The sequence below is a fragment of the Rhinatrema bivittatum genome, chromosome 1 (assembly GCF_901001135.1).
Source record: "Rhinatrema bivittatum chromosome 1, aRhiBiv1.1, whole genome shotgun sequence".
Lineage (NCBI taxonomy): Eukaryota > Metazoa > Chordata > Amphibia > Gymnophiona > Rhinatrematidae > Rhinatrema > Rhinatrema bivittatum.
In genome coordinates, this window is record NC_042615.1 from 833,815,450 (window position 1) to 833,941,704 (window position 126,255).

At 46.2% G+C, this 126,255-nt stretch overlaps 2 protein-coding genes across 2 annotated transcripts; both read left to right on the forward strand.

Moving 5' to 3' along the window:
* Positions 1-7,658: 7,658 nt before the first annotated feature.
* LOC115079610 lies at positions 7,659-39,072 on the forward strand. The gene is made up of 4 exons (XM_029583304.1): positions 7,659-7,872; positions 17,311-17,517; positions 19,859-19,965; positions 36,916-39,072. The coding sequence occupies exons 1-4, from the start codon at positions 7,667-7,669 to the stop codon at positions 37,143-37,145; spliced, it is 750 nt and encodes a 249-aa protein (XP_029439164.1). The 5' UTR covers positions 7,659-7,666; the 3' UTR covers positions 37,146-39,072.
* A 13,783-nt stretch (positions 39,073-52,855) lies between these two features.
* LOC115079614 lies at positions 52,856-121,519 on the forward strand (the record flags this gene model as incomplete). Its single annotated transcript, XM_029583317.1, is given in 6 exon segments — positions 52,856-53,052; positions 54,030-54,152; positions 63,369-63,606; positions 88,120-88,310; positions 111,650-117,038; positions 121,306-121,519. Coding segments are annotated over 2 exon segments (2,694 nt in total), but the record flags the coding sequence as incomplete, so codon positions are not given.
* Between the last annotated feature and the right edge of the window lie 4,736 nt (positions 121,520-126,255).

A 126,255-nucleotide genomic window follows, 5' to 3' on the forward strand; every position in this document is an offset into this window, starting at 1 on the left:
ATGACTTTAGAATACGAAATCTGCCACTATTTATTTTCATGATGTATTCCCTAGCCTTGGTAGTCTTTGAAAGGGAAAGTAACCACTCCGTGCTTGCATGCGTAACCCCTGATGGGGCATATAAAATGAGAGAGTTCCTGGAGCACGCGTAACCCCTGATGGGGCACATAAAATGAGAGAGTTCCTGGAGCACGCGTAACCCCTGATGGGGCACATAAAATGAGAGAGTTCCTGGAGCACGCGTAACCCCTGATGGGGCACATAAAATGAGAGAGTTCCTGGAGCACGCGTAACCCTGATGGGGCACATAAAATGAGAGAGTTCCTGGAGCACGCGTAACCCCTGATGGGGCACATAAAATGAGAGAGTTCCTGGAGCACGCGTAACCCCTGATGGGGCACATAAAATGAGAGAGTTCCTGGAGCACGCGTAACCCCTGATGGGGCACATAAAATGAGAGAGTTCCTGGAGCACGCGTAACCCCTGATGGGGCACATAAAATGAGAGAGTTCCTGGAGCACGCGTAACCCCTGATGGGGAACATAAAAAGAGAGAGTTCCTGGAGCATGCATAATAGGGATGTGAATCGTTTTTGAACGATTAAAATTATCGTCAGATAATTTTAAAATCGTTCAAAATCGTTAGAGTGCACGATACAATACAAATGCCCCCTATTTATCATCAGGGGCATTTGTATTGTATCCTTAAATAGGGCGCGAGAAAGCCGGCACACCAAAAAAACCCTAAAACCCACCCCGAACCTTTAAAACAAATCCCCCCCCCTCCCGAACCCCCCCCCCCAAATGTTTTAAATTACCTGGGGTCCAGTGGGGGGGTCCCGACGCAATCTCCCTCTCTCTCTGGCCACGGCTGCGTTGAGAAATGGCGCCGGTGGCCCTTTGCCCTTATCATGTGACAGGGCAAAGGTAGCGCCGGCGCCATTTTGGTTCCTGGCTCCCGACGTCACGCGTGCAGGAGATCGCCCCCGGACCCCCGCTGGACCCCCAGGGACTTTTGGCCAGCTTGGGGGGGGGCCTCCTGACCCCCACAAGACTTGCCAAAAGTCCAGCGGGGGTCTGGGAGCGACCTCCTGCCCGCGGGCCGTATTGCCAATCTTCAAAATGGCGCCGGCGCTACCTTTGCCCTCACTATGTCATGCCCGCAAAGAGTCCTCAGGCCGGTAGGCGGATGAAGCTGAATCAGAAGAATGGTCTTCACCCTGGAAGCCCGAATCCCCCCAGGAGGAGCCCTTGAAGATCCGAGCCACTGGGACTTAGGCGGCTGCAGAAGGTTTCACCCTGGAAGCCCGAGGTTCCCTCGGAAGGAGCACGTGGGAACCTGGGCCGCTGGGACTTAGGAGAACGGTCCGAAGTTGAGGCTGGCGGAAGGCAAGAAAGGTCAGGAGCAAAGCAGAGAGAGTCGTACCGGAGTGTACCGGAGTGTACCGGAGTCGTACCGGAGTGTACCGGAGAGTCAAGCAGGAAGGATCCAGAACTGGAACTGAAGCCTAGGATCCGGAGCGAGAGCTGGAACTGCGGACAAGGATCCGGAGCGAGAGCTGGAACTGCGGACAAGGATCTGGAGCGAGAGCTGGAGTTGAAGACAAGGTCAAAACACCGGCAAAGTGCATTCAGGAGCACACAGCAACAGGGAAGGCAAGCAATCTTGTTGCAAGGCACCAGATACAGGCAGACGCCAGCTTTAAATATCTGCCGGCGTCTGACATCACAGGAGGGCCAGCCCGCAGTCTGGCGGGAAACGGCCTTTAAATTGCTCCCCCTCGCGCGTGCCTAGGAGGGGAGGAGCCAGGATTGGAGTCTCGGCGGCGTCTCCCTTGTGGAGACGCCGCCGCGCAGACCATGCTGGCCTCGGTGGAAGTCGCCCCGAAGCTGAGCCCTGAAGTGAACCCAGCGTCTGCCAGCCAGGTAAGGTCACGGTTGCAAACGCTGCGACCGGGACCGCAACAGAGCTAGCAAATACTGTAGGCTTAAATATCCAAGCAGCGTGATGTCATATCAGGGGGACGCCCCTGAGGTTCGCGCCAACGTGGAAATAAAGATGAGGACGGCGTGCGAGCGCGCGCCCTAACGTACCTTGGAGGAGCATGGCAAGAAACAGCACCAAAGCCGGTCCAGGGACGCCGGAGAGGACGGCAAACAGACGCCATGGCAGCCAGTAGTCCGAGATGAGCGGGAGGAGCCGCAAATAGTGAGAGGTAAGCAGGGCGAAGCCGTCGAAGGCCAATGGTCGCAACAAATTAGGGATGTGAATCGTTTTAGGACGATTAAAATTATCGTCCGATAATTTTAATATCGTCTTAAACCGTTATGGAACACAATACAATACAGATTCTAACGATTTATCGTTATAAATCGTTAGAATCGTGAGCCGGCACACTAAAACCCCCTAAAACCCACCCCGACCCTTTAAATTAAATCCCCCCCCCTCCCGAACCCCCCCCCCCCAATAACTTAAATAACCTGCGGGTCCAGCGGCGGTCCGGAACGGCAGCGGTCCGGAACGGGCTCCTGCTCCTGAATCTTGTCGTCTTCAGCCGGCGCCATTTTCCAACATGGCGCCGAAAAATGGCGGCGGCCATAGACGAAAAAGATTGGACGGCAGGAGGTCCTTCCGGACCCCCGCTGGACTTTTGGCAAGTCTCGTGGGGGTCAGGAGGCCCCCCACAAGCTGGCCAAAAGTTCCTGGAGGTCCAGCGGGGGTCAGGGAGCGATTTCCCGCCGCGAATCGTTTTCGTACGGAAAATGGCGCCGGCAGGAGATCGACTGCAGGAGGTCGTTCAGCGAGGGTTCCGGCGCCTCGCTGAACGACCTCCTGCAGTCGATCTCCTGCCGGCGCCATTTTCCGTACGAAAACGATTCGCGGCAGGAAATCGCTCCCTGACCCCCGCTGGACCTCCAGGAACTTTTGGCCAGCTTGTGGGGGGCCTCCTGACCCCCACGAGACTTGCCAAAAGTCCAGCGGGGGTCCGGAAGGACCTCCTGCCGTCCAATCTTTTTCGTCTATGGCCGCCGCCATTTTTCGGCGCCATTTTGGAAAATGGCGCCGGCTGAAGACGACAAGATTCAGGAGCAGGAGCCCGTTCCGGACCGCTGCCGTTCCGGACCGCCGCTGGACCCGCAGGTTATTTAAGTTATTCGGGAGGGTGGGGGATTTAATTTAAAGGGTCGGGGGTGGGTTTTAGGGGGTTTTAATGTGCCGGTTTTTCGATTTTTCGATTTTTAACGATTTTTAACGATTTTTCACGATATTTTACCCCCCAAACGGCAACAATACGATTCCCTCCCCCTCCCAGCCGAAATCGATCGTTAAGACGATCGAGGACACGATTCACATCCCTACAACAAATAGTTTCCCCTCTTGTTGGTTCTTGTACAGCTGCTCCATGAAGAGTCATTTATTTCATCTAGGAACTTTACTTCTCTAAAAAGTCCTGATGTAACATTCACCCAAACAATACTGGGGTAATTGAGATCATCCCTTATTAATGTGCTGCTGATTTTGTTAGTGAGGTGAGGCAGAGTCAGACATTTGAGCAACTTGTAGGTCAAGGTCAGGATCTTGATTCTAGTACAACAGAACGATGGTAGCCAGTGTAGGCTTTTCAGAACTTGGGCGCGGTGGTCAAGCTTATGTGCTCTCGATATCAGACAGCAGCATTTTATAAAAGGGGTAGACAGTGGTTTGGGATGTATGGGATTCCAGAATACAATGCTTGATTGTGGGATGAGTGAAAAAAATACTTCCTACAATGTTTTAAATCTGCTGGTTTGCTAGTTTCATGGAGTATCCCTTAGTCCAAGTGTTGGATAACTGTACCCTATTTACCTGTTCTACCTCACTCATGATTCTATACATCTCAATCATGTTCCCTGTCAGTTGTCTCTTCTCCTAATCTGTTTAGTTTTTCTGCAAGATCCACCTAAAACACCTAGAATTTAGGTAGGGACAAAAGCAACTGACCATATAAAGTCAATCTCACATCAACTGTACTGTTTCCTATTTTAAAGCAGGATAAAATTCAAATCTCTTGGTTTTATCTTTAAGTGCATGAATCAACGGGCCCTGAATATCTCGATCAACTTCTTTTCTCCAATATTCCCACAAGAGAGCTCCAATCCTCACAAATAATCCTTCATTCCTCCCCTTCTCTGGCTTCTGCCAGATTAACTTGAACAAGCCTTAAGGCTTTCAGCTGCTAGGCCTAAATATCTCAAATCATGTTACCTTGCTTATCAGAAAACAGTTATCGCTTGGATGTTTGACCTGCCTTCCCTTAGATTCCTTAGTAGAAACAGGAGGATGAATTTCAAACAACTGTGCACACCCTCATATACACATGTATAGGGGTGCAAATATCTACTCACTCACTCCCAGCCCTCTAGAAACACCTTGAATATGCATGAGTACATAAATCTATCTCATGCATATTCATTAGGATATCCTGAAAACCCAACCAGATAGGAAGCAATGGGACAAGAGACAAGAGTACCAACGTTGACCTCCAGCAGAGCCAGCTGTCAGGACAAGCTAAGTGTGTGCACAACATGCCTTCACAAAAAAATGAACAACAGAGAGTGCACTTTTGATAGCCAACACCTAAAAGAAATAAAATTAAAATCAAGGGAAAAGAAGATAGAACGATGGTGACATAAAACTAGGACAAATACAGGGAAAAGAAGAAGAAAATAAGACATACAGACACATAAACATCATACTTACCTGGATACTGGGAAGACGCCGGAAATGAGGTTTCAGACCTCAACCACCTGAAACACCCAAGTTTGCACAAAGACTCAGTTCTGAAAAGAGAAAAATTTCAGTAGTGACAGAGTAAACATTTTAATGGTTACAAAATAGATGTTAGAGAAAGAAAGGATTCTTGTGAGTAGCATATCTGGCTTTTGAAGGTATTATAATCTATAAGAAAGTTATTTTTAAAATGTATATACTGCTAATTTCCAAAAAATGGTTGAAGGTGGTTTACAGTAATACACTCATAAAATCATGAGAAAAATGTAAACATTTTAGAAAACATCACATGAACACAATAAAATCAATTAAATGCTTTCGTAAAATAAAACGTCTTCAATGTTTTCCTAAAAAGTTTCAAATCCTTTTCCAATCGCAGCTCTAATGGCAATGCATCCCATGGTAGAAAACGCGCAATTTCAACAGCAGGGCCCACCATTTGGAATTCGCTGCCTCCGGAGCTTCGATAAGAACCATGTCTCCAAACATTCAAGAAACATCTTAAAACATGGCTCTTCAGACAAGCTTTTCCAGAGTCTCAAGAATATTCAGACACTGGTCAAAGGTCATAACAGAACATTAGGGAGACCCATGATTGTCCCCTACCTTCTTCAGCATGTTCCCCTTAGCTTGACTTAATGCCACCCGCACCTTCCCTCTTCCTCCTCTTCCCTCCCTTGTTCTACAGCCCGCTCCTCCTTTTTCTCTCTCCTCACCACCACCCGCTATCCTTTAGGGCCCCCGCTCATGCCCTATTTAATTCTCAGATTCATAGTGATACCCTCTTGATGCCCTATATCATACAACGCCTACACCACTATTTTGCGATTCATTTATCTTCGTTATTTGTCGACTTGCGACCTATTAGCTCAGTTTGCTGTTCTATTATACTTGTTACTTATATTTGTTTTATATTGTCATTTATATTTGTTATTTATATTTGCCGTTCTATTTATACCTGTTATCTATACTTGTTATTCGACGATTTGTTTTAATGTAATGCCATAACCGCGATTGTTCTGTTTCAATGGAAACCGATATTGATTGATATTTTTCAAGAATGTCGGTATAAAAAACTCTAAATAAATAAATAAATAAATAAATGAGGGAAAGCTCTACTGCAGGTTATTTGTAGCCTGGAGGAATCACCAACAAATCATCTGAGTTTGATCTTAGCTGCCTTACGGGAATGTATTTTTTAAATGTATTCACTAGAGACCTTGGATCTCCTAAATTTAACAACTTAAAAACGATGAGTAATACTTCATATTGACTACACCATTTTGCAGGCAACCAATGTAACTGGTACAAAACTGGACTAATATGGATAGTACGTTTGAGACCCTTTAAAATACGCGCTGCTGTATGTTGAATTATTTATTTATTTATTTAACATTTTTCTATACCGAACTTCATGACAAGCTTCATATCAGGCCGGTTTACATCAAACTTAGGGGTTAACTGAACATAACCATTCAACAATTAATTGTACTGCTCTTATACTCGTTTGAAGTAAACCAACAAAAAGACTGTTACAGTAATCTATTTGATTAAACAAGATTGCCTGTAAAACTGATCTAAAAAGACTCTCAGGCAAAAAATATTTTAGTGCCATCAGCATATTTAGCTTTAAAAAAGCCCTGCTGTAGAGCTGTGGCTGGGGGAACGCCTCGCACCACCCTGCCCAGCCATGACGTCTGCTAGGGCTTGGTTTGAGCAGGGCTAGGATCTCTCTGGCTGCAGTGGGCTCATCATTCCCATTGCTGGATGAAGTCTTCTAGAAGGGTCTGAGATGTGGTTAAGAGTTTTTGGTAGGGTAAGCAGGTTGCGTATATTTTTGCATGTAACTGAGGCCATGTTTCTGGGAGAGGGTTTGAATGCATGATAAAGGTAATCTCAAAGCTAGGAGTTTGTAGTTAGTAATAGGCAGGTGACCTAAGAATTTGGACAGCTTAAGAAAGTAGTCAGGACGACGTTTTGTAGAGCTGAGCAATTGATGTAGATGGAAGACGAGATAGGCCGAATGCTCTTTTTCTGCCATCATGTTTCTCTGTTTCTGTATTTTTTGTGTTACTTCTGAACTAACCCCCTACAAACTCAATTAAGTCCAGTCTTCTCCAGATTGCCTTACTGTTCTCTCATGATACAGGTGAACATGAAAAAGCTTTCTATATCTGTACCAATTCTGTAACAGTGAAAAAACTCCTTCCGAACACCAAATTTGGCAATTATCTCAGAATTAATGGGTTAGCACCTTCCTCATCTTATATCCCAATGTATTTATTATCTATAAACTATTGCACCTACTATGTAGCTCTACAGTCAGCCATAACAGACAGTCCCTGCTCCTTGGAGCTTACCATCTAGTTAAGATCCATACATATAATTCCTGAAGTCTATTATAGAAGACATTGTTAAAAGCAACAAGAGTAAGATTCAGAAGAGCTAGGGGTTAAGATTTTTAAAAGCAGCCTCAAAAAAAGGATGTGACTTGAATGTGGTGGAGAGAAGGCAGGATACAGCAGCTGAGGAAGGCTCTTCCAGGCATGCAGTGCAACAAGGTGGAAGCCGGGAATCGAGGAGCTGGCAGTGGGGGAGAAGGGCACAGATGAACAGAAATCACAACGAGGGGACAAGAGGATATAAAATGTTTGCACTCTGTGTGGAAGCCGATGGGGAGCCAGGGATTCAATTCTCATAAGTCATGCAGCCAAATCCATTCTAGTATCCTTAAAACCAGATCTATCTCTAGGTATATCTTGGGTTAGGGCTGATGCTGAATGTGAGTCAGCACCTTCTCTCTCCTTTTCAGATAGCACAGAAAACCAAACACTACCAGGGACTCATTAAGAAGCAGATGGATTATGAGAAGGCGTACAAGACAGGGAAATACACCATGCAGGGGGCAGCCACGACAGAGGAAGCCAGCCAGGGCTCAGGAGGCCAGGCGGGGCCTCGATCCAGGAGACGCCGAGACCTCAGTGACCAGAACATCCCCAGCCCAATTGAAAGTAACGTCCAAGCGTGCCTGGCGAAACTGAGCCCAGAGGAGCTGGACCTGGTGCGTGCACACACCCTGGGCACAGTCAGTAAGGCCTCCAGGTAAGTGACGGGCTGTGAAACAGCAGGGAGTCGTGGTTCGGTGCTACAAAGGGGCATCCTCTGTCACTATTGCAATGGACAATGAACCTATACCTAAGACACGAATTTGCCCCTCAAACATCTATCCAGAAAGACCCAAAGACAAATGTGTCAGAATTTTAACAATATTATATGTAACTCTTAAATGTTTACAATCCTGACTTATTTTAGGATTATGCCGCAGCAGTATTTCTGTGTTTTATTTTATTATTTGTGTTTATCTGTAATCCGCCAAAAGTGGATGTCCAGTGATTTGGCAGAAGAGAAATCTCTGAATAAAGGAAGAAGAAAGAAAGATAGAAAAGGAGGTGGAAGGCATTCTCCTGTCCATTCAGATTTTGTTAACTCCAAAAAGAAAGCAAAAACAGAAATTCACCTGCCAGGCCAGGGAAACTCTTCAGAAACCACTAACGGAGGCACAAAAATTCAACACTCATCACTACCCCCACATTGAGGCTTATTTAAAACAAACCACATAATTCATGACACATACACATCCTTAAGTTACACCAGTTTTTAGAGCAGATATTGAAATCTTCTGCCCCGTGTTCAGCAGCAGCCAAGAAAGCAAACAGAATGTTGGGAATTATTAGAAAGGGAATGGTGAATAAAACGGAAAATGTCATAATGCCTCTGATCACTCCATGGTGAGACCGCACCTTGAATACTGTGTACAATTCTGGTCGCCACATCTCAAAAAAGATATAATTGCGATGGAGAAGGTACAGAGAAGGGCAATCAAAATGATAAGGGGAATGGAACAGCTCCCCTATGAGGAAAGACTAAAGAGATTAGTGTTGCAGTTTGATGCTGCTGAAGAGATAGTGGACCCTTGGGCGGCCTACCTAGGGAGGCAGGGTAGGCCGGGGGGCGGAGCCACAAGCTGGAAGGGTTTACCCAGGAACCAGGGACCCCCCGGGAGGAGCCCGTAGGGTCCCGGGTTCTCGGGACTCGGAGCTGGTTACGGAATGTCCAGAGGCTGAGGTGGGCGTAGGCCGGGACCAGTGCAAGCAGAATGAATAGGAAGTCCAAGGTACCGGAAGGCAGGGGACCGACTGCACAGGACCAGGGCCGGCTGAAGGCAAGGGAGCGGGCGACTGCGGAGTCTGTAGCAACCGGAGTCTGGAGCAGGCTGTAGGCTGAAGCGGAGTCGGAGGCAAACTGGAGTCTGAGGCTGACTGCAGGCTGAAGCGGAGTCAGAAGCAGCAAACCGGAGTCTGAGGCTGGCAGCGAGCTGAAGCGGAGTCAGAAGCAAACCGGAGTCAGAAGCAGGCAACGTGGAAGTCAACTGGAATGCAACTGGCAGCAACTAAGAAGTTGTGAACCTTGTTGCAAGGCGTTGAGAGAGAGTCTGAACACCGGTTATATCGGGACTTGGGCGTGACGTCAGCAGCGCGGGCGGGGCCGGGCTTCCGGGAGCTGGACGCTCAAGAGGGATGCCTCGCCGCGCGAGACCGAAGGGAAGCAGGCCCGTAATGGCGGCCGCCACGTGGAGGGAGAAGCCCCCGGGGTCCGGAGCGGGCGGAATGGTGATCACTGAAGCGGAGGTAGGTGGGCCTGAGCCCTAACAGAAGGGAAGCAGTCGGGACCGCAACAGTACCCCCCCTTTACGGCCCCTCTTGAGAGGACCGGGTTTCTCCGGGTGGTCACGGTGGAACTGTTGCAATAGGGATTTGTCCAGGATGTTACGGCTGGGCTCCCAGGTGTCCTCGTCGCCGCAACCCTCCCATGCGAAAGTATTCCCATCTACGGTTATAGAATAACATCCAAGACCTCGCGTACCTGGTAAGTAGGATCATCATCGATGGTGGTAGGCGATGGATCCGGAGGTCTTCGGTGGTAGCGAGAGAGAACTACAGGTTTTGGCAGGGATATGTGGAAAACATTGTGGACTCGAAGAGAGGACGGCAACCTCAACCGATATGAGACTGAGCCCACTCTCTCGGCGATCCGGAATGGCCCACAGAACCTGGGTGCAAATCTTCGGAGGGAGGCGGAGACGAATGTTTTTTTGGTGCTGAGCCAAACCCGATCTCCTGGCTGATAGGTGGGAGCCGGTCGTCGGTGGCGATCAGCCGTCTGGCGGAAGAGGCTGAGCGATCAGTTTGTTCTGGATCTTCTGCCACAAGGTCTGTAGCTGTGAGCCGTTAACTGGCGGCTGGAGAGGCACTGGGAGTAGCAATGGGAAGTGGAGGTCTCAGCTGTTTCCGTATACTAGCTGGAAAGGTGAGAGCCCGGTGGCTGCGTGAGCTTGATTGTTATAGGCAAACTCGGCCCAGGGTAACAGTTCTGACCAGTTGTCTTGCTTCTCATTGGTGAAGGCTTGAAGGTAGGTTTTCAGAGACCGATTCATCCTTTCGGACTGCCCATTACTCTGCGGGTGGAAAGCCGTAGAGAAGCTGAGCTTCACTTTGAAGCATTTACAGAGAGCCCTCCAGTAACGTGCGACAAACTGTGGCCCACGGTCGGAAACTATGTCTTGCGGGAGGCCGTGTAGCCGGAAAATATGCTGGCGAAGAGGAGACTAGTTCGGGATGCAGAGGGTAACTTAGTCAATGGAACGCACCATCTTGGAGAAACGGTCGACGGTGACCCTAGATAACCGTTGACCGCGAGATGGAGGCGTCCACCATAAAGTCTGTAGCGAGATGGGTCCAGGGCTCTGTGGGAACTGGCAGAGGCTGTAGAAGCCGCAGGGGGTCGGGACTGGGCTTTTGACGAGCACAGGTGGGGCAGGAACTTACATAGACGCGAACATCCTGTCGTATGTTGGGCCACCAGTAAAACGATTAAGGAGTTCCAATGTTCTCTCTCGTCCTGCGTGTCCTCCAGTGAGAGAGTCATGAGCCCAGCGTAATGTCTTTAGCGATCTCGTCGGGAACCATGGTCCTATCTTGGGAGAGGACCGTCAGGGCGGACAGGCGAATCTTACTAGGGTCTAGAATGTAACTGTGGAGGTTCTGGGTCTTCCTCGGATATGGAGGTCCGTGAGAGAGCAGCTCGGAGATTCTTGGACGCCGGCCGGTACTGTAGGACAAAGTCAAAGCAACTAAAGAACATGGCCCAGCGGGCTTGGCGAGGGTTTAACCGTTGGCCTGGGACAAAAACTCTAAGTTTTTGTGATCCGTATATACGGTAGTTGTGTGTCTTGCGCCCTCGAGCCATTGTCTCCACTCTTCAAATGCGAGCTTGATTGCCAACAGCTCTTTGTCACCGATGGAATAATTTGCCTCGGGGAGAGAACTTCCTGGAGAAGTAGGAGCACTGCAATAGTTGTCCGGAATGGAGTGTTGACTGAGGACCGCCCCGACGGCTATGCTGGAGGCATCGACCTGACGATGAAGGTTTTGCCGGATCGGGATGACGGAGGCAGGTGTCCATGAGAATGCCTCTTTCAAGTCATTAAAGGCTGCGACCGCAGTCAGGCCATTCTTGGCATCGGCTCCCTTGCGAGTCAGGGCGTAAGGGGAGCGACCGATGCGAGTACTGTGGAATAAAATGTCTATAAAAGTTAGCGAAGCCCAGGAATTCTGAGGGCCTTGAGACCCCTGGGTTGAGGCCATCTAGTATGGTGGGTACTTTCTCGGGGTCCATCCGGAAGCCTGTGGAAGAAATGATATACCCAGGAAGGGCAGGGCCTCAGCTTCAAAAACACATTTTTCAAGCTTGGCGTAGAGGTGATTGTCTGGAGAGCCTGCAGAACTTGTGTGACGTGGTGGGGTGAGTATCCAGATCTCTGGAGAAGATGAGCACGTCATCAAGATAGACAATCACATGAAGTGGAGCATGTCGCGTAGGACCTCGTTCATGAGATTCTGGAAGACGGCCGGGTTGCAGAGTCCAAAGGGCATTACTAGGTACTCGTAATGCCCTCCCTGGTATTAAAGGCCATCTTCCACTCATCCCCGGGGCGAATACGGACGAGGTTATAGGCCCCTCGGAGGTCAGCTTGGTGAAGATGCGTGCTCCCTGAAGGCGATCCAAAAGCTGGGAATCAGGGGAAGCGGATAACGGTCCCGCTTGGTGATGGCATTCAAGCCACGATAGTCTATACATGGACGGAGGGAGCCGTCCTTCTTGGCTACAAAGAAGAAGCCGGCTCCAGCGGGAGAGCGAGAGGGGTGAATGAAGCCTTTGGCAAGGTTCTCAGTCACGTACTGAGACATGGCAGCAGTCTCTGGCAAAGACAAAGGATACACCCGGCCACGGGGAGGCGTGGTGCCGGTAGCAAGTCAATCGGGCAATCAAAAGGCCGGTGTTGTGGAAGAATTTCAGCCATCTCCTTGGAGAAGACGTCGGCGAACCGATATGGCTCGGCAGCAGGAGCGAGGAGCAGAGGTGCAAGGTTTTCAGTGGGCGGGAAGGCGTAAACAATGTTCAAAACAAAAGGGACTCCATGGGTTAGTTGAAGTATCCCATTGAATGTTGTAAACAATGAAACAAAAGGGACTCCATTGGGTTAGTTGAAAGGTATCCCATTGAATAGTGGGTGAGTGCTGTCGTAACACGGTAATCCAAGGACCAGAGGGTGCACAGCTCATTCCAAAACCAGCAGGGAGATTTCTTCCAAATGGAACAAGCCTGTCTGGAGAGCCAAAGGGGCCGTGGAGCAGGTGATGGTTCCAGGGAGGGAGCAGCGTACCCCGGATGGAGGAAATACGCAGCGGAGGAATCTTTCGTTGCGTGGGAAGAGACAGCTGGTTCACCAGATCGGCCACAATGAAATTTCCAGGCACAGAGTCAATGAATGCCCGGATCTGGAGTTCCCCACCGGGGGGTACTTAAGAGTCACTGGCAAAGTGCATAGAGGAGATGATCCAGTAGAGCCTAGGTGTAGCTCCTCGGTATAACCTAGGCACGGTCGTTTCCCGGACGTTCCTGGCAATTGGCAAAGGAATGCCCCTTGCCTCCGCAGTAGAGACAGAGGCCTGCAAGCGGCGCCTTCTCCTTCCTCTAGTTAGTGCGAGTGGAGATTGCCCAATTGAATGGGTTCTCCACTGTTGGCAGAGGCAGGAAGTCCCTTGGGTGCCGGGGTTCTAGTGGCAACTATATATCAACTAACCTTGTTGCCTTGTGTTATACTGCTGCAACCAACTGTTGAACAAGGAAACTGCTCATTCTGAGGATTTTTGTGCGGGTGCCGATCCTGAGGTTGCCTTGAATTCAGACTACCTCCCTGGAGCGGCTCCCGTGTTTTATTCTTTATTTGTTTATTCACGCCAATTTTTAATCAAAATTTTTTGCATTTTTGTCCATTACTCAATTTTCCATCGGTTTACCCGTTTGGCGGCCCGACCCTTTACTTATATCGCTTACAACCACTTTATGCAACTTTTTGCAGCTAGATACGGGTCTGTTCCGCCGGCCCGACACGGTCCATGTTTCGGCGTTTTGCCTGCTTCAGGGGCTGCGGGAACCGGAACGGAATCGAGTTTGCCTATGGACCTAAAAATACCACTATCGTTAAATCTTAAAAAGCCTCATCAATTACTATTTTAAAATATCAGTACCCCATTGTTTGAGCTATCAATATTACTTACTGTTTTACGGTCAACTCATTTACGTGAGACGCGCCTTCACTTCCAAATCCGGCATCTCTCTCTACTCAGCTGTTAATAAGCCCCTTGACGTCATACCGCGGGCCAATCATTCTGTCTCCCTACGATCCTTGATGTTAGCACCCTAGGTGTTCTACTGCCTGGGGAAGTGACGTCACCTATGAACGAAATTCACTGCATAGAAAACTATCTAGATTGCCTGGTCAGAGACGTGCGTTATCATTAGATTCTAAAAAGAGTTTTATGGATATTCCCACCGTACATCGATTTTATTCTTTTAGCGGCAAGTGACCGGTCTCTTGTTTATCTATCTGTTATGATGGTTGCTCGCTCTTAATATACTCAGATTCAATGTAATATGTATTCTAATTGTGGCCGGGGATGTAATTACTACCCTGATATAAATATGCTATCTAACTCTGTGTACAATACTTTTAATTGTCAACAAATAAACAAATGAAAAGTAACAATCATAGAGTTTAGAGGCAATAAACAAACAATTAAAAGTATTGTACACAGAGTTAGATAGCATATTTATATCAGGGTAGTAATTACATCCCCGGCCACAATTAGAGTACATATTACATTGAATCTGAGTATATTAAGAAGAGCGAGCAACCATCATAACAGATAGATAAACAAGAGACCGGTCACTTGCCGCTAAAAGAATAAAATCGATGTACGGTGGGAATATCCATAAAACTCTTTTTATCTAATGATAACGGCACGTCTCTGACCAGGCAATCTAGATAGTTTTCTATGCAGTGAATTTCGTTCATAGGTGACGTCACTTCCCCAGGCAGTAGAACACCCTAGGGTGCTAACATCAAGGATCGTAGGGAGACAGAATGATTGGCCCGCGGTATGACGTCAAGGGGCTTATTAACAGCTGAGTAGAGAGACGCCGGATTTGGAAGTGAAGGCGCGTCTCACGTAAATGAGTTGACCGTAAACAGTAAGTAATATTGATAGCTCAAACAATGGGGTACTGATATTTTAAAATAGTAATTGGTGAGGCTTTTATAAGATTTAACGATAGTGGTTTTTTAGGTCCACAGGCAAACTCGATTCCGTTCCGGTTCCCGCAGCCCCTGAAGCAGGCAAAACGCCGAAACATGGACCGTGTCGGGCCGGCGGAACAGACCCGTATCTAGCTGCAAAAGTTGCATATAAGTGGTTGTAAGCAATATAAGGTAAAGGGTCGGGCCGCCAAACGGGTAAACCGATGGAAAATTGAGTAATGGACAAAAATGCAAAAAATTTTGATTAAAAATTGGCGTGAATAAACAAATAAAGAATAAAACACGGGAGCCGCTCCAGGGAGGTAGTCTGAATTCAAGGCAACCTCAGGATCGGCACCCGCAAAAATCCTCAGAATGAGCAGTTTCCTTGTTCAACAGTTGGTTGCAGCGGGGTTCTAGTGGCAGCAGATGAGGGTGGTGGAGTTTTACGGTAGGAATGGGTCTCCTTATCCCGCTGCTGAAGGCGGCGATCCACCCTGCCAGCGATGTCAATTAAGTCGTTTAAGTCCTCCGGGAGGTCTCGGCCTGCTAACTCATCCTTGATGCGGCTGGCAAGCCCCTCCAGAAAGATTCCCCTAAGGCAATCATCCCGCCAGCCAACTTCCATGGCCAGTGTACGAAAGTCTATGGTGTAATCGGCCACCGAGCGTGTCCCTTGCCTGAGGTGCAAGAGCTCCGAGCCGCGGTGGTCTGGCGTGCAGGATCATCAAAAGCGAGGCGAAAGTTGGGACAAATTCCTGCAGATTCTGTAACAAGGGGTCCTGATGCTCCCACATGGGTGAAGCCCAGTCAAGGGCCTTACCATCCAGTAGCGAGAATATATACGCTACTTTAACTGCTTCTGAGGGAAACTGCGCAGGCAGAAGGGCAAAGCGCACGTAGCATTGATTCAAAAACCCATGACATGTCTTGATATCCCCGGCATACCCGGTTGGCGTGGGTAGTTGGGTCACAGATGCCGGACTGGGTACCGGAGCCGGAGGAGGGGCTGAAGGTGGGTCTGGAGGAGTGGCCTCCAGGCGGGAGACCAGCTGTTCCACGGTAGCAGCAAGTGTGTTGATACAGTGCTGTTGCTGCTGGAGGCGTTGTGCCATGCCCGGGATGGCCTGCAGGCTTGGGGCCTCCACCGAGTCCATGGCCTTGCAAACTGTTGCAGTTTGATGCTGCTGAAGCGATAGTGGGACCCTTGGGCCGGCCTTCCTAGGGAGGCAGGGTAGGCCGGGGGGAGGAGCCACAAGCTGGAAGGGTTTACCCAGGAACCAGGGACCCCCCAGGAGGAGCCCGAAGGGTCCCGGGTCCTCAGGACTCGGAGCTGGTTACGGAATGTCCAGAGGCTGAGGTGGGCGTAGGCCGGGACCAGTGCAAGCAGAATGAATAGGAAGTCCAAGGTACCCGAAGGCAGGGGACCGGCTGCAAGACCGGGGCCGGCTGAAGGCAAGGCAGCGGGCAACTGCAGTCTATAGCAACCGGAGTCTGGAGCAGGCTGTAGGCTGAAGCGGAAGTCGGAGGCAAACTGGAGTCTGAGGCAAACTGGAGTCTGAGGCTGGCTGCAGGCTGAAGCGGAGTCGGAACAAACCGGAGTCTGAAGCTGGCTGCAGGCTGAAGCGGAGTCGGAAGCAAACCGGAGTCTGAGGCTGGCTGCAGGCTGAAGCGGAATCGGAAGCAAACCTGAGTCAGAGACAGGCAGCGAGCAGAGGCGGAGTCAGAAGCAAACCAGGGTCAGAGGCAGGCAGCGAGCTGAGGCGGAGTCAGAAGCAAACCGGGGTCAGAGGCAGGCAGCGAGCTGAAGCGGAGTCAGAAGCAAACCAGAGTCTGAAGCAGGCAACGTGGAAGTCAACTGGAACGCAACTGGCAGCAACTAAGAAGTTGTGAACCTCGTTGCAAGGCGTTGAGAGCGAGTCTGAATGCTGGTTATATCGGGACTTGGGCGTGACGTCAGCAGCGCGGATGGGGCCGGGCTTCCGGGAGCTGGGCGCTAAAGACGGACGTCCTCGCGCGCGCGGCGAGACCGAAGGGAAGCAGGCCCGTAATGGCGGCCGCCACGTGGAGTGAGAGAAGCCCCCGGGGTCTGGAGCGGGCGGAATGCGGTGATCACTGAAGCGGAGGTAGGCGGGCCTGAGCCCTAACAGAAGGGAAGCGGTCGGGACCGCAACAATTAGGACTTTTCAGCTTGGAGAAGAGACGACTGAGGGGGGATATGATAGAGGTGTTTAAAATCATGAGAGGTCTAGAACGGGTAGATGTGAATCGGTTATTTACTCTTTCGGATAATAGAAAGTCTAGGGGGTACTCCATGAAGTTAGCATGTGGCACATTTATTTATTTATTTAGGATTTTTATATACCGACATTCTTACATTACATGTAAATCATACCGGTTTACATAGAACAAAAACAAGACAGCTGGAGAATAACTCCATAGTCTGATACAGTGAACATTTAAGACTAATTGTAGAAAAGTCTTTCACTGAACGCAAATTAAGCTCTGGAATTTGTTGCCGGAGGATGTGATTAGTGCAGTTAGTATAGCTGTGTTTAAAAAAGGATTGGATAAGTTCTTGGAGGAGAAGTCCATTACCTGCTATTAAGGTCACTTAGAGAATAGCCACTGCCATTAGCAATGGTAACATGGAATAGACTTAGTTTTGGGTACTTGCCAGGTTTTTATGGCCTGTATTGGTCACTGTTGGAAACAGGATGCTGGGCTTGATGGACCCTTGGTCTGTCCCAGAATGGCATGTTCTTATGTTATCATTTTGCTAATGACCCCTGCATAAAAGGACTGAGGTATTCTTTCCTCTCTCCCCATGCTCCATGAAGCCTGCCAGGCAGTAGTGTTCAGTCTGCAGTGTCTGAGAATTCCATCCCTCCGATGTCTGCCCTGAGACGGGCTGTGGAAAGAGCCCCACAGGAGAAACAGGCAGCACTGGAAGAGAGGCAGAAGAAAGGACTGGTTCTTAATGTGATGTCCGAACATCACTGGACAGCCCTCTCTACAGGATCAGGCACCATCTCCTCCAAGATCAGGTGACAGCCATCACTCACCATTTACTCATCCATTCCTCCACTTCATCCCCTCATTCTCTCATTATACGCTCCTCCATCTGTTCTTCCCCACTCATCCATTCCCTATCCATGCATTCATTCCTGTATCTACTCCCACATTCTCTATCCAATCGTCCCCCTTTAATCATCTACCAATTCCCCTTTACCCATCCGGTTCTCCACTTCATCCCCTCATTCTCCTATCATTATTTCTACGCTCCTCCATCTGTTCTTCCCCACTCATCCATTCCCCATCCATCCATCTATTCATTTCTACATCTAGTCCCACATTCTCTATCCAATCGTCCCATTTAATCATCTACCAATTCCCCTTTACCCATCCATCCATCCATCCATGCATTCATTTCTACATCTAGTCGCACATTCTCTATCCAATCATCCCATTTAATCATCTACCAATTCCCCTTTACCCATCCATCCATCCATCCATGCATTCATTTCTACATCTAGTCCACATTCTCTATCTAATCATCCATTTAATCATCTACCAATTCCCCTTTACCCATCCATCCATGCATTCATTTCTACATCTAGTCCCACATTCTCTATCCAATCGTCTCATTTAATCATCTACCAATTCCTCTTTACACATCCATCCATGCATTCATTTCTACATCTAGTCGCACATTCTCTATCCAATCATCCCATTTAATCATCTACCAATTCCCCTTTACCCATCCATCCATCCATCCATGCATTCATTTCTACATCTAGTCCCACATTCTCTATCCAATCGTCCCATTTAATCATCTACCAATTCCCCTTTACCCATCCGGTTCTCCATTCATCTTTTCATTCTTATTCACTCTGTTCCATCTACTTTTCATCCACTGACTCTCCATTCCTTTATTCTCTCTTTATCATGTTTCCATTCTCTCACCATCCCAGCATTCCCCATAATTTCCATAAACAAATCTGTTAATTACATTTTCTTCTATAATATTTTCATTCCATGACATCTGTTCTTTCATGCTTTCACTCCTCATCCACCCATGGATTCATTCCTTTATTTAGTCCCACATTCCTCATCCATTCATCCCTTGTTTCTCTGTTCATTCCCTTTCACTCCTCATCCACCCATGGATTCATTCCTTTTTTAGCCCCACATTCCTCAACCATTCATCCCTCGTTTCTCTGTTCATTCCCTTTCACTCCTCATCCACCCGTGGATTCATTCCTTTATTTACTCCCACATTCCTCATCCATTCATCCCTCGTTTCTCTGTTCTTTCCCTTTCACTCCTCATCCACCCGTGGATTCATTCCTTTATTTAGCCCCACATTCCTCATCCATTCATCCCTCGTTTCTCTGTTCATTCCTTTCACTCCTCATCCATCAGTGGATTCATTCCTTTATTTAGTCCCACATTCCTCATCCATTCATCCCTCATTTCTATTCATTCCATTTCATTCTTCATCCTTCCTCCACTGAGTCTCCATCCCTTCATTCGCTCTCCATCCCTGCATGCTCCACACATTCATTCCTCATTAATACATCAATTAATTCTCCATCTCATTCACTCCTAATCCAACCAGTTATGTCTTCATTCACCCACTCTCAGTCCCTAAATTCTCTCTATTTTTTCTCTATCATCCATCTATTCAGCCATCCCATGCAGGCATTCATTCACTACCCATCCAACTTTCCCTATTCATTCCACCATCTATCCATCCACTCTGTCATCCATGGCTCTGTCTTTCATACTCCATTCTTATTCATCTACAGCCCAGACATTCTTTCTCCATCCATTCATTCATCATCATCCATTGCTCTATCTGTCCATACTCCATCCCCATTCATCCACAACCCAGACATTCATTCTCCATGCATCTCTTCATTCACTATCATCCATTGCCTCTGTCTTTCATCCCTCTTATTCTCCCCACATCCAATTCCCATTTATCACTTCATGTATGGCAGAGTCTTTAATTGCCCATCCATTATCTTTCTCTTTGCCCATTCGCTTACTCTTCATTCCTCTTCCATCCACTCATTCATTCATTCACACTGCATTAATCCATTGTCCCTTCACATATTCACACCTTCTCATTCATCCCCTCACTCTGTCCTTCATTCATCTATTCTAAAATCCCTTCCTCATTCATTCACTACCCATCCATCCATGCATTCTCCTCATTCTTCTATGCCAGGTCCATATATATTTTCATTCCCATTATACTGAATAATTCATCTTTTCTTCCACTTCTTCATTCCGTCATTAGCAAAGTGATTAACCAAGCACCAACTGTAAAACAGCTGCATTAACAATCTATTTGAACTGGATTTCATCATTTCCTTCCAGAACACTTGTCTCTGAAGAACTCATAGGTGGGAACTGGGAGAAAGTCCTGAAACTGTCCCTGATAAGCACTCATCCAAGGGCCTCGGAGAGTCTGAGAGAGGATGCAGGTAATAACACTGACCCACACTCTGATATCTATAGATGTACACTGCTAGTGTGATATAGTCAAATCATCAGAGAGCCTCAGACAGGATGCAGGTAACACTGTCACACACTCTGATACTCTATAGATGTACACTGCTAGTGTGATATAGTAAAATCATCAGAGAGCCTCAGACAGGATGCAGGTAACACTGTCACACACTCTGATACTCTATAGATGTACACTGCTAGTGTGATATAGTCAAATCCTCAGAGAGCCTCAGACACCTTAACCAGGGTGGAACCAGGCTGCTGATGCTAACCTTTAAAAAGGGGAGCACGCAGCTTTTAAACAAGAACAAAGGGGAAAGTCAACAGTCACTCACCAGTGCATGGTTTGGAGGGAGGAATCTTCTAAAGATACTAATGAAATGGAGAGTTAGGACATCCCAACAGAGAGGTTTCAAGAAAAGCAAAAGTAGTCCATGTGCCTATAAAGAACCACTTGAGCTAAAAGATTCCAAATTATCCCTATCAACTGATAAATATATTGATAATATAAACAAAAACCCTACTTTGAAATGTCTGTATGCCAATGCCAGAAGTTTAAGAAGTAAGATGGGAGAGAGAGAGTGTATATCAGTGAATGATAAGAGACATAATTGGCATCATTATATCGCAATGGTAGGGAGGATAAACTTGGTGGGGATGTGGCGCTTTATTTCCAGGAGAGCATAGAGACTGAAAGGATAAAGCTCATACTAGAAACTAAATGCACAGTAGAATCTTTATAGGTAGAAATCCCATGTGTGTTGGGTAAGAGTATAGTTATAGGAGTATACTACCGTCCACCTGGCAAAAATAATCAGATGGACGATGAAATTCTAAGAGACATTAGGGAAGCTAACAGATTTGGCAGTGCAATAATAATGGGAGATTTCAATTACCCAAATATTGACTGGGTAAATGTAGCATCAGGACTTGCTAGAGACGTAAAGTTCCTGGAGATAATAAAGGACTGCTTCATGGAGCAATTGGTTCACGAACCAACGAGAGAAGGAGCTATTTTAGATCTAATTCTTAGTGGAATGCAGGATTTGGTGACAGGTAACAGTGATAGGGATACATAGCAATAGTGATCACATTTGACTTAGTAAGTGAAAGGGGGTAAATAAGTAAATCTACAGTTCTAGAACTAAACTTTCAAAAGGGAAACATCAATAAAAGGAGGAAAATAAAAAAATATTGAAACCTGCAGCTAGAAAGGTTAAGAGTGTACAAGAGGTCTGGACATTTAGAGGACTGTTTTAGAATCGCATTTAGAACATAATCCATACCTTTAAAAAGGTGGAAGGAAGGCCAAACGACTGCTAGCCTGGTTGTAAGGTCAAGTGAAAGTGACTATTTTAGCCAAAAATATTTCCTTCAAAAATTGGAAGAAGAATTCATCTGAAGAAAATAATAAAAAGTATAAGCACTGGCAAGTTAAATGAAAAACAAGATAAGACAGCTAAGAGAGATTAGAAAAGAAGCTGGCCATAGTTGTAATCTCATAATAAAACCTTTTTTTTTTAATTCTTTCTTTATTACAGTTTTTAACAATAAAACAAAACATATAAACAGTATTAAACAGTTTAGACCACCCTCTACCTCCCCATCCTCCCCCCCTGGCCCCCCAACAACACCACATACACCATATAGCTGAGCATAGCAACACATTGTCATAGAAATACCAGATCTGACCATGCAGTTTCCCGCTAGGTTTATCACCCAGTCTTTCCCGACTGTTTGTGTATTGTATCCAGTAACTGTAAGGATCAAATCCCGTTAGGAGTCTGTGAGTGACCACCAAAAACTTACTCCATACCATTGTATATATATCCTGCTTTGCCGTCGGTTGCGATTGCGCCGTCCAAAACTCGTGTTGTAAGAGCGTCACCAGACGTGCATGCCATTGCCCACCCAAGGGCCGATCCTCCGATATCCACTGCGACATGATCGTCTGCACTGCTATGATCAGCGCCTTGTCCAAGAAATGCTGGTCACACTCTGGCAGCTCCTTCAGGTCTCCTTGAGGTAATCGGAAGAGGCAAAGCCTTAAGTCCTTGGGAACCGGAGTGTTGAGTATCTTTTCCAGACTCAACAACACCTCTGTCCAGAAAGCCTCCAACTGAGGATACTCCCACAATCCATGAAGATATGTCCCTACTTCCGTTTTACATTTAAGACAAACTGCGGATTCACAAAGGCGGGCCGCAAATCTCTGAGCTTGGGAGATATGCATACAATGTAGGAGTTTAAAACCCCACTTCCTGAAGCAAACATTTTCCGATATTTTATTACTATTTACCAAAATTTCCTCAATATCCGATATGGCCAAATAAACAGTGGCTGTTCGAACCCATTTATTTTGAATTTCCATCTTTGCCTCATTAACAGGTATGTCTCGTAAGGCTTGAGACACGGTAGAGCAAGAGTGGCCTGACTTTTCCCTGGGCATAAAAATTGCGCGCAAAGGTTCCCACCTCGTTCCCATGGTATACGAACCTACAAGGCTATGAGCATAATGCCGTGCCTGCAAGTACGCAAAGAAATCTTGTGGTCGCACCCCATAAACATGTTTGAAATCTTGAAAAGACCACAAATTCCTGGATCCCGGCTCAAACAATTGATAAACATTTCGTATCCCCTTAGTCTCCCAATGTTTGAAAACAGCCCCCATCATACCACTTGGAAACATGGGATTGCCACATAACGGCATGTAAGGAGTTATAGGATTTTGTAAGCGGAGGATATGCGTACACAGAAATCTTCAGGCCTTCCGCCCTGACATTAATATCATATGTCCCGATAAGTGGCCGGGAGGTAAGTGCCCCCCAACTTGCATCAGGGATTCCGGCTTATAGGACTAAGCCATTCTAATAAAAAGGTACGAGGTGTGAATTTTCCCGTGCCATCCAGCCAGTCCTGGACATGGCGCAAAACACAAGCTCAATTATATGCTCTCCAATTCGGGCACGCCAACCCCCCTTGCCTACTGGGGAGCTGAAGTGTCTTTAGGGCTAATCTGGGTTTGCGTCCACCCCACAGGAATGTACGTATAACCCTGTTTATGCCTACAATGTCCGCCTTATTTAACCAGATAGGTAATTGTTGTAAAACATACAGCCATCTAGGCAATTCCAAACATTTTTAACAGCGCAATTCTGCCTTTCAAAGACAACGGAAGGGATTTCCACATTTGCAGTTTCTTAGTCATATTGTGTAATAGGGGACGAATATTCATCTCCTGAAGCTTCGTGACATCTCTAGTCAGCAGAATACCCAAATATCGCATAGTATTACCTGCCCACTTCAGTAGAAAATCCCAGGTCCAATTTTGGCGTACCGACATCCCCAGATCCATAGCCTCTGATTTGTCCACATTTATTTTCAACCCTGCAAAGGACCCAAACAGTCTCTGATGGGCTAGTACTCTTTCAAGGGAACCTTGCGGGGAAGTAAGGAACACCAAAAACATCATCTGCAAAAGCAGATACTTTAAATTCCTGCCTCCCCCAAATGAACACCTTAATCTGTGGATCAGCTTCTATTTTCCGTAAAAGCAGATCAATTGAGAGGATGTACAATAATGGTACAGAGGGCATCCTTGTCTGGCACCCCCGATATAATCTGAAATCTTCTGAAACCTGACCATTCGCCCGAATAGCAGATTTGGGAGCATGATAGAGCATCCTGATATTGTGAACTCTCTCTCCTTCAAACTGTATCTCCCCAGGACCGAGAACAGGTAATCCCAGGAAACCCTATCGAAGGCTTTTTCTGAATCAAAGCCCATTAGGATTGCTGGAGTCCCCTGTTTATGGCATTCCTCCATTGCTATAATCAATTTTGTGATATTTGTGCTGATTGCCTGACCTTTGACAAAGCCTACCTGATTATCTGTAATAAGGTCTGGAAAAACACCACTCATCCTGTCCGCCATTATTTTTGCAAATAAGTTGGCTTCAAAATTTAAAAGAGATATCGGTCGATAGGCCGCCGGGGAGGCCAAGTCCTTACCCGGCTTCTCAAGAACAGTGATAAATGCTCTCGTGGTCTCCTCTGGGAACTGCCCATGCCGTTGAGCCTCTCTATAAAAAAGAAGCAAGTCTTCAGTGGCCCGGGAAATTAGACATTTATAGTACTCGGCGCTAAAGACGTCCGGGCCTGGGGCTTTGTTCGCCTTACTTGCCATAATAGCGCTCCTTAATTCGTCCAATTGTATAGGCTTATTAAGAGAAGCTAGTTTTTGGGGTCTATTTTTGGTATGTGCAAATCACGGAAATAGTCCTCCTCTTGAGCTATACCCCCCCCCCCCCATCTGTCTTCAGAATAGAGCCTCTCATAAAAATCCCGGAACTCTGCACATATCTCCCTCCCAGTCGTTAATGGTGTCCCATCTCCCTTCCTAAGAAGAAGAAAATGCCATACTGGGTCAGACCAAGGGTCCATCAAGCCCAGCATCCTGTTCCAACAGTGGCCAATCCAGGCCATAAGAACCTGGCAAGTACCCAAAAACTAAGTCTATTCCATGTAACCATTGCTAATGGCAGTGGCTATTCTCTAAGTGAACTTAATAGCAGATAATGGACTTCTCCTCCAAGAATTTATCCAATCCTTTTTTAAACACAGCTATACTAACTGCACTAACCACATTCTCTGGCAACAAATTCCAGAGTTTAATTGTGCGTTGAGTAAAAAAGAACTTTCTCCGATTAGTTTTAAATGTGCCCCATGCTAACTTCATGGAGTGCCCCCTAGTCTTTCTACTATCCGAAAGAGTAAATAACCGATTCACATCTACCCGTTCTAGACCCTCTCATGATTTTAAACACCTCTATCATATCCCCCCTCAGTCGTCTCTTCTCCAAACTAAAAAGTCCTAACCTCTTTAGTCTTTCCTCATAGGGGAGTTGTTCCATTCCCCTTATCATTTTGGTAGCCCTTCTCTGTACCTTCTCCATCGCAATTATATCTTTTTTGAGATGCAGCGACCATCCTCAACTTGTCAATCACTGTACTCCCCCTGGCTAAACAAACCATATTTGCAAGAACCCTCCCAGACTTATTACCAAACCTAAAGAGTTTATGAGCACCCCGCTGCAGTCCCCTCTGTGCTCTCTCATGCAGTATCCCATTCAAAATACGCAAAATGTCATGATAATGCATTTGGGCCTGGGGAGATTGCACTTGCGCCATCTGTTGCCTGGCCTGTCTCAACTGTGTTTCCAAACGTACTATAGTACTAGCCATCGCCCTTGATTGTGCTATCATATAGGAGGTAATTTCTCCCCTCATTACTGCCTTGCTGGTTGCCCAGTACAACCACAGATCGTTCTTATGTTCCCTATTATTGTGCGCAAAATCATCCCATTTATTGATTAGAAAGTCCCGGAATTTAGAATCCCCTTGTAAATGGCCAGGGAATCTCCAAAGCCGATATGGAGTCTCCCCAAGTTCATCTCCAATTTCCACCCAGATAATTGCATGGTCTGAGATTTCTATAGGACCAATTTTAACCTGTCCTATCTGAGGCAATAGTGATGAAGAAACCAGCACATAGTCAATTCTGGATAACGTCGAGTGCGCCTTCAAAACATGAGTATAATCCCTCTCTGTCGGGTTAAGCGTCCGCCAAATATCCAACAAATGTAACTCAGCACAGAGGTATGAAATCCCTTTCCCCATCATATTAGGTGAGTTAGGTGCGGGCCGAGAGCGGTCTACACTGGGGTCCCCCACGCAATTAAAATCACCTAATAGAACCAGGGAGCCCCGAGATATGCCCAGTAATTGTCCCACCAGCCCCTGAAAGAAAGAGTGGGTATACACATTCGGCGCATATACATTGCAGATTGTTACCTCCCTGCCAGTCATCTTGCCAACTAGAATTAGAAACCGTCCTTGGGCATCAGATTCCTGTTTCAGTAATTCAAATTTAAGGCTCTTATGGATTAAGAGTACAACTCCGGCCTTACGTCCAATTGCCGTTTCAATTTAAGACTTTCAGCGGATGACAAATGAGTTTCTTGAAGGGCTGCTGTCCCCACTTTTTGTCTTTGTAATGCATTAAGTATCTTTTTCCGCTTAATAGGCGTATTTATTCCACCTACATTCCAGGAGATATATTGTGTATAACCTATCCTGTGGCCAATGCAGTCGTGTACCATTGGAGCCTTTTTTTTTATTTTAAGGGGATCGGTCTCCCAGCCTGGACCTCCCCCCCTCAAGTCCTAAGCTACTGTATCTATCCAATCGTTTACCCTAGTATGGTGTATGTCCCCCCTTTGAGTTCCCCCCATCCCTGTACCCCATCCCCCCCACAACTATAAACAGTATAATCAATCCTGCCCACATCGATGGGCTAGAGGTCCGTTTTACGATGCGACCAGGTGCTGGCCCACTGTATACAGAATTAACTACAGAACCCATAGTCATGACAACTTATCTTCATAGTTAGCTACAGAACATGGTTTATGCATTAACAATGTTACAACCCAAGAACCAGCATATTATCAGGTGCAGTCAGTATGTGAACAAAACTGAACATTACGAACTGGTGACTGCCAGAAGGTAGGTCCCCAGGGTCGTGCAAGACCCATACAAGTCCCATAACCTGGCTGAGGACTTCATCCACTTGGTAGTCAGTAACGCATGTGACCCTCGCCAGCCATAGGCATAGCTGACCTGGTACACTCCAGGGCAGATCACACAGCAGCCTCATGTTGTCATACCGGCCAAGGCGCATGTCCTCCCTGGAAACTCAACCTTCTATAAACGGGAAGCATGCCATTATCCAAAATGTCCGAACCGCTTCATAACATGATCCTCCCTCTCAGCCTACAAATCACTGCTCAGCAATCGGACCACACACTAATCAGCTTGCTGCACATCATCGCGCTATCTGGCAATAGCCGCTGTACTTGTAAATAGCCTTCCTCTCGCAGCAGTTCCAATGTCTGGGAGCTTGTCCCCATGCCTACTTATTGTTTCCAGGGGTTCCCAACCAGGCAGTAGCTTTCTCTGGGGAATCAAAGGTGCTCACCTTGCCATCTCGCCAGATTTTTAATAAAGCCAGATACTGGAGCGCAAATCTGATGTTCTTATTGTATAGGTCATTACAGGTAGCCGAAAACAATCGTCGCTTGGCTGCCACCGCAGCGGAAAAATCTTGAAATATCACTATTTTGTGATCTTTATACTTTAAGTCTCTTTTTTTCTGGTAAGCCGCAAGGATAGTAGCATGTTGCGCCCAATTCATGAAGCATGCTATCACTAGGCGGGGGCGCGTATCAGAGTCTCTCCGGAGGCCCAGCCTGTGAGCCCTTTCTATTGTAAGCCGGCCCTCTAAGGATTCCACACTTAAGGCCCCAGGAAGCCAGGATTCAAGAATAGCTTGTAACTCACCCTCCTGAATCTCCTCCGGCAGGCCCATGAATTTTAAATTATTTCTTCTAGCTCTATTTTCCAAGTCCTCTAGTTTGGCGTCTGTTGTGCTTGCTGCGGTCTCCAATGCAGTAATTTGCGCCACGAGGGCTTGCTGATCTTCCTCCACTGCCGCTATACGGCCCTCTGTAATATCAATCCTGTGACCGATATCAGTGAGCGATTCTTTAAGTGTGGCAAAGTTTTCAGCGATTCCAGTAAAATTGGGCTCCAACGCTTCTAAGACAGAAAAGGAATGGTGAATAAAACGGAAAATGTCATAATGCCTCTGTATCGCTCCATGGTGAGACCGCACCTTGAATACTGTGTACAATTCTGGTCGCCGCATCTCAAAAAAGATATAATTGCGATGGAGAAGGTACAGAGAAGGGCAACCAAAATGATAAGGGGAATGGAACAACTCCCCTATGAGGAAAGACTAAAGAGGTTAGGACTTTTCAGCTTGGAGAAAAGACGGCTGAGGGGGGATATGATAGAGATGTTTAAAATCATGAGAGGTCTAGAACGGATAGATGTGAATCGGTTATTTACTCTTTCGGATAGTAGAAAGACTAGGGGGCACTCCATGAAGTTAGCATGGGGCACATTTAAAACTAATCGGAGAAAGTTCTTTTTTACTCAACGCACAATTAAACTCTGGAATTTGTTGCCAGAGGATGTGGTTAGTGCAGTTAGTGTAGCTGTGTTTAAAAAAGGATTGGATAAGTTCTTGGAGAAGTCCATTACCTGCTATTAAGTTCACTTAGAGAATAGCCACTGCCATTAGCAATGGTAACATGGAATAGACTTAGTGTTTGGGTACTTGCCAGGTTCTTATGGCCTGGATTGGCCACTGTTGGAAACAGGATGCTGGGCTTGATAGACCCTTGGTCTGACCCAGTATGGCATTTTCTTATGTTCTTATGAGAGATCACCCGCCTCATCCAGACTCGCCATTTCCTGCTGCTTCCCGCCGTCCAGCATTTTCTGCTCAGCCCCTCCACTTTTAGGTTTTTCTTTTCTTTGCGGGGCATTTTTGCCGACATTCTGAGCAGTCTACAACTCGAATCGCTGACGTCCCAAGCTGCTCCGCTGCCTTTTAGTACCCCCCGCTATCGATTACGAGTGTTTTGACACCTCAAAAATTTAGCTTTTCGCGGGCCAGCACCCGGAGCTCTGAGAAGCGTGGCTTATCAGGCTATCGCATCACGTGACCTCCTCCTCGCATCACGTGACCCTCCTCCATAATAAAACCGTTTAAAAAATATTTCCAAATCAGGGACACTGCGAGGGAGTTGGATGGACCATTAGATTATTGTGGGTAAAAAGGGGCAGTTAGGAAATAATTCATTGCCACAGGATGTGGTTAGGGCAGTTAGTGAAAGTGGGTTTTAAAAAGGTTTGGATAATTCCTAGAGGAAAATCCATAAACTGCTATTAATCAATAAAGTATAGTAACTTGAGATCTATTTCATTTGTGGGTACTTGCCAGGTACTTGTGACTTGGATTGACCACTGTTGAAGACAGAATACTAAGTTTGATGGACCCTTGGTCTGTCCCAGTGTGGCATATCTGATATTCTTCTGTGCTTATGTAGATAAGTATACCAAAAAAAGTCCAGAAGAGTGCAAACGAGATAATATAAGAAATGTTGCATACAAAATCTAATACATGTCACATATGAAATGAGAAACCTTGAATTTAATAAGTGGGACCATCATATCATCTCACAGATGCTGAATTTAGTGTAATTTAAAATTCAGTATTTTCGCTGCTAATGGTCATAAATAATCATCGGTTCTTTGGTGACAATTCCTCTAACTCAATAAATTTTTAAATTTTTAAATGCTCATAAAAATAATATACTTCCCCGGAAAAATGCTCAGCAAGCCCAAGCCCATAGGGATAGTGCTGTCATTTCACCTTCTTTATACACACCTACCAGGTATGACGTCTATTCACGTATGAGGGTGTCAGAGTGGCCAAAAAATTAATTACATCAGAACAGTGCTGCCCTCCTGATTTCTTTGTTTAAAACATGCAGTGTCACTGTTTTCATGTGAAAAATCCACCTCTGCTCTTGTTGTAACAGCTTTTTGATGCGATCTCCAACTCTCTAATGAGGCGGTATAATTTCCAAAATGGTTCACTTAGTCTTCAAATGTATGGTTAAATTGCATAAAATTAGACACTAAGGGAGCTTCCATTTTACAAGTCTTAAGCAGCTCCTATGTTCAACAAGACATGTCCTAATCATACGTCTAGTCATGCCTATATATGCTTCATATTACATGGGCACACAATCAGACATACTACAAAGTTGGATTTGCAGGAAATTCCTGTTGGCAATTATTTGAGTCTGTGTCCAGCTGGAGAAAAAACCATGATCAAATTGAAGTCTCAAGGCACATGAAGTACAATCATGACAAACATCCAAGTCGATGGAAGTTGTTTGAGGTATATAATGACGAGTGCACAACCTGATCTTTAATGTTACAATCAATCACTAGAAAATGCAAATCTGGGGATAGATTGGAATACAGGGTGCACTTTCTGTAAAATAAACCAATATAAATTGTACTCTATACCTATGGGCTTGGACTTGCTGAGCACTTTTCCAGGGAAGTATATTTTTATGAGCATTAAAACATTTCAAAATTTATTGAGCTAAAAGGAAAAGGACCAATGATTATTTACGACTCTTAGCAGTAAAAATACTGAATTCTAAATTACATTACATTCAGCATCTGTGGAGTGTTATGATGGTCCAACTTTATTAAATTCAAGGTTTCTCATTTCATACTCCATTGTGAGACTATGTGATACTTATGTAGATAAGGCCATCGTGGAAAGATTAGATTCATTATTTGCTTCGGTGTTTACTAATGAGGATGTTGGAGAGATACCAGTTCCGGAGATGGTTTTCAAGGGTGAAGATTCAGATGAAATTAACTAAATCACGGTGAGCCTGGAAGATGTGGTAGGCCAAATTGACAAACTGAAGAGTAGCAAATTGCCCAGACCAGATGATAATACACCACAGGGTTCTGAAAGAATTCTAAAATTAAATTTCAAATCTGTTACTAGTAATTTGTAACCAGTCATTAAAATCATCCATTGTACCTGAAGACTGGAGGGTGGCCATTGTAACCCCAATGTTTAAAAGGGGCCTCAGAGGTGAAGCAGGAAACTATAGACCAGTGAGCCTGACTTCAGTGCCAGGAAAAATAGTGGAAACTATTCTAAAGAACAAAATCACAGAAAATGTATTTATTTCTCAATTTTTCTATATATAGTGAACTATTCAAGGTGGTTTACAATATATAGATAGATATGGTTTATTGGGACACAGTCAGCATGGATGTACCCAAGGGAAATGTTGCATCACCCAGGTCAGTCCAGACAAGTGGGTTTTGCATCCCTACCAGAAGATGGAGGCAGAGACCAAAACTTTGAGCAATATTATATAGCTGAGAGTGCCACCTGCAGTCCCCTCAGTATTTCTCTGTCTCCAGCAGATGGAGAGTGTAAATCAGCAGTTTGATAAAAAAAAAATAAAGAATTTGGCGTTAGCAGAAGGCCTGAGATTGGACTGAGGCTCCCTGAGGTGTTAGGTATCTTTGAGGACCATCCCTCAGGTGGAGCTGGGTGACCCCTGTCTTGACTGTAGCCCGCTGCTTCCGGAGGCCCTGAAAGCCAGGGGACTGGCTCCCTCATTGCCTCTGAGATATCCTCCATCAAGCCATCATCCTCGGACAGGGAAGTATTCCTGTTTGTTATTTTGAGTTTATATTAAGTTAAAAAAAAAATAGAGAGGAAGATTAGGTGAATCCAGGAGCTTCAGTCTCGGCTCAGCGGCGGAGGTATGTTCGGTGGTGGGAGCTATCAGTGCCACCAAGAGGGAGTGAGTTAGGACCCTGCCCTTTTTCCTGCCACCAGGAGATCCTGTGTTTGGAGGAGGTTTGCCGCATGCACTTCAGACTGGTGTGGCCACGTGGCTCGGCATGCAGACCACGTGTGCAGCCTGTTCTTGTTGGTCGGTGCACGCAGGCTATTTTTTCCCCTTAGCGCTGACGTTTGTGCCGAGTGGGGAATGGTGCCGAAATTGCACATGGCAGTGTACAGAGCTGGCGGCCTCTGGTCTGGGAGGCTCAATGCATGTGCCCTCTGTACAGGCTGTGTGCAGGCACAACTATTGATAAAAGAGCCCCCCAGGTCATTGGGGGCCATGGCTGCAGGCCCAGGGGGATCGAATTTGGTAGCCAGGCCTGCAGATGATCGAGGTCAAAGGCCCGTGTCCTCCAGGGAGTCCAGGGATACCCCTCCTCCTTTTTCGCCTGTGGATCAGGCTGCTGCAGAGGATCCAGATAAGGGAGGGGAGTCTGAGGAAAAGTCTCCACGGTCAGGGTGCTGAGGATCTAGAGGAGTTTTCTTCGGCATTTGTCCTGCTCCTGCATAAGGGCCCTTCTAATGGGAAAGGGAACATGGGGGAAGCATCTCAGAGACAGACAGCCATGTTGCTCTGCTAAGAGACTGAAGGTTGTGTCTTCAGGAGGCTCTGGGATTCTTTTGAGACGTCTGGGTCTCAATCACGCAGGAACCGAGAGCAATCCCAGGGATTTGGACAACTAATGACCCACAGTAGGATCCTGCAAGTCCTCATGGAGCGGACCCAGATGTAGACGCAGATGTGGACCTGCATGCAATCCTGATGTGAATAAGGATGACCCTGATATGGATGAGATGCCCGAGACAGAGGGAATGACCCCGGGGTAGTCTGCCTTTGAAGAAGGAGGAGTTGCATGCCCTCATTCCCCAGGTTTTAGAGGAGCTAGGGGTTAAGGTTGCTCTGGAGGAGTCAGATAATGAAGAGGTGAATCTCTGGATGGTCTGTGTGGTCCCTTTAGTGCCTTCCCACTGCCTAAGAAAATGCGAAAGCTTGTAAACCGAGAATGGGACTTCCCAGAGGTGGTCTTGAAAGTCGGTAGGGCAATGGTAAAGCTCTACCTGAGGATGGAAGAGAACCTGAATCTCTTAAGGGTTCCAAAAGTGGATGCATCTGTGTCTGCTATTACCGAAAAGACAACAATTCCAGTGGTGGGTTCAGCCACTCTAAAGGATGTTCAGGGCCGTAAATTGGCGATTCAGTTAAAACGGATGTTTGAAGTTTCTGCCTTAAGCCTGAAGGTGGTGATTTGTGGCAGTATGATGCAGAGGGCCTGTTTGTGCTGGGTTCAGAAAGCTCAGGAGCAGGCCTCAGCTGGGGAGTTCAGCGCTATGCAGTCTGCGTGGCTGGAAGCTGGAGTGGCTTATGTGGCAGATACACTGTATGACTTGGTGCATACTTTGGCCAGGAGCATGGTGTCGGCGGTGGCAGTGCACAGACAAATATGGTTGCACAATTGGTTGGATGATGTGGTTCAAGTCTCAGTTGTGTAATCGCCCCTTTAAAGGGAAGCTCTTGTTTGGGGAGGATTTGGATCAGTTGATGAAGACTTTAGGAATAAGTTGCCTGAAGATAAGAGGAACGACAAGAAGGTTTTCCCTCCCCGGTCCCATTTTCAGGATATGTGATGGTTTCGTTTAGGAAAGAGTTCTTTAGGTTCAGGGCCAAAGCAGTCTTTGGGTAGACAGCAGCCCCTTCGTCAGGGGACCGGAGGAGGAAAGTCAGCAAAATGAAGCCAAGTTGTCTTGATTTTATCAGGAATGGGCCAAGATTACCACAGATCATTGGGTTCTGGAGGTGGTAAGAGATGGCTATGCATTAGAATTTGCATGCCCTGTCAAGAACGCTTTTCTAGAGTCTCACTGCTCATCTCGAAGCAAACAGGAATCAATAGAGGGGACTCTACAGAGATAACAAAAGTTAGAAGCCATAGTTCCAGTTCTGTTGTCCGAGCAGGGACAGGGTAGGTACTCCATTTATTTTGTGATTTTCAAAAAGGAGAGCACCTTCCAGCCCAGTTTAGATTTCCAAAAGGTGAATGTAACTTTACGGGTTCCACATTTTTGAATGGAGATGTTGCACACAGTTATAGCAGCTGTCTGCAGAGCAGAGTTCTTGGTATTGATGGACCTGATGGAGGCCTACCTCCATATTCTCATTCAAAGAGACCATCATAGGTTTCTATGGTTCATGGTGCTGGGTCAGCATTTTAAGTTCCTGGATCTTCCCTTCGGATAGGCCATTGCATCATGAACCTTCACAAAAATGATGGTCATGGTGGCGGCAGTCTTGAGGTGAGAGGGGATTTTGGTTCATCTATATCTGGACGATTGGCTCATTCAAGCAAATACGGAGGAGAAGTGCAGTCGATCCATTCAGTGAGTGAATAACATATTGAGTTCTCTGGGTTGGGTGCTTTATGCAGCAAAGAGTTATCTGGTGCTGATCCAGTCACTGGAGCATCTGAGAGTGTGATTCAACATCCAGAAAGGTAGGGTCCTGCCCACAGACAGAGTGTCGAAGTGACAGGTGCAGGTGACATGCCTACTCTATCTGCCAGTGCAAAATGTCAGGATTATTTGCAGGTCCTGGGCTTCATGGTTTCCATGTTGGATTTGGTTCTGTGGGCCTTTGCTCACATGTGACCTTTGCAAAATGCACTTTTGTCCAGATGGAATCCATTGTCAGAGGAATATCTCCTACCTTTACCTCTTCTAGGAGAATCCAGGTCCAGTCTCTCATGGTGGCTCTCCCACCACAACTTGGAGAAGGGAGTGGATCTGGAGGCCCCAGATTGGGTAGCAGTGACCACAGATGCCAGCCTCAAGGGTTTGGGAGTGGTGTGTCAGGGATGGTCTGCCCAAGGTCTTTGGTCAACAGCGGAGGTGGCCTGGCCCATCAATCTCCTGGAGACAAGGGCAGTTTGCACAGCCCTGGAGGCATTTATACCATGGGTTAAAGGGCGTATAGTGAGAATCTTCTTGGACAATGCAATGACGGTGGCGTACATCAATCATCAAGGGGGGATGAAGAGTCACAGGGTGGCTCTGGAGGTTCAGCATATAGTTGTTTGGGCGGATCACCACCTTGAGCAGCATCTCAAGTTGTGGGAGTGGGCAATGTTCAAGCGGACTTCCTCAGCAGACAGCAGCTAGACCTGGGGGATTAGGAGTTATCCCCAGAGGCCTGGGATTGTGTGTGTGCCAGACGGGGCATTCCTCAGTTGTATCTCATGGCAACGAGGGCCAACTTGAAGGTGGCAAGATTTTTCAGTTGCAGAAAAGAAGCCAGGGTGGAGGGGCAGGAGGCTCTAGTGTTGTGTTCCATGGCTGCGGACGGCCGTGGCCATGGCCCCCTTCCTGAACCCCGATGGCGGGCCACTGCGGCAGCGTCAGGGAAAGCTGCAGGAGTCTGGTGCCCGTCTTTCCCGTGCATCGGCGCGGGTCTCCAGGGAGGCTCTTTATGTCAGAAACAACATCCAAGCAACTGAGCTACAAGGAAGCTCAGTTGCTTGGAAGAAGCTCTATGGGTCGACCTAAAAAAAGATGACGGAGCGTCCATTTATATTGGAGTGGTTTACAGGCCTCCAAACCAAAAGGAAGAGCTGGACAGAGATCTGGTTGAAGACATCCATAAGATAGGTAAGAAGGGAGAAGTGGTGATCGTGGGTGACTTTAATATGCCAGATGTAGACTGGAAAATCCCATCTGCAGAAACTAAAAATAGTAGAGCGATAGTGGATGCCATGCAAGTATCAAGCTAGATATTTCACTTGGATGCAGCTCCATCACTGCTCTCTACATTAATGGTGGGGGTGGAAGGGGAATAGAACAAAGAGCTAAGAGAAACAGATAAGTATGAGAGAAAAAATGTGTGAAGCTTGCTGGGCAGACTGGCTGGGCCATTCGGTCTTCTTCTGCCGTCATTTCTATGTTTCTATGTTTCTTGAATATACTGAAGACTCTGTTGCATAGAAGCCATTACAGATATCTACAATTGTGAGTGTATCATCTTCTACTGGTTATGTATCCAGCATACCCTGTCTACTCACTACCAATAGTCTCTCTCTACAGCTCAAGCAACCCAGAGACCGCAATTCCAGTATCAAAGGGACTTCGGCCCTGCCGGGCACATCAGCTCACTACTGCCACCTCTGGTGGTTCTACTTCCTGTCTAATAAAGAACTATCTGTGTTTGTCTCCATACTCCAGCCAAGCCAGTGGTCCCTCTCAGGATATCCTTCTGGGGGCGCTGTCATCTGCCATCGGCCCTGGAGCAGGTGAGGCCGGGTCTCCTCACCTGCTCCAGGGCACCTCCTATATCAGTAACTTTAACTAGAAGAGTCAGAGAATCCCAGGCGCTTGTTCACTCCCCACCATACATGCAGTTCCTCCACAACATGGTGGTCCTCCATTCTCACTCAATATTTCTTCCAAAGGTATTCTTTGCTTTTCATAGCAATCAATTGATAGCATTATCTACCTTTTCTGCAAGCCCTTATGCACATGAAGGAGAAAAACACCCTTCATACCTTGGACTGTAAATGAGTACTAGCTTATTACAAAAAACAAACTCAGCCACATCTCCAGTCTTCTCAGCTCTTTGTATCATACAGTTCTAACAGACTAGGTGTGCCAGTTGCCAAGTGTACTTTATCCAACTGGATAGCTGAGCACATTCAACACTGCTACACCTTAGCAGGCCACTGTCTCTGTAAAATCTCATCAAGTGAGAGCTATGGCTGCTTCTGTTGCTCGTCTCTGAGAAGTCCCCTTTGAACACATCTGTAAAGCTGACACCTTTACATCCAAATTCTGTCTGAACAACCTCTCAAGGACTGACAGTAAATTTGGGTAGGTGGTTTTGCAAAATATGCTCTCGCAGTAGTCCATTCTCCACATTTGAGTCTGGGTCGCTTACTCAGTACACACTCTTCTGTAACTCCCAGCTTGGGACAACCCACAAATTAAGGTTAATTCAGCCTGCTTATCAATGGAAAAAGCAAGTTTTCTTACTCTAAAAGATAGTTTCCACAGATAGCAAAGTGAATTAGCCATGGAATGCCTGCTTTCTCCCTGAAGAGTTGACTACCTAGCTCTGTTATAGACTGAGGAGGCTCATGAGGCAATGCCCATGTGCGAACTCCTACACATGCTCAGTAGAACTCAAAGCTCTACTAGCTTGGAGAGATGAGTTTGTTGGATGCCTTTGGATGACATCAACCCCATGAAATGGCTAATTCATCCTATAATCTAGGGAAAACACTGTATATGGTAAGCAAACTTGCTTTATATGCACATCTATCAAAAGTGGATGAATCTCAGCTAGGCAGATTGAATGGACCATTTTGGTCTTTATCTGCTATCACTTACTGAGTTACTAAGAATGATGAAAGTTTGGAAGCCCCAGAAGAAACACAGGTATCCATGGGTTGGATTTGTGTAGCTAGCTGCAATGTTAATAACTAGCAGAGCTAAGGGAAAAGTAGGCACCACATTAACGAGTCTGTATGGCAGGAGTCCTCATGCTGTGTCATTGATACTGATCCTTCTCCTTCCTCAGGACTGGAATCTGTCTCCACGTGGCGTTGGGATCCAAAAGGAATGTCTGAGCAAGGGATGAATGCTTACTACCAGATGGGATTCTATAAGCTGATGAATAAGTACCACGAGCTGGATGTCCTGGATGATGAGCAGCTCCAGTCCTTCTGCTCTTGGATCGAGAGAGAGGAGTACCTGAAGAAAGATGCTCCAGAGTACCGGGAGCTCTTGGAGCATATAAAGCGTGCATAAGGATAGGAAAGAGACCTCCGTGCAGATAGGAGAGGAGTTATTATATTAACACGTAGCTGAGAATGTTTCCTGTTCTGAATGATTGTACTGACACTTTACTGTAAATTCTACACTGATTTCTTTTTACTGTAAATGAAGTTTGACACTAATGTGTTGATTTAAAATGATGTCACACTAGGCTGGGGAGAGCATACTCAAGATGATTAGGGCGTGTTTGAGCGTTGCAAATCTCTGATCGGTCTGTCACATACGTAGCATGATATAAAAGATGATATAAAAGCCAGAAACATGCTTGGCCACATAGGTAGAGAAATGTGATCATGTGGTGGAAATGTTAGGAAGCACAACAAGAGGCATAGCCAGCAGAAGAAAGAGATGATAAACGCCTCTATACCTCATCCAGAATACTGGTTCCAATTTTGGAGGCCTTTCCTCAGAAAAGATGTAGCCAGATGTAGGCAGTCCAGAGAGAGGATCTATACCACAAGGCATATAAGATGAAATTTAAAGACATAGATATTTACACCCCAGAGAAGAGACAGAGTGAATATGTTAGATATATTAAAATAACTAAAATATATAAATACACAAGACAAAATCTCTTTGTGAAAAAATGTTCTAGAGCAGGAAATGACAGCATGAGGCATCAGGAAGGGAGATTCAGAAGTAACATCAGTTAATATTTCTTATGGAGATGGTGGTGGATGCATGGAGCTGGAGGAAACAGAAATAATAACAGAATTCAGAAAAGTCTGGGATAACCGAGGATCTTTGATTGGAAAAGAAATGAGGAGAGAGCCTGAGGGCAACTGGACTCTTTGGTATTGCACTGGTAAAGAAACCAGGAGGACTTCATTGGGCTAATGGTTCCTGTCTGCCATCATGTTCTGTGTTTCTGTGGAAACCCAAGCTCAGTGTGACTGGGACACTCCTGGATGTGAGAAACCCAAGCTAAAGGCAACTGGGACAGGCCTGAGTGGGAAGAAACCCCAAACCGAAAGTGAGAAACCAAAGCTCAGAGTGACTGGATTACTCCTGAGTATGAGAGACCTGAACTCAGTGTGACTGGGACAGGCCTGAGTGTGAAAAATATGAGCTCAGTGTGACTCGGACAATCCTGAGTGTGAGAAACCCAAGCTCAGTGTGACTCGGACAGTCCTGAGTGTGAGAAAACCAAGCTCAGTGTGACTGGGACAGGCCTGAGTGTGAGAAACCCAAACTCAGTGCGGCTGGGAAATTTCTGAATATAAGAAACCTGAGATCAGTGCAACTGGGACACTGCTGAATGTGAGAAAACCAAGCTCAGTGTGACTGGGACAGGCCTGAGTGTGAGAAACCCAAACTCAGTGCGGCTGGGAAATTTCTGAATATAAGAAACCTGAGATCAGTGCAACTGGGACACTGCTGAATGTGAGAAAACCAAGCTCAGTGTGACTGGATCAGGCCTGAGTGTGAGAAACCTGAACTCAGTGTGAGTGGATAATTCCTGTGTGTGAGAAACCTGATCTTAGTGTGACTGGGACACTCCTGAGTGTGAGAAACCTGGTCTTAGTGTGACTGGGACACTCCTGCCTTTGAGAAAACTGAGTTTAGTTTGACCGGGACAGGCCTAAGTGTGGGAAACCGAGATCAAGGTGAGTGGGACACTATGAGAAACCCAAACTCAGTGTGAGTGAGCCATGCCTGAGTGTGAGAAACATGAGCTGAATTTCACTGAAACATGGCAGAGTGTGAGAAATCCGAACTCAGTGTGATTGGGCTATACCCAAGTTTGAGAAACCCCAGCTCAGGGCAGTTCAGTTTATTCATTGCTTCTGTCTCTAAATATCTAACTTTTAATAATCTCTTTTGGTAATAATAATGGGTAAAGGTATCAAGGTAAATTTATAGAGTGATTCGCACAGTACATAATTTTTTAAATAAAAATTTTAGCATCAATTGAAGTAGTGTGTGCCTTTAATTATAGTTAGAGATGTACTACATTACTATTTGTATTTATACATAAATGTTTCCTGAAAAATCCCTGCATTCCTTATAAAAAAAAATAACAGATCCGCCTGATTCTGATTTTGTAGAATGACCTGTAGGGGTGGGGGAGATTCTGAATTACCGTTATCCGCATTCACCTCTCGTTAAAGAGGTAATGGTGGTGGAGCCGCTCAGCAACAGTGATCATAGTGCAATCAAATCTGACTTAATGACTGGAGGAAGGGCAATAAGTAAAACTACAACTCTAACTTTAAAGTTTCAAAGGGGAGACTTTGATAAAATGAGGAAAATAGAAAAAAGGTGCAGCTACAATGGTTAAAAATTTACATTAGGCATGGTCATTGTTTTAAAATACCATCTTGGAAGCCCAGTTCAGATGTATTCCACACATTAAGAAAGGTGGAAGGAAGGCCAAACGACTGCCAGTCTGGTTAAAGGTGAGGTGAAAGAGATTATTTTAGTCAAAAGAACTTCTTTCAAAAATTGGATAAAGGATCCAACTGAGAAAAACAGGAAAAAGCATAAGCATTGGCAAGTTAGATGGAAAACATTGATAAGATGTGCCAAAAAAGAAATGTGAAAAGAAGGTAGCCATAGAGACAAAAACTCATAATAAAAACTTTTAAAAATGTATCCAAAGCAGGAAGCTTGTGAAAGAGTTTTACCGTTAGGTGATCGAGGGGTTAAAGGGGCACTTAGGGATGGATAAGGCCATTGCGGAAAGATTAAATGAATTATTTTCTTTGGTGTTTACTGAAGAGGATGGTGGGGAGATACCCATTCCAGAAATATTCAATGATGACGGTTTGGAAATCACTAGGAAGCTGGAAGACGTAATAGAGCAGATTAACAAATTGAAGAGTAGCAAATTTCCCTGAACAGATACTATAAAATCCAGAGATCTGAAAAAACTAAAAAATAAAATTACAAATCTATTACTACTAATTTTTAACCTATCATTAACATTGGCCATTGTACCTGATGACTAGAGATTGACCAATGTAATCCTGAACTTTAAAAAGGGCTCTGGGGTGATCTGGGAAACTATAGATCGGTGAGCCTGACTTCAGTGCTGGGAAAAATCATGAAAACTATTCTAAAGAATAAAATCACAGAAAATAAAGAAAGATATGCTTTAATGGTACACAGCCAGCATGGATTACAGAAGGGAAATCTTGCCTCACCAAGTTGCATGTTTTTTAAGGAGTTAATAAACCTGTGGATAAAGGTGAAATGGTGGATATTTGGATTTTCAGAAGGCGTTTGATAAAGTTCCTCATGAGAGGCTTCTAGGAAAAGTAAAAAGTCATGGGATAGGAGGTGATGTCCTTTCGTGGATTGCAAACTGGCTAAAAGACAGGAAACAGAGAGTAGGATTAAATGGTCAATTTTCTCAGTGGAAAAGGGTAAACAGTGGAGTGCCTCAGGGATCTGTACTTGGACCGGTGCTTTTCAATATATATATATAAATGATCTGGAAAGGGGTATGACGAGTGAGGTTATCAAGAGGTCGATATTCAAAAGACATTTAGATGGAAAAGTTATCCATCTAAATGGCAAAACCTGCATATTAGAATTTAGCCGGATGTTGTGGGAGTGGGCGGGAGGCATTTCAGGGAGGAGTGGAGTTAGCCACATAAATTAACCTGCTAACTTTGATTTTTGGAGTTAGCTGTTTAATTTATGCGGCTAACTTTGGTCATGCCGCTGACTGTTGCATTTCGCAACTTGCGGGAGAACCCCACGAGCTGTGCCATTCCCCCTCGATGCTGGGCTTCTGCTGCTTGGCGGGATGCCACCCTGATCGTGGCCTCCCAGTGGTCCCCCATAGGCGCACAAACGCTCGACGGCCAGTTTTTGAAAGAACTTGCAGCGGGGAAAGGCTTGATGCCTGCTGATGACATCATCAACATGGAGCCTATTTAAGGGCTCCCCAGACACCCTTTCTTGCCTCAGCGACAGGTACTTGCTAGTGCATGTTGCTTCGGCCTTCCTGCTTATTCATGCCTCATCTGCCCATTCTGCTCCTGCTTTGCCTGATCTGTTCCTGTCTTCCCTCACCTGTTTTCTCCTTGGATGGATTCTAAGTTTTGACCATTGCCCGGACCTTACTATGCCCAACCGCTGCCTGCCTCAGACCTTGGCCTGACCCTGGATTCTGCTTTTCCGCCTATCAGAGACCCTCGCCTCCGTCCTGCTGGCCTGGCACCCAAAGGCTCAACCCGAGCAGAACAAGGGCTGGTATAGGTGAAGCCTCCACTTGTTTTTGCCTCACCTGGGTCCACCCACTGGCGATTAGAATGTGTAGGGCTCCTCCCTGCAGGTTGAGCCAATCTCACCCCAGTCCAAGGGTCCACCACCATAGCACTGACCTGACCTAAAATTAAATGGATAAACATATCTGGCTAGCTTTAAGATAGCTGGATACATTCAGCAGCAAGATGTGTCTAAGCACGGGTGGATAGGCTGAAGACCAGGGGCCCTGACCTCTGCTGAACTCAAATGTACTAGAAGAGACCCAACAATGCAATGCTAGTTTCTGGGGTAGCCCTACGGCCACTCGATGTTATGGTTAGAGGTGTTTAAGTGGATTCTCGGGATACTGTGGAGGTGACCACGCCCAGGGGGAGGAGCCCTGTGGGGAGCCACAGTACCAGGCTAGACTCAGGACGCACAAACACAAAGATTTATCTTTTATTAAACAGCTGATGAGTTCCACCAGAGGTGGCAATAGTGAGGTGATCCAGAGGTAGCAGTCCAGGGATCCTCAGCAGAGGGGACCCATCTCACTGAGATGGTATAGGGAAGTCTGGTTGCAGCTTCCCAGAGCAGCGGAGCTGTAGATGAGACAGACTGACAGAGTTAGATTACTCACTAGATGGTAGCTGTGTGGTGGCGATTCCAGCAGGCAAAAGTAGTTGGTTACAGGCACCGAGGAAGGGAGAGCAGGCCCTTGGGGAGCGAATACCTGATCCCAGTAAGGCACCTGAAAGAAAGTAAAGGGCCCCCGAGGAGCGGGTACTCAGGTTAGAGAATTACCCCGAAGGGCAGAGAGAGCTTCCAGCGGCAGCACGGAAGCGGCAGAGTAGCTCAGACCGGAGGCTTATCCAATCCTTGCTAACTCAATGAGCTAGCAAACAAGGGCAGGCTAAATACCCGGATGGCGTGACGTCACTCAAGGGGGACGCTCCCGAGTTTCACGCCATGACGTGGATAAAGACGTGGGTTGCGTGCACACGCACACCCTAGGAGGACCTTAGGACAGACATGGCGTGAGGCTTTGCCATCGCCGTTCTGGGGACGCCAGAAAGAGCGGCTTGCAGACGCGGCGGTGGCCATCTTCCCAAGGCTGGCGGGGAGAGCAGAGAGGAAGGTGAGGCACAAGGGTCGAAGCCGTCTGAGACCGACGGGCGCAACACTCGATAGCCTCTATGTGCCCTGTTAGGTAGCCTGAGTGGCTGAATATTGCCCCCTCAATTTGCAGATGAATCAGAATTTTTCTGAGTCGTTGAATCACAAGCAGATGATGAAATCTGCTGATTCTTGTACATTGTTATTATGTTATAGTTGTTGTATTTATTTATTGATTATTGATTTTTGTTATGCTTTTCAGTATTATCCACTCTTCCTGTTAATTGTATTCTTCTGTTACTTGTAAGGGCTCCGCCCAAAAGTTATTTGTTTTATGTAAACCGATACGATGTGCGAACGGCTATCGGTATAGAAGAGACTTTAAATAAATAAATACATAAATAAATAAATATTTCAGGAGGATTTTGTGAGACTAGAAGATTGGATTTCCAAATGGCAGATGAAATTGAATGTGGTCAAATGTAATATGATACACATAGGGAAAAGTATCCTGCATTGTAGATTCATGATGTTAGGTTCCATATTAGGGGTTGTATCCAAGGAAAAGGATTTGAAATGGAACATACTTGGAGATCCTCAGCTCAATGTGTGGCTGCAGAGGTCGAACAATCAAACAAAATGTTATAAATTGTTAGGAAGGGAATGGAGAATAAAACAGAAAGTGTCATAATGCCTCTGTATCTCTCCATGGTGAGACCGCACCTTGAATACTGTGTACAATTCTGGTCGCCGCATCTCAAAAAAGATATAATTGTGATGGAGAAGATACAGAGAAGGGCAACCAAAATGATAAAGGGGATGGAACAGCTCCCCTATGAGGAAAGGCTGAAGAGGTTAGGGCTGTTCAGCTTGGAGAAGAGACAGCTGAGGGGGGATATGATAGAGGTGTTTAAAATCATGAGAGGTCTAGAACGGTTAAATGTGAATCTGTTATTTACTCTTTTAAAAACATAAAGACTCCCTGAAGTTTTTAGGTAGCACATTTACAACAAATCATAGATAATTCTTTTTCACTCAACACAGTATTAAACTCTGGAATTCATTCTCAGAGGATGTGGTTAGGGAAGTTAGCTTAGCTGGGTTTAATTGTGAGTTGAATAAAAAAGAACTTTCTCCGATTAGTTTTAAATGTGCCCCATGCTAACTTCATGGAGTTACCCCTAGTCTTTCTACTATCCAAAAGAGTAAATAACCGATTCACATCTACCCGTTCTAGACCTCTCATGATTTTAAACACCTCTATCATATCCCCCCTCAGTCGTCTCTTCTCCAAGCTGAAAAGTCCTAACCTCTTTAGTCTTTCCTCATAGGGGAGTTGTTCCATTCCCCTTATCATTTTGGTAGCCCTTCTCTGTACCTTCTCCATCGCAATTATATCTTTTTTGAGATGCGGCGACCAGAATTGTACACAGTATTCAAGGTGCGGTCTCACCATGGAGCGATACAGAGGCATTATGACATTTTCCATTTTATTCACCATTCCCCTTCCTAATAATTCCCAACATTCTGTTTGCTTTTTTGACTGCCGCAGCACACTGAGCCGACAATTTCAATGTGTTATCCACTATGATGCCTAGATCTCTTTCTTGGGTGGTAGCACCTAGGAGGACTAGGGGGCACACCATGAAATTAGCAAGTAGCAGATTTAAGACTAATTAGAGAAAATTATGTTTCACTTAATGAACAATTAAACTCTGGAATTTGTTGCCAGAGGATGTGGTAAGTGCAGTTAGTGTAGCTGGGTTCAAAAAAGGTTTGGATAAGTTCTTGGAAGAGAAGTCCATTAACTGCTATTAATCAAGTTTACTTAGGGAATAGCCACTGCTATTAATTGCATCAGTAGCATGGGTTCTTCTTAGTTTTTGGGTACTTGCAAGGTTCTTGTGACCTGGTTTGGCCTCTGTTGGAAACAGGATGCTGGGCTTGATGGACCCTTGGTCTGACCCAGCCTGGCAATTTCTTATGTTCTTATCTTCTGATTAGGCCTAGTTGGGTCGATTGGTCTTTCATATCTCCTGGAGTTTTGAGTGATGTTTAGATCTTTTCTTAGCTTATTACAGATTTCTTCTCACCTTCTAATGGTCTGTATGTGATAGGATTTTTCCTTGTAATCCTGGGTTTATTGATGGGTGGAAGTGTTACCTTCCTCACAATCGGCAGAAGTTTAATAAAGTTGAATAATTTCCTGCGTATGTAATGTGCATTACTTTTTGTATCTGGACTTCTGATCTCTGAGATTCTTATTGGTAGGCCTGACTCTGCTGGCAACTGAAACATTTCCTGACACTTTTAAATTTTTTAAATAATTTAATCATGAGAAATATAGGAAGCTATCAAGCCATGACAAATGCAATCACCCATGCTGGTCCAGGGACAATGGAGAGGTCGTCAAACAGATATGGAGGCAGTCATCTTCCCAAATGCAGAGGAGAGCGGTAGAAGAGAGGTGAGGCAGAGAGGGCGCAGCCGTCTGCGACCGACGGACGCAATAGCCATTTGGATTAATAGTTTATAATAAATGGCCAGTCATAGAAATATTTTTACAATTGTGTAACCCAGTTATTGGTTTGTGGGTTGGAGATGTGAAGAAGTACAAACCTTATATAATGCCTTATTATCAATAAAATAATCTGAGAGAGAACTTCCTACAGGTGTCTTGCATGGCACTCTGTCACTCCTCTCCAAAAGGTATGCCTTGTTAAGATTTGTTTTCAACTGCTATATTTGTAGACCCTGGATTGTGGTAAGAGCTGACTCCGCCCGCAGGGAGGAGCCCTGTGGGGACACAGCATGATAGGCGTGGCCTCAGCTGAAACAGACACAATAGCAAAGAGACTTTATTCTACTGGAATGTTGAGGAAACCCACCAAGTGGGAAGAGAGACACAGTCCAGAGGAAAAGGTAGCTCAAAGATGATGTCCCCGGTGGTGGCCTGCGAGGCAGGGTACGCTGGGGAGTATGTCCTCAGATGGAACTTCTCTTTGTAGATCCTGTAGTGGCCCGCATGCGGGGTATGAGAGAATCTTAGGTGAAAGTTGAGAGAAGAGCTGGAGGTCAGTAGAGCTGTATAGGTGATGATGCTCACGCTGAAGGTTGCTGAGGCGAGTACGGTAGCGGCCTGAGGCATGGGGCACACTGGAGGTCCCATTAGACGAAGGTAGTGAATTCACAAGGCAAAACCAGGCAAAGCCCAGAGTAGAAGAAGAGACTCCAGGAAGGCCCTCCGAGGAGCGCATAGCTTGAATGTGACAAGGCCCCCGAAGAGCAGGCACCTAAGGCGTTTGAGTCTCTGGGTCAGAAACAGTGTAGCCAAGCCAACTGTCTCCGAAGGAGTGGAATTCAGCAGGAAGGAAGTCCTTGCTAACTCATAGGTTGCTCAGACCGGCTAGTTCAAATACATGCAGGCAGATGAGGTCATGCGGAGGGGACGCCCCAGAGGTTCCCGACATGACGTGTATAAAATGGGGGGCCTGGCATGCGCGTGTGCCTGCCCCAGGTAATCCCTGATTGAAGATAGCGGACGGAAGTGCCCACGCCATCCCAGAAATGCTGAGGAGAGCGGCATGCAGAGGTCGCCAGTTGTACGAGAATTACCGATAAAGGGAAAAAGTAGGTGAGCAACAGAAGTCGCAGCCGACTGCGACCGACGGGCGCAACAAGATTATTTATAGCATTTAAAAGAAAAGTTCTTTCGGCTCAGTTGTTAGTTCTAAGCATTTATTTGATGTGCATCACTCTCCTGGAGGAGGTGCTGATGTCAAGGACAGTGGCTGACTTCAAGAAAGCAAGGGATAAGCACAGAGGATCCCTAGTGGCAAGAGCATGGTAATAAAGGCACTGGCAATCTGCAGAGAGCGACGCTTTAACCCTGAACAGTAGTGATATGGCTACATTGTGCTTCCAGGAAGGCATGGGGTAACCAAGATAAATGTATCCCACTCTCTGTAAGATATCCATCTCTATTCAATAGTACAGGAGGCTGCACCACTGAATATCCCTCTAAAGTTACCCAGATAAATGTATCCCGCTCTCTGTAAGATATCCATCTCTATTCAATAGTACAGGAGGCTGCACCACTGAATATCCCTCTAAAGTTACCCAGATAAATGTATCCCGCTCTCTGTAAGATATCCATCTCTATTCAATAGTACAGGAGGCTGCATCACTGAATATCCCTCTGAAGTTACCCAGATAAATGTATCCCGCTCTCTGTAAGATATCCATCTCTAATCAATAGTACAGGAGGCTGCACCACTGAATATCCCTCTAAAGTTACCCAGATAAATGTATCCCGCTCTCTGTAAGATATCCATCTCTATTCAATAGTACAGGAGGCTGCACCACTGAATATCCCTCTAAAGTTACCCAGATAAATGTATCCCACTCTCTGTAAGATAGCCATCTCTATTCAATAGTACAGGAGGCTGCACCACTGAATATCCCTCTAAAGTTACCCAGATAAATGTATCCCGCTCTCTGTAAGATATCCATCTCTATTCAATAGTACAGGAGGCTGCACCACTGAATATCCCTCTAAAGTTACCCAGATAAATGTATCCCGCTCTCTGTAAGATATCCATCTCTATTCAATAGTACAGGAGGCTGCACCACTGAATATCCCTCTAAAGTTACCCAGATAAATGTATCCCGCTCTCTGTAAGATAGCCATCTCTATTCAATAGTACAGGAGGCTGCACCACTGAATATCCCTCTAAAGTTACCCAGATAAATGTATCCCGCTCTCTGTAAGATATCCATCTCTATTCAATAGTACAGGAGGCTGCACCACTGAATAACCCTCTAAAGTTACCCAGATAAATGTATCCCGCTCTCTGTAAGATATCCATCTCTATTCAATAGTACAGGAGGCTGCACCACTGAATATCCCTCTAAAGTTACCCAGATAAATGTATCCCGCTCTCTGTAAGATATCCATCTCTATTCAATAGTACAGGAGGCTGCACCACTGAATATCCCTCTAAAGTTACCCAGATAAATGTATCCCGCTCTCTGTAAGATATCCATCTCTATTCAATAGTACAGGAGGCTGCACCACTGAATATCCCTCTAAAGTTACCCAGATACATGTATCCCGCTCTCTGTAAGATATCCGTCTCTATTCAATAGTACAGGAGGCTGCACCACTGAATATCCCTCTAAAGTTACCCAGATAAATGTATCCCGCTCTCTGTAAGATAGCCATCTCTATTCAATAGTACAGGAGGCTGCATCACTGAATATCCCTCTGAAGTTACCCAGATAAATGTATCCCACTCTCTGTAAGATATCCATCTCTATTCAATAGTACAGGAGGCTGCACCACTGAATATCCCTCTAAAGTTACCCAGATAAATGTATCCCGCTCTCTGTAAGATATCCATCTCTATTCAATAGTACAGGAGGCTGCACCACTGAATATCCCTCTAAAGTTACCCAGATAAATGTATCCCGCTCTCTGTAAGATATCCATCTCTATTCAATAGTACAGGAGGTTGCACCACTGAATATCCCTCTAAAGTTACCCAGATAAATGTATCGTGCTCTCTGTAAGATATCCATCTCTATTCAATAGTACAGGAGGCTGCACCACTGAATATCCCTCTAAAGTTACCCAGATACATGTATCCCGCTCTCTGTAAGATATCCGTCTCTATTCAATAGTACAGGAGGCTGCACCACTGAATATCCCTCTAAAGTTACCCAGATAAATGTATCCCGCTCTCTGTAAGATAGCCATCTCTATTCAATAGTACAGGAGGCTGCATCACTGAATATCCCTCTGAAGTTACCCAGATAAATGTATCCCACTCTCTGTAAGATATCCATCTCTATTCAATAGTACAGGAGGCTGCACCACTGAATATCCCTCTAAAGTTACCCAGATAAATGTATCCCGCTCTCTGTAAGATATCCATCTCTATTCAATAGTACAGGAGGCTGCACCACTGAATATCCCTCTAAAGTTACCCAGATAAATGTATCGTGCTCTCTGTAAGATAGCCATCTCGATTCAATAGTACAGGAGGCTGCACCACTGAATATCCCTCTAAAGTTACCCAGATAAATGTATCCCGCTCTCTGTAAGATAGCCGTCTCGATTCAATAGTACAGGAGGCTGCATCACTGAATATCCCTCTAAAGTTACCCAGATAAATGTATCCCGCTCTCTGTAAGATATCCGTCTCTACTGAATAGTACAGGAGGCTGCACCACTGAATATCCCTCTAAAGTTACCCAGATAAATGTATCCCGCTCTCTGTAAGATATCCATCTCTATTCAATAGTACAGGAGGCTGCACCACTGAATATCCCTCTAAAGTTACCCAGATAAATGTATCCCGCTCTCTGTAAGATATCCATCTCTATTCAATAGTACAGGAGGCTGCACCACTGAATATCCCTCTAAAGTTACCCAGATAAATGTATCGTGCTCTCTGTAAGATATCCATCTCTATTCAATAGTACAGGAGGCTGCACCACTGAATATCCCTCTAAAGTTACCCAGATAAATGTATCCCGCTCTCTGTAAGATAGCCGTCTCGATTCAATAGTACAGGAGGCTGCACCACTGAATATCCCTCTAAAGTTACCCAGATAAATGTATCCCGCTCTCTGTAAGATATCCGTCTCTATTCAATAGTACAGGAGGCTGCACCACTGAATATCCCTCTAAAGTTACCCAGATAAATGTATCCCGCTCTCTGTAAGATATCCGTCTCTTTTGAATAGTACAGGAGGCTGCACCACTGAATATCCCTCTAAAGTTACCCAGATAAATGTATCCCGCTCTCTGTAAGATATCCATCTCTATTCAATAGTACAGGAGGCTGCACCACTGAATATCCCTCTAAAGTTACCCAGATAAATGTATCCCGCTCTCTGTGAGATATCTATCTCTATTCAATAGTACAGGAGGCTGCACCACTGAATATCCCTCTAATGTTACCCAGATAAATGTATCCCGCTCTCTGTAAGATATCCATCTCTATACAATAGTACAGGAGGCTGCACCACTGAATATCCCTCTAAAGTTACCCAGATAAATGTATCCCGCTCTCTGTAAGATATCCATCTCTATTCAATAGTACAGGAGGCTGCACCACTGAATATCCCTCTAAAGTTACCCAGATAAATGTATCCCGCTCTCTGTAAGATATCCATCTCTATTCAATAGTACAGGAGGCTGCACCACTGAATATCCCTCTAAAGTTACCCAGATAAATGTATCCCGCTCTCTGTAAGATATCCATCTCTATTCAATAGTACAGGAGGCTGCACCACTGAATATCCCTCTAAAGTTACCCAGATAAATGTATCCCGCTCTCTGTAAGATATCCATCTCTATTCAATAGTACAGGAGGCTGCACCACTGAATATCCCTCTAAAGTTACCCAGATAAATGTATCCCGCTCTCTGTAAGATATCCATCTCTATTCAATAGTACAGGAGGCTGCACCACTGAATATCCCTCTAAAGTTACCCAGATAAATGTATCCCGCTCTCTGTAAGATATCCATCTCTATTCAATAGTACAGGAGGCTGCACCACTGAATATCCCTCTAAAGTTACCCAGATAAATGTATCCCGCTCTCTGTAAGATATCCGTCTCTATTCAATAGTACAGGAGGCTGCACCACTGAATATCCCTCTAAAGTTACCCAGATAAATGTATCCCGCTCTCTGTAAGATAGCCATCTCTATTCAATAGTACAGGAGGCTGCATCACTGAATATCCCTCTGAAGTTACTCAGATAAATGTATCCCACTCTCTGTAAGATATCCATCTCTATTCAATAGTACAGGAGGCTGCACCACTGAATATCCCTCTAAAGTTACCCAGATAAATGTATCCCGCTCTCTGTAAGATATCCATCTCTATTCAATAGTACAGGAGGCTGCACCACTGAATATCCCTCTAAAGTTACCCAGATAAATGTATCCCGCTCTCTGTAAGATATCCATCTCTATTCAATAGTACAGGAGGCTGCACCACTGAATATCCCTCTAAAGTTACCCAGATAAATGTATCGTGCTCTCTGTAAGATATCCATCTCTATTCAATAGTACAGGAGGCTGCACCACTGAATATCCCTCTAAAGTTACCCAGATAAATGTATCCCGCTCTCTGTAAGATAGCCGTCTCGATTCAATAGTACAGGAGGCTGCACCACTGAATATCCCTCTAAAGTTACCCAGATAAATGTATCCCGCTCTCTGTAAGATATCCGTCTCTATTCAATAGTACAGGAGGCTGCACCACTGAATATCCCTCTAAAGTTACCCAGATAAATGTATCCCACTCTCTGTAAGATATCCGTCTCTTTTGAATAGTACAGGAGGCTGCACCACTGAATATCCCTCTAAAGTTACCCAGATAAATGTATCCCGCTCTCTGTAAGATAGCCATCTCTATTCAATAGTACAGGAGGCTGCACCACTGAATATCCCTCTAAAGTTACCCAGATAAATGTATCCCGCTCTCTGTAAGATAGCCGTCTCTATTCAATAGTACAGGAGGCTGCACCACTGAATATCCCTCTAAAGTTACCCAGATAAATGTATCCCGCTCTCTGTAAGATATCCATCTCTATTCAATAGTACAGGAGGCTGCATCGCTGAATATCCCTCTAAAGTTACCCAGATAAATGTATCCCGCTCTCTGTAAGATAGCCATCTCTATTCAATAGTACAGGAGGCTGCACCACTGAATATCCCTCTAAAGTTACCCAGATAAATGTATCGTGCTCTCTGTAAGATAGCCGTCTCTATTCAATAGTACAGGAGGCTGCACCACTGAATATCCCTCTAAAGTTACCCAGATAAATGTATCCCGCTCTCTGTAAGATAGCCGTCTCTATTCAATAGTACAGGAGGCTGCACCACTGAATATCCCTCTAAAGTTACCCAGATAAATGTATCCCGCTCTCTGTAAGATAGCCATCTCTATTCAATAGTACAGGAGGCTGCATCACTGAATATCCCTCTGAAGTTACTCAGATAAATGTATCCCACTCTCTGTAAGATATCCATCTCTATTCAATAGTACAGGAGGCTGCACCACTGAATATCCCTCTAAAGTTACCCAGATAAATGTATCCCGCTCTCTGTAAGATATCCATCTCTATTCAATAGTACAGGAGGCTGCACCACTGAATATCCCTCTAAAGTTACCCAGATAAATGTATCCCGCTCTCTGTAAGATATCCATCTCTATTCAATAGTACAGGAGGCTGCACCACTGAATATCCCTCTAAAGTTACCCAGATAAATGTATCGTGCTCTCTGTAAGATATCCATCTCTATTCAATAGTACAGGAGGCTGCACCACTGAATATCCCTCTAAAGTTACCCAGATAAATGTATCCCGCTCTCTGTAAGATAGCCGTCTCGATTCAATAGTACAGGAGGCTGCACCACTGAATATCCCTCTAAAGTTACCCAGATAAATGTATCCCACTCTCTGTAAGATATCCGTCTCTATTCAATAGTACAGGAGGCTGCACCACTGAATATCCCTCTAAAGTTACCCAGATAAATGTATCCCACTCTCTGTAAGATATCCGTCTCTTTTGAATAGTACAGGAGGCTGCACCACTGAATATCCCTCTAAAGTTACCCAGATAAATGTATCCCGCTCTCTGAAAGATAGCCATCTCTATTCAATAGTACAGGAGGCTGCACCACTGAATATCCCTCTAAAGTTACCCAGATAAATGTATCCCGCTCTCTGTAAGATAGCCGTCTCTATTCAATAGTACAGGAGGCTGCACCACTGAATATCCCTCTAAAGTTACCCAGATAAATGTATCCCGCTCTCTGTAAGATAGCCATCTCTATTCAATAGTACAGGAGGCTGCATCGCTGAATATCCCTCTAAAGTTACCCAGATAAATGTATCCCGCTCTCTGTAAGATAGCCATCTCTATTCAATAGTACAGGAGGCTGCACCACTGAATATCCCTCTAAAGTTACCCAGATAAATGTATCGTGCTCTCTGTAAGATAGCCGTCTCTATTCAATAGTACAGGAGGCTGCACCACTGAATATCCCTCTAAAGTTACCCAGATAAATGTATCCCGCTCTCTGTAAGATAGCCGTCTCTATTCAATAGTACAGGAGGCTGCACCACTGAATATCCCTCTAAAGTTAAGCAGAGAAATTAATCCAGGTCTCTTTGAAAACTGCAAAAGGATGTGTGGAGTCGAATTTCCCCTCTATCTCTGCCCCCGGATTCCTATAGGAGCCGGGTCTCATGACGGGCCAAGGGCTGTTCTGTAACTCTTGTTTATTTGCTTAAAAGTATGAAAGTCAGGCTGTAGTAGAGGAAGGAAAGCTACTAAGGAAGGCAGTGGGGTATGCATTGGAAACGTTGCTCTTTAACTATTTTCCTAGAAATGCCTTCTCTTCCTGGAAGTCGGGCTGCTTTCACTTTCCATCTGATGTAATGCAGCTGTGCAGCAGTAGGAAAGGCTGAGCTCCCCTGCTCTGTGCCTCTTACTAGCTGAGGGCGTCTGGCGAGCATCCTCCTAGGCTGAGGCAGCAGCAGGTAAGGTCCTTCCTCAGGCAGACTGGGAGCACTGATGCTGCTACTCCTTAGATATCCTTCTGGCGGTAGTGGGATCTCATTAATATGTTCTCTCTGGAGAACAAGCTTTGCAGGGTTAAAGTGAGTGACACCTGCTTTCCTGCTGTGATTGGGAGGGGGCGGCGTGGGGACTGGATTGTCACTTTCTGCAGGACAAAGAGCAGGGCAGCCCACGGAGCAGATTCTTTACATTTCTAGACGCTTCTTGGATCTGAATGCAGGCTCAGCTGTCCCTGTGACCCCTCCGTCTGCTTCTGGCAGCTGCTGCGCTGCCTTCTCATCTCATAGCTCTGCTCCTCTCTCATTACTCGCCCAGCGAAAGGAAAATCAGCACAGAATGAGTCAGGGAAAGAAAGGGCTCTCAGAATTATATTTATGTAACATGCATTTTTGTTTCAATCTTACACCTACATTGTCATTTATCAAAAAGTGGTAAATATCACATGCCCTATAAAATGGGTGTGTTGTTATGCTAATAGCCTATTTATTGCAATGTGCTTTATCTTTCACACTTTGTGGCAATATCACAATTATTGCATTTCCTACCTGCAACCATGGAGAGGGCGGGGGGGGGGGGGGGGGAGAGATAGCCTATCTTGATGGACTCTGTACCTGGGTAACATCAAGCTAGGTTGAGAGAACACTGCACAAATCTCATCTTTGGCTGAGTTTCCTCGCTCCGAGGGTCATCAAATCTTCACAAGAGAGCACTGTTCTGTTCGTACGTTGCACTGTGAATGTCAAAGTGGCCCCTAACCACTGTACTACTTCCTAAGCCTCACCTCGTGTTACTAGGTGGGCCTCCTATAGTTGCATAAATAGCCAACTACTACCAGGACCTAGTAGGTAGTCTCTCTGTCTGTCTCTCTCTTTCTCCTACTATCTCCTAGAATAAGGGGTTAGACCTAGAAGTAACCTCAAAAAATGTTTCTTTGCAGAGGATGGCTTCTCGGGGCTGGCCCTTTCCCTGGACAGCTACACTCCCACCAGACAGCTATATGATGATCATAAATGAAACCCCCTACACCTTCAGCTACTGCCATGCCTCAGATTTTGTACAGGTGAGCATCTCATTACTATTCAACTACGATGTCTGCTTTGGAGTGTTATAATCTCATAACGGCATCCGAGCACTGGAAACATTTTACATTCTCTTATTTTTTTTATTTCCTTTATATGGGAGGAAAGAAGGGGGGAGAATGGAGGTATCTGAATCTGCAGGAGGCAGGTCTCTCACCCAGGGGTGGACCGGCCTATCAGGACTTCGGGCTTGCGCCAGTGGGCCCGTCAGACCAGTGACATGCCTGGGGTTGATCGCAGCGGACCCCAAACCTGGGAGATGCTGCAAACACCAGAAGGCCCCACAGCAGCTGATCTGGAAGAGTGGGAGGTTCCTCCGAGGTTCTCCTCTAATTTCTGCTTTTCATATTGATATACGTTTACCTAGTTATAATAGAAACCGATACCAGACAAGCTCACTGGATAAATAATAATATACAATTATAATATACAATATACAAGTATAGAGTTCCCTAAGGGAAAACAGCACTACAAAAATTGTTATAAAAACAAAACTTTACTGAAAAAATATTTAGAATAGTGCATGACTGAAAGACAGTAGTACAGTAATAATATTATTCTATGTGGTACAAAATTGAGATTAACTACATACAATCAAAAAACTCCTTAAATATTCAAAAGAATATAAAAAGATACAAAAATGCACACATACTGTACTCATATTCCAACAATATTGAAATTAATGTAAGTTCATTAAGCAGATTGACTAACATCAGATGAAATTAGTTATATTTGATCCAATTATATTGTTTTTTTTATCAGAGAACCCAATGTTGAGATTCCCGACAAGGAACCTCTTTTCACCTAAGGGCTCATTCAGGCCTCAAGGAGAATTTGAATATGGACCAACATAACATAAATCAATAATCCATATATAAAAAACATCGATATATATATATATCAGTAGAAAAAATATATATATACAGTATCAAGATTACTCAATCTAGACAAATTACCTGTAGAACTTGAAAAAATGTTGTCTTGAAAAACTACACTGAATGAAGTATGAGCAATAGAAATCTGACTACAATTAGAATTTTTTTAAAATTTGTACCTACTGCTTTATGAAAAATATGCATAATCACAAAGAAAGTAACAGTGAAATAAAGCTTACTCTTAATAATATGCAGTATGGCCACGCAATTTTATAACATGCACAGGCCGGCAGCCTACCAGCATGCGATCCCCCAGCACAACGGCAAATGGCTGCTGTAACAGCGCCTCAATCCCCATCCTTCTCTGCCTCCCAGACCGTCCCCTTAGCCAAGGCCCGGCTCTTGTGCACGTAACAGGAGTTACGCGCGTGGCCAAGCCCCTTTTAAAATGTGCCCAGCGCGTGCAAGGCCCAGCCGCATGCATAACCCCTGATGTTTACGCATGCACGCTTTTGAAAATCTACCCCAAAATGTGCTTGCTGGAAAAAAAAAAATCTTCATCTGTGAAATGCAGCTTCAATATGCATGTATCCACAATATCTGTCCACGAATCAAAAACAAGTAAATCAGGAAATGAATCATAAACAATGATAGTAGAATGTATACTTGGAATAAATGCATACTGCTAGAATAACTTTTAGTAACCCCAGACAAAATTTTATTGTTACCTTAGGGGTAGATTTTCAAGAGGCCATGCACGTAAAAACCAGGGTTACACACAACCGGGCCTTGTGCACACCGTGCGCATTATAAAAAGGGCCCAGCTGTGTGCATAACTCCTCTTACACATACAAGAGCTGGGCCTTGGCAAAGGGGCGGTCCAGGGGGCGGGATCTGGAGGCGCCCGGTACAGCGGCCATTTGCGGAAGGGAAGGTTAGGGAAGGGGTAGGGAAGTTCTCTCTCACTTCGCTCCTTAATTGAGAACTAGAGAAGGCCGCGATGTGTCGCCATGCATATTTTGCACAAATGTACACCCCTTTGCATGTACCACCCCCCGATTTTATAACATGCACGCACCGGCACGTGCATGTTATAAAATCACGCATCCATGTGCGCTTTTTTTGAAAATCTACCCCTTAGTGCCTAAACAAACACTACTGCATTTAACACAGCATGAGGGCGGCAGTTAGCTGACTCAGCTTACATATAGTCATCCCGACAATCAAGCATATCGTTCTCAGAATACATCACTAAAGATGAGTAGCAACAAACGAGAAAAACACAAAAACTAAGAGAAACAGAAAATTATAAGACAAAGAAAAGACACAAAGCCCCCGAAAAAGCTGAAAAATGAAATACATTCTTTAATAAACTTCTGTGCCTCTTACCTTGCCTTCCTCCCTGACAACCGCTTCAGTGGGAGCCTAAACCGAGGCGCTCAAAGCACTAACTCAATTAGCTACTTATATCTTTGAGTGCCTGTGTGCATGTCAAACTCTGCCGTCGGTTTGATTTCACTCAGAACCTCCTTGATTTAAGACGAAAAGAATTTTAGGCAAGGGCAAACGACAAAGGTAAATGTAAGCATAGAAAATCAATTCCCTAATCCCTGATCTCCTACCAAAAAACTGAAAATTAAATACACATTGTTAAATCGGGGATATCTATGTAGATTGTACTACCAATTATGTCATTCACTGTGCTGCCAGTGCCTCATCATGTTATGGCATGGTAGGGCTTATATTGTGCTGCTGGCAATCTATAGCCAACACTACCCAATTAAGGGAGTAATTAAAACAACAAACTTTGCTTTGCCTGCCGCCTGCCCTGACCTTTGCCTGGAACCGGACTTTGCTTTGCCTGCCGCCTGCCCTGACCTTTGCCTGGAACTGGACTTTGCTTTGCCTGCCGCCTGCCTTGACCTTTGCCTGGAACTGGACTTTGCTTTGCCTGCCGCCTGCCTTGACCTTTGCCTGGAACTGGACTTTGCTTTGCCTGCTGCCTGCCCTGACCTTTGCCTGGAACCGGACTTTGCTTTGCCTGCCGCCTGCCTTGACCTTTGCCTGGAACTGGACTTCGCTTTGCCTGCAGCCTGCCCTGACCTTTGCCTGGAACTGGACTTTGCTTTGCCTGCCGCCTGCCCTGACCCTTGCCTGGAACTGGACTTCGCCTTGCCTGCCGCCTGCCTCGACCTTGCCTGGAACTGGACTTCGTCTTGCCTGGCGCCTGTATTGAGTTACAGCTCCACCTTCCCGGAGGGAATTCATCTGGACATCTCCCCGGTGAGTACTGTCCGGACCAAGGGTCCACAACTGACTGAGTTTGGAACAGATTGCAAAGGCCATGGACCCGGTGGACTTGCAAGGTCTTCAGGCTATTCCTGGCCTGGCTCAACAGCTCATGCAACAGAGGCAGCAACAATAACAACAACAACAATGCCTTGAGGCCCTGACCGCCACGGTAGAACGCTTAGCAAACCGGCTCGACTCAGTCCATGGAGCAGAAGCGGCGGCTCCAACACCTGCGACTGCGCAGTCTACGAGCATGGTAACCCACCTGCCTGCTCCGCCCCGCTATGCTGGAGATGCCAAGCAATGTCATGGTTTACTAAATCAGTGCTTCATTCGATTTTCCTTACAAGAACAGCAGTTTTCCTCGGATCGAACCAAGACGACATTCATCTATTTGTTTGATGGGAAGGCCTTAGCCTGGGCATCCCCGATCTGGGAACGAGGAGACTCTATTTTGAATGATTTACCACGATTCGTTCGGACCTTCCGTCAAGTATTCGATGAACCAGGACGTCAATCTACTGCTTCTTCGGAGCTCCTCAATCTACACCAAGGCACTCGGACATTGGCAGAGTTTGCAGTGGAATTCCGCACCTTGGCCTCTGAGTTGGGTTGGCAGAATGATTGTCTACGAGGAATTTTCCTGGAAGGACTCTCCCCTCGTATCAAGGATGAGTTGGTGGCGCAAGAGATTCCAGAGGACCAGTGATTGACCTCACTGGTCGTATTGATCGTCGCCTACAGCAACGAGCCAAGGAAGTGAGAGCCTACCGTCGCACAGTTCCCTTGGCTCCCACCTTCTCCCGTCCAATGATTTCCTCTAACCCTCCAGAGGTTTCCAGTGAAGGCAAGGAGGAGCCCATGCAGTTGGGTAGGAGCCATCTGACCACAGAAGAAAAACAATGCCGAAGGAGAATGGGACTGTGCCTATACTGCGGTAATAAGGGGCATCTTCTAGCTCAGTGCCCCGATCGTCCGGGAAACTACAGAACCTAGGCGTCTTGGAGGGGTTGACCCTAGGTAGCAGTCTCACCCCTCAATGTACTGTTCCAGTTACTATTTATTATCCTCAAGGATTGTTCACCACACTGGCCCTAATCGATTCAGGTTCTGGAGGAGACTTTATTCTGGCTGAGCTGGTCCACCAGCTACAACTACCGACACTTCATCGTGAGTCTCCATTATACATCTCCTCGATTCAGGGGGAGAATCTTCCAGGGCAAGTCACCACCTGCACCGCACCAATAACTCTCCAGACGGGAGTCCTCCATCAGGAGGAGATATCCTTCTTCATTTTGGAAAAGGCAGTCCATCCAGTAGTGTTGGGCCTTCCCTGGCTACAAAAACATGCACCCATTATTGATTGGAAAACTCTTCAAATTACCGCATGGGGATCAGGATGTTTTACTACTTGTTTAAAGCAGAGACCTCAGCCCAGAATTCAACTAGCCACTTCTAAGCTGCTACCACCATTCCAATATGCAGATTTTTCGGATGTATTTTCTAAGAAAGAGGCAGAGATACTCCCAGCTCATCGCACCTTTGACTGTGCCATTAACCTGCTTCCGAATTCTTGTCCACCTAGGGATCGGGTGTATCCATTATCTGGGCCTGAATCTTTAGCTATGTCCCAGTACATTAAAGAAAATCTGGAATGAGGATTTATTCAACCTTCATCATCTCCGGCAGGAGCAGGGTTCTTCTTTGTTCCCAAAAAAGACGGGTCATTAAGACCATGTATCGACTACCGCGGGCTTAATGCAATAACTCGCAAGGACCGATATCCCCTCCCACTGATTTCAGAATTACTAGATCGCCTTCATGGAGCTAGAATATTCACCAAGCTGGACTTATGGGGGGCATACAATCTGGTGCGGATTAAACCTGGAGACGAATGGAAGACAGCGTTTAATATGCGAGACGGACATTATGAATATCTGGTAATGCCATTCGGCCTTTGTAATGCGCCAACGGTTTTTCAAAATTTAATGAATGAAATATTTCGAGATATGTTGTACCAAGGAGTAATTATCTATCTAGATGATATATTAGTCTACTCTAAAACTCTGGCCGCCCATCGCATAAAGGATCGAGAAGTTCTTCAAAGACTACGAGAAAACCGGTTATTTGTAAAACTGGAGAAATGTCTATTTGAAAGACAATCATTACCATTTTTGGGCTACATTATTTCCACCACTGGTTTTCAAATGGACCCTGATAAATTGGCTAGCATCCGAGAATGGCCACAACCAGTAGGACTCCGGGCCCTACAACATTTTTTAGGGTTCGCTAATTTCTACAGGACGTTCATTCCTCAATTTTCTCACCTAGTGGCACCTCTCACGGCCCTGACGAAAAAGGGAGCAGACCCCAGACATTGGCCTGATGAGGCAGTAAGGGCTTTTGAGGATCTAAAAACTGCATTTTTACAAAAACCCTGTCTCCATCTTCCTGATCCCATGCGACCGTTTAGTGTGGAAGTGGATGCCTCTGACGTAGTGGTTGGAGCGGTACTCTGCCAACACTCTAATCAAGGGAAACTACTCCCCTGTTCCTACTTTTCCCGCAAATTTTCCCAGGCAGAAAAGGAATTGCTGGCCATTAAGATGGCCTTCAAGGAATGGCGGCAATGGCTGGAAGGAGCGCAACATACGATTACAGTTTATACAGATCACAAGAATTTGTAATACCTTAGTAAGGCACAGCGATTGAACCCACGCCAGGCTCGGTGGTCACTGTTCTTTAGTCATTTTGATTTTATATTAAGGTACTGACCTGCAACAAAGAACGTCCTTGCTGATGCCCTGTCCCGACTGCATGAGACCGATGACACTTCTGACTCCCCCAGCTATATTATTGACCCAGCCAGAGTGGTCCTGGCCGTCACTAGGACGGCGCCACCAGGAAAGGTAGTGGTCCCTCTTCGCCGTCGTCCCAAGGTACTCTCTTGGGCGCATGATTCCCTCACGGCGGGCCATCCCGGAAGAGCTGGTACCTTGGACATACTGTCTCGCTACTATTGGTGGCCCGATTGTAACAAGGATGTACAAGCTTATGTGGACTCCTGTCCAAAATGTGCCCAACAGAAACCAGTACCTGGTTGACCTTGGGGCCTCCTCCAACCCCTACCACCCCTTCAGGAACCTTGGACCCATATCTCCACGGACTTTGTGGTGGACCTCCCTGCTTCTTCCGGCAATCAGATTATTTGGGTGGTGGTCGACCGATTTTCAAAGATGGTGCATTTTATTCCTCTGCCCAAGCTACCATCCGCTCTTGAGTTAGCAAAACTGTTTGCTCTTCATGTGTTCCGTCTTCATGGTCTACCACTCCACATTACATCAGTCAGAGGTCCACAGTTTACGGTCAAATACTGGGGTGCGTTGTGTAAAGAATTTGGGATACAGTTGGACTTCACCACTGCTTTTCACCCACAAGGGAATGGACAGGCGGAACGCATCAATCGTGGATTGAAGACATTCATCCGCCTGTTTGTGAATGACCGTCAGGATGATTGGTCCTCACTATTGCCCTGGGCCGAATTTTCACACAATTCACACAAGCACTCGGCCACTGGGAATTTTCCCTTCCAGATCATTTACGGGAAGCAGCCCCGACCTCCTCTTCCTTTGCCAGTTTCGATTGCCTCTCCGGCGGCCCACCTTTCCGCATCACAACTTCATGAACTTTGGAAGTCTACTAATGCTCAGCTGTCCCGTGCGGCGGCCGCCTCCAAGAGGATGTCGGATAAGCATCATCGTCCTGCTCCAGTATTTAACACGGGAGACTGTGTTTGGCTGAGTACCCGTCACATACGTCTTCGGGTTCCATCTATGAGACTGGCTCCTAAGTTTATTGGAACTTTCTTGGTCAGCAAACGCTTGGGTCCAGTCACTTATCGTTTGCGGCTTCCAACCAGTCTCCGTATTCATAATTCATTCCACGTCTCCTTGCTTAAACTTGTGATCCATTCTTCGTTCCATGCTGCCCCCTCGCAACCACCCACAATTGCATCTGAGGATGATCCAATTTATCAAGTACGGGAAGTTCTTGATGTCCATCGTAACCACAGGCGATGGGAATATTTGATTGCTTGGGAGGGCTTTGGTCCGGAGGAGAACTCATGGGAACCATCCGTAAACATCCTGGATAAGACATTAGTCCAGAACTTCCATTTTTCACACCCCGGTAAGCCTGGTCCTTCTAGAAGAGGGCGTAAGGGGGGGGTACTATTGCGATCCCAGGCCGAGGGGTTCCCAACCAGGATCTCCTACCTAACCAGACTAGTCCCTTGACAGCGGCCGCAGATCGCGCGGGCCGCGGCGCGTCTCTCCTCACATCCAGGAAGCAGCGTCGGGGAGAGCGTGGCAAGGCCCGCCCCCTTAAAGGGGCAGAGGCGGGAAAGTCGGGTCAGCCCCGGAGGTGACGTCAGATGCCCGGGGAGATTTAAACCTCTCCCCGGGAAAAGCTCTCTGCCTTTGCAACAAAGTTCCCTGGTGCTGTTGGTGTTTAGCTTTGACGTCGCCTACTTTGACCTGCCTGGACTTGACTCTGCTTTGCCTGCCGCCTGCCCTGACCTTTACCTGGAACCGGACTTTGCTTTGTCTGCCGCCTGCCCTGACCTTTGCCTGGAACTGGACTTTGCTTTGCCTGCCGCCTGCCCTGACCTTTGCCTGGAACCGGACTTTGCTTTGCCTGCCGCCTGCCTTGACCTTTGCCTGGAACTGGACTTTGCTTTGCCTGCCACCTGCCCTGGCCTTTGCCTGGAACTGGACTTTGCTTTGCCTGCCGCCTGCCCTGACCCTTGCCTGGAACTGGACTTCACCTTGCCTGCCGCCTGCCTCGACCTTGCCTGGAACTGGACTTCATCTTGCCTGGCGCCTGTATTGAGTTACAGCTCCACCTTCCGGGAGGGAATTCATCTGGACATCTCCCCGGTGAGTACCCTCCGGACCAAGGGTCCACAACTGACTGAGTTTGTAACATTGACAGCCGACGCTCAATTTTGCCGGCATCGGTTCTCGAGCCCTCTGACAGCCACGCGTTCGGAAACCGGACGCCGGAAAAATTGAGCGTCCGGTTTTCAACCTGCGAGCCATGGGCCCATTTTAAATTTTTTACTTTTTGGGGCCTCCGACTTAATATCACCACTTCCCTGGCGCCGGCAGAAATTAATGCCTACCTTTGGGTACTTCTACTTACTGTATCGCACAGTTTTCAACACGCTGTTATACCCCTTACTGAATAAGGGGTAAAGCGAAAATGCACATCCAATCACTGGGGAACAGTGTGCTCCGCCAGAACACACTGTACTGTATTGGCCTGATGGCAATGAAGGATAAACTGACTTGCCCAAGGTCACAAGGAGCGACAGCAGGACTCGACCCTTGGTCTCCTGGTTCATAGCCACTGCTCTAACCACTAGGGGTGTGTGTGTGTGTGTGTGTGTGTGTGTGTGTGTGTACACACTTTAACACCAGGCCAGAAATCCAGGATAACTTGATCTATATCTACAGTTTATCTATCTATCTATTTGTGTGTGTGTATATCTATGTCTGTGTATCAGAGGGATTTAACCAAATTTGTGAAGGGGGGGGGGAGAGACAGCAATTGAAAGGATGCACTTCAGCTCATTTGGACACCCCTGTGCTAGGATGTGACATAGTTATTTAGGAAAAATGTGAAATTTATGTTGGAGGTATTTTGGCTCAATAGGTGAAACAATCTTCCCCTCAAGACTTGGTTTGACTTGCTTTCGGGAGCTGTTGAAGCTGGTTTTGAAAAATCCCCGTGGCTGAGAGATTCCACCTCTGGTCTCAGCATGGCACTTCTTATGTTTCTTATGCAGATGGGATCTGTGTTTTCCTGAAGGCTCATGTGCGATAACATATTTGGACAATTCTTACATTGACTGAAATCTTGTCACAAACTGCAATGTTTCCATGGTTTCTGTAATGTTTACATATGTGAATGGAATTCTTTTTCTACCTTTACAATGCATTGAAATACATTTTTTTTTTTTAATTTTAGGGCAGTGGACAACTTAAACCTGGGGAAAGGAAGAATAATTCGCAGCAAGGTAATCCTACCACACTATATGTGAGGTATGGAATCCACAGTCGGGAAGAGTGCCGTCGCAATCCTCACCTCTCTATCAGCTACAATGGGTATTTGAAAACAACATTTTATCTCCAGGAGGTTGGATGGGATAGGTCCCGCCTTCAGCTTCTACGTGATAATGGTGAAAGGGATACCTGTATAAACTATGGTGAGTTCTGTTTCTCCACATCCTCTTCACCAGATTATTTCTCTCCTTTTGAAGATAAACTCCACATTCCACATGCTGCCCTTATTTTCAGGGATCCGGTTCATTCATTAATAATAGTAACAGGTAAGGATGATTCACTGGCTCGGGCTCTTCTGTGGCATCTGGGTTTCTTCATTAATAGGATGTTCTCTGCCACTGCAAACACACTGGATGATTGATAAAGTTCAGCATCTTTTGTTGGTAATGGAGCTCTTTATTATTAGGAATCAATATGATCATTAATAGAGCTTGGTTTCTCCTCTGAGTACTGGAATTTTTTATTAATAGAAACCATAACGATAATTGATAGAGCTTCTTTACTCTCTGATTACAGTAACACATAGGATGGTTGATAGTACATGGCTTATGCTGTGCATACCGGAATAATTTTTTTTATTAATAGAAACACTAAGTGTTAAGGGTAGTAACTGCCGCTCCTTGCAGGTTATCCCCATATTTCTGTTAAGGGTAGTAACTGCCGCTCCGTGCAGGTTACCCCCATGTTTCTGTTAAGGGTAGTAACTGCCGCTCCTTGCAGGTTACCCCCATGTTTCTGTTAAGGGTAGTAACTGCTGCTCCGTGCAGGTTACCCCCATGTTTCTGTTAAGGGTAGTAACTGCTGCTCCGTGCAGGTTACCCCATGTTTCTGTTAAGGGCAGTAACTGCTGCTCCTTGCAGGTTATCCCCATGTTTCTGTTAAGGGTAGTAACTGCCACTCTGTGCAGGTTACCCCCATGTTTCTGTTAAGGGCAGTAACTGCCGCTCCTTGCAGGTTATCCCCATGTTTCTGTTAAGGGTAGTAACTGCCACTCCGTGCAGGTTACCCCCATGTTTCTGTTAAGGGTAGTAACTGCCGCTCCGTGCAGGTAACCCCCATGTTTCTGTTAAGGGTAGTAACTGCCGCTCCATGCAGGTTACCCCCATGTTTCTGTTAAGGGTAGTAACTGCCGCTCCTTGCAGGTTTCCCCCATGTTTCTGTTAAGGATAGTAACTGCCGCTCCTTGCAGGTTACCCCCATGTTTCTGTTAAGGGTAGTAACTGCCGCTCCTTGCAGGTTACCCCCATGTTTCTGTTAAGGGTAGTAACTGCCGCTCTATGCAGGTTACCCCCAAGTTTCTGTTAAGGGTAGTAACTGCCACTCTGTGCAGGTTACCCCCATGCCTTCTGTTAAGGGTAGTAACTGCCGCTCCTTGCAGGTTACCCCCATGTTTCTGTTAAGGGTAGTAACTGCCACTCCTTGCAGGTTACCCCCATGTTTCTGTTAAGGGTAGTAACTGCCGCTCTGTGCAGGTTACCCCCATGTTACTGTTAAGGGTAGTAACTGCCACTCTGTGCAGGTTACCCCCATGTTTCTGTTAAGGGTAGTAACTGCCACTCCTTGCAGGTTACCCCCATGTTTCTGTTAAGGGTAGTAACTGCCGCTCTGTGCAGGTTACCCCCATGTTACTGTTAAGGGTAGTAACTGCCACTCTGTGCAGGTTACCCCCATGTTTCTGTTAAGGGTAGTAACTGCCACTCCTTGCAGGTTACCCCCATGTTTCTGTTAAGGGTAGTAACTGCCGCTCCTTGCAGGTTACCCCCATGTTTCTGTTAAGGGTAGTAACTGCCACTCCTTGCAGGTTACCCCCATGTTTCTGTTAAGGGTAGTAACTGCCACTCTGTGCAGGTTACCCCCATGCCTTCTGTTAAGGGTAGTAACTGCCGCTCCTTGCAGGTTACCCCCATGTTTCTGTTAAGGGTAGTAACTGCCACTCCTTGCAGGTTACCCCCATGTTTCTGTTAAGGGTAGTAACTGCCACTCCTTGCAGGTTACCCCCATGTTTCTGTTAAGGGTAGTAACTGCCGCTCCTTGCAGGTTACCCCCATGTTTCTGTTAAGGGTAGTAACTGCCGCTCCTTGCAGGTTACCCCCATGTTTCTGTTAAGGGTAGTAACTGCCGCTCCTTGCAGGTTATCCCCATGTTTCTGTTAAGGGTAGTAACTGCCGCTCCTTGCAGGTTACCCCCATGTTTCTGTTAAGGGTAGTAACTGCCGCTCCTTGCAGGTTATCCCCATGTTTCTGTTAAGGGTAGTAACTGCCGCTCCTTGCAGGTTATCCCCATGTTTCTGTTAAGGGTAGTAACTGCCGCTCCTTGCAGGTTACCCCCATGTTTCTGTTAAGGGTAGTAACTGCCGCTCCTTGCAGGTTATCCCCATGTTTCTGTTAAGGGTAGTAACTGCCGCTCCTTGCAGGTTACCCCCATGTTTCTGTTAAGGGTAGTAACTGCCGCTCCTTGCAGGTTACCCCCATGTTTCTGTTAAGGGTAGTAACTGCCGCTCCTTGCAGGTTATCCCCATGTTTCTGTTAAGGGTAGTAACTGCCGCTCCGTGCAAGTTACCCCCATGTTTCTGTTAAGGGTAGTAACTGCCGCTCCTTGCAGGTTACCCCCATGTTTCTGTTAAGGGTAGTAACTGCTGCTCCGTGCAGGTTACCCCCATGTTTCTGTTAAGGGTAGTAACTGCTGCTCCGTGCAGGTTACCCCATGTTTCTGTTAAGGGCAGTAACCGCCGCTCCTTGCAGGTTATCCCCATGTTTCTGTTAAGGGTAGTAACTGCCACTCTGTGCAGGTTACCCCCATGTTTCTGTTAAGGGCAGTAACTGCCGCTCCTTGCAGGTTATCCCCATGTTTCTGTTAAGGGTAGTAACTGCCACTCCGTGCAGGTTACCCCCATGTTTCTGTTAAGGGTAGTAACTGCCGCTCCGTGCAGGTAACCCCCATGTTTCTGTTAAGGGTAGTAACTGCCGCTCCATGCAGGTTACCCCCATGTTTCTGTTAAGGGTAGTAACTGCCGCTCCTTGCAGGTTACCCCCATGTTTCTGTTAAGGATAGTAACTGCCGCTCCTTGCAGGTTACCCCCATGTTTCTGTTAAGGGTAGTAACTGCCACTCCTTGCAGGTTACCCCCATGTTTCTGTTAAGGGTAGTAACTGCCGCTCTGTGCAGGTTACCCCCATGCCTTCTGTTAAGGGTAGTAACTGCCACTCTGTGCAGGTTACCCCCATGTTTCTGTTAAGGGTAGTAACTGCCACTCTGTGCAGGTTACCCCCATGTTTCTGTTAAGGGTAGTAACTGCCGCTCCTTGCAGGTTACCCCCATGTTTCTGTTAAGGGTAGTAACTGCCACTCCTTGCAGGTTACCCCCATGTTTCTGTTAAGGGTAGTAACTGCCGCTCTGTGCAGGTTACCCCCATGTTTCTGTTAAGGGTAGTAACTGCCACTCTGTGCAGGTTACCCCCATGCCTTCTGTTAAGGGTAGTAACTGCCGCTCCTTGCAGGTTACCCCCATGTTTCTGTTAAGGGTAGTAACTGCCACTCCTTGCAGGTTACCCCCATGTTTCTGTTAAGGGTAGTAACTGCCGCTCTGTGCAGGTTACCCCCATGTTACTGTTAAGGGTAGTAACTGCCACTCTGTGCAGGTTACCCCCATGTTTCTGTTAAGGGTAGTAACTGCCACTCCTTGCAGGTTACCCCCATGTTTCTGTTAAGGGTAGTAACTGCCGCTCCTTGCAGGTTACCCCCATGTTTCTGTTAAGGGTAGTAACTGCCACTCCTTGCAGGTTACCCCCATGTTTCTGTTAAGGGTAGTAACTGCCACTCTGTGCAGGTTACCCCCATGCCTTCTGTTAAGGGTAGTAACTGCCGCTCCTTGCAGGTTACCCCCCATGTTTCTGTTAAGGGTAGTAACTGCCTCTCCTTGCAGGTTACCCCCATGTTTCTGTTAAGGGTAGTAACTGCCGCTCCTTGCAGGTTACCCCCATGTTTCTGTTAAGGGTAGTAACTGCCACTCCTTGCAGGTTACCCCCATGTTTCTGTTAAGGGTAGTAACTGCCGCTCTGTGCAGGTAACCCCCATGTTTCTGTTAAGGGTAGTAACTGCCGCTCCATGCAGGTTACCCCCATGTTTCTGTTAAGGGTAGTAACTGCCGCTCCTTGCAGGTTACCCCCATGTTTCTGTTAAGGATAGTAACTGCCGCTCCTTGCAGGTTACCCCCATGTTTCTGTTAAGGGTAGTAACTGCCACTCCTTGCAGGTTACCCCCATGTTTCTGTTAAGGGTAGTAACTGCCGCTCTGTGCAGGTTACCCCCATGCCTTCTGTTAAGGGTAGTAACTGCCACTCTGTGCAGGTTACCCCCATGTTTCTGTTAAGGGTAGTAACTGCCACTCTGTGCAGGTTACCCCCATGTTTCTGTTAAGGGTAGTAACTGCCGCTCCTTGCAGGTTACCCCCATGTTTCTGTTAAGGGTAGTAACTGCCACTCCTTGCAGGTTACCCCCATGTTTCTGTTAAGGGTAGTAACTGCCGCTCTGTGCAGGTTACCCCCATGTTTCTGTTAAGGGTAGTAACTGCCACTCTGTGCAGGTTACCCCCATGCCTTCTGTTAAGGGTAGTAACTGCCGCTCCTTGCAGGTTACCCCCATGTTTCTGTTAAGGGTAGTAACTGCCACTCCTTGCAGGTTACCCCCATGTTTCTGTTAAGGGTAGTAACTGCCGCTCCTTGCAGGTTACCCCCATGTTTCTGTTAAGGGTAGTAACTGCCACTCCTTGCAGGTTACCCCCATGTTTCTGTTAAGGGTAGTAACTGCCGCTCTGGGATTGGTGCCGAGTGATTGGAGAAGAGCAGTGGTGATTCTGCTTCACAAGAGTGGGAACAGAGAGGAGGCTGAAAACTACAGGCCGGTTAGCCTCACCTCAGTGGTGGGAAAAGTAATGGAAACTCTGCTGAAGGAAAGGAGAGTGAACTATCTACAATCTGAGGGATTGCTTGACCCGAGGCAGCATGGATTCACCAGGGGAAGGTCCTGTTGAAAGAACTAATTGAGTTTTATGCTTAGATGACTGGAGAATTAAATTGAGAAGGAGCACTTGATGTGTTTTATTTGGATTTTAGCAAAGCTTTTGATACATTCCAGCATAGGAGGCTCATAAATAAAACGAGAAGCCTAGGAATGGATGCCAATGTGCTGGAAAGTATTACAAATGACTGGAGACAGTGGGTAATGGTGAATGAAACCTACTTTGAACAGAGAACAGTGTTACGAGGAGTCCCTCAAGGATCGCTTTTGGGTCCAGCTCTGTTCAATGTCTTTGTCAGAGACATTGCAGAGGAGTTGGAGGGAAAAGTTTATCTATTTGCAGATAATACTAAGATCTGCATCGGAGTGCACACGCCTGAAGGATTAGAAAGAATGAAAAGTGATTTAAGAAAGCTTGAAGAGTAGTCAAAGGTTTGGCAGCAGGGATTCAATGCCAAGAAGTGCAGAGTCCTGCATCTGGGGTGCAGTAATCCAATTGAACCAATGTGATAGAGGATGAAATACTAACATACACGGACATTGAAAGGGACCTTGGGGTGACAGTGTCTGGAGATCTGAAGGCATCATAGCAATGTGATAAGACGGTGGCTAAAAAAAAAGAGGTGACAATAGTGAGGCCTCACCTGGAGTACTGTGCTCAGTTCTGGAGATCGTATCTCAAAAGGGACAGAGACAAGATGGAGGCGGTCCAGAGAAGGGCGACCAAAATGGTGGGTGGTCTCCATCAAATGCCTTATGAGGAGAGGCTAAAGGACGTAAATATGTATACCCTGGAGGAAATGTGGTGTAGGGGGGATATGATGCAGACCTTCAGATACCTGAAAGGCTTTAATGGTGCCAGATCTATCGCTAGCCTATGGCCGAAATGGGGACGCACCATTCTCTCATACAACATAGCACAAAAGTGCTTCTCCTCCCAATACAGCTCTTGGTGCTCAAGAGCTCTGCCGCCAGGGGGAGGAGAGGAGCTGCTGTGCTTGATTTTGGTGTTCCCCCTCCCCTCAGGGTCATCTTTGAAGGGGGAGGAGACAAATCAGGAAACAATGCCAGCCCTGCTGCTCAGTGGAGGTGGCCCTTGCGGGGTCTGCAGGGCTGCAAGAATCATCATCGGAAGCAGGAAGTGCAGCCGGAAGAAGATGCATTGACCCAGGCCCACCCTGCCCAACTAAGAGTGGAGTTTTCGCAGCCCATGGGACCGCAGAAGAAGCAAGAGCTTTCCCCACCTGACACCCAGGAGCAGAAGGAGCAGCGCAGCCTGTGAGACCGCAAGAAGAAAAAACATTTCATCTTCTTCCCCCGCAGTCAGGGACATCACCCAGAAGATGCAACATCAGCAGAAGGAGCAGCAGTGCCCCGAGGCTAAAAGGAGGACGTATCTGGTGGGCCATGGGGCCGAAGGAGGAGGCTGCTGCTCCTTGTGCTTCCAGAGGGGAGAAACAAGTTAGAAAGAGACAGTATGTGTATGATTGTGTGATTGAGCTTGTGGTAGAGAGAGATGGCCTAGCACCTGTGGCACCAATACCTCATCCACCAGCATCAGAAGCCCCACCACCAGTACCACAACCAGCCTCAACAGCCCTACCCTTCCTACCGCCCCAGGACCCTATCACAGGCACACAGGTATAGCATTTGTGGATGGAAGTGCGTGGCCTAAGGAGATCCGTAACACAGCTAACCCGCCACTTCCAGCTCCACACAGCAACATCCACCCAGGCGTCCACCAGCATGACTGCAGCGATTGGAACATTCAACACCATAATGCTACAAATCCTGCAGCGGATGCTGGACCAGCAGGCGTCATCCTCCACAACATCAACACCCCAAGCCAGCAGGGGACATCCCCCCCAAGAACATGCCACCTCCCACAGGATCAGCACGACGTGGCAAAGGGCCATGAGGGGACGACAAGTCAACCAAAACGGGGTAGGTCGGAATCCCACAAACACCACTGGGATGGCCATCCCGCAGAGTTGCCGTGCCGTCGAAATGGAAGCAACAGCATCACTGCCTGCTCCACGCAGAGTTTCAGTGCCATCGAGATGTAAGAGGATGCATCATCCAAAGCAGATGAGGCGCCACCTCCCACCCTCCTGGTCAGCTGGCCCATCTGCATCTGCTGCGCCACTCTGCTGTGTGCCCCCGACAACCGCTGCGCCACTCTGCTGTGTGCCACCTGCATCCGCTGCGCCACTCTGCTGTGTGCCCCCGACAACCGCTGCGCCACTCTGCTGTGTGCCCCCGACAACCGCTGCGCCACTCTGCTGTGTGCCACCTGCATCTGCTGCGCCACTCTGCTGTGTGCCCCCGACAACCGCTGCGCCACTCTGCTGTGTGCCACCTGCATCCGCTGCGCCACTCTGCTGTGTGCCACCTGCATCCGCTGCGCCACTCTGCTGTGTGCCCCCGACAACCGCTGCGCCACTCTGCTGTGTGCCACCTGCATCCGCTGCGCCACTCTGCTGTGTGCCCCCGACAACCGCTGCGCCACTCTGCTGTGTGCCCCCTGCATCCGCTGCACCACTCTGCTGTGTGCCCCCGACAACCGCTGCGCCACTCTGCTGTGTGCCCCCTGCATCCGCTGCGCCACTCTGCTGTGTGCCCCCTGCATCCGCTGCGCCACTCTGCTGTGTGCCACCTGCATCCGCTGCGCCACTCTGCTGTGTGCCCCCTGCATCCGCTGCGCCACTCTGCTGTGTGCCACCTGCATCCGCTGCGCCACTCTGCTGTGTGCCCCCTGCATCCGCTGCGCCACTCTGCTGTGTGCCCCCTGCATCCGCTGCGCCACTCTGCTGTGTGCCCCCTGCATCCGCTGCGCCACTCTGCTGTGTGCCCCTGACAACCGCTGCGCCACTCTGCTGTGTGCCACCTGCATCCGCTGCGCCACTCTGCTGTGTGCCCCCTGCATCCGCTGCGCCACTCTGCTGTGTGCCCCCTGCATCCGCTGCGCCACTCTGCTGTGTGCCCCTGACAACCGCTGCGCCACTCTGCTGTGTGCCACCTGCATCCGCTGCGCCACTCTGCTGTGTGCCCCCGACAACCGCTGCGCCACTCTGCTGTGTGCCACCTGCATCCGCTGCGCCACTCTGCTGTGGGGTGCTTTCTGTTCTCAAGGGCTGCAAAGTCTGCCTGTGTGCTGTGGGATGCCTTGTGTGCTCAAGGGCTGTTAATGCTGGTTGTGGGGTGCGTTCTGTGCCTCATGGCTCCAAAGGCCACTTGGGATGTCTCGTCCTGGGCCTCCTCCTGCTGCCATGCCGCTGCTGTCTCGTCCTGGGCCTTCACTGCTGTTGCCACACCCTTGATGTGTTCCCCTGCTGCCTACATGTTGAACTGCGGGCTACCTTGTCTGCTGCGTGGACTTTCACTCTGCTGGTGGGCCTCTCAGGCACTCCCCTTTCAGTGCACTCTTTCAACATGGACTGCCTGGGGCCTATGCCTGTCTACACATTGTATACTGACCAGCGGTAATGTATGTATTGCAGTATCGGTTATTTACTCTTTCGGATAATAGAAAGACTAGGGGACACTCCATGAAGTTAGCATGGGGCACATTTAAACCTAATCAGAGAAAGATCTTTTTCACTCAACGCACAATTAAACTCTGGAATTTGTTGCCAGAGGATGTGGTTAGTGCAGTTAGTATAGCTGTGTTTAAAAAAGGATTGGATAAGTTCTTGGAGGAGAAGTCCATTACCTGCTATTAAGTTCACTTAGAGAATAGCCACTGCCATTAGCAATGGTTACATGGAATAGACTTAGTTTTTGGGTACTTGCCAGGTTCTTATGGCCTGGATTGGCCACTGTTGGAAACAGGATGCTGGACAGTGATTACAAATGAAAATCTGTAGCAAAACAGTTTTAGTTTTGTTTTCTGGTGCCAGCATAGCCATTATAGCTTATGCCGATACAGACACATAACAATGCTTAATGTATATCACACTTTTCTGGCAAACGGTACATGATACAGACATAATAAATGCATATTTGTGTTTAGCTTGTTAAAATCTACTTGTTTCACTGAAGGTTGTAGAGGAAACAAAATGTTCCCAGAAATTTGTTTACTGACGAAACAGGCATGGCCATGACATCAGCTTGACAACACACTCCTCTTTCTTTATCCCTGGGAGCCCACGAGGGTTCTTTATAAAAGCTGCATATTATACACTGCAAAATATTAAAATCACATTGTGAATGGACGACAAGTAACTAGGAAACTGCACAGTGCTAACAACTTGGACTAGCTGGCCGTCCTAAAAGAACGTATTGAGCTCGGGGGTGGACCCTTGTCCTGGAGCAGTGGAGAACGGCTCCCTGGTAGGGACTAGGAAGCACCTGCCCCCAGGGGGCGGAGCACTGGAGGAGAGAAAGGCTAGGATGAGCTTCACCACTGGAAGCCCATAGTCTCCCCCTGTTGGAGCCCATAGGGACCCGAGCCGCTTGGACTTAGGTGGGCCTTGCATGGTCTCCTGGAGAGGTAGTAGACAGGCGTGCCCACGGACAGCAAGGGAGCATGGTCGGAGTTGAGATCGTAGGTCTGATGGAACAAGGAAGACTAGAACAGTGTAGGCGATGACAAGGCAAGGGACAGAGCCAGAATCAGGAGATGTAGTCAATCAGGCAGAAGTCAGAATCCAAGGGTCAGTCAGAGGAGTGGTCAACAATGTAGAGGTCAGGTTCCAGAGGTCAGATGAGGTCACAAGGCAGACAGAAGTCAGAAGGCTGGAAGCAGGCAGAGAGGTCAAGGAGCAGGCCAAGGTCAGTACCAGAGAGACAGTCCGAGGGTACTACCTTGGGAGATGGACAGACGAACACTGGAACAGAAGGACGCTGGAACAGTAGGATGGAGGAACAAGGCTGGAACAGTAGGATCCTGGAAGAAGGCCTGAATGAGACTGGAACGAGACTGGAAAAGACTGGAACGAAACTGGAACAAGGTTTAGAAGCGCAGTGACAATCTAGCACACAATGCCGACCCAATTGCCAAGGCAAGGACCCACCCCTGGCCCTACAAGAGGCCGGGTGGTCCGTACGCGTGCGTAGAGGCGTGGCCAACGACATGGGAGATGCTGAACTCTGGCGTGAATCCTGATGCGCAGTGGAAGGCCCAGCGACCGCCACCGCAGGACACCAGGACCTGGAAGAGCTTGTGGCGGCTGCTGCTGGGGAGGCCGAACCGGGACCTGCGGAGGAGCCAGGTCCGTGTGCAGGCCGGACGCGGACAGGGCGTGCAATAGAACGTGTCTGAAAAACACTTTCAGAGGAGAGGACAAGATGGCATTGAAGGCCCAGTAACAGAGGGCTTATCTGAAGCGGTAATAAAAGACCTTACACATGTCATGTCAGAGGCGCTTGCACATCAGCTGCAGAGGATTCAGTCCTCTGTGGACGAATTTCAGGACATGGTAGAGGCTTATGCCTCAGCACTGAGTGGGATGCAAAATAAATTAACAGAGCATACGGAGCACATGCATGTCATGAAAAATAACTCAGCTGAGCTTCAGCACCAAAATAAATCCCTTGAGGACGAGCTCCAGGATTTTGAAAACTGCAGTAGGTGAAACAACCTGCACATTGTGGGAGTTCCCAAGTTGGTTCATGGGGAAGAGCAAACGCAGCTGTGTGAGAAAGGGATCCCTGGAGAGTAGAGCGGCCAATTTTATTTATTTATTTGAAGTCTTTTATATACCGAGGTATAGCAAGCTGCCTTCACTCCGGTTTACATTTTAACAACTTATTACAGATAATGGATAATAGGGATGTGAATCGTTTTTTGACGATTTAAAATATCGTCCGATATATTTTAAATCGTCAAAAATCGTTCGAGGTGATATAAATAGGACTTCCCCCGATTTATCATCAAAAATCGTAAATCAGGGGGAGGGCGGGAAAACCGGCACACTAAAACAACCCTAAAACCCACCCCGACCCTTTAAAATAAATCCCCCACCCTCCCGAACCCCCCCCAAAATGTCTTAAATTACCTGGGGTCCAGTGGGGGGGTCCCGGTGTGATCTTCCACTCTCGGGCCACGGGTGCGTTAATAGAAATGGCGCCGGCGACAGGGCAAAGGTAGCGCCGGCGCCATTTTGGTTCCTGTCCCCCGACGTCACGAGCGCAGGAGATCGCTCCCGGACCCCCGCTGGAGCCCCAGGGACTTTTGGCCAGCTTGGGGGGGCCTCCTGACCCCCACAAGACTTGCCAAAAGTCCAGAGGGGGTCCAGAAGCGACCTCCTGCACTCAAATCGTATTGCCGTATTGCAAAATGGCGCCGGCCATACGGCCATATGGCCGGCGCCATTTTGCAATACGGCAATATGGCCTTACGGCTGGCGCCATTTTGCAATACAAAATCGTATTGCCGTATTGCAAAATGGCACCGGCTGTATGGCCGTACGGCCGGCGCCATTTTGCAATACAGCAATATGGCCATACGGCCGGCGCCATTTTGCAATACGGCAATACGATTCGCGTGCAGGAGGTCACTCCCGGATCCCCGCTGGACTTTTGGCAAGTCTTGTGGGGGTCAAGAGGCCCCTCCAAGCTGGCCAAAAGTCCCTGGGGGTCCAGCGGGGGTCCGGGAGTGATCTCCTGCGCTCGTGACGTTGGGGGACAGGAACCAAAATGGCGCCGGCGCTACCTTTGCCCTGCTATATGACAGGACCATACAATAAAATTCACCCGGTGTATAATTTTTACGAAATATTTTTTACCTATAGTTGACCCTCTATATACCACCTTGGCACTGTTGATAACAACAATTATGTATATCAATTTTATCTTTCTAAAAATTTTTTTAGAGAGCAGGAGATGGTTTCAGATATTTTATAACACCGTCCAGGTGTCAATGTTTTTTCCTTTAATCATTAACACACCTTCCGCCTCCAATTGTTTATTTTAAATTTTTATATATAAAATGCCAAGTTGGGTTACAGAGCGTAAACCCTTTATTTTTAATCACTGTTTGTGTTCCATTATTAAAAATTTTTTTTTACTGTGACTAGCACTTTTTTATTTTTATGAGCCGTCCCGGGACCAACTGCAAAGTACTTAGCTTTTTAGCGAATGTCTTTTTTACTCCCGACTCGCGCAAGTTTCGACATTTGCAAGTTGCTGTCTTCCTCAGGGTATCTTTATTCGTTAATGAATGATTTTCTTTGTAGAACTGGTGTCCAATTTCTCCGGTGCTCAATCGAGCCTCCGCTGCTCGATTGAGCACCGGAGAAATTGAGCACCGGAGAAATTGGACACCAGTTCTACAAAGAAAATCATTCATTAACGAATAAAGATACCCTGAGGAAGACAGCAACTTGCAAATGTCGAAACTTGCGCGAGTCGGGAGTAAAAAAGACATTCGCTAAAAAGCTACGGTAAGTACTTTGCAGTTGGTCCCGGGACGGCTCATAAAAATAAAAAAGTGCTAGTCACAGTAAAAAAAAATTTTTAATAATGGAACACAAACAGTGATTAAAAATAAAGGGTTTACGCTCTGTAACCCAACTTGGCATTTTATATATAAAAATTTAAAATAAACAATTGGAGGCGGAAGGTGTGTTAATGATTAAAGGAAAAAACATTGACACCTGGACGGTGTTATCAAATATATGAAACCATCTCCTGCTCTCTAAAAAATTTTTTAGAAAGATAAAATTGATATACATAATTGTTGTTATCAACAGTGCCAAGGTGGTATATAGAGGGTCAACTATAGGTAAAAAATATTTCGTAAAAATTATACACCGGGTGAATTTTATTGTATGGTCTTGATATTGCTCATTTGGTGAGGATCTATATTTGGAGAGACTGTCATATGACAGGGCAAAGGTAGCGCCGGCGCCATTTCTATTAACGCACCCGTGGCCCGAGAGTGGAAGATCACAACAGGACCCCCCCACTGGACCCCAGGTAATTTAAAACATTTTGGGGGGGGGTTCGGGAGGGTGAGGGATTTATTTTAAAGGGTCGGGGTGGGTTTTAGGGTTGTTTTAGTGTGCCGGTTTTCCCGCCCTCCCCCGATTTACGATTTACACGATTTAAAAAAAAACAAAACCGCGACGATCCGATTCCCTCCCCCCTCAGCCAAAATCGATCGTTAAGACGATCGATCACACGATTCACATCTCTAATGGATAATATAACCGAGTAACTTATTAATTGCAATCCTTATTACATTCTATGAACAAGGGAGATAAACAGAATAAACATAGGTCATGCAGTGTGCAGGAAGTGTACAAACAGTGTGCAAATAAGTACTGATACATATGTTACATAATAACATGGGTGATTTGGGATTCTCTTTCTAGGGTAGAGTTAGGAAAGGAATGGGAGGATTATTTCTCGGGCGCGCTCACAGGCTGGGAGCAGGGGGCCCGGATCAGCAGAGACCTCAGCAGGTCATCGTCTGATATTTGAACTATACAGACAAAATAAAAATCTTGATGGCCTACTGCAATAAAAAAGAAATTACATAAAAAGAGGCAAAACTGTTGATATACTCTAATTTTATGAGCAAGTTCCAGGGATAAAATTCTCTTTGCAATTCCAGAAAGCATTCCATAATATGGAAGCTAGATTACTCCCCACCACACGAGATTCGAAGTAGTTTTTTTATAAAATAGCATGAGTCAGTATATTGGATGCTTTGAGGCTCAGCTTATAAATAGTTTTAGTACTACTACTTTTCTCTAACCTTTTTTATTGTTAACTATTTAAGTTTAATGTAAACCGTTTTGATCAATTTTCATTGCTAGATGGTATATAAATATTTTTAAATAAATAAATATGTAACCTGGCGCTCATCTGTGTTCTACAATTTTTGGCGTTTTTTTATGTTCTTTGTCATCAAGCTTTTTTAAATATAACCGAAGCAAGAAACCTGTGAGGGAGTCGGTTGGACCGTTAGATGACTGAGGGGTTAAAGGGCTCTTAGGGAAGATAAGGCCATTGCAGGAAGACTAAATGAATTCATTGCTTCCATGTTTACTAATGAGGATGTTGGGGAGCTACCAATTCTGGAGATGGTTTTCAAAGGTGATGAGTCAGACGAACTGAACCAAATCATTGTGAACTTGGAAGATGTAGTAGGACAGATTGACAAAGTAAGCAAATCACCTGGACCGTGTCGATACCCGGGTTCAATTCCCACCATTGCTGAGTAGGCTGATGGTATTTCTGCTGAAGGAAAAATACCAGGCCTGCCTTGAATGCCAGACTTTGCAAAAAGAAGTTATAAACAACTCTTGCAGGACCTCAGAGATAACAATGTGAGACACAGGAGGAGGAGGAGGAGACAGCGCGGCAAGGGTACGAAGCGGCTTATCTGGGAAGGATGCAAGGGAGAGTTGAGATAAGAGGGAGACATAGCATAAGCGTAATAAACTTTGTTGTGTGAATTTTGCAAGCAGAAGCCAGAAGGCGTGCTGATTTTGGTTTTTTTAACCTGTTATAAGTAGAGCTGATAAGAAGCAGTTTTTTTAAGCATGAATGTTCCTGCGCGAGAAGTGTGCTAGCTATAGCCATTATGTAAGTATGTAGGATTATTCTTTCTCTGTCGGTATATCCATTTTCCTGTTGCTTATGTATAGTATATGAATGACATATAATAAAAAATAGAAACGTAAAAGATTCAGAGTTGTTCTTGTAAACAAATGGGATTTTTAACAATTGGTGGAGGATGCCGGGGAGAACACATGTGTTTGCAGAAGCAACTCTGATTGTTTCTTGTGCAGAGTAGAAGATTCACTCCTTTGGTGATTCCCCAGGGCCCTGATTGATCAGCTGAGGCTCGGGAGTAATCAGTTTGGAGCCAATGTGTGAATCTTGTTGAAAGGTGCACCTAAGGGTTTAGATTCACGTTCTCGGCAAAAGTACGGACCGAGTCCTGTGTGAATGGTGAATTGAGCAAAGGCGCCGAGGGTTTTAACACTGCTGCAATTGTTGTTTGTCCTGTGGGTACCCAGGGTTAACATACTGCAGAAAGGATTGCAGTGATATTTTTCTTGTACTTATTGTGTGGTTTGCTATTAGCGTGTATATATTTTTCAGTCTGTTTTGTATTTGCTACCATACCCAGTTATTAGTGCGTTGAAAAACTAGAAATCATTTACATGTATGGAACTTGTTCTCCGTCACTGGAGATCTTTACCATGCAGAAGTGGAAATAAAAGCACGAAATAAAATTATTACTGAGATTAAAAGTGACCATACCAGGAGGTCAGACAATAATTGGGGAACCTCCTCCATATGTTACTATGTGTGTTGTATTGTATTTAAAAAGCCAACTGTGGAGAAACAATATAGATGCATATGCTTAGAATTGTTTTTGATGCTTTAGAACTGTAAGGACTGTACCTTTTAATACTGAGGACTGTTTACTTAAGTGCTTAGAACTGTATATGCTTAGAATTGTATAATATTTAATATATATATTATGGGGTACTTAACACTGTCTACCTTTAATACTTAGAATTATTAGGATAGTATATTAGTTTACTCTTACCGTATTCTCACCTACCTCACTCCTAACCTACCTCACTCCTAAGGCTCTATCTAATAAAATAAAAAGCAAAGCAAGCCATCCGAACCAGTTGCTCCTGTGGATGTTAATATCCCAGGATGGACAAACATTCCCTGCTCTGTGCTGGCACAGGAATGGGCTATGAATATGGGATTGGCAGAGGCATGAGATAGAGGTGGCGAGCCTGTAGATATTGTAACGAAGCTAAAAGGTCCCAGTAATTAAAGGAGCCTCACTGTGCACTGATGTGTGGCGCCGGATTTTTCCCGTTGATAGCTACGGGAAATGATGTATGTGTACTGTAAATAAAGCTATATTTTCATTATTGTATATCTCTTATCTTGTATCATGGTGTGTGCGTTTAGTACTGTGTGTAATCTGCCTGAGAAAGAACAGAAGACGGGCAGAAAAGAATTTGAAGGGGCAGAGGAGAAAGCCCTAGCAGTAATTCCCATCTGGGAAGATGTAACTTACTGCTGGTTAATGTGATAGGAAACTGGGCGCATAGAACCCCACAAGAGGATGGATATAATTGTCTTGATTGTTTTTCCCTTCCCCCACCGAGTTCCAATAGTTGTAGGGAAAGAGCTAGCATGCATCGTCCGGCGGGGATTGATATTTCTTACGAGACATAGGAAGGCTGACTTAAGGGTTAAGGAGTTGCAGTAGCAACTAGCCGCAGCCCGAAGAGAACTAGAGATATTAAGGTGGCAGTGGTGGCAGAAAGTGCAGCGAGCCGTAGAAAATGAAAGCAAATTAGTATAGTGACTTCCTGGTTTCCCGGTATATGTGAGAATAAATCATATAAAATGCTATAGGAATACTGAAAATCAGTGGTGACAGTTTTATATGAGCCTTTCAGTTGTGTCTGTGTTTCTTGATCTTTGAAGGGCTGCTTTGTTTATACTGGGAACGTCTGGCCTGTGTTCAGGCCAGACGTAACAGGATACATCTGTAACAGGATGTTGAAGGGAGGCTTATATTGAGTTAGAAGTTTTGTGGCATTTGTTATCGATGCAGGAGAAAAGGACATACAGGACAAAATTGTCACAAACCCCTGGATTTTACATTCAGTAATTAGCTTCCCTTCCCGGCAGGCCCCTAAGTGGCCTCAGCTGATAACCTAATGAAATATTTTAATTGTGCAGCTATAGATTTAGCTAAAAGATTTTACAGAAGCAGGGAGAGACTAAAATTTTTTCTTTTTCCCATCTATCTCACATGACTTTTTCCATCTACCTCACATGACTAAACTTGAAGGAATGTAACCGTGATTAATCACGGTGCTGCTCAGTTACTTATAGCTAGCCGTTTAATACTTTGTAATGTGATTTAAAAGTATGAATTAACCTCTTTTTGTATGTGAGATTTTTCTTTTACAGATTTACAAGAATAAAAGCTGAGGGTTTTTCTTTCTCCTATATTTTGGTTTTTTCCTGAACAGATCTGTTTTGAAAATTCTGATTTTTGCTTAATTTTGGATCCAAAGATTTTTGTGTTTACTTTTAAAAGGCCTACTTCTTGACCTTTCATTGTTTTTCTGTTTGTGTTTCTCTGTCATTATGTGTTCTGTTTTTGTATCATTTTGTGTTGTACATACATGACGACAGACTTTACTGACTGTAGGAGAGTGTACTGAATATGCAATAGCTTCTGACATCATTTAAGTGAAGCAGTCACTGCTAAAGTTTTGTGAACAAATGTTTTAATAATGTTTTAACAGGTGATTTTCTTCTTTCTTTGTTTTCTCCCCGTTGCCTTTGTTTACTTGCAAGTTAGTTTTACCCAAGGGAACGGAATGTATTTGTCTTCCCTACTATGAAAACACGATTCTGAGGCCGAAGCTTGTGTAGGAAAGCTGTCTCCAATCAAGGCCTATAATACTAGATAACAGGCCTTTCCCCGTAGACATTGTCAGCGAATCCTTTTCTTTTTTATAAAAAAAAGCTGAGCAGGCTTGAAGGGGGGTCAAGCAACCCCAGAAGCTTTTATTATGTTTCACAGGACTATAGGTTCCCTTAAGCAGTGTGGGCAGAATTATGATGAACCTTGATTGTGATACATTTAGTAGTACCTAGTCACACTGTTACTTGCAATTGTTATTATTTTGATTCTCACATTATTGATACCGTTTGAATTGATGCAGTTTTAGTGCTTTGTAGTTGCTCTTCTCTGTGTTAATGGTTTAGACCTAGACTAGATTTTTGAAACAGTAGTTTTTGTTGTTTTCTTTTTTTTGTGGTTACCTATCCTCCCAGATTTACATTTACGGCATATACAGAAGAAAACATTATTAAATGACCTAACAGATTTGTTAATGTCTTTTTACTAATCAAACATCCATACATTTGACCAAAGTAATACATAACACGCGATTCCAGCACCTCATATCCAAGGATGACATGGCCACTGTTCTAAATTTGATTGTTTAGGCCTGATTGACATTTATAAAATAAATTAGACCAGCATGGTATGTCAATATTTTATTTCCCCGATTGTACATGACCTTAATAACAATATTACATTCTGGCAACCCGAATTATTAGGTAAATGGGTGAATGAGCAAAATCAAACTATACAGATGAAATAATGTATCAAAGTCCTTGGGAATCCCCATTGTTTGAACCGTGTTTACAGATAAATGATATCTGCACTTTTGATGTACGATCTTCACAGTCTGAATATTATGTAGAAATTGGAACCCAATATATCAGTAAATGTTATAAAAACGTGAATGAAGTTTGGTGGTTTGAAGAAAAATGTAACCAGACTGCAGGGATTTACATATATTGAATGGCCCTTATGGCAAATTAATTATACTATATTGAGGAAAGCAGTAACCACCTCTAACAAGTTAAACAAGGTATGGAACAAGCTGTTGTTCAAGCTAGATTTGGCAAACAGGCAATAAATCGCCTTGCTGTAAAAATTAAAATTGACCTATCCCATCAATGGTGGGATATTTTCACTGGAAACTCTCTCTCAACTGACAAATATTTAAAATGGCATACTCATCCATTATTACTACCTCTACTAAGTAATATTGCATTAATTATTTGGAATTATTGTTTAACTTGTAAAATCTGGAAACGACCAGAATCTATAAAGAGAAATATGATAGCCTATAGCAATGTTAACCTGGACACTGCTTGCATAGTGCATACCACAAATCATGTCAGAGTTAGGAGGGTTGAGGCAAGTGAGAGCAGTTAAAAGGGAGGTGGTAAGGAAAGATTCTTCCCCAGATAATGAAGAACGGCCCTCATCACTTTACTGACCCCCTGTGTGAAGAATTGAACATCAGTGTGAGCCAGAAAAAATCTTCTGACTCAAGGGAGGAATGTCGATTCCCGGGTTCAAGTCCCACCATTGCTGAGTAGGCTGATGGTATTTCTGCTGAAGGAAAAATACCAGGCCTGCCTTGAATGCCAGACTTTGCAAAAAGAAGTTATAAACAACTCTTGCAGGACCTCAGAGATAACAATGTGAGACACAGGAGGAGGAGGAGGAGACAGCGCGGCAAGGGTACGAAGCGGCTTATCTGGGAAGGATGCAAGGGAGAGTTGAGATAAGAGGGAGACATAGCATAAGCGTAATAAACTTTGTTGTGTGAATTTTGCAAGCAGAAGCCAGAAGGCGTGCTGATTTTGGTTTTTTTAACCTGTTATAAGTAGAGCTGATAAGAAGCAGTTTTTTTAAGCATGAATGTTCCTGCGCGAGAAGTGTGCTAGCTATAGCCATTATGTAAGTATGTAGGATTATTCTTTCTCTGTCGGTATATCCATTTTCCTGTTGCTTATGTATAGTATATGAATGACATATAATAAAAAATAGAAACGTAAAAGATTCAGAGTTGTTCTTGTAAACAAATGGGATTTTTAACAACCGGATGGTGTGCATCCTAGGGTACTGAAGGAACTCAAAAATGAAATTTCTGATCTATTAGTTAAAATTTGTAACCTATAATTAAAATCATCCATTGTACCTGAAGACTGGAGGGTGGCCAATGTAACCCCAATATTTAAAAAGGGCTCCAGGGGCGTTCCAGGTAACTATAGACCAGTGAGCCTGACTTCAGTGGTGAGAAAAACAGTGGAAACTATTCTCAAGATCAAAATCACAGAACATATAGAAAGATATGGTTTAATGGAACAAAGTCAACATGGATTTACCCAAGTGAAGTCTTGCCTAACAAATCTGCTTCATTTTTTTGAAGTGGTTAATAAACATGTGGATAAAGGTGAACTGGTAAATGTAATGTATTTGGATTTTCAGAAGGTGTTTGACAAAGTCCCTCATGAGAGGCTTCTAAGAAAACTAAAAAGTCATGGGATAGGAGGCGATGTCCTTTCATGGATTACAAACAGGCTAAAAGAAAAGAAACAGAGAGAAGGATTACCGGTAAATGGACAATTTTCTCAGTGGAAAAGTGTAAACAGTGGAGTACCTCAGGGATATGTACTTGGACCGGTGCTTTTCAATATATTTATATAAATGATCTGGAAAGGAATACAACGAGTGAGGTTAACAAATTTGCGGATGATACAAAATTATTCAGAGTAGTTAAATCACAAGCGGATTGTGATACATTACAGGAGGACCTTGCAAGACTGGAAGATTGGGCATCTAAATGGCAGATGAAATTTAATGTAGACAAGTGCAAGGTGTTGCATATAGGGAAAAATAACCTTTGCTGTAGTTACACGATGTTAGGTTCCATGTTAGGAGCTACCACCCAGGAAAAAGATCTAGGCATCATAATAGATAATACTTTAAAATCATCGGCTCAGTGTACTGCAGCAGTCAAAAAAGCAAACATAATGTTAGGAATTATTAGGAAAGGAATGGTTAATAAAACGTAAAATGTCATAATGCCTCTATATCGCTCCATGGTGAGACCGCACCTGGAATACTGTGTACAATTCTTGTCACCGCATCTAAAAAAAGATATAGTTGAAATAGAGAAGGTACAGAGAAAGGCAACCAAAATGATAAGGGGGATGGAACAGCTCCCCTATGGGGAAAGGCTGAAGAGTTTATGGCTGTTCAGCTTTGAGAAGAGACAGCTGAGGGGGGATATGATAGAGGTCTTTAAGATCATGAGAGGTCTTGAATGAGTAGATGTGAATCGGTTATTTACACTTTCGAATAATTGAAGGACATAAGAACATAAGAAATGGCTATGCTATGGGGCATTCCAAGAAGTTCGCAAGTAGCACATTTAAGACTAATCGGAGAAAATTCTTTTTCACTCAACGAACAATAAAGCTCTGGAATTTGTTGCCAGAGGATGTGGTTAGTGCAGTTAGTGTAGCTGGGTTCAAAAAAAGTTTGGATAAACATATAAACATAGAAATGATGGCAGAAGAAGACTAAATGGCCCATCCAGTCTGCCCAGCAAGCTTTGCACTTTTTTTTTTTTTCATACTTTTGTTACTCTTGGCTCTTAGTAACCTTTTGGTTCTATTTCCCTTCCACTCCCACCATTATTGTAGAGAGCACAGCAGAGTTGGAACTGCATCTAAGTGAATATCTAGCTTAATTAGTTAGGGGTAGTAACCAACGCAATAAGCAAGCTACACTAGGGATGTGAATCGTTTTAGGACGATTAAAATTATCGTCCGATAATTTTAATATCGTCTTAAACCGTTATGGAACACAATACAATAGAGATTCTAACGATTTATCGTTATAAATCGTTAGAATCGTGAGCCGGCACACTAAAACCCCCTAAAACCCACCCCCGACCCTTTAAATTAAATCCCCCACCCTCCCGAACCCCCCCAAATGACTTAAATAACCTGCGGGTCCAGCGGCGGTCCGGAACGGCAGCGGTCCGGAACGGGCTCCTGCTACTGAATCTTGTTGTCTTCGGCCGGCGCCATTTTCCAAAATGGCGCCGAAAAATGGCTGCGGCCATAGACGAACACGATTGGACGGCAGGAGGTCCTTCCGGACCCCCGCTGGACTTTTGGCAAGTCTTGTGGGGGTCAGGAGGCCCCCCCCAAGCTGGCCAAAAGTTCCTGGAGGTCCAGCGGGGGTCAGGGAGCGATTTCCCGCCGCGAATCGTTTTCGTACGGAAAATGGCGCCGGCCATACACGTATGGCCGGCGCCATTTTCCGTAAGGAAAATGGCGCCGGCAGGAGATCGACTGCAGGAGGTCGTTCAGCGAGGGTTCCGGCGCCTCGCTGAACGACCTCCTGCAGTCGATCTCCTGCCGGCGCCATTTTCCGTACGAAAACGATTCGCGGCGGGAAATCACTCCCTGACCCCCGCTGGACCTCCAGGAACTTTTGGCCAGCTTGGGGGGGGCCTCCTGACCCCCACAAGACTTGCCAAAAGTCCAGCGGGGGTCCGGAAGGACCTCCTGCCGTCCAATCGTGTTCGTCTATGGCCGCCGCCATTTTTCGGCGCCATTTGGAAAATGGCGCCGGCCGAAGACAACAAGATTCAGTAGCAGGAGCCCGTTCCGGACCGCTGCCGATCCGGACCGCCGCTGGACCCGCAGGTTATTTAAGTCATTTGGGGGGGGGTTCGGGAGGGTGGGGGGATTTAATTTAAAGGGTCGGGGGTGGGTTTTAGGGGGTTTTAATGTGCCGGTTTTGCGATTTTACGTTTTTTTCGATTTTTTACGATTTTTTCACGATTTTTCACGATATTTTACCCCCCCAAACGGCAAAAATACGATTCCCTCCCCCTCCCAGCCGAAATCGATCGTTAAGACGATCGAGGACACGATTCACATCTCTAAGCTACACCCATGCTTATTTGTTTACCCAGACTATGTAATTCAGTCTTGTTGGTTGTTGTCTGTATATAGATACCCTTTTCTTCATTCCCCCTGCCATTGAAGCAGAGAGTTATGCTGGATATGCGTGAAGTATCAGTCTTTCTCCCCTGCCGTTGAAACAGAGAACTATGCTGGATGTGTATTGAAAGTGAAATATCAGGCTTATTTGGTTTGGGGTAGTAACTGTCGTAACAAGCAAGCTACTCCCCACTTTTTTGTGAATGCAAATCCTTTTTTCCACATTTCCTCTTGCCATTGAAGCTTAGAGCAATGTTGGAGTTGCATAGCCTTCATTCCCGCGAGCCACCCACTCTTCATTCACGTCCTCTAGACTTTATGGATCCACAGTGTTTATCCCACGCCCCTTTTAAGTCCTTCACAGTTCTGGTCTTCACCACTTCCTCCGGAAGGGCATTCCAGGCATCCACCACCCTCTCCGTGAAGAAATACTTCTTGACATTGGTTCTGAGTCTTCCTCCCTGGAGCTTCAAATCGTGACCCCTGGTTCTGCTGATTCTTTTCCGACGGAAAAGGTTTGTCATTGTCTTTGGATCGTTAAAATCTTTCAAGTATCTGAAAGTCTGTATCATATCAACTCTGCTCCTCCTTTGCTCCAAGGTGTACATATTTAGATTCTTCAATCTCTCCTCATAAGTCATTTGATGAAGACCATCCACGTTTCTGGTTGCCCTTCTCTGGACCGCCTCCATCTTTTCTCTGTCTCTTTGGAGATACAGTCTCCAGAACTGAACACAGTACTCCAGGTGAGGTCTCACCAAGGACCTGGACAAGGGGATAATTACTTCCCTTTTCTTACTCGATATTCCTCTCTCTATGCAGCCCAGCATTCTTCTGGCTTTAGCTATCGCCTTGTCACATTGTTTTGCCGACTTCAGATCATTAGACACTATCACCCCAATGTCTCTCTCCTGCTCCGTGCACATCAGCCTTTCTCCCCCCGATTGAATACAGTTCATTCGGATTTCCACTCCCCATTTGCATGACTCTGCACTTCTTGGCATTGAATCTCAGCTGCCATATCTTCGACCACTCTTCCAGCTTCCTTAAATCCCGTCTCATTCTCTCCACTCCTTCCAGCGTGTCCGCTCTGTTTCAGATCTTAGTGTCATCCACAAAAAGACAAACCTTATCTTCTTTCCCATCTGTAATGTCGCTCACAAATATATTGAACAGGACTGGTCCCAACACCGATCCTTGTGGTACACCGCTTAAAACCTCTCTCTCTTCAGAGAGAGTTCCATTTACTATCACACATTGTCTTCTGTCCATCAACCAGTTTGCAATCCAGGCCACCACCTTGGCACTCACTTCTAAGCTTCTCATTTTATTCACTAGTGCGGGACCGTATCAAAAGCTTTGCTGAAATAGTAGATGACATCGAGTACTCTTCCTTGATCCAATTCCTTGGTTACCCAGTCAAAAAAGTCAATCAGATTTGTCTGACAGGATCTTCCCCTGGTGAATCCATGCTGCCTCTGGTCCAGCAATTCTCTCGACTGTAGATAGTTCACTGCTTTCTCTTTCAATAGTGACTCCATTACTTTTCCCACCACTGAAGTGAGGCTAACTGGTCTGTAGTTACCAGCCTCTTCTCTGTTCCCACTCTTGTGAAGCGGGACCACCACCGCTCTTCTCCAATCACTCGGCACCACTCCCGTTTCTAGGGATCTATTAAACAGGTCACATAGCAGACCTGCCAGTGCATCTCTGAGCTCCCTCAGTATCCTGGGATGAACTTCATCAGGCCCCATAGTTTTGTCCACTTTCAGTTTCTCCAGCTCTTTCCATACATTTTCTACTGTAAATGGAGTTACATCTACTCCACTCCACTCCAGTTTCTTGTTAACTAACGACGGTCCTTCTCCAGGGTCCTCTACCCAGGTACATTTCCAGCCTGTCTAATCTACTGTGGGAATCCCTCCTGGTTCCTCCGCCTCTCCACAGTCTCACCCAGAGCTCCCTGCTGTGCCTGACCTCGCCTCCCAATGGTGTGGACCTGTGGCGCTCCTCCCCACAGGTGGTAACAACTCTCATCTCAGGCCAAGGGTCCACATACCCACAAACCATAACACTCACTTTCTCTTTTAAATCAAGCATAGACACATATAGACTATCAATTTACCCCACCATCCTCTTCTCCCCCAAACTTTAAGTCACAAAATTTCCCAGAAAGGCAATACTTATAAATCCTCTTCAATCACCAGCAAAATTACCTTCTGCTCTCAGTGCTCCTTCAGGTTAGAGAAGGAGAAAGAAAGTTTAATTGTTGACCACTCTCTTTCTGTTTTATGTTTTAAAAGGAAAACTGGAAGATGAGGAAAAGAGAATCCAAGGACAAATTGAAAAAGAGAGCAAAGCTCTGGAGGAAAACCTTTCCAGACTCGCAGAGGAGATGACATACCGGCAGAGTGGATTTAAGAGACGTGAACAGCGCTCAGAGGTGCTGCAGTATTCAATAGAAATTGAGGACTCTGACATTATGACAGATGAGGTATTGTTCCCATTTTGAAGAATCTCTTCTGTTAAGGTAATTTTAAAAGGTTTTGGGGGGGGTCGGGAGGGTGGGATCGATTTAAAGGGTCGGGTGGGTTGTTTTTTTTAGCAGCGCGGGCCTCCCTAAAAAATAAGGGTCGGGAGGGTAGGGGAGGCTAAGGGGGGTCGATTTAAACAGTCGGGTGGGGTTTTTTTTTATCGGGCCATCGGCGCCATTTTAATTAGTGACAGCCAAAATGGCTTTAAAGATGGCGCCGGCCATCTTTACTCATCAGCCCCTATTATACTATACTCTATAATAGGGGCTGATGAGTAAAGATGGCCGGCACCATCTTTAAAGATGGCGCCGGCCATCCAGTGCTCCTACCATGTGACAGGGGCCGGCCAATGGCACGGATACCCTGTCACATGGTAAGAGCAAAGGGGCATTGGCGCCATTTTTTTTTTAGAACAGCTGATGCCTGGGAACGGGAAATCTCTCCCCGAGGCCCCCCCTGGATCTCTCCTTTCCCCGAGGCCCCCCTGGATCTCTCCTCTCCCCGAGGCCCCCCTGGATCTCTCCCCGAGGCCCCCCTGGACCACCAGGTAATTTTAAAAGGTTTTGGGGGGGTCGGGAGGGTGGGGTCGATTTAAAGGGTCGGGTGGATTGTTTTTTTTTAGCGGCGCGGGCCTCCCTAAAAAAAAAATTAGCGATGTGAATTGGAATCGGAAACAATTTTAATTCACATATCTTAACGATCAGATTCCCCCCCCAGCCGAATCTGATCGATAAGACAATCTGGCACACGATTCACATCTCTAATGTTCACTGGGCACACTGGTTAGTGGACATGACCGATATCGCTGAGCCACTTTGGCTATGTGTGGCCAGACAGTTGACTTGTGTGCCAAATATGCCAGTGGATCTATCTGCATGTCCTCTGTGGGGTCTTAGAGATACCATGTCACTGACAGTTATGCTGGTGTCTCCTTTGCTTGGGTGGGCTGAGAGTCACTCATGCCAGCTGCTTTCTCTCTAGCCCAAAGCACAAAGATGAATCTTTATGGGCAACATGCCTTTGGCATACTGAAGTGGAGAAGAGGAGGTACTAGCTGCGCTGACAGAGTGCTGCTCCTGCTTGGGCTAGCACAACTCTCGGAAGTGCCCGCTGTTTCCTCCTCTGCTTCATGCCTAATCTGTCTCTGCCTATGGCTCTCCTGTTCACAGACTTTTAGTAACAGCAGGTCCTTCACAAATGAGAGACAATTGGACTGTAGGGCGAGTTTCCCTTTCACTCGGGGATCATAGACTGTGACAAGCATGCATGTATGCTCTTCTGTTAAAGGCCTTAATCTCTATTGCACCTGCTGCTGCAAAACATCCAGGCAATGCAGCACCTCAGCTGTCATTCCCTCTTCCTATTTAAAGCCCTCCAAATTTTCATCCAGGAAATTAACTATAGGGATGATGTCAGCCAGGTGGCACTTCTGGAACTCATCTCCTCTGTGACATCCTGAAGGGCTGCAGGATTTTTACCAGCTGACTCATGACTAACAAATAATGATGCCCTAAGGGATTCTGCACACCTATGTCCATTGAACCAGAAAGTTCATGAAGGGGTGTCTGTAGCTCCACTAAATTCTGCAGCATCATATAGGTGGAATTCCACTGGGTGGCAACGTCTTGAATGAGACACTTGTGAGGCATGTCCAAATCAGTCTGCTTTTGTCGGAGAACCTGCCCCGCCTTTACACTTCTGTGGAAGTGCGCTGCTATGATCCTGCACTTGTGTATTAGTGTATGCAAGTATTCAGTCTCTTGGTCATTGGACTCCAACCCCAGAGCTGACTTCACTACCAGGTGCAGAGTGTGTGTAAAACTTCGGATGTTCTGAAAGTGCCCGTTGGTTATTGTCTTAACCATTGTTTGCACCATTGTCTGTGACAAAGAACCCTGCCTAAGGATTCCTGTCTTGCTGGTGTAATTGCCAGCCCTCCAGCATCTGTCTGATGCATGCTAGAATATTGGCTGCAGTATGGGGCCTGGTCCATCAGGTGGGTGTGCAGTAAAGCCCACCTCCACCCTGATACTTGTTCACTAATAAAGCTGCTGCCTGCCCATGCCTCAGCCAGGTCCCACCAGTGTGCTGTCAGGGAGAGGTAAGAGTATGCAGCATTCATGGCGGTCCAGATATCGCAGGTGAAATGCACACTCCCCTGTGCCTTAACTAGCAGAGCTTGGATGTGACTGCAACACTGCTTGTACAGGCTGGGGATGACCTTTCTGCTAAATGTGGTTCTGGAAGGAACTTAGTAATTTGGAACTATGGACCTTCAGAAAATGCTTGAAAACCCACATTCTCCACTATCTGCAAAGGCTGGTCATCAAGGGAATCATTTCCCAATGCTCCTGGTTATGGCTTTTGAGGCTGCCTACCTCCTACCCCCGGGAAAGCTTTATCGCACTCCACCCATTTTCTCCATGGTGGGTTTGTCACTTCTGCCACATGGCAGGGGGCTGCTGGCCTGCCACCTGACTGCTAGAAGTGGCTGAGGGTGTTGTGGTGTGACTCTGCTCCTTTTCAACCACTTTACACTGCCTGGAGAAAGGGGTCCCCTGACTGGTACTGCCACCATCCCCAGATGGCAAGTACTGTTGTTGGGGTTGGTGTTGCCTCTTTCATATGATGTGTCATGCCAAAATTAGATAGATGTCCCATTTTCTTGCCTCTGCTAATAGCCCTGCCACAATAATTACACCGAGCAAAACACGGGTCCTCCGTCACTTTAAAGTGATTCCAGATCACAGATGTCTTTCATGATCCCTTCTCTATAGCCTTCGGGGTGGATGCTGGCACTGGAGCTGAAGTAGTGGGTGCACCCTGAGAAGCAATGCCAGGGGCATCAGTCACACTCTGTGCCTGCGCTGACTGCTCTTCCTCCTCATCATCATCAGTTTCATCTCTCCCCTGCTGCACTGAAGTGGAGGCTAAGACAGGACTAACAAATCCTTCTAAACCTTCTTCAGCTATTACTTCTTCCATTTCTGATGAGAATGCCACACAAGATGATTCTTCATCGGAATCAGAAGCAAACAGTGCCTGTGCTACATTGTCAATGCTAAGTCGAGACTGCTGTCTCACTGCACCTTTTGGGTGTTGCCATTTTGTCTTGCATGACTCAGCCTCCCCTTCCCTCACCCCCAAAACTTCAGGGTCAGAAACAGGTGGTGGCGATGCATCATGTTTAGATTTCATTTTTTTTCCGGATGGAACTGCCTGTCCCTCCAGAGATTTTAGATTGGAACAGGTCCCTTTAACTTTAATGGGGGACTGGCACTCCCTTTTGAGGGTGTCTCCTCTTCCAGTCCCAATCACCCGACCACATCTAGGCTTTACCTGACATTATGGATTTAATGTCACTGCCTACTAGGGATTTCAATTAAAAGAATTATTTCCAAAAGAGGCCCACTGGGGATTTGGCTTCACTGACCACCGCTGTCCCAATATACTTGAGTCTGCAAAACTGGCTGCCCACAGGCACAGTGCCTTTATGTGAACTAATATCATGTGTGTGCACACACCAAGCTTGTAACTACAAAAGAGGCCCACTGGGGATTTGGCTTCACAGACCACCGCTGTCCCAATTGTTGCATCCGTTGGTCTTCAACAGCTTCGCCTCACCCTGCCTCCTCTCTACTTTCGGCTCCTCCCGCTTACCTTGGACTAATGGCCGCTGCTGCGTCTACATGCTGACCTCTCCGGCGTCAACGGAGTGACTATGGTGCTGCCTCTCACCATGTTCTCTCAAGGTATTACTAGGGCACGCGTGCCACCCTCATCGTTAATCTCACATTGGCGCGAACCTCAGGGGCTTCCCCCTATTCTGACGTCATGACTTCCGGGTATATCTGCCTACAGCATTTGCTAGCTCATTGAGCTAGCAAGGGAAATCATATAAGGAGAAATTATATGGATACGCTTCGTTATTCCTAAGCTACGCTGCCTCCAGATCTTCGCTGGAACTCTCTTTGCCCTTCGGGGTTACTAACCTGGGTACCTGCTCCTCGGGGGCCCTTTTGCTTTTTTCAGGTGCCTATCAGGAAACTGGTACTCACTCCTCGAGGGCCCATGTTCCCTACCTCGATGCCTGCACTCCTTAACTTCTACTTGGGAATCGCTATACAACAAATACCATCTGTGAGTACTAACTCTGTACTGTCTCCTCTGCACTGCTTTGCTGGAATCAGGTACTCGCTCCTCGAGGGCCTGCTCTTCCTTCTCCAGTGCCTGACCCTCTCTTCCAGTGAACTACTGAACTCCTATTATCAACTCTGGGACTCAGGATACCTATATCACCTGTGTGTACTCATAACACTCAGTCTTGTTTCACTGCAGCACTGTACTCCAGGAGATCCTTCATTCCAGTGTCATTGTGGAGAGACACACCCCTGCCGGGATTCTACGAGTCTTCTACAGATTCTACTCAGTACTGCCATCTCTGGTGGTATCACTAAACTGTTTAATAAAAGATCCGACTCTGTGTTTGTGCATCCCGAGTCTAGCCTAGCACTGTGGTCCCTCATGGGACTGCTCCCCGTGGGCGTGGTCAGCTGCCACAGTGCCCAAGGATCCACCCAAACACCACTAACCATAACACTAATATACTTGACTCTGTAAATCTACCCAGTGCCCATTGGCACTGTTGTCCAGTGCACTGCCTTCTTGGATTAAAAGAGCACAGAGAGACAGTGAGTTCAATAAAAAAAAAAACTGCAGTTAACAAAAAAGCCTGGATTGGCACAGCAGGAAAATCGATGAAATATATTTTTTAATGGAAATTCTAGCAAACTAGCTAGAAACTGAATATATCTCTCCCACCCACAACACCCAAATGCTGCTTGCAACCTATCCCAGGGGGTAAAATAAGCAGCAAAATGCCACTGCTAGTGCTAGCAGCTTCTCTCCGTGGCACAGAGAGACCGTCTCAGATCAACTAAAAAAAGTGCGGTAAAAAAAAACAGGGCTAGCTGGCACTGCAGCCAAATCGAACAAATATCTTTTTCTATCAAAATAGCGAGCAAATGAATAGAGATCTCAGACATCAGACTAGCTCTGAGTGAACTCCTTCCACAGACCACCTCCCCAGACTACCCCTGCAAAGAAAGTGCGTGGCATGCTGCGTGCGTAACGTATATATAGGAAGTGGAACAGCGTCACAGAGCACTGAGTGAGAGCAGCGATTCGCTGCATTAGAAAAATGCTTAGCATTGATAGGTTGCATTCTGGTCTCCTTGTCAACCTGTCTCACCCACTCTATAACAGGGCTGTGAGGTCCATTATGACTCACAGGAAAGGGCTGGTTTTTGCTATCTCCTATGTCAAACGGCCACGGCCGCTAAGAAATCACTGCAAGCCAAAAGAATAAAACTAATGAGTTTTTATTTATTTTATTTATTTATTGGTTGTTTTTATATACTGACATTCATTGGAGTATATAACATCGGTTTACATTATAACTGTGAGAAATAGTAAGACTAAGGTGTCTTACTATTGATACATGGTAACATTGCAAATATGTAGATAACATAATAATAACTTAAAGAACTAAGGAGGCGTATTAATACAGTATAGCATAAATAGCATAAATAAACATTTAACTTAAGATTTCTGTATCTTAGCAGTGATAACTTAATAACTTAATAGAATATAAAGTAGCATGATAAACAATTAACCTAAGATTGCGGGATCTTAGTAGTGATAAATGGAATCTTTGAGATAAGGGGAATATTTATGGTAACATTGAGGTATAGAAGTATAATAGCATTGAAATGTTAAGCTTGTATGTTGGTGATGTTGGTTAATGGGATAGGGTACTTAAATCTGCTGTGGGAGATGGGTGGAGTCTGTGTGTTGGTAGGCTTTTTGGAATAGCCAGGTTTTCTGTTTTTGTTTTGAATGTTTGGGTGGAGGCTTCCAATCTTAGTTGGGTGGGCAGTCTGTTCCAGAGGGATGGGCCTGCAATTGAGATGGTGTGTTTTCTGGTGGAAGTGAGGTGGGCTAGTTTTGTGGGAGGGATAGAAAGGAGGCCAGTGTTTTGGGAGCGCAGGTTTCTCTGGGAGTCGTGATGGTGGGGAGTGTCCTTTAGCCATTTGTGATTTTCATTGTTAATGGTTTTGTGTAGCAGAGTAAGGCATTTGTATTGTGCCCTGTAGGTTACGGGGAGCCAAAGGAGTTCTTTTAGTATGGGGATGATGTGTGAGGAGTGTTTGCAGTTTGTGAACGATCTGGCTGCTGCGTTTTGAAGAAGCTGAAGGGGTTTGGTGGAGGATGCTGGGAGTCCGATGAGGAGGGAGTTACAGTAGTCCAGTTTGGAAAGTATGAGGGACTGAAGTACTGTGCGGTAATCTTGGTTGAATAGTAGGAATTTGAGTCTTTTTAGGACTTGGAGCTTGTAAAATCCCTCTTTGATTGTTAAGTTTATGTGTTTCTTCATGTTGAGTTCCGAGTCCAGCATGATTCCAAGGTCTTTTACTTCGTTGGGGAATTTGAAGTTTGGTTGTATGGACTTAATTTTTTGGGTGGATTTTGTGGTGGTTTTGTTGGAGATGTGTAAGATTTCTGTTTTATTGTTGTTGAGTGTGAGGGATATCTGGGTGAGAAGGTTTTTTATTTGGATGGAGAGGGATTCCCATAAAGAGATGGTGTTTTGTATGTTTTCCTTGATGGGAAAAAGGATCTGGACGTCGTCTGCATAGATGTAGTAGGTGAGATCCAGGTTGTAGAGGAGCTTGCAGAGGGGAGCATATATATATTGAACAGGGTGGAGGAGAGTGAGGATCCTTGGGGTACGCTGTGGGGGATTGGGAATTGTTTTGATTCGGAGTTGTTGAGGTGAACTTTGTAGGATCTGTTAGATAGATAGGAGCTGAACCATTTGAGGGTGTTTTCTCCTAGTCCAATCTCCATCAGTCAGGTTAGTAATATGTTGTGATTTACAGGGTCGAAAGCAGCAGAGATGTCCAGTAGTATCAGAAGGTAGGAGTGTCCGTTGTCAATGCCTCTGAGGGCTGTGTCTGTGAGTGATAAAAGGAGAGTCTCGGTGCTGAGGGATTTCTGGAACCGTGGTTGTGTGAGGGGTGCAGTATGTTATGGTTTTCCAGGTATTCTGATAGTTGGAGGTTCACAATTTTTTCCATGATCTTGGATATGAAAGATAGGTTTGAGATGGGTCTGTAGTTGGCAGGGTTGGAGGGGTCCAGTTGTAGGCTTTTTGAGAATAGGCTGATTATGGCACATTTTAGGGCTTTGGGGAAGATGCCTTGTTCTAGAGATTTAGTTATAATGTCTGCAATTGGTTTAGCTATGAGATCTGGTATGAGTTTGAGGGTCTTGACAGGGATGGGATTGAGGGGGTGAATGGCTGGTTTTATTTTTTGAATGATTTTTTTGACTTCGGTTGAGGCGATTAGTTCGAAGTTAGATCAGGTAGGGTGTGAGGTATTGTGAATTGGGATTTCTTTGTTTGTGTAGGGGTTGGAGGCTATGAGTTTAGTAATTTTATTGGAGAAGAAATGGGCAAGATCTTTGCATGTCTTTGAGTTGCAGTCTGTGGTAGGTGAGTGTGGCTGGGTTGAGTAAGTTTGGATATCAGGTCAAAGAGGACTCTGGGATTGTATTGATGTTGGTGGATTTTCTTTCCATATAATTCTTTATTGGCTTTGTCGGTGTTGGTTCTGTAGATGTGGAGTAGCGTTTTGTATCTGTCAAGGTGGTATGTGGTAGGATGTCTTCTCCAGGTTTTCTCTGCTTGTCTGAGTAGTCTTTTGGAGTTTTTCAGCTCTGGGTTGTACCACGGTGTTTTGTGGGGGTTGTTGTTGTTGATAGCTTTGGTGATGATGGGGTATTTGGTTTTGGCAATTTTGGTGTTGATGTTGATCCAGGAGTCAATGGCTGTGTTTGGGTCATTGAGGTTTAAGGTTGTTAGAACATTGGGGAGAATTTCTGTTAGATCGTCGCTGGAGCAGGATTTGTGGAACTTGATGTATTTTTTGGAGTTGTGTTCTAGGTGGATGGTTTTCAGTTGTAGGGTGGTCTGAATGAGTTTGTGGTCAGACCACAGGATGCTAGTGGTGGAGGGGGGGGGCTGCTGGGGTCTGAGATTTTGTCGTTGATTAATATAAGATCCAGTGTGTGGCCCGATTTTTGGGTTGGGGAGTCAATGATTTGATAGAAGCCCATAGCGGTCATGGTATCAAGGAGGAGTTTGCATTGAGATGGGAGGGGAATAGTGTCAATATGGAGGTTGAAATCTCCTAATACAATTGCGGGTAGGTCCAAGTTGACTTGGGAGGAGATGGTTTCTATGAGGGTGGATAGATTGTGGTCTAAGCATTTCGGCGGGGCATATAGCAGGAGAATTTGGAGGTTTTTGGATTTGAAGAGGCCAATTTCTAGGAGGGGGGGGGGGCGGGGATGATATAAGATAAGAACCTGCCATACTGGGTCAGACCAAGGATCCATCAAGCCCAGCATCCTGTTTCCAACAGTGGCCAATCCAGGCCATAAGAACCTGGCAAGTACCCAAAAACTAAGTCTATCCCATGTTACTGTTGCTAGTAATAGCAGTGGCCATTTTCTAAGTCAACTTAATTAATAGCTGGTAATGGACTTCTCCTCCAAGAACTTATCCAATCCTTTTACAGCTACACTAAATACTCTAACCACATCCTCTGGCAACAAATTCCAGAGTTTAATTGTGTGTTGAGTAAAAAATAACTTTTTCCGATTAGTTTTAAATGTGCCACAAGCTACCTTCATGGAGTGCCCCCGAGTCTTTCTATTATCTGAAAGAGTAAATAACCGATCCACATCTACCCATTCTAGACCTCTCATGATTTTAAACACCTCTATCAAATCCCCCCTCAGTCGTCTCTTTTCCAAGCTGAAAAGTCCTAACCTCTGTTCCATTCCCCTTATCATTTTGGTCGTCCTTCTCTGTACCTTCTCCATCGCAATTATATCTTTTTTGAGATGCGGCGACCAGAATTGTACACAGTATTCAAGGTGCGGTCTCACCATGGAGCGATACAGAGGCATTATGACATTTTCCATTTTTATTCACCATTCCCTTTCTAATAATTCCCATATGTTGATGGGGATGTAAGTGAGGTTGAGTTTTTTGAGGGCCAGGAGGAGGAGACTACCTCCTTTTTTCTTTGGTCTGGGTAGGGAGAATATGTATGTTTCATGCAGAAGTTGGTTGATTGAGACTGTGTCTGATTTTTTAAGCCATGATTCGGTGATGCATAGGATGTCAAGGTGGTTGTCTGTTAGGAAAGTCATTAGAATGGGAATTTTTTTGGAGATGGATTGGGCATTGATGAGGAGCAGAGTTATGATTGACAAGCACTATGAGGTGGGGGTTGTGGTTGATGGGGATGGGGGTGAGGCATCTTGGGCGTATGGGGTTGTGGTTTGTCTTTTTTGTGGGATGCAGTTGCAGTTGTATGAGGGTTGTTTTGAGGAAGGTATGCATGGTGTGGTATGGGGGAGGGGTTGAGTAGGGGGGTATTGGGTAAGTGTGTTGGCTAGGGTGTGTGGGGTGCCTTTTCTGCGGTTGGAGTTGTTGTGGCAGTATGGCTGGCTTGGGGGGCTTGAGTGGTAAGTTTCAGAGGAAGGTGGAAATGGGGGTTTGGGATAGAGGGAGTCCCTTTGATGTAGCTGGGGGGCGGTGGTTTTGTGAGCGAGCAGGATGATGGTTGGAGTTGTTCTCGGCGCGCACGAAAGGGTGCACAAAGGGGCTGGCTTCTTTGTTGCGCTCCGTCGTGCGCACGACGCCGGGCACGCGACTCTCAGGGACTGCCGCAGCTTAAAAAGAAGCACACACCGTCGCTTTGGGTTACGTCAGTGTCGCTTTGGGGATGCCGTCGTGGGGTCGGCCGCAGTGGGAGCCGGGATTTCATTCCGGTCGCAGGGCCTCGTGGTGGGTTAGGCTTCAGTCCGGTCACTGGCTTCAGGCCTGGGCTCATGCCCACGGCCTGGTCACTGGCTTCGGGCCTGGGGTCTTGCCCACGGCCTGGTTGCTGGTTCCTGAGCTCCTATGTTTGTATTTGTGGGGGATTGCGATACGTTTTGCGAACCCACGAATACAACAAATATGGACCTATACGTTGCGGATTGCCAATGCGTTGCAAATGAATACACACCCCTACTCTCTGTCTTATCAATGTCTTACATTTAACTTGCCAACGCTTATGCTTTATCCTATTTTCTTCTGTTGGATCCTTCTTCTAAATTTTGAATGAAGATCTTTTGGCTAAGATAGCTTCTTTCACATCACCCTTTAACCATGTGTTCCGATTCTCGCTCGCGGAGTTCTCCCCACGAAGTGGCCTCTCACCTTTATTGCACTGCATTCATCGACGCGGCCAGAATGCCGCCAAAGCCACGCTGCCAATTTCTTTCATGTCTACAGCAGGGAGCCGCTGAGACTGATGCTCCTCTGTAGCCCAAACTGCCGAGCTTCTGCCGCCCTTCTGTGGCCGGAGGACGCTGCTGCTGCTGCTCTTCCTAAGCAGCCTGGAGGCTGCCGCTGCTGCGGTGGCCTGGATTGCCATGGACTTCTTCTTCCTCAGCAGCAGGGAGCCACCACCACCTATCTGAGGCCCTATCCTGCGGCCTGGGGCCGCCTCTGAACTCTCCCTCGCAGCATGGACGCCGCCACAGGGCTCTGCCTGCTCCTGCCTGCCTCTAGGTGCGTGGCTACGCCTCCTTACAAGATTTAAAGGGCCCATGGATGGATATTCTCTGGGCCCCACTAGATCACGTCTTCCAGGGCGTCTTCCTGTTAGCTCTATAAAAGGGCTTCACTTCCACTTCTGCTTTGCCTTGCATTGGAGTTTCCTGTCTCTGGAGATTCCGCCTTCTAGTGCTCCATCAGGTCTTCGTTCTTCGTTGGAGCTCCTTGTCCTGTCTTGTTTCCTGAGACTTCATTGCTTCCTGATGTTCCATGTCTTGATGTTCTGAGGTTCCTTTCCTCCATTGTTTGTTCCAAGTCCAGACATCCTGATGTTCCACGTCCTCATGGTCCGAGGTTCCGCTCCTCCTTCGCCTGTTCCAAGTCCTGAGTTCCTTCATGTCCTCCTCAGAGTTCCTCCAAGTCTTCCAAGTCCTCCTCTGATCCTCCAGCTCTTCGAGTCCTCCAGATGACATCCTGTTGGGTAAATCCTGACCTTCCAGTTCCTGTTCTCGTCATTAGAGTTTCGTTTCAGCTGGGTTCCCTTCCTGCACTTGTCCCACTCTCCACGTGGTCCACGACCAGCCTTCACAGGTTGTGTAGGGTGCGCAGTGGGACAGGGTGGTCCGTGACCAGCCCTGTGGGTCCGCCCTGTGGTGGGCTGTGTAGGTCATCCTGAGAGACAGTGACAATGTCTGAACTCTCCAAGTTCCACGTCTACATCTTGAACCTTCCAATAAGCCTTCCAAGTTCCAAGTCTACGTCTTGAGCCTTCCAAGTTCCATGTTTACATCTTGAACCTTCCAAGTTCCACGTCTATGTCTTGAGCCTTCTATGTTCCAAGGTCTCCATCTGCCCTCGTCCTCTGTCTGGCCTGATGCTTCTTGCTCTTACCCAGCGGCAGGTCTGAAAGGGCTTGGAATGGTCGAAGGACCATTCAATGACCACTAGGGATGTGAATCGTTTTTTGACGATTTAAAATATCGTCCGATATATTTTAAATCGTCAAAAATCGTTAGGGCCACGATACAATACCAATTCCCCCGATTTATCGTCAAAAAATCGTAAATCGGGGGAAGGAGGAGGGCAGGAAAACCGGCACACTAAAACACCCTAAAACCCACCCCCGACCCTTTAAATTAAATCCCCCACCCTCCCGAACCCCCCCCCCCCCCAATGCCTTAAATTACCTGGGGGGTCCAGCGGCGGTCCGTAGCTAAATCGGGGGAAGGGAGAGGGCAGGAAAACCGGCACACTAAAACACCCTAAAACCCACCACCGACCCTTTAAATTAAATCCCCCACCCAAATGTCTTAAATTACCTGGGGGTTCAGCGGCGGTCCGAAACGGCCTCCTGCAATTGAATCGTGTTGTCTTCAGCCGGCGCCATTTTGCAAAATGGCGGCGCAAAATGGCGGCGGCCATAGACCAACACGATTCGACTGCAGGAGGTCGTTCCGGACCCCCGCTGGACTTTTGGCAAGTCTTGTGGGGGTCAGGAGGCCCCCCCAAGCTGGCCAAAAGTCCCTGGGTGTCCAGCGGTGGTCCGGGAGCAATTTCCTGCCGCGAATCGTTTTCCGTACGGCGAATGGCGCCGGCAAGAGATCGACTGCAGGAGGTCGTTCAGCGGGGGTCCGGAACCCCCGCTGAACGACCTCCTGCAGTCGATCTCCTGCCGGCGCCATTCGCCGTACGGAAAACGATTCGCGGGCAGGAAATCGCTCCCGGACCACCGCTGGACAGCCAGGGACTTTTGGCCAGCTTGGGGGGGCCTCCTGACCCCCACAAGACTTGCCAAAAGTCCAGCGGGGGTCCGGAACGACCCTCCTGCAGTCGAATCGTGTTGGTCTATGGCCGCCGCCATTTTGCGCCGCCATTTTGCAAAATGGCGCCGGCTGAAGACAACACGATTCAATTGCAGGAGGCCGTTTCGGACCGCCGCTGAACCCCCAGGTAATTTAAGACATTTGGGTGGGGGATTTAATTTAAAGGGTCGGGGGTGGGTTTTAGGGTGTTTTAGTGTGCCGGTTTTCCTGCCCTCTCCCTTCCCCCAATTTAGCTACGGACCGCCGCTGGACCCCCAGGTAATTTAAGGCATTTGGGGGGGGGGTTCGGGAGGGTGGGGGATTTAATTTAAAGGGTTGGGGGTGGGTTTTAGGGGGTTTTAGTGTGCCGGTTCACGATTTTAACGATTTTCACGATACTCTAAACACCCAAACGGCGACGATACGATTCCCTCCCCCTCCCAGCCGAAATCGATCGTTAAGACGATCAAGGACACGATTCACATCTCTAATGACCACCATTGCTTTGTTGGTCTTCCTGAAGCATGCAGGTTCGGTAGAGGGTGAGACCTTCAGTCTTCACCCATGCTTGGACACACCTCAACTACCTCGGTGCTGCCTCAGAGTCCTCTGGGGTCGTGCCGAGGCCTAAGGACACACAATCCCCTCGAGATGGGACCACTCTCCCAGTGCTCCCTAACAGAATGCAAGGCCATGAGTCCAGTGAACGTGTTCCTGTAATGGGGCTTGCCTTGTTCCTGGAGTCCTGCTTCAGAGTCTTCATCCTGAATTTGTTCCTGGACTTATCTTTGTTCCCAAATTTTTTTTTGGTTTGGGACTTCCTTCTCACGACCTGCTGGAGGTGCCAGCTGTCTGGATCCCACGACCTGCAAGAGGCGCCTGCGTCCAGATATTTTTTTCCCACCCTTTTCCAGGTTGAGGTTTTACGACCTGCATGAGGCGCCTGCACCCTACCTGGTTTGCTGGTTCAGCTTGTTCCCACCCTGGGTATTCCTCCCGGGTTTTTCCTGAAGTTTTTGATGCTCCTTGTCTGGTTTCCTTGCTCCTCGTCTGGTTTCTTTGTCGTGTTCCTTTGTTTTGTTTTGTGCCGTTTGTTACTTGTTTTGTGCCATTTGTTCCTTGTTTCCTTGTTTTGTTTTGTGTTCATTTCCTTGCTTCGTGCTTGTTTTGTTGTTTTTGTTCCTTGTTTTCTTGTTTCCTTGTTTTGTGCCATTTGTTTCCTTGTTCCTTGTCTTGTTCCCTTGTTTTGTTCCATTTTGTTGTTTTGCCTCTGTGTTTGTTTTATTGTTTTGTGCCATTGGTTTTGTTGCTCCTTGTCTTGTGCTATTTGTTTTCTTGTTTTGTTCGCTTGTTTTGTTTTTCGTGCTTTCAGTGTTCTACATCTGCAGTTTTTTGTTCCTGCTTCGCTTCAGTCCCTGGAAATGCCAGCTTCTGTTTTTGGATCCTTGACCTCCCCCTGTCGGTATGACTGAAACCTTCGTCCCCTCTAGCTATTGAGATGAGGCTTGAGGAGGGGATCTTTGAGGACCGGGTACTGTTGTGATTCCAACTTGCGGAGTTCTCCGCACGAGCAGGCCTCTCATCTTTACCACCGAAGCCACGCTACCAACTTCTTTCATGTCTCACGGCAGAGAGCCGCTGAGACTGCCGCTCCTCTGTGGCCTGAACCGCCGAGCTTCTGCTGCCCTTCCGCGGTGGGGAGGATGCCGCTGCTGCTCTTCCTAAGTGGCCTGGAGGCTGCCACTGCTGCTGCTCTGCCTCGGCCCGTACTGCCACGGACTTGTTCTTTCTCAGAGGCAGGGAGCCGCCAACACCTATTTGAGGCCCTGTCCTGTGGCCTGGGGCCACCTCTGAACTCTGCCTCATGGCATGGATGCCGCCACCGGGCTCTGCCTGCTCCTGCCTCTAGGCGTGTGGCTGCACCTCCTTACAAGATTTAAAGGGCCCACGGCCGGATATGCCCCAGGCCCCACTTGATGATGTCTTCTAGGGCATCTTCCTGTTAGCCCTATAAAAGGGCTTCGCTTCCACTTCTGCTTTGCCTTGCATCGGAGTTTCCTGTCCCTGGAGGTTCCATCTTCCAGTGCTCCGTCAAGTCGTCTTCTTCTTCGGAGCTCCATGTCCTGTCTTGATTCCTAAGTCTTCATTGCTTCCTGATGTTCCATGTCTTGATGTTCCGAGATTCTGTTCCTCCATTGCTTGTTCCAAGTCCAGATATCCTAATGTTCCACGTCCTGATGTTCCATGTCCTGATGTTCTGAGGTTCCACTCCTCCTTCGCCTGTTCCGAGTCCTGAGTTCCTTCATGTCCTCGTCTGAGTCTTCCTAGCGCTCAGAGTTCCTCCAAGTCTTCCAAGTCCTCTTCTGACCCTCCAGCTCCTCGAGTCCTCCAGATGACATCCTGTTGGGTAAATCCGTTTCGTCTGATTCCTGTTCTCGTCATTGGAGTCTCATTTTGGCTGGGTTCCCTTCCTGCACTTGTCCTGCTCTCTGCGTGGTCCACGACAGCCTTCACAGGTTGTGTAGGGCATGTAGTGGGACAGGGTGGCCCGTGACCAGCCCTGTGGGTCCGACCTGTGGTGGGCTGTGTAGGGCACCCTGAGAGACAGTGCCAATGTTGGAACCCTCCAAGTACCACATCTACATCTTGAACCTTCCATGTTCCACATCTATGTCTTGAGCCTTCCAAGTTCCACATCTACGTCTTGAGCCTTCCAAGTTCCATGTTTACGTCTTGAACCTTCCAAGTTCCACGTCTACATCTTGAGCCTTCTATGTTTCAAGGCCTTTGTCTGCCCTCGTCCTCTCTCCGGCCTGCTGCTTCTTACCGTTACCCAGCGCCAGGTCTGAAAGGACTTGGAATGGTCGGAGGACCATTCAAGGACCAGCATTGTGTTGTTGGTCTTCCTGAAGCATGCAGGTCCAGTAGAGGGTGAGACCTTCAGTCTCCACCCATGCTTGGACATGCCTCGCCTACCTCGGTGCTGCCTCAGAGTCCTCTGGGGTTGTGCCGAGGCCTAAAGACACACAATCCCCTCGAGATTGGACAGCTCTACTAGCGCTCCCTAACACAATGCAAGGCCTCCTAAGGCCTTCCCTAACACCATGCCAGTAATTGGTTTGCTTTTCTTCCACCTTTTTTAATGTGTGGAATACATTTGGACTGTGCTTCTAGAATGGTATTTTTTTAACAATGTCCATGCCTCTTGCACACTTTTTACCTGTGTAGCTGCACCTTTCAGTTTTTTTCTAACTAATTTTCTCATTTTATCAAAGTTTCCCTGTTGAAAGTTTAGACCTAGAGCCGTGGATTTCCTTACTGTCCCCTTCCAGTCATTAAATCAAATTTGATCATATTTTGATCACTATTGCCAAGTGGCCCCACCACTGCGGTGGTCAAAAAAGCAAACAGAATTATTAGAAAGGGAATGGTGAATAAAACAGAAAATGTCATAATGCCTCTGTATCACTCCATGGTGAGACCGCACTGTGAATACTGTGTACAATTCTGGCCGCTGCATCTCAAATAAGATATAGTTGCGATGGAGAAGGTACAGAGAAGGGCGACCAAAATGATAAGCAGAATGGAACAGCTCCCCTATGAGGAAAGACTAAAGAGGTTAGGAATTTTCAGCTTGGAGAAGAGACGACTGAGGGGGGATATGATAGAGGTGTTTAAAATCATGAGAGGTCTAGAACGGGTAGATATGGATCGGTTATTTACTCTTTCAGATAATCAAAAGACTAGGGGGCACAAAATGAAGTTAGCATTGGGCACATTTAAAACTAATCGGGGAAAGTTCTTTTTCACTCAATGCACAAACTCTGGAATTTTTTGCCAGAGGATGTGGTTAGTGCAGTTAGTGTAGTTGGGTTTAAAAAAGGATTGGATAAGTTCTTGGAGGAGAAGTCCATTACCTGCTATTAATTAAGTTGACTTAGAAAATAGCCACTGCTATTACTAGCAACAGTAACATAGAATATACTTAGTTTTTGGGTATTTGCCATTTTCTTATGGCCTGGATTGGCCACTGTTGGAAACAGGATGCTTGGCTTGATGAACCCTTGGTCTGACCCAGTATGGCATTTTCTTATGTTCTTATGTAAATCCTGTGCTCCACTGAGAATTAGATCTAAAATTGATCCCTCTCTCATCGGTTCCTGAACCAAATGTCCTCAGTCTGCTTTGAACTTCAAGGAGACAGACATAACTAAGAACTGAACCCTCTACTCAGCTCTTCAAAAAACACTTAAAAACTTGGCTCTTCCAACAAGCCTTCCCCCAGTGATCCAACTCCTCCCCTCCTCCCCCCCCCCCCCCCAGTTCAAGGCCCCTTAACACACTATCAGTCTCCCCCGAAATACTATCCCTCACCTGTTCCCCTCCCCCCTCTCTCCCTTTCCATCCCCCGGTGTTCCCGCTTCCCCCATAATACATGAAAGTCCCACCCTCACTACAGCATTATACCTTGTCCAAGCAACCTTTGTAAGACCCTCATTGTACATAGTTGCCACGTTATTAAGTAACCCATGTTGTATGCTTGTTCTATGTGGTTAACTCATTTCATTTTAAGAAATAAAAACCTCTTCACTTATTTCATTCTCCGTTCCCCCACTCTCCCGAACCCCCCCCCCCCAAAACATTTTACAAGTACCTGGTGGTCCAGTGGGAGTCCTGGGAGTGATCTCCCACTCTCGGGCCATCGGCTGCCACTAATCAAAATGGCGCCGATGGCCCTTTGCCCTTACCATGTGACAGGGTATCTGTGCCATTGGCCAGCCCCTGTCACATGGTAGGAGTAATGGATGGCCGGCGCCATCTTAGTTCTCAGTAATGGAGATAATGTCTCTAAAGTCCGGGTGGGTGCCCACCTCAGAACCAGTGATTTGTCATACAGTATGATTTCATATCACAAATAGGATACGGAGAAGACACACGAAGACCTGAGTTTTGCATTCCAAAAACATGGGCTTTGTTGAAATTGGGAAGTACCTGGAAGAAGAACTAGAAGGCTGGGAAAAAATGAGAGATGGGGAACAAAAGTGGGCCAAACTAAAAGGAGCAATTACCAAGGCAACTAATCTATATGTTAGAAAAGTAAAGAAAAGCAAAAGAAAATGAAACCTATCTGGTTCTCAAAGGAGGTGGGTGATTAAATAAAAGCTAAAAGAACAGCGTTTAAGAAATATAAAGGATCCCAAAGGGAGGATCACAAGGAAGAATATCTGGTGGAACTGAGGAAGATGAAGGAAGCAATCAAGAAAGCAAAAAGTCAAGCGGAAGAAAGGATTGCCAAAGAGGTAAAGCGAGGTGACAAAACATTTTTCAGATACATCAGAGAAAAGAGAAAAGTCCAAAGTAGTATAGTGAAATTGAAAGGTGAAAAGGATCAATGTGTGGAGAGAGAGGAAGAAATGGCAGAAATATTAAACAAAGACAATTCTTCAGTTCGGTGTTCCCTAAAGAAAATAAAAACTGGAGGGGAGCAGAATGGATGAAACTCCGTTTACAGAAGAAAATGTATGGGAAGAGCTAGGAAAACTGAAAGTGGACAAAGCCATGGGGCCTGATGAGTTCATCCCAGGATACTGAGGCAGCTCAGAGATGTGCTGGCGGGTCCGCTGTGTGACCTGTTCAATAGATCCCTGGAAACGGGAGTGGTGCTGAGTGATTAGAGAAGAGCGGTGGTGGTCCCGCTTCTCAAGAGTGGGAATAGAGAAGAGGCTGGTAACTACAGGCCGGTTAGCTTCACCTCAGTGGTGGGAAAAGTAATGGAGTCGCTGTTGAAGGAAAGAATAGTGAACTATCTACAGTCTGAAGAATTGCTGGACCAGAAGCAGCATGGATTCACCAGGACAAGGTCCTGTCAGACAAATCTGATCAAATTTTTTGATTAGGTGACTAGGGAATTGGATCGCGGAAGAGCACTCGATGTCATCTACTTGGATTTCAGCAAAGCTTTTGATATGGTCCCGCACAGGAGACTTGTGAATAAAATGAGAAGCTTAGGAGTGAGTGCCAAGGTGGTGGCCTGGATTGGAAACTGGTAGACAGACAGAAGACTGTTTGTGATGGTAAATTGAACTTACTCTGAAGAGAGAGTGGTGTTAAATGGAGTGCCGCAAGGATCGGTGTTGGAACTGGTCCTGTTCAATATAGATAGAAGATAATGGACTTCCTAAAGAGATAATCTCTGACCATGGCCCCCAGTTTGTGGCCAAATACTGGCAATCGCTATGTAAAAAGTTCAATGTTTCTTTAAGCTTCACTTCGGCTTATCACCCTCAGGCCAACGGTCAATCTGAAAGAACTAATCGGACTCTCAAAGCCTTCTTTCGCTCATATGTCAATGAGTTAAAAGACAATTGGTCTGAACTTTTACCCTGGGCTGAACTATCACACAATACCCACATTTCCACTGCGACTGATGTCTCACCATTCTCCGTTGTGTTTGGTCGTCAACCCTGTCTGCCACTTCCTGTACCCGTGATGGTTTCTTCCCCTGCTGCTCAAGACATGGCCCAATCCATTCAACAGGTTTGGACTAAAGTCAAGGAACGACTGATTCAAACTGCTGAACGTTCCCAATGTTCCACCAATCTCCATAGACGGCCTGCTCCTCTCTTTCATCCTAGGCAGAAAGTGTGGCTTAGTACTCGCAATATACGATTAAGATTACCATCTGATCGCTTGGCTCCTAAGTATATTGGACCATTTCCCATCACTCGTAAAGTTGGAGCAGTCTCATACCAACTCCAGTTGCCTCACAGCATGGGGATTCACAATACCTTCCATGTATCTTTGCTCCAACCATTAGTATTCTCTTGGCCCTCTCGCAAAGAACCTGTTACTTCTCAGGTGGCTACAGAACCAGATTCAGTATTCCAAGTACGAGAAGTCCTTGATGTCCATAGACGTCGGGGAAAATAGGAGTATCTTCTGGCCTGGGAAGGTCATGGAGCCAAAGAGAACTCAAGGGAACCCTCCCGCAATATCCTTGATAAAGAATTTTGAAAACTTTTCACAGAGATCACTCGGACAAGCCTCAACCTCGCAGGGGAAGGCCTAGAAGGGGGGGGTACTGTTATGCATCCCGCCCGCAGCCAGCCCGCACGCAGCCCTGCTCACCTCCAAGACTTCCCCTGCTTCCACTGCCAGCCATGCTCGATTTCAGTGTTCCGCAGCGGCAGACTCCGAACCGGTCACGGGACATCCTCCTCATGGTAGACCAGCACGCGCTCCTGCCTTGCCCCAGGTCTCCAGGGTATCCACTCCAGCAGTGACTGTTGATTCTGGATGGTCTCAGTGCTCTGCAGTTGCGGACGCTGAGCCTCCTGCTTCTCGCCGGGCCTCACGCCGGGGCTCGGCGTTGGCCATCTTGTTGGACACGCCCATACACATTTACGCGCGCGCGGACAACCCCGCCGGCTGTAGTGCCTAGGGCCAAATCCAGCTCCACTCCACGCCCGATTGGCTCCAGGATAAGAGGAAGTTCCTAGCCTCACTCCTTGCTTCAGCAATCAACCTCACCAGTTGCTTGCTTGCCTGATTGGTTGCTAGCCGTACTCGCTTGATCCTGCTGACCTCGGTTTGCCTTCTGACCTACGCTTGCTTGCTGCCAGTCCTGACCTTGGCTTGTCTCCTGACCTATGCTTGCTTGCTGCCAACCCTGAACTCAGTTATTCCTGATCATTGCCTATTCATTGTCATCCTCTTCTTCTGCGCTCATCTTACTACGTGGGCACATCTACATCTCTTCTGGAGACTTAGTGAGGCCTACCTAAGACCCAGCGGCCTGGATCCCTACGGGCTCCTCCCCGGGGGATCTCTGGCCTCCAGTGGTTAAGATACCTAAGTCCAAGCGGCCCGGATCCCTACGGGCTCCTCCTGGGGGAATCTCGGGTCTCCAGTGGTGAAGTACACTTCTGCCTCTGTCTCCGCTTATGCTCCACCCTTGAGCAGGATTCCTTGGGTCCCTATCCATGGAATATCCTACTCTTGGCTAGGGTACACCTCCGAGTGCAACAATCTCATGACATGTTCAAAAGCTCAGAAAATGGATAATCTGTCCAGCTAAACTTATCCAGATAAGCAATATGGGATATTCAGTGCCATAAACATCCCATCAAATATCCCCGATTACAGTTATCTAGCTAACCATAACTGAATAACTTTAAACCTAACTGTATATTTTTTGAATATCACCAGTTAGATGTAAGATCTATGGTTAGCCGGATATCTTTACCATTAACTGGTGATATTCAAAATAATAAGCTGTTTAAGTGGCACTGCAGCAAGCAAAGAAGAAGCTCTGAGCCTAGTGGCCATACGACAGTCCCTGTGCCCAAGCTATGGTAAGTGGCATCCCCAGACCCTCCAAAAAGATTTAAATAAATAAAAAAAAATTACAAATCCAGTGCCAGCCTGCCCCTCCCTCTACCCGCTTGCCAATTCTGCATTTGTAATGTTTAAATATCCCCTCCCACTCTCCTACCCCACCTTCCGGAACTTTCAGTCTGTAAGCTCTTCAGCCTATGGTGCTCCTGCCATTGCTAATGAGCCATGATGGAAGCATAGGATGGCAGGAGCAGTAGGTCCAGCTCATGATGGGCTGTACCAGAAGGGTAGGAGGGTTAGGGTTGTGGTGAAGCACACAGGAAGCAGAGGGAGGGAAATCCAGAGAGGAATATTTACATTACCAATGTGGAACCAGGGAGTGGACTTACCGATGTCAGACCTCTTCCTTTTGAATTTATTTCAATAATTTTAGAAGGTTTTGTGGGGTGGGGATGTGCAACTCAATAGGGCCACTTGCCATAGCTTGGAGAGGACACTAACATTTGGACTGCTGGGCATCCAACCTTCTTATTTCTTTTGTTAGTGCCACCGTGCCACTTATTTTATTTATTTATTTATTTTATTTAAATGCTTTTAAAATATACCGACATTCATAGGACATATCATGCCGGTTTACAATCAACATTGTAGCAGTGAAAGAGAAATTACAAATAACAGGGAGGGGGAGGTGGAGCAGGATTGGAAAAAGGAGAGGATGGGGGCCAGGTGACAGCAAGCGCACAAGTAGCGGGAAGAATAAAGGTAGTAAAATGAAATGGGAGAGAGAAAATATAGGAACTGTGTTAACAACTAATATATAATAACAATTTACAAATTTACAAAATCAACATTTCCATAAGATGCATCAAAAGATTAGCGGGTAGTGGGGGGGCAAGAGAGGAGGCAGTAAAGGGGTTTAGGTCTGATTGGAGTCAGGGTAGGCTTGCAAGAAAAGCCAGGTTTTGATGCCTTTTTTGAAGTTGGGTAAAGAGGGCTCAAGGGGAAGAGACATGGGTAGAGAGTTCCATAGGGAGGGGCCGGCAATGGTAAAAGCTCTTTCTCTTGTGATGGAGAGGTGTGCAATTCTGAGGGGAGGGATGTGTAGGGTGCCCGCCATGGTGGCTCTGTATGGGCGATTGGAGGTGCGGAATATGTTTTTTTGAATATATCTGGTTATGACTAAATGTATCTGGCCATACGAGGCCTGAACATTAAACCTGCTTGCACACACATCTTGATGTTATAATTTGACTTGAATCATGGGCCCTTGGTCACAACAAGAGATGGATCCTCCCACAGGGCAGAGCCCTGTAAGGACTTGCTGTGATAGGCTGGCTCTTCAGTAGTAACAGACACACAGTATAGAGAGTCTTTTATTATACTGCAAGTGAAGGGTAAGGCCCGAGAAGTGGGTGGAGAACCTCAGCCCAGAGAAAGAGGGTCCCCGATGATGTATTCCATCCGTAGCTCTGCAGCGTGGATATCACAGAGATGGTTTCTCACTAGGGTTCAGGAAGGAGGTAGATTCGGTAGTGGTCTGCAGAGCAGGGTACGCCATGAATCCACTCACAGATGGTAGGCCAGCGAGAGAGGTAGATCTAGTAGTGGTCCGCAGAGTGGGGTACGCCGTGAATCCACACTGTAGATGGTGAGAGAAACAGAGACAGACTGGAGAGCAGGGGTGCTCACACTGAAGCTGTAGGCAGTAGTAGAGAGGAACCTCTGAGGAGCGGAGGTCCAGGACGTGACAAGGCCTCCAAGAAGCGTGTACCTTAGGTGTCCTAGCTGGAAGCAGGCTGACCCCGCGGGGTAGACACGGAGTGAGGCAAAGCCCCTAAGGAGGGGGTACCAGAGTCGTCCGAAGCAGGAACACAGCATGGCAAGCGTCTGTAATGAGGCGAAATCAGCAGGCAGGGATTCCTTGCAAACTCATAGCTGGGTTAGCGAAGGGAGTTTAAATATACGTATGCAGTGACGTTATGCGGAGGAGACGCCCCCGAGGTTCCCGCCATGATGCATGTAAAAGGAGGGTCAGGGCGCGCGCGTGCCCTAGGTGATCCCAGGAGAAAAATGGAGGAAGCAATCGCCCATGCCGGTCCGGGGCCACTGGAGAGGTCGGCATGTGGAAGCGGAGGCAGCCATCTTACCCAATGGAGCTGAATTAGGCTGAAAAGAGGTGAGCAACAGAGGGTGCAGCCATCTGCGACCGACGGGCGCAACACTTGAGTTAATTAGATAACTTGACCACACCCGGATATGTCCCCAACATGTCCCTTTCTTATTGGCTAAGTCTTAACCTGATAATGACTTATTCTGCTACGTTTTAGCTGGATAAACAAGGTGATTATTCAAAACTTGCCATTTAGATGGATAACTTGTGAGTTATTTGTCTAAAGGACTTTGAATACTGACCTTGCTAATGTTCACATGTAACAGCATGAGACACATAATTTTGTTTTTGCTTGCTTTTCTATTAAAGGTTAAAGAGGTTGAAGAGAAATTTAAAGAGCTCTTAATTGAGAACCAGATCCAGGAAGACCCAAGTATGGCATCCTGTGATATTAGAGAACGCATGGAAACCCTTCAGCATCACCTTCTTATACAGTATAATGCCGAGAAGAATTTGCCCGATTGCAGCCTCAGTAGTCTGATCAGAACTTTGATTAATCAGAATCTCTCCTTGAGAGAAACCCTCAGTCTCCTCCAGACTGTAATCCAACTAAGACTTGAAGAGTTGGATATCGTTAAGTTACTGCCTTCTAGTACAGAAATTGATGATAATCAAGTTGCATCATCCACATCATCCACATTCTGTACAAAACAAACAAGACCTTAGCAAGGAAACTCTTAAGAACGGTCTTCTCTGAGCTCTCCAGCATGAGCCAGGACTACCTCAGTCAGATATTTTTAATATGGACCAGCATACAGCCTGTTATCTTTAGTCTTTGGGAAAAAGTAGACAGAATTCTCCGAAAGGTTCGGATGTACCACATAGATGCCATCTCTGCCACTGAGGCTCCTAAAGAAAAACATCCCCTGGATTATATTCAAATAAATATGAAGAAAGAAAAAGACAAAACTTCACAAACTATTCTGGATGAGATGAGAGCAAATAAATTTCCAGAAGAAATCCTGCGTATTCTTGAACCAGTCCTTCAGAGTTTGGAAATCCAGATTCCTCAGAACAGACCTGATATTAAGAAGATGTTACATAAACATTCTAAAAAGAAAGATATACAATTCCTCGACATTACAAATCCAGATCAGGAAAAGCTAATTCTGATTATTCTAAGTTTATCAGTGGCTGTTCAGGATGTTACCACCACTGTAACAGAATCTGGTGAGAAAATAGAAGGCTATTTGCCAAAACTTACTCAGCTGGCAGCTCTGGTGACTCTTCTTCTTTCTGAAACACAAGAAAGCAGTGGCTGCCTCTTGGAGATTGCAACTGGGGAAGGAAAATCTACTATTGTGGCTATGCTTGCTCTTATCCATGCCATCCGGGGAAAGAAAGTTGATGTTATAACAAGTAATCCAGTACTTGCACGTCGTGACAAAGAAGACTGGGAGAAACTGTTTAAGATGTTTAATGTGTCTTGTAGTGTAATACCTCCACCAGGATTAGAAGAATGCACTAATTTACAACAAAGAGACAAGGCCATAAGAGAAGCATATAAGGCTGACATTGTGTATGGGACGGTCAGTGACTTCGCTGCTGACATCCTCAGGCAGGAGTTTGAGAAGACGAAAACTAGAGGAGATCGATCATTTGATGTGGCCATTGTCGATGAGGTTGACTACATGACCTTAGACAGTGGTGTGCAAGTCACGTACCTCTCACATGCAGCCACTGGGATGAGACATTTAGAACAAGTGCTGGCTGCTATTTGGGCAAAGGTCTGCACATGCCAACAGATAGAAGACGCTGAGACTGGAGAATGTGTTTGGATAACAGGAGCCCAGTATTTTCACAAAGCTGCAGTAACAGCTGTGATGGGGTCTGAGACATCTGAGCATTTCAACCCACAGGACATTCTGATACCTGGGCTGCAGATGGGGTTCTTCACTGAGGAAGATATTGAAAAAACTTGCATCTAAAGTAAATGAACCAAGGAAAGAATCACAAGATTCTGAAATTAAGGAAATCATGAATAAACTTGAACCGTCTCAACAGCAAGATCTTTTAACTCTCTTCCAAGCAGTTTTGGAAGACAATGTACTGTTTGAATGCTATAAGGCACAGAATGGTAAAGCTGTGAGATGTGATGCAAACGCCACAGTGACCCATGATAACAAGATCTGTATGCTCCTTCTGGAACATGGCCTGGCCTGTTTGATGATAACAGAAGATGAATTGATAACAGCAACAGTGGATCAAATAAAATCGAGAATTAGATTCTCCAATGATTATATAGTCCCAGAGAAGGAAGAGAAAATGGATGAGAACTTCCTCATGCTGCCAGGATTTCTGGAGGAATACACAAATAACAGACTAAGAGTCTTTGTGGAAAATGCTTTGAAAGCCATTTTAATGATGAATAACCGAGAGTACATGATAGAGTCTGCTGTAGATCCAGGGAAAGACAAAACTGTTTCAGAGAGTCAAGAATATGATGCAATTATTCCAGTTGATTTCAGAGCTACAGGAATACTTGAGAAGAACAAACGCTGGGGTGATGGCCTACAACAGTTTCTGGAGTTGAAGCACCAGTTGGCAATCTCACCTTTAACAAATGTAACTAATTTTATGTCTAATTTCCATTTCTTCCAGCGATACACTAAAGGCACTGGCATATTTGGGGTCTCTGGGACCTTAGGAGATGAGGCAGAAAAAGAGTTCCTTAGAAAACATTTTAAAACCTCTTGTTTTCCAATCCCAACCCACCGCCACACAAAGAGAGTTGAGTTGCCAGTTCTTCAGGTAGAAGGAGGAAGGGATACTTGGATCAGAGCAATTTGTGATTGTGTCAAAGACAGAACAAGTGAAAAGGAATGGATCAAAGGTCAAGCTGTGTTAGTGATCTGTGAGGATGTCAGAACAGCTGATGAACTTAAGATGAAATTATTAGAATATGAAGCTGTTCCCAGTTCAGACAGAGTAACAATGTATACAAGAAGTGATAAACACAATGTGGAACACAAAACATTTATACCTGGAGATGTTATTATTGCAACTAACCTCGGTGGAAGAGGCACAGACTTTAAGATGAACAATGACGTGAATGAGAGTGGTGGTCTCTGTGTGATTCTTACACATTTCCCTAAAAACATGAGAGTTGAGAAGCAAATATTTGGGCGTACAGCTCGGAAAGGAAACCCAGGAATGGTACAGATGGTATTAAATTATGATGACTTGGCCCATCCTACCAAGACCAAACAGTAGAGATCATGAGACAGCTGAGGGCAGATTATGAGAAGAGCCGCATCGCTCACACTGAGAATAACGAGTTGCTGCAGGTCAGTGTGAGGGAGAAGTTATTTAACTTATTCTGCAATCTTCTTAATGAATTTGATAAAAATTACTCCAAGGATGAAAAGCTGGATATTTTCACGTGCTCTGACACAAACCTTCTTCGCACTATCTTTGGTTCTTACAAGGTTAAAATGGATTTCAAGCCAGCTTTGAATGCGTTAAAGGAGACCTGGGCCCTGTGGCTCACACTCCGTGAGAAAGACATTGAGAACCAAGCAAATTTAGACCAACTAAAGAATGACCTTAGTCAAGTAGTTAAGAGGAAGATAGATGAAGTCCTGAAAGGGACCTCTAGTAACTTTTATGACTTCACTAAACTGGCTCTGGATCGTATGTACTTACACAGTGTGGCTAAAGGTAATGATTATGGAGCATTAAAGTACTGGGAAAAAGTAGAGAGCACTGATCCAGTGTATAGTGCTGTCTCACTGTACAATCAGGCATACATTACAGTTAACCTGAGAAAGAATGGCTACATACAGAGAGCAATTGATTTATTGAATGAAGCCAAGGAAACAATGGATATCTACATTTCTGAACTGACAAACACAATGGTAGCTTGCCAGATGTCCTGCCTTGCAAAGTTTGAGCCTCACTGCAAAGAAACAACAAACTTTACAAAGCAAATACAAACTCGAAGCAGCTTGTTCCAGTCCTGGATTAATTATATTGACAAATCTGTTGCAAAGTTATTAGAAATTCAGAAGGCAGGAGAGAATGCAATAACCGAGGGTAAGGGAATATTCTCACTCTGCCAGGACTATGACTATATAACCACAAATGAACTTAGCACATTGTATGACATGGGCCTGGCTTTTGTCTTTGAAGTAGAGAAGAAGCCCAAGTTTTGCATTAATGCGCTGATCTGCGCAATCCTTGGGGCTCTGCAGATTCTGGCTGGGGGCCTGGTACTTGTTCTCTCCTTCGGGACAGCCACTCAGTTTGGGATGGGGCTGATTTCCGAGGGCGTTTCTGACATGATATCTGGGATAGTTGGTATGGCGACGGGATCCTTTAGTTGGGCAGAATGGGCCATCTCCAAAGCCATCAGCCTTGGGATCTCCTTACTGACTGCAGGATTTAGTGTAATTAAAAAGGGAATAACAAGTACATACAGAGCAGTGAAAGGTTTGATGACAGGAGCCAGAAGCTTTGCATCTGTGGCAGACGATATCATTCGATCAGGAAAGGCCACATTTACTTCAGTCAAAAGCGGTGTAAGATCAGCAATTTCTTCAGTTACCAAACAGTCACTGTCCCAGTCAATGAAGACCCTGGCATCGAGCTCGGCAGTAAGGAACAACTTTATACAAGCTGCAAAGTATGCCGGGCAGGAAATAGGCAAACAAGGGGCAGTGAAGCTCTTGGAGTTTGGGGCAGAAAAGGGACTACAAGAAGCCTTCCAGGCCATTTTTGAGAAGATGCTCCGTGACAATGTGTCTGCGGCAATCAGAGAGAACCTCGACCTGAAGAAATACCTAACCAGCTTTATCCTCGTTCATTCAGTACCCGAGACGGTCTTAAAGAATCAGAATCAGAAAACATTTACAATTCCAGATGGTAGTAAAGTACACATGAAATCCATAGTGCAAAATATCTGCAAACTGGCTGCTGAGGATGTCGGAAATGATTTTGCCACCCTAGATAACGCGGCATTTTATCTGAAAAGTGTAAAGTCCTTAGCACTGGCAGTGATGGAGAAAGCAAAGGTGAGGAAAGCTGCACTGACATTTTTTAGTTGGGCTGCAGTACTGGGAGAATGTTCACTCGATATTACAAATCTGGTGCAAAACTTTCCAACTAAAGACATAATTGACAAGAGAATAGCACCGTTCATAGCTAAAGAAATTGATGCCAACACAATTAAAGTGAAGTACAAGGAGGAGGACTGGATTGACGATCCTGACGTGCAGACTCTGCAGGAGGAATTGCTGAGCACTGCCTGCGATGAAGTATCCCAGCAATTGACGCAGCTCATTACGAAAAAATTAGCAGGATACTTAACTAAACTAGGTAAAAATCTTTTGGGAACAAAAGTCTCAAAGATCGTGGGCAATATAGTAGGACAGCAAAATACAGAACATTACTTTGCAGATCAAAGACATGGGAAAAAAATGAAAAAGTTAAAATCCGGGGCAGCAAATCAGACGCTAACAGAATCAGAACAGAAGGACTTTGACGAATATGTGAAGAAGCTGCAGGAGGAGACACGTCCGGCCTCAGAACTGGATCTGAATATTCTTACCAAGAGCGACCTGCTGCAGGGACAGGCAATCAGGATCCTGGTGGTGGATGAAAAGGGGAAAAAACTCTCCACTGAGACATATCCTGGAAAAGACAGCTCAGCAGCGACCATCACACTGCAGCAAACCAAAGTGAGAGAGCCAACAGGAAGGTAAGAGCCAGAGACGGCTCAGCAGGGACCATCACACTGCAGCTAACCAAAGTGAGAGAACCAACAGGAAGGTAAGAGCCAGAGACAGCTCAGCAGGGACCATCACACTGCAGCTAACCAAAGTGAGAGAGCAAACAGGAAGGTAAGAGCCAGAGACAGCTCAGCAGGGACCATCACACTGCAGCTAACCAAAGTGAGAGAGCAAACAGGAAGGTAAGAAGCAGAGACAGCTCAGCAGGGATCATCACACTGCAGCTAACCAAAGTGAGGGAGCAAACAGGAAGGCAAGAGGCAGAGACAGCTCAGTAGGGACCATCACACTGCAGCTATTTAAGGTGAGAGCGCAAACAGGAAGGTTAGAGTGAGAGATAGCTCAGCAGGGACCATCACACTGCAGCTAACCAAAGTGAGAGAGCAAACAGGAAGGTAAGAGCCAGAGACAGCTCAGCAGGGACCATCACACTGCAGCTAACCAAAGTGGGAGAGCAAACAGGAAGGTAAGAGCCAGAGACAGCTCAGCAGGGAGCATCACACTGCAGCTAACCAAACTGAGCGAGCAAACAGGAAGGTAAGAGCCAGAGACAGCTCAGCAGGGACCATCACACTGCTGCTAACCAAAGTGAGAGAGCAAACAGGAAGGTAAGAACCAGAGACAGCTCAGCAGGGACCATCACACTGCAGCTAACCAAACAGGAAGGTAAGAGCCAGAGACAGCTCAGCAGGGACCATCACACTGCAGCTAACCAAAGTGAGAAAGCAAATAGGAAGGTAAGAACCAGAGACAGCTCAGCAGGGACCATCACACTGCAGCTAACCAAAGTGAGTGAGCAAACAGGAAGGTAAGAGCCAGAGACAGCTCAGCAGGGACCATCACACTGCAGCTAACCAAAGTGAGAGAGCAAACAGGAAGGTAAGAGCCTGAGACAGCTCAGCAGGGACCATCACACTGCAGCTAACCAAAGTGAGTGAGCAAACAGGAAGGTAAGAGCCAGAGACAGCTCAGCAGGGACCATCACACTGCAGCTAACCAAAGTGAGTGAGCAAACAGGAAGGTAAGAGCCAGAGACAGCTCAGCAGGGACCATCACACTGCAGCTAACCAAAGTGAGTGAGCAAACAGGAAGGTAAGAGCCAGAGACAGCTCAGCAGGGACCATCACACTGCAGCTAACCAAAGTGAGAGAGCAAATAGGAAGGTAAGAGCCAGAGACAGCTCAGAAGGGACCATCAGAATGCAGCTAACCAAAGTGAGAGAGCAAACAGGAAGGTAAGAGCCAGAGACAGCTCAGCAGGGGCCATCACACTGCAGCTAACCAAAGTGAGAGAGCAAACAGGAAGGTAAGAGGCATAGACAGCTCAGCAGGGACCATCACAATGCAGCTAACCAAAGTGAGAGAGCAAACAGGAAGGTAAGAGGCAGAGACAGCTAAGCAGGAACCATCACACTGCAGCTAACCAAAGTGAGAGAGCAAATAGGAAGGTAAGAGCCAGAGACAGCTCAGCAGGGAGCATCACACTGCAGCTAACCAAAGTGAGAGAGCAAACAGGAAGGTAAGAGGCAGAGACAGCTCAGCAGGGACCATCACACTGCAGCTAACCAACGCGAGAGAGCAATCAGGAAGGTAAGAGCCAGAGACAGCTCAGCAGGGACCATCACACTGCAGCTAACCAAAGTGAGAGAGCAAACAGGAAGGTAAGAGGCAGAGACAGCTCAGCAGGGACCATCACACTGCAGCTAAGCAAAGTGAGAGAGCAAACAGGAAGGTAAGAGCCAGAGACAGCTCAGCAGGAATCATCAAGTTGCAGCTAACCAAAGTGAGAGAGCAAACAGGAAGGTAAGAGCCAGAGACAGCTCAGCAGGGACCATCACACTGCAGCTAACCAAAGCGAGAGAGCAAACAGGAAGGTAAGAGCCAGAGACAGCCCAGCAGGGATCATCACACTGCACCTAATCAACATGAGAGAGCAAACAGGAAGTTAAGAGCCAGAGACAGCTCAGCAGGAACCATCACATTGCAGCTATTCAAGGTGAGAGCGCAAACAGGAAGGTAAGAGTGAGAGACAGATCAGCAGGGACCATCACACTGCAGCTAATGAAAGTGAGATAGCAAACTGAAAGGTAAAAACCAGAGACAGCTCAGCAGGGACCATCACACTGCAGCAATCCAAAGTGAGAGAGCAAACAGCAAGGTAAAAACCAGAGAATGCTCTGCAGGGACCAACACACTGCAGCTAACCAAAGTGAGAGAGCAAACAGGAAGGTGACAGCAAGAGACAGATCAGCAGGGACCATCACACTGCAGCTAATCAAAGTGAGATAGCAAACTGAAAGGTAATAGTCAGAGACATCTCAGCAGTGAGCAATGAGCATCACACTGCAGCTATCCAAAGTGAGATAGCAAACAGGAAAGTAAGAGGAAGAGAAAACTCAGCAGGGAGCATCACACTGCGGCTAACCAAAGTGAGAGAGCAAACAGGAAGGTAAGAGTGAGAGACAGCTCAGCAGGGACCATCACACTGCAGCTAACCAAAGTGAGAGAACAAACAGGAAAGTAAGAGCCAGAGACAGCTCAGCATGGAGCATCTCACTGCAGCTAACCAAAGTGAGAGAGCAAACAGGAAGGTAAGAGAGAGAGACAGCACAGCAAGGACCATCACACTGCAGCTAACCAAAGTGAGAGAGCAAACAGGAAGGTAAGAGTGAGAGACAGCTCAGCAGGGACCATCACACTGCAGCTAACCAAAGTGAGAGAGCAAACAGGAAGGTAAGAGCCAGAGACAGCTCAGCAGGGACCATCACACTGCAGCTAACCAAAGTGAGAGAGCAAACAGGAAGGTAAGAGTGAGAGACAGCACAGCAGGGACCATCACACTGCAGCTAACCAAAGTGAGAGAGCAAACAGGAAGGTAAGAGCGAGAGACAGCTCAGCAGGGACCATCACACTGCACCTAACCAAAGTGAGAGAGCAAACAGGAAGGTAAGAGCGAGAGACAGCTCAGCAGGGACCATCACACTGCAGCTAACCAAAGTGAGAGAGCAAACAGGAAGGTAAGAGTGAGAGACAGCACAGCAGGGACCATCACACTGCAGCTAACCAAAGTGAGAGAGCAAACAGGAAGGTAAGAGTGAGAGACAGCTCAGCAGGGACCATCACACTGCAGCTAACCAAAGTGAGAGAGCAAACAGGAAGGTAAGAGCCAGAGACAGCTCAGCAGGGACCATCACACTGCAGCTAACCAAAGTGAGAGAGCAAACAGGAAGGTAAGAGCCAGAGACAGCTCAGCAGGGACCATCACACTGCAGCTAACCAAAGTGAGAGAGCAAACAGGAAGGTAAGAGTGAGAGACAGCACAGCAGAGACGTCACACTGCAACTAACCAAAGTGAGAGAGCAAACAGGAAGGTAAGAGCCAGAGACAGCTCAGCAGGGACCATCACACTGCAGCTAACCAAAGTGAGAGAGCAAACAGGAAGGTAAGAGCCAGAGACAGCTCAGCAGGGACCATCACACTGCAGCTAACCAAAGTGAGAGAGCAAACAGGAAGGTAAGAGCCAGAGACAGCTCAGCAGGGATCATCACACTACAGCTAACCAAAGTGAGAGAGCAAACAGGAAGGTAAGAGCCAGAGACAGCTCAGCAGGGACCATCACACTGCAGCTAACCAAAGTGAGAGCAAACAGGAAGGTAAGAGCCAGAGACAGCTCAGCAGGGAGCATCACACTGCAGCTAACCAAAGTGAGAGGAAGGTAAGAGCCAGAGACAGCTCAGCAGGGACCTTCACACTGCAGCTAACCAAAGTGAGAGAGCAAACAGGAAGGTAAGAGCCAGAGACAGCTCAGCAGGGACCTTCACACTGCAGCTAACCAAAGTGAGAGAGGATAACCTTCTGCTATCAGTCCTCCAACAACTTTCATGTTTATTGCTGCCAGCTGAAGCTCTCCAGGCAGACTCTGAGATTGATTGGGCAGGGAGTGGAAATCTGGGTGTTGGGTTTGGATTGGAGGTCCAGGGTGGGATTATAGAGGTGATGGGGTCAGAAAGTTTTCCATCATAGGCCAGGCCTAGTAGTTGTGTGCATAAATCCAGGTCTGTTTTTCTCTTTTTCTTCTGATGCTTTTCTTTTCCCGAGTTCAAGAGACTTTATTCTCATGGAAGTTTGTTCAGGAGTTGCCATCTTAACATTATTAATACCTCTCACTTGTAGGAAGACAGAATAACTCTCTCATATAACTGTCAGCTAAATCTGTGATCACTTGGTTTTCTTTCAGTGACACCTCTGTTATGCACAAATTCAAATCCCGTATCAAAGGGGAGGAAAGTTCCTACAGTGGCCACTTCAGCGTGGTACAGTCAGATGGGACCCTCATAAACTCTGACAATACATTCTCCCTCTACAGCGCCCTGGCAGCAGCTAACGGAGCCACGATGGAGGCGGATATAAGGTGCCAGGCACAAGAGCTGAAGAGCAAGGTTTACAATGAGGTAAAGACCTTCCACTTCTTATGCAATTTTACAATGTGATGTATTATTTCACATAGTCGCAGGCTTCTCTCCCAAGGAACTGAGGCAATAATGTATGGGTAAAAATTGTGGACTCAAATTCAGCTTCTTAACACCCAGGTTACATTCTCCTGATGCTGTAAGCTAATATTAAGTTTATCTTCCAATCAACACTCTCTAATCAAAGAAATGGACTGGGCGAAAAACTCACAAAACACATGTTTTAAAGAATATTTTAAGCAAAATAAAATCGGTAATATGAACAAAATGTTCTGATCCTGCTCACTGTAGGGCTGCGAGCAGGCTCTTACCCTTGGCCCGGAGGCCATAGAAGCCAGGGCCTTGCCTGGAGCCGCCCTGAAAACCTTGCTCCCACGGTGTGAAGGCCACGCCGCTCCTACCTTCGTGGCTGGGCTGCTGTTGTCACCCATTCTTCGTGGCCAGGCGGCCGCATCCCCGGTCTCTCCTTCACAGCTGGAGCCACTCTCCATCCTCCCTGCCTGGCCCGGTGGCCATCCTCAACGTCAGGCCAGCCCTGAGGCCTGCTCAGTCTCCTCAGTGGCAAGCATGGCTGCTGTCCAGGGTCCTGCCCCCTCTGCCTAGGGGGCGCGGCCGTGACTTCTCTCAAGCTTTAAAGGGCCAATGCAGGTGTGCTCCTCCCTAGGACTCCATCTTCAGCTCTTGCCTGGTTTACCTGATCTTCACCTTGGTTCCAGTCCTGATGTTCCATTTCATTTCTGATGTTCCGTTCCAGTCCTGATGTCTGATGTCTCATCCCGGTCCTGATGCTCCAGGTCCTGATCAACCTGTGCCTCCGGCGATTCCTTGTTTTTAATCAGAGTTCCAAGTTCCATGTTTTATCTTCTCCTGAATCCTGTCCTGACTCCGGAGGATCCAAGGGGTTGCTTCACTCCTGTGCTATGAGACCTTCTGAGCCTGTCCCATTCCTCATGTGGTCCGCGACCAGCCTTCAGGCTGAGTAGGGTGCGTGGAGGACATTGTGGTCCACGACCAGCCTCCGGGCTGAGGGTCGCCTGAGGATTTTGCTCATCCCTTCTGTGTCTATGCCCAAGTCTTCAAGGACTTTCTTCGTCCAAGTCTACTCCAAGTCTTCATGGACTTTCCTTGTCTGTTCCTGACTCCCAGACCTGGACTGTCCTCACTACAAGGGCACACTTCCTCCTTGTTCCATGATGGAGAGTTCCCAGTTGCGCTCCGTTCCATCATCAGTGCAACAGATTGCAAAGCCTTGAGAGCCCCAGCTTGAGGCCGATGTAAGCTCCAACACAAAACACAAGTGTTGATCTTTGCATCCTCAACTTATGAATATTTGTGTACTTTTTATACACTGATGGATATTGATAAATGGTTCATAGCAGTTATCTGTACAATATAATTTCTGGCAGGTAATCAGTAAAAATATCTTACTGCCCTCCCAATGTTGGCCACATTTCAAACCTACTCTTTCATCAGGGGATGTCAATCAAATGATGATGTGCCAGTGAATCGAAGAATGATCCAATGGCTAGAAGCCATTTAATATTTTTGAATACTTGGCTCATTCTTTGATTATCACTTGATTGACATCTCCTGATGAAGGACATTTGAAACGTGGCTGACTGGGAAGGCAGTATGACATTTTTACTGATTGTTACGGTTACTACCCCTACTACCCCTAACTAATCAAGCTTGATATTTCACTTGGATGCAGCTCCATCACTGCTCTCTGCATTAATGGTGGGGGTGGAAGGGAAATGGAACCAAAGAGCTAAGAGAAACAGATAAGTATGAGAGAGAAATGTGTGGGGCTTGCTGGGCAGACTGGATGGGCCGTTTGGTCTTCTTCTGCCGTCATTTCTATGTTTCTATGTTACCTGTGTCTTGGTTCTGCTCTGATAGGTAGATCTAAGTAAGAGAAACATTAATAAAGAGTTCCCTTATAGGTTACTCTCTTTCCCTAGAGCACCATGTCACCTAAATTTAACACAGCAGTGCTCCTTAGAGATAATGCATTAAATTGAGAACAAATAATTATTTGATGAGATCAGAAAAACTCAATAACTCATATAGTCTTAAAAAGGAATATGAATTTATTTTACATGAAAAAAGTATATTATTGATCTAGCCATATGACAGATGCATAAAAATTGATAACAAGATGGTTGCTTATCATATACAAGTTTATTTACCATGTTCCCAGGCACACCATAGGAACATTTGGCAGCCTTGAGGCCTTACATTTCATTGTATATATACCCTTTACTTACTGACAGCTTATAGTCTTAATGAAACATGTACTTCATCTCAGACATGCATGTAGAAATCCAATAATTTATATACAATATTTCTTACTATAATTGTATAAAAGCAATAGTATTCAAATTGATTTTTCAATATCTGTAAATTGTAATATGCTCTCATAAATATTTATATATATTTATATATAGAATATTCTGTACTAAAAGCATTAAATTATATCCTTGGAGATATATAATCATGTATAATGCCTTATCATCATACTTGCTCAGCTTAGCTGGCTACATGTTCAGTTTAGCTGGTTAAATGTATATATGTATATATATATATATATATATATATATATACATTTAACCAGCTAAACTGAACATGTAGCCAATATATAATTATGTGTTACACTAATTTCTTTTTATTTATTTATTATTTTATTTAAACATTTTTATATACTGGTATTAGTTTTGGACATCATACTGGTTTACATTGAACGAATTAGTTTTAGAAGTTACATGTTAACAAGGAAAACACAACTGGGAGGTGGGGTAACAAGAAGCAGCTATGAAGATAGAGATTAACAAAACAGCTGGATCCTCAATATGAGGAGAGCATAAACACCATGTGGCGATACATAGAATGACAGGTTTGAGGGCCGTCTATTCTGGATAAGCTTGCTTAAATAACAAAGTTTTTAATTTCTTTTTGAATTTGATCACACATGGTTCAAGACACAGATTGGGCAGCAGGGTGTTCCAAAGAGCGGGACTAGCGATTGAGAGGGCACGGTCGTGTGTAGATGAGAGAAGGGCAATTTTAAGTGAAGGCACAAGAAGGGTGCCTTTGTTGGCAGTTCTGGTGGGTCGAGTGGACTGGGGAGCAGTAAAAGTAAGGTCTAACCAATTGGAGTTGTGTGTGTGAATGGCTTTATGTACTATGGTAAGGGTTTTGTAGTGTATGTGGGAGGGTATGGGGAGCCAGTGGAGGTCTCTGAGAATGGAACTGATGTGTTCATGTTTACGGGAATTTGCAATGAGTCTTGCGGTGGCATTTTGCAACATTTGGTAGTGGTTTTATCGTGGAGTGTGGGAGCCCTAGGAGGAGAGCATTGCAGTAATCAAATTTGGAAGAGATGGTGACTTGGATCACTGTACGGAAGTCTTGGGTGTGTAGGAGGGGTCTGAGTTTTTTAAGTACGTTAAGTTTGAAGAAGCCAGCTTTAAGTATAGAGTTAACATAATTCTTCATGCTTAATTGGTGGTCTAGAAGTACTCCAAGGTCCTTCACAAACAGTTGTGTTGAGAGAAGGTTGAGCTTGGGGTTGTTAGACAGTGTGAGGGAGGGGGAAGAGTGGAGGGAGATAAGTAGGAGTTCTGTTTTGTTCATATTAAGGACAAGATGGAGGTCAGTGAGCAAGGAGTTGATGTCTGTGAGGCAGTTTTCCCAGTGCTCTAGGGCATCAGAGATAGAGTTGTGTATGGGGATGATGATCTGGACATCATCAGCATAGAGGTAGAACTTAAGTTTGAGATCCGAAAGGAGTTGGCAGCATGGGGAGATGTAGACGTTGAAGAGGGTGGAAGAAAGTGATGAGCCTTGAGGGACTCCTTGCTGTAAGGGCTGTGGGGTGGATGTAGAGTTACCAATTTTAACGAAGAACTTTCTGTTTGAGAGGACGGATTTGAACCAAGCGAGGGCAAGGCCTGAGATGCCGATGATTTCCAGACTTGTTAGAAGGTGCTGGTGGCTAATGGTGTCAAAAGCTGCTGAGATATCAAGGAGGGCAAGGAGGTAGCTGTGGCCTTGGCCCATGCCTCTGAGGAGGTGGTCGGATAGGGAGAGGAGTAGCAATTCGGTATTGAAATGTTTCTGGAAACCAAATTGAGAGGCATGGAGGATCGCATGATTTTCGAGATAGTCCATGAGTTGTGAGTTAACAACTCTTTCCATTAGCTTGGCAATGAAAGGGAGGTTAGAGATGGGGTGGAAGTTGGAGGGGTCTTTTGGGTCCAGGGAGGGTTTCTTGAGGAGGGGTTTGACTATCGCGTGTTTGAGCGTGTCTGGGACAGATCCATGAGCGAGTCAGCAGTTGATGATATCTGCTATAGCTCTGGCTATGGTGTTAGGGATGGCTAGTAGGGCTTTGGAGGGAATAGTGTCCTCAGGATGAGACTAGGGTTTGAGTTTTTTTATGATGTTTTCGACTTCTTTGGAGGAAGTAAAGTCGAGTGCAGCCATTGTGGGTTGGGAGGGTGTGGGGAGGATGGGCGGGGTGTGGGGGGGGACTGTTAGTAGAGGGGGGAATCTCAATAGGAGAGTTGCAATTTTGCTGTGGAAGTAGTTGGCCAGTTCTTCACATTTAGAAGATGCATCAGAGTCTGGTATGGTGGGGGGGGGGGGGGGGGGGATGGGAGTGGTAAGACTTGAGACGTAGGAGAAGAGCACTTTAGGGTTGAATCTGTAGTCATGGA

Excerpts from the sequence above, each read along its gene's own strand:
- LOC115079610 (XM_029583304.1), top strand. The coding sequence starts at position 7,667 with ATGCAGGGGGCAGCCACGACAGAGGAAGCCAGCCAGGGCTCAGGAGGC. Across the intron at positions 7,873-17,310 it reads ACAGTCAGTAAGGCCTCCAG|CCTGCCAGGCAGTAGTGTTC; the intron begins GTAAGTGACGGG and ends TGCTCCATGAAG. Across the intron at positions 17,518-19,858 it reads ACCATCTCCTCCAAGATCAG|AACACTTGTCTCTGAAGAAC; the intron begins GTGACAGCCATC and ends ATTTCCTTCCAG.